The sequence below is a fragment of the Argiope bruennichi genome, chromosome 2 (assembly GCF_947563725.1).
Source record: "Argiope bruennichi chromosome 2, qqArgBrue1.1, whole genome shotgun sequence".
In the NCBI taxonomy this organism is placed as follows: Eukaryota; Metazoa; Arthropoda; class Arachnida; order Araneae; family Araneidae; genus Argiope; species Argiope bruennichi.
Window position 1 is genome coordinate 114838642 of NC_079152.1, and position 144179 is coordinate 114982820.

Here is a 144179-nt window from a genome sequence, read left to right on the forward strand (position 1 = left end):
TGGATAAAATGAACTTACATTAACAGAAAATTTATAAGATATATAAATCATACATTTACATTTTTAATAGCACTATGATTGCATGAGATTATTTCTAGACAATAAACAGAACTTAAATAACACAATCTAAAAAAACAAACAAAAAAAAAAACATGGCTTTAAGTTAGACAAGTTTTAGTTAAGATAAGTTAGCAAAATCATGGACATGAAGTTACATCTAAACAGTTTATCTGAAATCATATATAATCAATATTCCATGCAAACCAGCTGGTCACCTGAGGCAACTAGTAACTTACAATACCAATATTCCTGAAAATGTGTGAAATTAAAAAATAAATTAGCAATGAAAAGTATTACTGTGATTGAATAAGTTGATTTTCTTCGTTTATAAAGAGATGTATTAGCAAGACCAAATTTACTATCCTTTCACTTCTTTTATAATACTTTTTGGGTTTCTATTGCCTTTTGTTTAAGTCCGCAGCTTTTCATTTTTATGATTATGAAAGAAATAAAAATACTTAAATAAAATTTTGCTACATTATTTAATATTGTTTGGAAAACTTATGTTGAGAAAATTTTAAAATATTGCATTTTTCAAAATTTTTTTAATGTAAATAGCAAATTGCAGCATTTCTAGATTTCTTTCATTCAGTCATTTAAGGATAGAAGCAAATAATTTATAGGTCATTGATGTTTCCTATCATATGCTAAATGCAATAGAAAGATTTCCTTTAGTATTGTTCTAAAAGAACTTATTACTCTTTTGAATGTCAGTTATAAAAAAACCCTATCAACAATAAACAGTGAAACTTGATTTTAATCTTTAAATAAAAATGAATCTTTAATATACTTATGTATCCCATAGATTGAATCCAGTTGTTTATTTTTGAGATTTAGGATTTAAGGGGAGGAAGGAGTTGAGGAATGTTATGTATGAAAACTATGAAGTGAATGTCAAAACTGTATGTAAGCTGATGTTTGTGTATTTCAATTGCGAATTTTGTACAGTATATAAAGACATGTTATGCGATTAAAGATAAAAAGTGTAACTTTTAAAAAGGGCCATTGGGTTATCTTTTTTATTTCTGTCACTAAGATATTATCTAGGAGTTGATTATAATTACTTACAAAATAAGAAGTAAAGTTCAAGTGTGTTAAGAGTCGATCTGTAGAGTTATATCACTCCATTAACAGATGGAAAATCTGGTATAGCATCTGTACTATCAGTAAGAAGATAAATGAGGATTACTTCTAATGATAAATGAAAAAATTAAATTCCAAGTAATTTCGTATTATTCAATAATTCCAAAGAACGAACGAGAATATAGCGTAGCTATTTTAGCCGTGTAAAAATTTCATAAACAAGGCATTAATGTATTAAATAAAAAAGAGCAATAATTTTTGTTATCCATTTGGTTTCAATTTTTATGATCTGTAATAAAATCATAAAAGGTTTTGTAAAAAATAATAGATAATGCGTAAAAGGATTTATTTGTATTAAAAGAATGGGAAATTTACCACAATCAATAGAACGAAAATATTTACTGAAAAACAGTCTAAAAGCTACATTTTTACATTTGGATTATATCTTTATGATAATAGTAATTTTTGAAATTTCATGGTAGGTTATTGATAATTATTTCCATTCTTACCATAATTTAATTTTTTAAAATAAATTTCTTTTTAGTTTTTAAGGGACAGTTTACTCGCAATTCTGTTTTAGTTTTTAAAATTGCTGAGTTAATGCTGACTGTAAACTTTAAAAATTACGTTTTACTTTTAAAATTGTTGAATTAAATAACAATGCGAGGCGCATTCGCTGGGAAACACCAATTTCCTGAAACCGCGCTTTCCTATTTACAAATGCGCGGTTAAAATACGAGCAGTTTTATCCTCTTTCCTTTTAAAATCGTTTGCTGATTCATTGAATGATCAATTTCAGACATTCGATCAGCGTTTTATCAGTGAAGAGATTAAGATTGCTTACTATTAACAATTTTTTTAAGTTCTAAAACTGTCAGCTTATCTCAATTTGATATTACAGTTTCATTTTAGGTTTTACATTAGAGATATTTAAAAGAATCGTGTCTTTTGCATTTTATCTGAAAATATTCAGTAAATTGATCAACAGGCCACGATTTTTTACATTTGATGATTTATCTCATCTTTAGAAGATGGAATATTGTAATCGATTTTTGTTGTTGTTTTAACGTTTTGAAATATCTTTAAAATCAATTGTATTACTTCTTATGCCATTCCAATATCTTACTTGATAGATTGATTTTAATTCCACATGTATGCCACCATCTGACAGAAACATGAAAAATTGATTTTATGATATAATAATCATAACTGTAAATTTTTAAATATATTCGATATAAGTAGATGCCTGAAAAATTGAAAATAAAGATATAACAAGTGTATAAATAGAAGATTTTCACAAAGTGCTTTATTAGTATACTAAAAAAATAGGAAATATTTCTTTTTATCTAACATCTGAGCGTGCTTACTTAAAACTTAAAAAAAAACTTAAAAGTTGAAATTCCTTATAAATTGTAAAAAGGAAAAAAAAAAAAAAAAAAAAAAAAATGAACGGCAGGGAATATGATATGAGAGATAATACCTAAATATATCTAAATATTCTTTACAAAATATTTTATAAAAATAGTTGAAATTCTATTCAAATTAAGAATCTTTTGTATCAGTATCTCACGTTTTTACGATTTTGTTTTGATTCCCACTTTTTTGGATATATATATATATATATATATATACTTATTTTAATACTTTTATAAAAGTTTGTTTTTATCATGTGAGTACATGATGTTGTTTTGGTTTGGGAGTTTTGAAGCTTGAAATCGCGTAGTAATGAATATTGAAACTCGAAATCGCGTAGGCAATGAATAAAGCATAAATGGCAATTTTCACCATCATCTTTTAATCGCATATATTTTTTACCTGCTTTTACCAGTATTACATTATTATTATTATGCTTCTTTGAAAGCAGATGCGTTTTTAAAAAGTTGGCCTGCTTTTACCAGTATTGCTTTATTATTACATATGCTTCTTTGACAGTAGATGATTTTTTAAAAGATTAACGTAGAACTATGATATCATAGTTGTTATTTTTTTTATTGAAACATTTATAAAACCCCGTTGGGATGACAGCCTTTGTAGCTAAAAATCCCTAAATCCCCCTCATTCAAACAAAACAAAAAATAAAACCCCCGTGCACCACAAAGTATCACACGGGGCTTACAGAAGTAAGTTTGTAACACATTACATAAAGAAAAAGAAGAAAATTTAACACTCATGAAGGATTACAGATGTTAACAATAAATTTTCAGAAATTTTCAAAAGCACTTCTGGTGGAAATAAGTTGGTGACAATCTGGAGGCCAATTTATATTAATGTCCTTGAGAGCCAGTCTTAGAATCTGTCTTTCTTTGACAAACTTGGAACATAGAAGGAGCACATGTTCAACATTTTCCTCGCCACCAATATTACAATCACAGGAAGATGACGGAAATAACTTTTAAAGTTACCATGACCAGTGAGAAATTGGGTTATTTTGTAATTAGTATAAAAATGATGGCGTGACAGTCTCTTATTAATGGATGGAAAGAATTTCTTTGTTAAGCTCCCTTTATTTGAAAAGAGATATTCTTTATTCCAATACTCTATCATTTTTTCTCTCATAATCTTGTAAAATGATTTAGGAATGTTAACTTCAATGTCAATTTTGCGCTTAGTGGCAGCTTTTGCAAGCCAATCGGTCCGCTCATTTCCATAAATGCCCGTGTGTCCGCGAACAAATTCCAAATCTATTGAGATTTATCTTTCATTCTTTTAATTTGCTTTTGGATTTCGACGATTGTGTTGTTAGATGAAGAAATGCGCTTCAGAGAATCCATGGATGAAAGAGAATCGGTACAAATGAGATAGTCTGAGATTACACTATTTTGTTCAGCAATCCATTTGATGGCGAAGTTTAAACATAAGAGTTCAGTTACAAAAACTGTACATTCATCACGAATTCTGAATTGAAAGTGCTCGGATTCAATACTACTTCTAAAAACAACAAATGCGAAACCAACTCTGCCATCAATTTTATTGCCGTCAGTATAGCAAATAACAGGGTTACATCCTTGGTTTTGTCACTAAATTGAATAATATTGATAGCGGTTCTCTCTGAGGGATGAGGGAGAAAAGATGCTGACAGAATATAATCATAATTAGAGATGTAAGAAGAAGAGAGATTTTCCTTATAGGCAATATTATGAAGAATAACAATATCAATTGGAGGGAAGCCAGAAATTGCATAAACCGACTCGTAACTTATGATACGATATCCGCATATGACCCGCAAAAGTATCTTTCTTTGTATGCGGAGCAGATATTTAGAATTCACCTTTCTTTTAAGCGTCGCATCCCAAACTCTAGAACCATACATTATGAAAGGTTCGATTACTTGTTTATAAATGAGCGAATGTACGTTGGAATTTACACCAAACGCGTTGCGTGCAATCCGATTTAATCTACGCTGTAATTTGTCACATTTCTCTGATACGTAAGTTAAGTGTTGCTTCCAAGAAAATTTACTATCAAGAAGAACACCAAGATATTTCATTTGTTTTACCATAGTCAGGGGAGCTCCGTCGAGATATAGCTGAAATGCATCATAGCAAACGTTTCGTTTTTCAATAGCCATGACTCTGGTTTTATTAGGATTAAAGTCCAATTTAAAACCTTTTGACCATTCGGAAGAGAGGTTCAAAGTTTCCTGTGCGTGTAGGAAAGTCGCTGGAGGATCCTTACCTTGGAAACAAACTAGGATGTCATCAGCACAAGCTATGATGTCACAATAGGACATATTTTTAAGTTTAGATAGGATTTCATTGATAATAATATACCAAAAAATAGGTCCAAATACTGGTCCCTGAGCGCAACCCCTTTCAAGACGACGGATTGCAGAAGTCGAACCCAGTTGCATTTTGACTATTCTGTCATTTAAAAAGTCAGCAACAAATGAAAAAATGTTAATCGGAACTTCCGCTTTTTAAGGAGATTCATAATGCAAGGCCACCATGCATTGTCAAAAGTACCTTTTATATCAAGATAAATCAAGACTGAGTGTAAATGTTTCTTTTTACCTCTCTGAACAATCTCATTCAAACTTGAAAGAGCGTCTTCAGTACTTTTTTGAGTGGTAAAACCATACTGATCACTAGAAAGAAAGTCTCCATGGCGCAGATACCAGCAAATCCTGTTAACAAAAAGTTTCTCTAAGCATTTACCAAGAGCCGGAAGTAAGCTTATCCAAATGGCGCATTCTAAATTCATTTATTTTGGGGATGAGAATCACCTGGGCAAGTTTCCAAGCACATGGAAAAATACCTGTATCTAGACAAACATTAAAAAGTTTATGAAGAAAAGAAGGGAATGCTAAGTGAAACTGTTTAATAATCTCATCTGAAATAGAATCCGGACCAGGTGATTTATTTGGCTTCAGCATAGAAACAACTGTATTAACTTCATCACAGGAAAAGGCAGGATCAATAAGGGAAGGGTAAGCATTACGCGCGGTCTGACGATACACTTTCTGTAAGTAATTGTCATTTTCCTCTGAATCAGAAGGGAAGGATTTCTGAAGTACAGCATTTATTGTCTCATCTAAAGAGGTGGTTGTTTCTCCCGTGGGTAGAATAATAACAGTTATTTCAATTTTTTCATTATTTATTATTGTTATTTCATCTCAAAATCAGTCAAACTCCAAAACTTTGTTTGCCAGCTAGAAAAATTGAAAATGAAAGTTTAAAAAAATTATATATATATATAAGCTGACCCGGCAAACGTTCGCTGTTCTGCCATATAAGTTATTTCTAGTAAATATTTTGGTTGTTGATTAAAAAATAACGAATGTATTGTAAGTGTGTGGGGATGGGATCTATGACAGAAAGATAAATAGAGCGCTGTAGACGATGATCGCCGATAAAAAAAAAAAAAAAAAAAAAAAAAAAACCAAACATTCCTTTTCTCAATACAATGTGTTTCATTAACGTAACGAATATATACATTGTTTGATCTCTTAAAAGTTAAACATAAAATGAAAAAAGTAATATATTTTTTATCCTAAAGTATAAAAATGAAATAAAGAAAATGAATATTCATTTCGAAGAGCAATTGAGTGTACGGTATTTTTTGTCAGTCCGTCTTTAGCCAACACAAATAAGTTCGATGGTTTTCCCACGCGAGAACATGCCACCTATAATTGCCCATGTGAAAAACATGATGTGCCCGAATCTAAGCCGCAAACAGACATTGTTCGGCCTTGCGACTTATTGATTGCCATTGCGAAAGCCAATCTAATAGGAAATTGAACTTTGAATTCAAGTGGTACGTCTGTGAGAATCATTGGAATTTGTGGCAGCAAAACGTTTTCGGCTCGGAATTTGCCATTCAAAATGATGGCTTCGATAACGGTTTTCATCAATTTTTTAATGACCAATCGCGTGCCATTGCACAGCCGTGGTTGGTTCATATTCCGAAGTAAAATAACCAGAGATCCAATTTGCAGTCGTAGAAGGTGTGGTGACATGCCTGGCAAATCCAGTGACTTCAAAATCTCTGTTGGATAATTTACAGCTTCGTCAGCATCACAAATTGTATCGATCGATTTGTATGATACCAAGTAGCCTGTCAACGACTACTGTATCTTGAAGTTTAAATCGTCGACGTCCACATTTTTTGCTACCAAAATGGCATTTTCTGCCAGCCACGCATGATTTATGTATTGTGTGCGTACATCGGGAAATATGCGGTTAATAAGAGCATTTTTCGAATCAACTATAATGCAGAAATTAGTGGTCAATTTTATGCATGGAGTATTTTCATAGACAGCAACTTTTCTATCACGGATATCTAAAATTTGGTCCGAGAATGTGTCAGCAGATGTAGCATTTGGACACGCAGGTTTATTTTTTAGAAATGACTGAGTGGTAAATTAGCAATGACAATGCAAAGATCCTCGGTAGCAATCAATGCTTCATTGTACATAGCGTCGCTGAATATAATCGTTAGATCGTTGCACCGTGTACGAATTCGATGCAATATATCGTCACTCATTGAATCTTTGTGCTTATCCCTCAATGTGTCTTCTTGTTCCGGGAAACATGTAGTCAATGCTATAGCGACTAGTAAACGAATTTGTGTTGCTGTACAGCCCAATGCTGCTTCAGCAAGCATATCGTCCCAGTGATTGTCGTCTTCGTCAAGCCGAGTGTCAAGCCGAGTGCAAGGCATGCATCTTTACATGTTGGATACTGTTGTCCATTCACTTTGTGTATACCTTGGAATGACAATGGGTCGGTGACAATAACTAACAACAGCCGCAGATAGAAGCACTGAATCTGCTTTGGATTGACTGTATATACTCGGCCCAAACAGTTTGATTTGAATAGGCCGGGCCCGTATCAGTTGGTGTACCTTGCTTTCAGGGCATCCATTTTTGTGTTTGATTCCATGTGAAATAGTGTAGTACTTCGGAATAGAGTAGTGTTCATGCAAAGGCACCGAAAGTGTCCGCACGATTACACAATTCGAAAAATTCTGTGAGTGTAGTTTTTAGTGGATTCATGGCAATCCACTAAAGTGGATTTGAGATTTCCGAACGTCTGACTGGAATCTGATTTACGATATTATTACTACTTGATTCAACATCTGGCGTTTCGTTTTCATCCCCTATAGCGGCGTCTGCCTGACGCGAAGTTCTACTATGGTATAGAATTGATGAATCACTATTCTCATCTTCTGCCGATTCATCAGGAATTTCTAAACTAGATATTTCATTTTTTGTTTTTTGATTTATCTCGCATGCCGCTGGAAAAGTTTCAAGCAGTGAATTAATATCCGAAGTTTCTGCTTTCGTTTTCCCCAAATACGTACTACCTTTAACTGATCTCTCTTCTATTATTTTTCGGCTTTTGATGTCATAAATTCGATAACCCTTTCTTTCTCTAGCGTATCCTAGCATTATACCACGTTTCCCTGGAACTTCAAATTTATTTCTCATTACTTTCGGAACGTGAAAATAAGCCACACAGCCGAATTTTTTAAGATAATTTAATTTCGGTTTTCTACCTGTCCAAATTTCAAGGGGTATTTTTTCTTTTCCTTTACGTGGGGTTACATTAGACACTTGGGTGCTACAATTAATGGCTTCGGCCCAAAATTTTAATGGAAGCTCACTTTCATATAACAAAGATCTAGCCCTTTCTAAAAGAAGTGGTTCGCCCTTTCAGCTTTACCGTTACTTTCACTATTGTATGGAATAGTTTTTTCATGAAATATTCCTGAATTAGCAAGATAAGTATCAAGTTGTTCATTTACAAATTCTAAGCCATTGTCAATTCTTAATTTTTTAATTCTTTTATCGGTTAAATTTTTATATTTGGCTTTAAATTGTGAAAATATATTAAACACTTCCTTTTTATTTTTTAAGAAATAAGTAAAATACATGATAGAAAAATCATCCACCAATATCATGAAATATTTTGCGCCACCTAATGATTCAGGTTTAATAGGACCACACAGATCTTACTTATGTTACAAGTTTCACATCTAAAATCATTTATATCAATATAATCTTTCATTTTAAGCATATATTTAGGATTTAAGTGACATAATCTGTAATGCTAAATCTGAAAATTACTAGTGGATTGTTTAGAAAAATAACACTCTGAATTATACAATGGTTCCAAATATAATTCTAATCTATTGTTATTTTTAAACGCTTTAGTAACTAAATTATTATCTTTATCAAAAATCAACATACAATTATTATTAGATTTAATTTTACAACCCTTATCCATCAAAGAAGTTACTGACAATAAATTATATCTTAGTTCAGGAACATAGCTAACATTAGTAATTGTTAAATTTCTAGGATTATTACTTACAGTTTTTGTTTTAACTGTTCCGATTCCCTCACACAAAATTTTAGAGTCTTTACCAGCTAAATAAATATCCCTTGTTTCAGGGATTATTTTTTCAAACCACATACTGTCTTTGGCCATATGACAAGAAGCTCCACTGTCCAGCAACCATATTTTATCACTTAGGCTTTCTTCTTGATGAGAAGTAGTAAACACATCACTAACACTTCGTCGTTTTGTTGATTGATTGGCACGATGTTGTGCATTTCTCCTTTGATTATTTTCATTACATGGAGCACTTCTACTAGCATTTTTATTCCTGTAAAAACAGTCCTTGGCGATATGATTTGGGCGTCTGCAGATGTAACAGAGCCTTACACCAGAACTTTTGTTTTTTCCAGAATAAAACACTTCCGCACTGATTCCTTCAGCGCGAGTACTCGTCGGCGAATAACAGGTATTTTCTTCTTCACGTAAAATTTCTAATATTTCGTTCATTGATTTGTTAAGTTGGGTTTTGAGAATGTCTCGCACTTTAGAGAATTTTCCTTTCAGTCCGCGCACTGTATAATAAACGAGCTCCCTAGGTGTGACATCCAGTCCTAAAGAATGACATTTTGTAGCAATTCCTCTTGCTCTGGCAACATAATCGTTTGCCGATTAATTATTTTTCATTTGAAGATTTTTCAATTCATTGCCGGCATCTATTTTGCGGTCTTCTGCTTGAGCCGTAAATGTTGACTTTATTTTATCCCAAAGAATTTTTGCATTTTCCTCAGCTGCGAACTGTAGGGCCTGCTCGTCTGATAGTGATAACTTAATATAAGCAACGGCGTCAGAATTTTTCGGTTTCCATTCTGCTGCATCTTTTTCACTTAGATTATCTGGTTTCACCGCGGATATAACAGAGTCCAATCTTTTCAAACTCAGCGCTGCCTGTATTTTCAATGCCCAAATGAAATAATTAGTTCCATTCAGCTCAGGGACATTTAATTTATCCATGCTGGCAATTTCGTTTTTGACAGTTTCGTTTCAGTCACACAGTTCACTTAGAAATTTTAACGAAACATTTACCACGAAACAGAACCACGCTCTGCTACCAATTTGTTGTTACTTTTCAATAATCTCAGCATGGTTTTTGAAGGCAGCACATTTATTGGACATAGAAAACCAAAAGAAAAGAACACAGGTATTGACAATTACGCACACAGCATCTTGTTCGCCGGAGGAATGGTGCCGGAACGAAGCGTCAGAAGCGTAGTCACACAGATATTCCTACGCGAGAAAAATAGTTCGCTCGCTTCATCTCAACAGATATTATTTTGAATTATTTCCTCCAAATTTTCGTAGTTATATAATTTTATTTCTTATATTAAAATTTTAATTAGTATTTTTAATTAGTATTTAATAGTATTGTTTTTGCATAATTAATTAATATCGCTTTTTAATTCGTTTGGTGCTGCTTTATTCTTTCTTTTCCCATATCCTCCCCCCGCTTTTTTTTTATCCAAAGGATACATTTTGACAAATGACTATGGCAGTGTTTTTGAAAAATTACATATGTTCTTTTTTTACATATTATTTAAATATTATTGAATGTTAAATCTTATAAATATAGTTCTTTTTAAAAATAAATTATTACTCTTAGATAAATTAATATTTTAAAGCTTATTTTTAAAATTATTACATTTTTTTTTCTTATGTAATGATTTTTATTAATATTGAGACTTTGATGTTTTCAGTTTGCTCAGAGGAAAGAACATGAAATTCAAATTAGTATATATTGAATAAATTATGTTTACAATTTCAAATTATGAAATATAAAAGGTATAGATACCTTTTTTTAAATTTATGCAACTTATGAATCAGTTATTTCATTTTAATTTGTAGAGATCATTAAAGGAAAACAAACAAAATTAGTTTCATATTTTTTATTTACGCATTACAAATATATATATATATATATATATATATATATATATATATATATATATATATATATATATATGATAATTATTTAATTATTTGAAAAAATATGATCAAATGGATGTTTCAATGTACTCACTAATTCAAAAAACTAAAGAACTATTTATCAATATTTATTTTTCTAGACACTTAGAAAAAATATAAGCACAGTATGACAAGAATGTCAATGTAAATGATGAAATCAATTTTATTCAACAGAAACATTCTAAATACTAAACAACAGTTTTTTTTATCACGAATAATAACATTATGTTGAACAATATACTTTTAAAGCAGAGCATTTATGAAATTTTTTTTAATGTTAAAGTTACATTGATAAAAATTACATTGAATGAATATCATAAAATAAAACATACAATACAATAAATTTAATAAACAAGAATAAGGTCATGATATATATATATAGAAAGAGGGAGAAAAATAGGATATAAAGATGAGTTAGAAAAAACACTTTTATGCTTTTACAGAGTTTTATAATTCAAAATTGATATGTTATAAAAATAAAAAGAAAAAAAAAACCAGTGAGACATGCATGTAGCAATGAAGTTGGGAATAAAAATTATATAATAAATGCTGATATGGAAATTGATTTTCAATAAAAAGACCTGTGTTTATTAAAACAGAAATCACTGAGGTGCACAATGGTATAGCATGATATTATGATAAAAGTCAATTTTAGTTTAAATACAATAAACTATTGACATTTCATTTTTAACAATAGAAAAGTTGTTTGATATAAATTCACTTTGAATCCATCACAAATCTGCAAATGTAATTAGAAAACTAGTAATAATGCTTTCTGGAGCCATCCATTTTGCTCTTTTGTTATTAGACATGATTACCCAGCAATAACTGAATAACATGAAGAAAACTTTAAGTTTCATAATAAAAAAGTACAATTTCATAATGCATTTTATTATAATGCCAAAAACTAAAAATCAAATGCAAAAATTATTTGACGTTAATTAATCGTTTTTATACTTAACTAATTCATATACTTAATTAAATGACATGTGTTTTCAAAACTTATATATATAGCATTCAATTTATCAAATTAAGAGGATGTTTAATAAAATACATCAATTATATATATAACAGTCAATAAGAAAATTCAATTTTCAGTAGTTAGTAAAGATTTTTGCAGCAGGAGTTTGTTTACTTACATCAATTAAATTTAGATAAGAGTTTTTAGAAAATGCAATGTAATATTCATGTAAGCATTTCAAAACCTTCTAAGCATATTCAAAATTATCAGAAATTTCATCAAACGTGAATAAAGTGAATTAGAAATGCTCTCACGATTTTGTTTGACTGTTTTTGTTGGCAAATCGCTTACCGATTTCTTTTTTTCGAAGAATTTTTCTAAGAAATTACTGCAACATTTGCGATTACTGGAATTCCATTTACAATTTAATAAATGAACACACACTGAATGAATTCTTCAAAATGATCAAAGCATATCACCGACTTCAAAGACTTGAAAAAATCTATACCAAAGGTACCAACCCTAGGCAGGATTGTTGAAAGGAAAATAAGAAAACATTTGATCATGACAGTCACTCTTGTGTTTCGCATTAAAGCATCCATCAGCACGCCAGTATTTCCTCTTTTAACACGTAATAAGAGGAAAGAAAATGACTCAAAAATTATAACTGCAAATGTAAACAAAAAAATCCGCTTCATACTCGGCGGAGAACGTTAATGGCAGACTAATCGACGAAAGCGGTGCGGATGAAACTTAAATGCCATGCGCGGATAGCTCATGACATGTGACTTTTACGTCACATGAATTGACCCCATTACTGTCTCGTTGATGAAAAATACGCGCTGGCCATTTTCAAGATGGCCGTCTAAATGTATAACTGCTGGGTCCCGTTCTTGAATTGGGAAACCGAAAATACACCAGACAGCTTCATTGGAGCTGATGTAGTGCATTATTTCATCGTTGTCATTCAATCGAGGAGCATTCACATCGGTATTTTGAATTTAAAACACAGCCATATCGCTGCCTTTATTCACATACTTGCAAATGTATTTTATACTCTTCACTAATCTGCAGAACTCAACATTAATATGAGCACTAATTGTTTTACTCAGCGGAGGCGAATATGGTACCACCCAACGATTGTCAATGTCAATGTCTGCGTGGTTGATATTTAGCGTAAATGATTGTCCGCCATTATCAGTATTTCTTCTACGATATATTGGATATCCGTCGACATTTGTGATCGTGTCGTTGGTGAAAACATTAGGAAAAGACTTTGTACATTTCCCATCTGCCATGCAAGGCGATAAACGATTCAGATCACCGCATGGACCATGAATCATGTTTGTGGTAACAATATGGAACAGTAGTTGACGGATCTGTAATTTCCGCGGAAATTACACTATCTATTTCCTCAGGGCGTATTATGTCGACTAACCAAATAAAAATGTGTGCATGATCCTCGCTTTTGCCATTCAACCGAAGACATCCAGCAACTTGTGGGACTGCATACGTGTAATTTTTTTAATGAAGTTCATTAAAGACTTCAATTTTTGTTTGAATACACGTGCTGTAATGGCATTGCATTTTGGCCGGGCAATAGCAAAGATGTAATCTCCTGCCACTTTGGATTGCATGTAAAAGTGATAAATAAATGAATCGTGATTTCGAATCATGATTTCTCGCGTCGATGTGCGGTCACCAACCATGATTTCGTCAACAAAGGCGCATTGAATCCACGCACGGGCTCTCCAGCTGGTATTTTGTCAGGATTGATGACAATAGGTGATTGTCACTTTGCAATTCGTGCATGTGTGATTTGAAGAATTTCAATAATTCATTGTGCTCATTCAAGAGGGCATCCAGTTCGCCGACGATGTGCCTGGCATTAGGCGAAATGAGGTTATTGTAGCTGCAACATGCATCCACACGATTCATGTCCTCAACGCCCATGAAGTAGATTTGTAAAAATTTATGTGGTTCGTTTGGTATTGGCAGCAATGAGCCTACTTTGTGGTACACTTGGCCTTTGATTTTGAACGTTGAATTGAATTGTTGGCCATTTGCCGCAGTATTGTGAGCTATTTCTGTAGCCCCGAACGAAGTTGTTTGGAAGCATAAATTGAATGTACGAATGGACTTTAATGGTTCTGGCCGTTTAAGCCGTTCAGTGGTTCTGGTGGTGTCTCAATTTCTGGTAGTTGCACTTTTCTTGATGCGCAACACATCCCGGCTGACTCATGTTTGAATTTGAGCGCATGATAGTGGAGACATTCTTTGTCCATAGTACCAATAAACACTTTCGGATGAGCGGAATATTCAATATCTGACTTGTACTCGAATGCGAGACGAAGGAACGAAGCGGATGTAAATGCTCGATGTACTTGTTGGCATTGTCGGTCATTTGCTCTGTGTGTGTATCTATGAACCGGCGCGCTTGTCTCCGTTCCAATCTTCGTTGTTGATTTTGTTCAGCTCGTGCCTGTTGTGATTGAGATGCACGACAAGCTCACACGCAAATTTTCGTTATCTTGTTGGATTTTCTGCTCTACTATTTCTCATTTTTGTTGCATTAATCGTTCGACGGTTCAAATGGGCCCCCTTACGTCTTGCTGCCATTGTTCACAGTAATACATACACACAAATAGACACAATTTTTGTACTTACTGATGAAAAACGGTATACCGATATTTGTTCTTTTAGTATTTTACCAACCTTTCTACAATCATAAAACACTTATATATTTCTTATAAATTAAAATAAATCGTACAAAATTTTGCACGCACTGCGTTGTGATACAAAACAAATGCAGAAATGACGCGACGCTTCTCGTGAATGACTGAATGCTTGTGTGGATGAAAATTCGATGAGGTGGACGTAGCGCCATCTGTCATACAACACACAAATCATTTCGTTCTGTTTGAAATACCAACGGTGGGTTAATTATTTGGATATAGTTCCTACAAAAATACTAAAATTGCGATTAAAAAATGGAAGGGTGGGGGTAGGGGGTGAAAATTTGGAGTTAAAGGTATTTTTTAATGCCAAATAAATAAAAAAAATTGTCAAAAAAATCGAAAAAAAAATTTGTATAAGGACACCCTAATTACCTAGCGTTAGGAAACATACTTTACGATCTATTCGAATACCTACCAAATACACATAAAAAAATTTCATAAAAATCGATGGAGAAGTTTCGAAGGCGTACGAACATAAACACCGTAACACGAGATTTATATGTATATATATATATATACAAAGGTATTAAAATCAAGTTAATAGGAAAATCAAATAAACCAAATAAAAAAGAATCCGGCCTGAAGACTTTTTCAAGGGTCACCCTCAGTCAGGGATTCAAAGAAAGGGTTTTTTTCTGTGAAGGAAATCCAGACAAAGGTCTAATAATGATTCCTCGAGACCCGAAAATCCCCTGAAATTAGGCCCAAGAGATATACCATTTTAACAGAAAGGAAAATGCAAAACAACAAATTAGAAGAAAATAACCACCACAAAGTAAAAATACAATAACAAAATTAACAATATAAAAAAATATCATAAAATAGCACTAACGGAAAAAAGAAATATATATATATATATATATATATATATATATATATAGAGAGAGAGAGAGAGAGAAGTTTCGTGATTGTTTCAAACCGATTTAAACATTAATTAAATTAATTAAGACAAATAATGACTTAAAAATAATAATATTCTCCCATGTTAACTTGAAATTTGCGATTGTAGATTTCATTAATTTTTTTATTTTTTATTTTAACATCTTATTAGCCGTTTTTGGGGTCTAGTTCATTTGATCAGAATATTATCTTCCTGGCCGTTAAATTATTTTTACGGAATTCATAATCATTTAAGACATCACTTTTGTTAATTGAAACGACTGAAAGATAAATTTATTCAAAAACGTAGTACTCTGTTATGTGGCTGTTATCAAAATAGTGCGTTTCACTATCAAATATCTTGAAGGCCAAACTGAATACCAAGACATTAAAAGGTATGATAAGTTGTAAAATAACTACCTCATTATGTATATTGGAAGAAAGAATATATGTTGCTTTAAAAATTAAAAGAAATTACTTGAAAAAGCAGATAAATTTCCAAAAATAGTATCAAGAAAATTATTACTAATATCGATTACACTTTAAAATATATTAATCGACCGTCAGAATATTGTTTAATATCGGGGAGATATCATTACATAGGCGTTTTGTCTAATTGGGCATGTTTGCAAAATTTTCATCAATTGTTAACTGGGCCAAATTGAATGCTAAATTCCTTGAAAAAAAATTCGTATTTGTAAGCTGTGCCTATTTTAAGCCTAATCAAAATATCATCAAAAAGATTAATTTTCAATATATCCCAAATAATAAACTTAATGAAAATTGGAAGACCCTCTCATTTGTACAAAAAATTAAAATATCTAAAACATAAAAGGTGCTAGAATTATAATTAATGCGACGTTACAATGCAACTAAAAATTTGTGAAGTAAAGTAAATGTCTGTCATTACATTATATGAGGTATAAATTTGCCGCGAGCTCAAGAAAATAATTCGCTGTATAAAACTCATAAAATGAACAGGAAATCACTTCATTCAAAAAGCTCGAGTTAAGAAATGTGTTAAAAAAGTGAGTTTAAATTGTGGATTGGAGAATATATACTTTAGAATTTACGTCCCAAAGAAAGAAAACTTTGCTATGCAGTTTTAATATTGCAAAAAGATAATGATTAAAATATTTTATAAACTAGACGCTGGAAAAGATATCGAGAAATCAGTAACACGAATGGTAGAAGTTTTTGATATTCGTTAAATTTATTTACAAATCTTTAGGTCTAAAAGAATATATACCAAAAGAATATATACAAAATATTTACCAAAAATAAAGTAATCCAAAAATAATCAATTGAAACAGTATAAAATGTCTTGGGTGATAATAATCATTATGAACAATAAAATTTCATCTTGTATAAAAAAAAAGCACACTTCATACTTTTTAAACAAAAGATTTGATAAAATTAGCCTGGAAATTACTCATCAATTAAACAGATATCATTAGAAAGATATATATTTTTAAATTTTAAAGTGCTATACAAATTATATTTGAGGCATAATGCGTTCCGAAGATACAGTTTAAATATCGCCACTAAAACAAGAAATTTTCGTACTTTTACAGGAAGGTATGCAAAATATACAGATACAGATACAGCTACATCACATGTTCAAATACAGAATCCCTTTGTATTTGTATATATGATGTAGCTAGTAGAAGATATGGTTTTCATCCAGTAGGAAAACCTGCAACAAGTACAATTGACCCTCTGGCAAGATATAACAAAGGCCATCATGATCCATTTCCTTCATCGGATTTAACATGAATGAATTTCTCATTTTAAATTGAATCTTAATTTACAAAGATCCCACTGAATATTATGGAAATATGAAGTCAAACTGATACGTTGTAGAGAGAATGAAAATTTGAGTCAAATTTGTTAGAAATCCATCCAAGACGATATGGGGGAGGGCAGTAGAAGTTTTGAAATCTTCAAATGTTTAATACCTAACCCTTACAAATGAAAACAAAAAAGCAATTGAAATAAATCAATTATAGCCTCATCATAGCGAGCAATTTTCGGATTTAAAGTTTTTCAATCGTTGCAACTGATTAGAACTTGCATGCTAAAAAGTGATTTTTAAGTCCTGACTTCGATTGTTAGTATATCGTTGAAAAATTTTCATTACTTACATTTTCTATATCTAGTTTTTAACTTTCTACATCCAGATCTTATGAAATGAGAGAAGGAAATGGCGGAGGAAAGGAGATTATATTTTTCTTATGTATCCATCCAAAAAAAGAATTTTTTTTAAACAAATCGTATGTTATCTCTCATACAACTTCGGATAAATGACATTGCATAAGAAGTAAGCAGAGTAGTTCGAAATGATTCATTCTATAACATTAATGTTGATCTCGTACTGACAACATTGAAAAGAATTCGTAATTATATTTACGATAAAGAATCTTTTACTCTTAGCAGACCAAAATATAAAAGTTTTATGCAATCTTAATCAGTTTATCTTGTATATAGTAATAAACTTTGGTTTATTATGTTCTTTTCTACATCATCATGGACGTTTGAAAAAACCCAGTTTCTCAACTACATTTGATATAAGAATAGTTCCTGTTCACACATTATAGAATTTCGCTGACTACTAAATTTCAAGTAAAGACGCCAAAACAAACTGAGAATAGATTCTGTCAGCAAAAAAGAAGATCTTAATCGTGATAATAAGTTATCGTGATTTTTGAAACATTATCGTGAAACTCTGATCATTTCCAGTCACATTAGTCGAAATGGATGATGGGGAATTTAGTACTTAAAATTTGTGGTGGAAAATAACTTTAATTTGAAATGGCTAAAACTCTCTTTGTTTATATTGTTGTTAGTTGGTTCATATTCACCCAGCTCACTCTGTAAGTATATATAAACATTTCATTTAATTAATTTTAGATCAAAAATTCGAAAAGTCAGCAATAGATGTTGTTTTTCTCTTGTACATGCAGAAGGTTACACTAATTACTAAAAACAATGTAATATTTGGATTTAATATATACATTTGCTGTATGGTCTAAATTTCTTTGAATAAGTTATAAGTTATTTTTTGCTTTCTTCAAAAATCGGATGGTAATCTGTTTCTGATTTCTTCTTTTGGTTATTATTCTTCGGTTAACATTAAACAAATAAAGTTTTTGTTACTATACACCCCATTATTACTTTATAGAATTCTTGTTAATTGATTATAATGACATAATAATTTTTTGTTATATTATTATTAATTGTATAACATTATTAATTTGTAGAATTCTTGTAATTTAGTGGAATTGGTCAAAATATTCGCATTCTATTTTAAAAATTGCTTGTTATCTGTTGTATTTCGTTGACCATACTATTGATTATTTCAAACGGTTTATTAGGATTTTCTTCGATTTCTATGGTCTTAAAAGAATAAGTGCGCCATCTTGAATCTTTTCTTCATAATGTGCAGAGCAATGTTGTGCATAACACTGCTCTGATAACTTTTCCTATTAAAATGGCACTAACGACCTTTCTCTAAGACAATTCGAAGTATTGCTGTTTTATTAATATTCTATAATAATCTATTGATTAAATTTTTTGACCAGTCCAGATGTTTTAGATTTTATGTAACTGCTTTAAATTATCAATGAGTTAGTGTCCTTAAAATGAATTAATATCTTTCTTTCTGTTTATTTTCTGATTATATTTTGCTTCGAATGCTAGTTCTTAAATTATTAAATGCGCAGCGTAAATTTAATTTTGCAAACCGACGTGTATTTTATAAGCAGAAAAAAGATTTGACGCCACACAACAGCAAGAGGCAACATGCTCTTGCTTGGCGTATAACACGAGCAATTACTGTAATCACGTGATTGTGATATTGTCTTCTTTGCATATTCTGTGCCTTCAAATTCCTATGCTTTTTAAAAAATATTTTTTAAAAAAAATATTTTATAGGTATTTATCAAAAGTTTTTCTCTGCAATTCGGACAAAATCTGCTTTGCTTTGCTGCGGTTAGATTTAAACTTTTCAAAAATTCAGATTCAAAAAATATTTTTCCTGTTCAAAAATTTAAAATTTAAAATTTTTTAAAAAATTACCAGTTTTTTTTAAGTGTTTTTTTTTCTCATCCACTTTCATTATTTGCTTATCAATTTATTTTTGAAGAATTCTCTTAATGAATTTAATAGAATTGAGCATTCGATTTTGGACATCTAAATTGTTTTGAAAATAAAAGAATATTTACTCAAAAGTTCTTACAATTTTTTTTTGAAAAAAATACGCTCTTTTATTTTCACTTACGTTATTTTAAAACAAATTTCGATTTCAAAAAATTTTCAATCAGAATTTTTACAAATTGCTGCATTAATTCTATTAAGATGATAATTTAAAGTTTACTGAAAAAATTTCAAATAGCTTGAATAAAATGTGTTTAACTTTTAGCATTTTGTAGTACACATGATTTGGGAAAAAACAAACTGAAAAAAAATGTGGGTTTAAAGATTCAAATACAGTAATATCACAATTAAATCAGTTTATATTAAACCAGCATTTTTTAAAACAATAGCTAAACAATTTTGAGCGAGGAAGTAATAACTTTATACAATTTTTTTGTTTCCATTGTTAGTAATTGTTCTAGTTTAATTTAGCTAGAATTAGGAAAAAAAAATCGAAGTATTAAATTTTTAAAATTTATTTTGATGTTTTTAAAGTCAATGTATTAAGGAAATTAATTTAAAAAAATTTTCTTCAAATGTTTATTAATGCTTAATAATTATGGTAAATCATTTTAAAAAAATATAACTGAAAAACAACAACAACTGAAACAAGCAAAGTTTCTAGAAAAACGAATTGAATGATAAACAAAACTATATTGTGAAAAGCAGGTAGAAATTTTGGCTAGTTGAAAATAAAATATTTTAATAAGCACGCACAGAGTCATTAATTTCTACTTTATTAATAAATTTCACTGAAAAAAAAAACTTTTTTGAAATTATTTTATTTGGGAAATCTGATTTACGTTCTCTACATCTCTAACTTTTCAGACTAAAACAATGTGCCTTTCTGTTTTCTCGTGGCATTTTCAATTCTGTCAGAATTAAGGTGAGCAATGAATTATCTTTACTAGTTGGAAAAAGCTGATTTTCTTTACTAAGATGGACCAAACTTGATGGGCTGATGTTAACACAGAAAGTTTAGTGAAATTGTCCAAATCACAAACAAATATTGAGTAAATAATGAAGTTTCTAGAAAAATGCTTTACTTTAAAGCAAAAATTTGTCGCTTACCAATAAAGACATTAAATAAAACAGTGAAAGAGGGCGTGGTCCTTGATATGTATAGGTTTCTCTTCTGGTGTTTATGTAATACTTCCTTTTCGCTGCTGCGTCATTTTATATTTATCTTTTATATCCAATTATATCGCTTAGCTCATAGTATTTCAATTGATGTATTTCAGGGACATTAGAGCAGATTAATGCCCCCTCTTTCCTTACTTTTTTATTACATGTAGTTTGCTCAACATATGTTTATCTTGAATTTTCGTATTTTAAGATGGTTGAAATATTTAAATATTTTAGATATGAATATCCACAATCAAATGATTTAAAGTTACCGATGGTTAATCGTTTTTTAGAAAACGCATTGAACAGATGGATATCTAATAAAGAGATTTTATATTATTTATCTTAAATTTTGTTTTCGATCAAATATGTCATTTGGAGATAAATTAAATGTGCAGTGTTGAACATCCTATATTCTGGTTTCTAGGCAGACTGTGAAATATTATTGATTTTTTAAAAACAAAGATACTAATGAAATTATAGGATCACAAAATTTGTCACAAGATCTTACATTTTAGGATTTGTCTATTCAGCATAATAATTTACCAAAATTCTTTGCACTTTAAGAACCATTTTCATTATTTGAGAGTTTTCTATTCCTCCAGTTTTAGTGCTTATATTCTTCCAATATTTGAAGAATTAAAATAATCTGCATTGGATATTTTCCCAATTTAATTAAGTTAAACTTCATAATTATTTTTAAAGTGGCTAAGAAACCAAAAAAGTAAAATTGATTTATGAAATGATCTAGAGTAATATAAAATGATTTTAAATAGATTTAAAAAGTAAGTACTTTTAGCTTTATTAATGAAATTGTTAGAAAATATGCATGTATGTAAACATTCCAACAGTTAAAATATGTGCATCATCTTAACATCGGAATATTTTACATGCAACTTTCCTGGAATTTTGAAATAGAGTAACAATTAGGCCTGGTTATATTTAGTTTTTGTTTTAAAATCAGTTAATATTGTATAAATATTGTGTTGTCCTATATAAATAATACATCTGCTCCAGTGGTGGATCATCCAATAGGTTTCACAGCAATTATTATGAAACATTATATCTCTGAAATTATTTAAAAGTTTGTTTTCTCATTTTTATTCTGCTAGATTATTTTTTCACGTTATGGGTACGTTGAAAAAAAATGAAGAAAGGCAGAAGAAAGAAATTGAATAAATTAATTAGAATTGCACAAATTGGGGCCGCAGATTACCAGCCTTAGAAAGTATGAAAATTTATTCACATGCAATACAGCGCAGTATTGTAAGGGAAAAATTACACATTCTTCTTACTGAATTTAGTGGCAATTGAGCTGCCCTGATCGCAGACCGACTTTGGCACGCAGCCAACTGTGCGGTGCTTCTTTTTCTTTTCTGTTTCCCGTCCAAGGCACGCCTTTGATCCCGCGATTTTCTTCCCCCCACTTTTTTGAAAGTTATTAATTTGTTTTGGTTTCGTTTCATTTTACTCCGATAGAAACTTCTCCGCTTTAATACATATTTGTTTTCTTTTGTTCGAAGATTTGTCGATAATTTTCTAAAATGCAATTCAAATAATTGTAGTTAAAATCTTTAGGCCATTTAGAGATAAAACTGTTTTTATTGTCTCGTATACGTAATATAGAAAAAATATTGTAATCGTCAAAAAATTCGAAATAGAATTGACGAATCTTCACGTTTTAGACTTCCCTGAGTTAAAAACATGAATTTAAATATTGAAAAACATTTGAATTTTTGAAAAATGCTTGTCCGTCTGACTAGATAACTCAAAAACGCTTTGAGAAAAGTGTTTGAAATTTGGTATAAGGTCTTTACACCAAATTTGCAGATTTCTATCAAGAGAGTCTGTCTGTTAGTCTGTTCGAGAATAAGTTAACACGATAACCACAAAACGAAGAGAGTTAGATAATATTCGGTACACAGATTTAACATCTATAGTGTTGACACCTTTCAAATGTTGAGCTAAAACCAGCAAAGCTTGACTATATGCTGATCTTAAATTTCAAAACATGTAAACATGATAATTCAAAAACGCAATGACTTAAATGTACCAAATTTATTATGGAATTTTGTGACTACGAGTGCAGTTTTGTGCCAAATTTTTCTTTCAGTCGGTTGAAAAAAACATGTCTGAAACTGAAATTCGATGTTCGGACTTTATTAAGGGATTAATCGCCAAATAACTCGTCAAGGATGACACGATAAATTCAGTAAAAATGCCAAATTTACGCCAAAAAATAGTATTTCGTAACTATTGTGCGCCAATGTTATATAAGGCATTCTTGGGCACGGCAAGTTTATTAGACAGTAGGAAAGAAAGTTTTGGGGGACCACTCGTGCTGGTTTAACAATTAATTTTAATCACATTCTTTTGAAAAATATTTTTTCCCAGCATTGCTTATTTCTAAATTGCCACGCCGCCATTCATCTGTTCTCTTTTACACTTATTCGATGTATTTCTCCCCATTTTTAAAAAATCCATTTATAAGCGTACTGGATATAATTTTTTTTCATTTTTCTTTTCTGTACCATCCTTACTCTCTTGATTTGTTTTTCTTCACCATTGCTTAACATATAGAATTACAAATAGGACATTGGATTAGATTTTTATTCTAAATATACTGATGAATTTTTTTTCTTTTATCTGGTGTGCCTTTGTTATTATTTTCTTGTTCTGTAGCCGATTGGTATGCACGAGGATAGAACCTGGGACCTTGTGGTTCGCAGTCCAGTAACATGACCACGATACAAAGGCAATTGCTCGGGTAGCGTAGCTGTTAACTGGCTTATAAGCTTTCACCACAGATTCTCCCTCCAGTGAGTCGGAGGTGAAACGAACGAAATGGCTGTTGGGTGGTGATGTATTAGCTGTTGAATCTAATGCGCCTGTACCCATTTGAGTAGCGCCAAGCGTTATGGCGAGAGTTGTGTGGGTGAGTCGTTGCTGTTGCTGCGTCAAATGAGTCTGACGACTTTGGGTTGTTGCGGCCTTTTTGTGTTGCTGCGTCAAGTGAGTCTGACGACTTTTGTGTTGCTGCGTCAAGTGAATCTGACGACTTTTGGTTTGCTATGGGTAGATGGCGCCACAACAGCTGTACGAAGGTTGAAAGATCACGTTCGAGGTCACCAATGGAGCGGATTGATATGTGCGAGGATAGAACCTGGGACCTTGTGGTTCACAGTCCAGTAACATGACCATGATACAAAAGCAATTGCTCGGGTAGCGTAGCTGTTAACTGGCTTATAAGCTTTCAACACAGTTGTTTAAGAAAGATTTCTTCATCCTTTAATAATTTCATAACAAATTTCTCATTCGATTCCCAAAAACTTTTGGTTCATTGGAGAAATATTTTCAACACCAAAAGTCATTTGTTTTAAATTTCAATAAAGCTCAATATTAGTTTACTTTTCTTTTTTACAAATATTTACTGACACTTATACAATTGTGGCTTCATTCTGTTAGTTTATATTGCTTTTCTCCTTCCCGATAACTAAATCAAAAAAATTTTATATTTCCATTGCTTAACATGTGGGATTACAAGCAGCGTATTGGATTAGAGTTTTATGACGAATGTACTGACAAAATTTTGTCAATAACCAAATCAAAACTTTTCAATATTTGCAGCTTACTTTAGATTTTATGTTATTTCAATGTACAAACTAATATTTCTGGTATAAATAATTTATTTAGAATTTGAGGGGGAAAAAAGTAGTTACTGCATTAGAATTCTAATATTTCTCCAAACATAATAAGAAAGAAATGTCATTGTTTTGATAAATTAATTCATTTATTTGTAAGGATTATTGCATATAGAAAATTACATTGTTTGTGATTTAAATTTTGGAACCAAAATATATTTTACAACATTTTCTCTTAATATTTAATATTTATTGCCGTTAAATTTTGAAATTTCTGTCTAGTTGTTACCGAGTAACAGATATTCTAACACAGAATATTTCTTTATTTATATTGTACCATTTTTTCAGTTCATTGGCTAATGTAACCAGCGAATTGCATCAGACTTCATATGAAAATGAGACATCTGATATTTCTACAACACTTTCATCACAAGGTAAAAATATTTCCTCAAAAACTCATGAACGTTTAATTTTTAGTTATTGAATACGATGCAAAGGTGTGATTATTATATAAAATAATTAAAATATAACAACTGGACTTGAATTCATTATACTTTTGAAAAATATTATAGGTATGAAAATAAATAATTCTTAGAAAATAGGAAATTTCAGTTATTTTTGCATCGAATAGTGGTGAAAATTCAATATATCTTATCGTTACGCAGTTCTTCAGGGCGACTTTGGAATTTAGATTCTTAGAAACTTAGAAATTAGTGTAGTTCTCAAACGTTTTGAATCCTGCTTTTCACCAAGCTATTCTTATTTTAAACTGCAATCAGGAGTTTTTTCAAATTTATTGAAGAAATTTTCATAATTATAACCAGTCAGATTGATGAGCTTATTGTTCACTATATACTTTCTCGAATTGTGGAGTTACACTAGATTTAGCTATCCTTTATGATAGCAACTATCAAAAACCCGGTTTTGCATAAATAAGAAATCCAAATAGAATTAAAATTCTTTGACCTTAGTACTTAGAAGTAGATATTCATCTTTTATTGATAACCAAAATTCGGCTAATCTATGTAACGTAATTTTGTTTTAATGAATTGCAACAGCATAATTCAATAAAATCTTCCCTGCAGAAATAAATGTAGATGGAGCAAAGGCATTAAACTGATTTTTAATCCATTAAAAACTATAGATATTGTGATTCTGAAAGCATAATTTGCTAATTCCAGATTTCGTATAAGTGCTCTGCAAAAATGTCAAGAAATTAAATTAAAAATGTAAATAAATATGAAAATTATATAATTATGGAGCACTCTTGAGAAAGGCGAAAATCCTCAGAGTGAAATGGCGCACACTTTGAGAATCGATGGAATATGCTTTTTGTCTATGTCCGTAATCACAAAGAAGTATCCAACCCTCCTCAGCTTTGGATAATTCATTAGTGAGCAGATGAATAGGTCAAAATAGATCTTCTTGAAGGGATTGATTGTTCTATCGCATGTGATGATCCGAAAGATCTGATAGAGGAGAAGTTGATTTACTGTCTCCGTTTGCTCTTTTTGATTACCTACGGAACGCTTCTGTGTCCTGGTATTGAATGGGATTAATCCGATATCGCAATATTGTTTAAAAGCAATGGCTCCATTTTTTAATGCGAACTTAGCTTTCAGATGTTATTGAAGCTATTTTAAAGAATACAATTATTATTTGTCACACTAGCTACTTCTTTACTAGAAATATGTTCATTTAAGAATGTTATTTGGGTTAAATAGGGCTCTTTCGTTTCAAAGGTTTGCCGGACTTATATTATATTATGTCTAAGAAAAACGTAATAAATCGATGCCTTATTTACGATTCCTATATATATTATATTATGTCTAAGAAAAACCCAATAAATCGATGCCTTATTTACGATTCCTATATATACAGTATTTTGAATATTTATATTAAGCGATAGGTTATCTGTATATTAAATGAAAGAGATATATTTTTCCATTAATTACAAAAAATACAAAATTTATCTTATAGGTTTCATTTTAAGTTATAAAAATTTGAGTAGGTAGAGAATTTTATGATTTTTAAAATATATATATAATATTATATGTACTTGTATTAATTTAGAAATATCTGAGCCCGTACTTATAACAAATGCCACCATCGAACCTTCTACTGTGGTAACAGAAAGCTCAAAACGTAAGAAGACTCGATTTCCACAAGGACGGCCTCGACGACAAGGACTGGATTACGGCTCTTTTCCAGCCAGATATGGCATTCCTACTCTTTTCGAAATGTGTCCACCATTAGCCACCACATGTCCTATATGCACTGATGAAGGAGTCCAAGTTCCTCCTGGTTTCTGCGATTTAGTTGGTAAGGAATGAGTATTGTTGTATTTTAGTAAGTAATGACTTTCAGATAATGGTTTCTGCAGTTTAATTGCCAATTAGTGGTTATATTGGCGCTTAGTAAGTAATAATATCTGAACTTAGTAAGTAAGGATTGAGATACATTACACTTTTTTAAGTAGTGTCTTGCAGATAATTATTACTTTGGTTTAATTGGTAATGATTTGGGCAAATAGTGGCTGAACTGTGAAGGGCTGGCCGATTTTCAGGTTCCAGTTTGCTAGATGATAAACAGGCTCTTTGCAGCTTAGACACTGTAGTTTTTCAGGATATGGGTGGAGCAAAGACTAAAGCAAGAAATTGGCCAAACAACAAATACCTACAATTTCTGTATTAGGCCGGAGCTGCCACGAGCACACAGATTTTTTTCTTTTCGAATTCCCTGTTAAGGTAGAATAAATAACGGTCCGCGGTTTTTTTTTTTTTTTTTTTTTTTGCATTTTACTATCATAAAACTAATAGATCAAACTCATAAAAAAAAGAACTCTCTCATTTTTTACAACTTTTTTTGCAAATAAGTGAAAACAATTATATAGTTTCACAATAAAAGATAAAGATTGTGAAAAAGAGAATTCGCACATTCAATCTTTTTCTTAAATGTATATATTTCAAAATGCTTATTTGATCATAGTTATATTCGTTATAGTATTGAAATTAAAAATCGAGTTTTAATGTCACAAGACCCAAACTTATCCATGCGTTTTCCAAAAATATATTTAAATACATTGATTATAAAAAAATAAAACAGTAGTGTGACTCTCAACTCAAAAATTCTCCAGGTCTAAAAATTAATAAGTATGAAAGTAGAATCTCGGCTCTGATGTTGGTTTCATTAAAAAAAACCTACTTTAGCGCAGCCAATTCGTCCACAATTTTGGATGTATGTAGCTTTGCACATAAGTTTCAGTCATTTACAAGCTGTCATTCCAATGTAATTTTGTAATTAATAATTAATTTTATAAGAAAGACAGTATGCCTAGCTGGTTATAAGATTTTATAAGAAAAAGATGTCGATAAACAACATTTATGTCGTTGCATACTATTCTGTTAAAAAAAATGCAGCTCAAGCTATGGAATTGATTCATTTGACATTGGGTGAACATTCTGCGAGTCATTCACCTGTAAAAAAGCAGTTTGCAAGATTTTGCGATTGAAAATTTAGTTTTGAGAATGATTCACGTCCAAGTGCAATAAAATAATAATAAAAAAAATGGAAGATGAGAATTTTTAAGCTTTATGGCATGAAAATCCATGTTAACTCTAGAAGAGCCTGCAGAACAGTTAAGAGTTATTCACCAAACAGTATTCCTTCACTTGTATGCAACTGGAAAAATACAGAAAGAAGGAAAATGGGCAAGTTATAAATTGATGGAGGAAAACAAAAATATAAAAGTTGACATAAATTTGCATAAATTTGACTTTTCACTTCAATTTTTTTTTTTTTTTTTTTTTTGCAAAAATAACTACGAATGATGAAAAAAAAAAAAAAATAGAACGGTATACCCAAGCGCAAAAATCTTTTTATAAAATTTTTACCTGCTGCTGGTATGTTTTTTCCTTTTTATTTTAATAATTGGTTACGAGAGTTCTTATATAGTTTATTTTAAGTAATTGTATTTTTTGCTTAATTAGTGGTCGTATTCTTTTATAATTTTTTGTTTTGTTTCATTTCTGTAAAACATGGTGTATCTTTTAGGCCTTAATTTCAGGGGATTTTCGGGTCACGAGGGGTCAATACTGTTGGACTAAGGTCAGATTCTTCGCAGAAAAAATCCCTAATTTTGAATCCCTGCCTGAGGGTGACCCTTGAAAAAGTCTTCAGCCGGATTTTTATTTTATTTGGTTTAATTTTGATTCTATTTTTTCCCTGTTAACTTGGTTTTTATTACTAATTAGTCTAGTTTCATCTGTGTTTTAGTAGTAGCTACATTTGCCCTCTCTAAATACAATGATGCTTTTTCTACTTTTTTTTTTTACTTTTTTTTAGTTTGATTCCGAAATAATTTTTCAGTTTTGATTCCGAAATAATTTTTAGTTTCATTTCCGAAATAATTTAGATTGTTTCAGAAGTAGGTGTAAATTTCATATTACCTATATTTTTGATTACTTATAAAAACTTAAAGGTATTTTTATTAATAGTGTTTATCGTAATGTCGATGCACGTGCAAACAAATGATGTATATAATATTTTTAAAGACATATGTAATATTTTTATATGAAAAATACTATATATATAAATGCTATATATATAAATACTATAGTAAGAAAAAGTTTGAAAACGAAACTAAAATGAAAACGAAACAAAACAGTTTCGAAATCGCAACTAAAATTTATTACCTATTTAAACTAAAACCAAAAAGGAACTTCATAGTATTTAGAGAGCGCAATTGCAGCTACTTCTAAAACACAGATGAATTGATACAAAAGTATTAGAATCAAGTTAATAGGAAAAACAAAAATCGAATAAAAATTAAACCAAAAAAATTATTAAAAAAATATTAAAAAAGAATCCGGCCTGAAGACTTCTTCAAGGGTCACCCTCAGGCAGGGATTCAAATAAAGGGATTTTTTCTGTGAGGACAAACAGACATAAGTCTAATAATGATTCCTCGTGACCCGAAAATCCCCTGAAATTATGCTCAAGAGATATACCATTTTAACAGAAAGGAAATACAAAATAACAAATTAGAAAAAAACCACAAAGTAAAAATACAATATAAACAATAACAATAAAAACAAAAACAGCATTAAAATTAAAATTAAAAACGAAAAGGCCAAAACATACCATCCAACAGTGAAGGAAACTTTAAACAATCGATTGTGATTTCCTGTTTTTAAAAGTTAACGGTAAATTATGTAAACAGAGGTAGGCACCCAGCGCCATCTATTGAGTGATCCAATATGCAAGTAAAGTTCTATTTTTTTTAAGCCAAAATATTAATCCCAAACCATACCTTGTTTAATTAAAAAATTGACATTACAGTAATTTTTAGGAAAATCATTTTTAATTAAATTTTTAAGGAGGATATTTGATGCTTCAATATAAGAATTTTTATTATTTCAAACCCTTTTGATCCTGTTAACTTGTGAGAAAATTAGATTTTTGAAAATTTTAGAGTTTAGATTGGAATGGTAGTTACATAGTTTTGTTATTTTAAAGTTGAAATCATCCCTTTTATCGTATATACCAACTATTGTTTTATCATTAGCAATTTCAATTTTTAAATCCAGAAAGGTAGCCTTCTTTTTTAATATTTTTTTAATAATTTTTTTGGTTTAATTTTTATTCGATTTTTGTTTTTCCTATTAACTTGATTCTAATACTTTTGTATAAATACTATATATATAAATACTATATATATAAATGCTAATAGAATAGTAAAATATTATATGCATAGATACTAACAAAATAATAATAATTTTAAATAAAGTTATAATTATATTGCACAAAATTTTCTTATTGGATGCACATTAATTTTAATTAAAATAAGAATATTATATGTGCCAAACAACTTTAAAATCTTATAGTTTCTTAAAAAAATTACAGATAGTACCATAATTTTTTTAAAGAACTGTTTCAATATAATTTTTTTTCTATACATTATTAATAACTGTAAAATAATGATACAAAATTTATTCAAGCAACAACTCAATGGTTGATAAAATGATTTAAAATATCTGCATTCATTTTTTTTCATTCATTAGGAGTAGCAACAACGCTAGAGATAAAATAATATGCTTTGTGTATGCAAATATAGCTATTAACCCTAAATGGCGAGATGGTAACTTCGTGAGAAGAATTTTTGGATAGTTTGGCAAAAGGCATTTTAATGATAATGAAACGATTTTAATTTGAAGTGAATATAAGGAGGAAATAATACCCCCAGAGTGAAAGTGCACCGATTAAATTAAAAATTAATTTAAATTTATTGATTTATCATTAAATTTAGATTAACATTTTCTTTTCTTTTCTTTTTTTCAGTTTTGAAAGTACTTGCTATATCACCTCCTCAGATAGGTATGCATGTTTTAAATAATTTTATAATTATTTGGTTTAATCAATTTTAATTTTTAATTGTAATGTGCCACTTTGTTTTATCATTATGTAGAATGCAAATTTAATAGTAAAACTATTTTAGTTGACTCTGAGCTGAATGCTTTTGTAACTTCTACATAATGCTTTTGTAATTATTCTACCTATTCCCTTTATTTCAAAATTTAACCTTATCATTTAAAACTGCTTTTATGCTTTTTGAATAGATTTTGATTAACATCCACGAGATCAGTACGGATGCAATTCTTTTTATTATGTAAAATCTAGATTACTTATGTTCATATATTTTGTATATTGTAGATACCATGGTTTTCATATCCCTTCAGCATATATATCCCTTTTTTTAATATTATCATATGCACAGGGTCATTTTGACACCAAACTGCCAAACACTCACTCCTTATCTAATTGGCTATTTGTATAAAAATAAAATATGGTCAGAATATAAAAATATTTTTCGTCCAAATATGTTCTATTTAAAACATAAAAGAGGTTTTTAATTAAAAAAAAAAACAGAATTGAGCTGAGTCCTTTTTCCCCCATGCTTTTTCTGTATTCATTTTATTTTTCCCTATTCCATTCATATAAAATTTATTATTTTTAAAATAAATAGTTTTTTTTCCATATAGAAATATTGAAAGAATAAGAAAGTCTATGTTTTGTATAGAATTTACGTTTGATTTTTTTTTTTTTGGAAAAAGGTGCTTAAACATACAATTTTGTAAATTCATAACTTTTGCCATTCATTTTCATATACATACTCAAAAAACACTTTTATCATTTCTCATTTAGAAAAGGAACATATTTTCTAGAGTATTCAGAATCTGCGTTTAGTTACGATTCTGTATCATGATCATTTTCCAAAATTTTATAATTATCTGACGATTCTGAGCGATTGTCGTTTTTACTGTCAATAGGAAAACTTCCGAGAATATTTCTAAATCTCGGGTATTCTCGTTGATCCCAATGAAAAAAATGAGGTCCATTGTTTCATAAATTTCTGCTGTTCTAATTTCCTTCTTCTAGTTTCCCTATGAAGGTATAGGAAGTGACAGGAGTAAATTTTTATAAATTCCTAGAAATTCTGAACAAAAGAGAAATGGCGGCATCAAAAATACCCCGTGAGTGTGCTCAAGGGATATGACGACATTTATAAACTAGAGGATATCAATAAGCAAAGTCAATAATTTTGCATACAATAATGAAAAGCAATTATGCAATAATTCAATACATGACAATATGAAACGAAAATAAAAATATTAAGAATATATTACTTTTTGGTATAATTGCCATTCATGTTAAGAAATTTGTCCTAACACTGGATCTATTTGAAAATCCTGGTTTGATAGAATGCCATCGGCTCGTATGTATTCTCTTTAAAACTTCTGACTGCTCGAAGAAACTCTTTATGGATGTAAAAAGCTGAAAATTTGGGTGTCCAAGTACGGGTCAGAATGTTGGGGGTTCCAAAACTTCCCAACCGAATCCTTGTAGTTCTTACCCTGTTCGTGCAAATGAAATATCAAGACATATAACCGTCCACCAACATCTGTAATTTTGGGCGAAGTTAAAAATTAATCCCACCCTTTTGGTCAAAAACATTATCGGATATGAAATCTTAATTTCGGTTTTAGTGTCCAGAAACTGAGAATGTTTTCCTTTCAACATTCATCCTTTTTTGTTTGAATTGACTAATTTATCAGTGTGCGAATAAAATTAAGCCTGGATAAAAATTAGAAATGGGGCCTTAAGCTTGTAGTAAAGTTAATGACCTGAGTTCTGCAATTTTTATCATTCTACAGGGTGTCCCATAAATATTGGGACAAACTTTAAGGGGAGGTAGGGTACATCACAGGGATTCAGATTTGCATAACAACCTGTGGTCGGAAACGCCATGGGAAAGTAGTATGACAGGTACAGGAAATGAAGAGACACAAGATTGAGATAATCTGAAATGTTTATTGGTCAAAGATATTACATGTGCTGTGGTGCATGATATTTGAAAATGTCACAAAATATGTTCAAAGTTTCCGCCATTGCTAGCGATGGATGCGTTACACCGTCGGACCATAGACTTCCGAACTCTGTCAAATACACCCGGATTTTGCTGGATATCCGCAGCAGCACAGACAATTCTTGCAACCAGATCCATTTCTGAATCCACAGGTATTGCGTACACAGCACTTTTCAGTGCATCCCAAAGAAAGAAATCGATGCTTTTTAAATCAGGAGAGAGTGATGGCCAAGGAACCGGTCCACCACGACCAATCCATTGGTGACCAAACACCTGATTCAAATGTTCAGAATACATCTGCCATAATGGGGAGGTGCCCCATCACGTTGAAACCACATATGGTGTCTGATACGTTGTGGCATAGGGTCAAGTAAAGTTGGTGGAACCTCTTGCAAAAAGATGAGATATTCTGCAGATGTTAGTGGCGATGGCAACAAATAAGGTTCGACTAAGACGTTACCAACCACACCAGCCCAAACATTCACTGAAAAGCGATGTTGGGCAGCATGTGGTCTTATGCCATGGGGATTCTCGCCAGCCCATAAATGCGCATTGTGGTAGTTGAATATCCCATCTCGCATTAAGTACGCTTCATCCGTCATTAAAACGTAGGATGGGAAATTCGCATCTTGACAACATTGATCGAGATACCACCGTGCAAAACGTTCACGAGGAGGATAATCTGCGGGGAGCAGTAACTGATGGTATGGGTGTAAGTCTTCACGTTGCAAAACACGATGAACATTATTCCGAGATCCTCTAACAGCAGTAGCGACGGCTCGTACGCTGGCACTCGGATTCCTTCTAACGGTATACAACTTATTTTCTTCCATCCTGGGAGTTAAAGTCACTCGTCGCTTGTCCTCATTATTACTATTACCTCACTATTATTATTACTATTACCTCACTATTATTACTATTACCTCACTGTTATTATGTCAATTATCTCGTAACGACCCATATTTACACAAATTGTGATGCAAATTACTGAACATTCAGCGTCCCGGTGCATCTCTCTGTGTGTACCTTTCTCGATACAACCGTTCAGCCGCTTTGGCATTTCCTTAAGCCAATCCATAAATTAGGTACATATCTGCCAGCTCCGTGTTCGTAAAACGTTCCATACTCCTCTGCGGGCGATCGCAGCTCAAATGACTGAGGGATTGCAGGTCTGCTTCCTTAAATGCCACCTAGCGCCGAATGAAGGCGTTTCGGACCAGGGGTTGCTATGCAAATCTGAATCCTTGTGATGTCCCCTACCTCCCCTTAAAGTTTGTCCCAGTATTTATGGGATACCCTGTATATTCAAATCGATTTTAGTGATTAGTTTTGATTTAAGTGTTTGTGAAACAACACTTAAACAAACACAACAAGAAACAATATTATATATATATATATATATATATATATATATATATATATATATATATATATATATAATATTGTTTCTTTCGACCAATGTGCATGAAATTTTTTACTGAATGTTCATTAATTAATTTGATGCAATCATATCTGAGATATTGTCAACTGTATTATAGCTGGATTATAAAATTTGCTTGTGCTGGATCAACTAAATGTAACAATTTTGATATGCCTTGTAGTTTTTTTTAAATACCATATGTGATTATATATTTTCTAATTCTATATTATTCTGAAAAATAAAAACTGCTGACCTTTCAAAATTTCTTTATTAATTATATAAAAGTTATAAATAAATAAAGTAAAATAGTAGCAATTTCTTTCAGTGCAAAATTTATATGTGCATTATAATTTTTAGTCAATTATTCATTTTGTCCCAAATTCATGCCATGATGAATTAGTTTGATAATTTTTCATGAAAAGATTTGCATTTTATTGCACGACTAAATCAGCTGGGGCTGTTTTGGTTGAATATATGTTGAAAACATTTTTCGAATTTAAGGTACGGTTACCTTTAAATCAAAATTTTAAATGAATGTTGCTTGAAATGATGCTACTTAATGACGTTTTTACATTGATTTTTAGATATATTTTTATCAATTTGTGCGTGGCAAATCGGATTATAGAATTTTTCTTTATTATTTATTATTAGTATGATTGATTGAGAACCATTGAAATTCCTTAAAATAGATATTTATTTTTTATGTTTTCAGATGACAATGGCCGAGTATGCGGAAAATTCGGAATGCTGAAATTGTATGGGAATTTCAACGAAAAAGAATTTAGGAGGCTGTTGAGATTTTCTGTTTCAGAGACATGTGAATGCGCTGTGAAGGGTTAACTTTTTCTCCATAACTTTTATATTTGCATTTTTCTTCTTTATTTTTTTCTTAGTATTCTGTTCTACAATTGGGCTAGCTTTACAGAGGATTATCTATTCTTTATTATTTCTTTCACTTCTTTTTCTAAGAATGATTTTATTTATATTAAATTTCGTTCTTTCAAATAGCATGTAATGTTAAAAAAATTTAAGTATTTTTACATTATCATAATTAATGTACTGGATTTTATAACATTGCAGAAAGAGGCTTTTAAGCTTTGAAGATGAATTATTATAAACATTTTTCAAACTAATTAATTTACAGAAATTGATGAATTTAACTATCAATATTACTTTAAACTTTATTCCAAAATTTTATTCCTAAAACTGTTCTAAATTTTATTTTTATTATTTTTAAAGCTATAATATTCTAACAGGAGCTATTCGTTAAATTGTTGATGATAAAGTTGGTAAGGTAGAAAATATAGCTCAGTAGAATTAACAAGAAAAGATATGCGTGTTTTTTTCCTTCTAAAAGATTAACCTGCTATCTTACACATATTATATAGTCATTCCATTCTCATTTTTAAAAATGTCTTAAGATTTCATGAAAAAGCAAAGCATGAAACTTAAAAAAAATTAATATGAAATTTTAAACTAATATAATTAAAATATTCTATTTTTAATAATCTAAGAATTAATGTGTTTCCTATTGTTTGAGTTGTTAAAAATGATAAATATTTGTCCTTAACGATTTATTTTTCGGAAAAAGTATAAATTGGATTAATTTCAATTAAATCTTTTATACGTAGTTTAATATTCACGGTTCTTTCAATAAAATATTTTTAAACTCTAAATATGTTAGAAATTTAAGCCATATTCTTTTAGCAGACTGTGTGCGTATGATAACATAATGGTATGGAAATGTAACTGCTCTCTTCATCTAACATCTAATTGCACGTTATCCTTTGTTGTGTGGTAACTTCAATGTCTGATCCCTCATGTAAAATCCAAAATTGAATCCACATATAAATTTACTTTCATTTGAAATATATTTATTATTATAATTCATTTGTAATTATTGCTAAACGAGCTTATCCATTATAAAAATGTTGCTGTTGGCATACATTGTATAATTAATCGAATATGAAATATGTATTATGTGAATATGTTTATTACCAGTTATAGGAGTTGAAACTTGATATTAAAAGTAAAAGAAAAACAAATTTAATCTTTCTATATACTATAGATATATTTCAAAATATTTAATATCTTAGAGAGAGGATTCTATTTATGGATTCTACAAGAAAAAAATGAAAAGGTTTTTATTTCATGCAATAGTAAATAGTATTGCCGTATAAAAATATTTAAAATTAAAAAAAAACACCGAGGTAAACATTATACGACAATTATATTCTTATCATGGTTTTCAACAATATTCAAAAGAATATTTCTTGAATTTTTATAACATTTCCGAAAATTGTTGACAAAATACGTAAAAAGTCTATCTAATTATTAATTTAAAATTTCAAACAAATAACTAGAAGGTGCTATTCCCATCTTTCACAACACATCCGCATAAAATTCAGCAGCTGTAGGCTCAGTCTCCCCTGTAGAACGCCAACAAATATTGTATATTTGTGTATATTATTTGTAGAGATATTTTTTAATATTATCTATTTATTCATTGCAGCTTCAGGACTATACTTTCTGATTACGCCCTTGTCAACGTTTCTTAAGGATGGTTTATTGTTCAATCAAATTGTGCTTACTGAACGAGCCGTGTTACTTTCCACTGATCGATATATTGAGAAAGAGATTCTTGATGTTTTAAATCAATGCCCTCTGGTTAATTACAATCCCGAAGTTTCTGGGCCTTACGGCCCACCACCCGTTCCTCCGCCTATCCAACCACATGTATCTCCACCTACACAAACATCTCCATCATATATACCTACACCTACACCATATATACCTCCGCAAACACAAGCACCTCCTCCGTATGGACATACATCATATGAGCCACTTTCTCCTGACAATTCTGCTCCAGCTCAACAACCAATACAGACTCAAGTTCGACCAGTGCCAACCGTGCCACTTCCCACATTACCAATAAAACAAACTCTACCTCCATCACACAGTGGCAAGGGATCTTTCGTCTACCCAAGTTTGACGCAGTGTCTGGTACTAGACACATGTCCAGTATGTGCCCGGCTTGACACAGCAGGAGATATTACAGGACAATACTGTACCGCCGGATTCGGTATGATGTCAAATTTTCATTTATTCACTTTACGATCTAATATTTTGTTTATTTCAAGATTTTTTTAAATGAAAACTGAAATGGGAGTCTGCAATGTAGTTTTACCGTTTTACATCATGAATTGAATTCAGAATAATATATTTATAAAGGATTTGAAGGAGACGATTCAGCTTTTTCAAAACTCTTGATGGAATAAAATTAGTCTATATCAAACGCTGAGACAGAAAAATTAGAATTAAAGCACTGTAATTCAGAAAAATGTTGATAAAATCAGTGTTCTTAAGGATATCAAATCCGTATGCATGTATTTTAGAAATATGAAAATGAGTGATGAAGAAAAGTTCCAAAAATGAATGACATGGAAAGAGATCCTGCTGTAAAACCTTAGGGTAAAAAACAATGTTGCGCAAGCTATATAATCATGGAATAGATATTATGAGGTCGCTGTAAAAATTCTTACCCGATTTTCATATATAGAGTTAGAGGGTACTTTATTTAGAAATGCCGATTATTTGAGATCTTTGCAGGATTTTTTGAATCTTATTTTTAGATTCTTCCCTTCACAGATGTTTATCGACATTATTTATTGAACCATATAGATAAATATTTATAATTTTTTATTTTTATTTTTATTAGCTATTATTAATCTTTGAATAGATAGTAGTAGTTTCCTTTATAAAGAATAATGAGAAAAATTATTACAAATAAAAAAAAATTATTTGAGCAAAATACAGAAATCTCATAGGAAGAAATTAAAATCTTTTTTATAAACTGTGCAAATTTCAAGGTTATACTGTACTTAGTTTCTATAATAAAATTTTGTCTCGCTGGAAAGCGAAAAGGCACTATAGAATATCTCGTTAAAAATAAAAGAAAAATAACCGAGTTACAGTATATCTCTACAGCTATATCTCTAGAAGCGCACGTTTACTCGAAATATTGTATAATATAGTTGAATATTGAATAATATATTATCGCACATTATTCAACATTATGCGTTATCTGCGATGTAAATAACTCTTCGATAAACCATGATTTTAAGATAATTTCGAAGTAAAAAGTCACAGGGATTTTGAAATAGAGAAATTGAGCTTGGTAGATGGGAATGTTTGATTTATTAATCGATTTATTGTAGAATGCTACTGTAGCATAAATTGAACAGGACCATTGATGTAATGAAAAATTCCATTGTTCTATCTCAATTAAATATAGTGGAGATAATATGTCTTTGTCACATTAATTTATTATAAAATTAATATTTCTAAGTATATTCTCGTCACTTATATTTGAACTTATGTATTTAAAAAAATCCTCTGCAGTTAAGATATGGCTAAAGTGTGGTGTGTGATTTGATTACCGTATAATCAGAATAAGCTGCTGTATAAAAACTAAAATAATTTATTTAGAAACAGGAACATTCAGTTTTATTTAAAATATTACAACCTTATTCATGCCGGCTCTCGATTTTGTCTATTAGTCTCGATATAGAAGTCATAATAGTTATAATCGAGACTATTTGGTGCCTTCTGTTGGAACCAGACGAAGCTGCCAACATAAGACTCCAAATTCGACTGACAGAATGGTTGTGGAGATTCAAATAATCTGTTCTAGAACTGATACATATAACCAAATAGCCCACAATATAATAGAAGCAAGATATTTCGAGAAATCTGCCACCTAAAATAAGACAAAGGTTAATATGGTCACTCTTATTTCATTAAAAATTATGATATTAATGTCATGGTAAAAATGAAAAATCACGTGGTTATTTATTAGTGCTATTGCTTTTAAAACTATTTGTGCTTCCGTTTTTGATTTAACATTTTTAAACTTGAAATTTCGCTGATTACCTTGTTTTTTTTTAAAAAGAAATATGGTCAGTAAAGGCAATTCAGCCATTTTATTGTTTGTTGCAATAAATCGAGTTCTACTGAGTCTTATTTCAATCAAGCAAAAAAAGCAATGGTAACAAGACGTAATTTAATTATTTTTAAGAAAATAACTTATTTATTTTTACCTGAAATAATTAAAATTGAAAGAAAATCTCCCTCCCCCTCCAAAAAAAAAAATCAAATAGCTATCAACAATTTAAATGGTTCAAATTGAATTCATCGCCAAAACCCACGTAGAACAGAAAATAATAAAGGTATAACAAAAGTTATTAACAAATTTAATAACAATAAAAGAACGCAGTTCTGCAGCCAACAACATCTACAGTTATGTTTATGAATTCAAATTCGATTCGTGTAAGAACCAAATAAGTTTTCACAAATTATTGAAGAGCATTAACAAATCGTATCTAGTTTGATAATACATTACCTTTCCAATTTATTAATTGAATGAAATAAAGGTGAAATTGCAAATCGAAGCAAAAAATAGTAATAAAGCTAAATGTCAAGCAGGCTCAGATTTCCCCATCTATAAGAAATATTATTAGGCTACTTCAGCTCGAGGAACTGCTTTAGCAACGTCTTAGTCTTCTCTTCAAGATAATAGGACCTTTTTTATTTGTGTATTCGCCGTATTACCCTCTGAAGCCTTACGATGTCAAAATTGTATTTTTCGAAATAATTGTTTAGAAGTTTCCTTTGCAGCACCATTGCTAATTTGGATTAAATGTTATTCAATATTTATTCTAGCAAACTTGGCGGTGATTCGAGTTCCTGACGCATCTACTCTACAAGGTGAGTTTCTTATTTCACTTAATTTAATTTTTATCATTCAGGTATTTTTAAAATCTTGATATAAGTAACAATAATAAACAAATAAAAACACAGAATAAAAAATATTAAATATAGATAGCGTTATATCTGATTGATAGATTGATTAGTGGACAGTTTTTATTAATATAAAAGTCATCTGATTCTATTTTTAGTCTTTCAAAGGGACATTCAATTTTTTTTTCTTGAAAAGGAAGATAATTCGTTTATAAATTTACAAAGAAGTCTGTGACAAATGTTGATTTTGTCCTTATTATTATTTAAAATAACATTCTTCTCACAGATCATCATAAATTATCGCCGGCTAAAGATAAAATTTTTGAATGAATTCATCTCGTCAGAGATCACAGTTGTTCAAAGGGTTCAAATCTAAAATTTAGAACCCCCCTTTTTTATAAATTTTTGAGTTAGTATACATCGATTTAGGATAATTTATTTTATTAAAAATATAATGCTTTCGATATAATATGATGAAGGTTTTTTTTGTGTGTTTAAAACATAATATAATTCAATTCTAATTCGCGCATTATTAGCCGGTAGTAATATATTTTTTAGATTTTTTTCACATAAAAATGCAGTTCTGTTCTCGAATTCCAGTTTTCAAATAAACAGTTATCAGTTATTCGGTATCATCAATATTTTATACATTTAAAATGCGGATTCAGAGACATGTTGTTGTTGTTTCTTATGGGACTTGCCACGGACAAGCCCGCTGTTACGAAGACAGCGATTTAAGCCGGAGGGGGAGCGTCTCTTGTTTTTATAGTAGCGCCAACTAGGGCCAAGAGTACGACTTAGCTACTCACACATCACTCATTCGCTTGCACTCATTCTCATCACTCATCACTCATTCGCCTTTTAACAGGAGGGCACATTCACACATCTCACAGATAGAACAATGGAAGAACAACCATGTCCAAACCGGGAGTCGAACCCGGGACGCCCAGATCACGGGAAGACGCGCTACCCCTATGCCAGGAGGCCGGCTCAGAGACATTGTGCATTCATTCACAAGTTCCCTTTTCTTCTTTGTTTCGTAGTAACATAGGTTCTAATGGTTCGCATTTCAATAAATTCTTTTTCTTTAAGTTAAAGTGACTTTTACTGAAATAAATCTTGGAATTCTTGAGTCTTAATACTTCAAAAACAGGGTTCCTTTGTGCCATAAATAAAAGGACAAAGGTAGAGACTAAATGAATTTATTACCGAAAGTTATGCATACTCATGGTTACTTTTCGATATAATCGCCGTGAGGATCTGGACATTTTTTGACATCAAACGACCAGGTTTTCGATTCTCCCTTCGAAGAACGTCGCTGTGAGAGATGCTAGATAGGCGTTAAAACTATTTGAAGCTTTTTATTTGTCTGGGAATTCTTTGAGAGAAGGAATGTAACATTCTCATCCCCTCCCATATTTTTTCGTAGTTTTAGTAAGGTCTGTGTGTCAGCCAGTAGTCTGGGATTTCAGCATACTCAATTTCTTCCGAATTACTTTATAAATTCATTAAACAATTTATTCTGTTGCGTCTCACTTGCTCTGTCATCTCTTTTTATTGAGAACACGATTTAGAGTCGAGAGATTTTCATCTCTTTTCTGAATTGAAGAAATCGTTATTAGGCCAAATGAGATGCCTTAAGACCACCATACATCACTAATGGAGTGGTCTTTGGGGATTTAAAATCTTTCCCACTTATATGAAAAAAGACCGTCCATTATACAGGTAAGAAACCATGCTTGTGCATAACTTTTGGTAAAAATTCATTCTTTCTCTGCTCATATTTTTTATGGTCTATCGGAACTTGAAGCGAAGGAGGAAGAAAAGACTCTCGTTGATTAGTCTTTAAGTTACATTTAAAATTAAGAAATTTTCAACTATTTGGTATTGCTACGTAAATCCAAAATAATTCCATTAAATTGCACGTGGGTGAATAATGTACATACAGTCAACAGGCCTCAACATTAAATAACGACGTTTATTATCACAAAGACACAGATGGTAAAACACAGCCAAGACGTACACAAGCAATACACAGCAACACACTTAGAACAAACTGCAGACCACAAGTAGTAATCGGTAGCAAACAATAATTACAACACACAAAGCTGCCAGACTCAGAAATCAGCAGGAGGAGGGAATCTACGTAACTCTTCTCTACGGTCTCTCCAAACGTCTGCTGTCTCCTCGCTTTTACTGTACCCAACTACCGACTCACTACAATACGACTGGCTACTCCAGACGTATGCAGCTTCAATAATAAACTCAAAGATTCAGCTCACAGCTCAATTCACCAATCACTTGATCATTTGCACTTCACTCAACGCGTGTGCTCCGCTGGAGTGATCCTATTGAGTCATCGTTGACTCACTAAACGATTACTACACGACTGACTTCTACTTCGACGACCGGCCTTTTATAATTTCCGGAGCAGAACAGAGAAGAATTTCGAACTATCAAGAATAACTCGGCTCCTATTGGTCTTATCGCCAAATTTCTGGAAGTTTCTAGCATTATCTTGTTGCCAAATTCATCGCAAAGTGGCCTAATGGTCGTCAAGGTTGTCGCCAATCCCGGGGGTCATTGATCCGGCCTCCGATTAGTATCCAGACAGCTATCCGTAAGACTGTCCTTTCTTTGCTACTATGGAGCCATCTGTGCTGGGAAGCAACATTACAGATTCGTAACACTAATTTCAGTATCTTCAAAGCTGGAAATATGAATTCACTGAGTATTAAGATTTATTTTAACAAAGCGAACTCTTAAATATATACATTAAATGTTTAAAGAAAATATTATTTTTATAGGAGCGGATTCAGCTTATTCAGGGCCCACATGCTTGAATTTACGTACAAATATCGTTTATGATATCACAAGGACGAGAGACCCAAAGATTGTGGTCAGCGCATTGACAGCATTGCTACCTGTAAAATGTCTAGCATGCTTTGCGGGTCTAAGTGGTAAGTATTGTTTGATATAATTAAATAAAAGTATTTTTTTAAATCATTGTTTTGTTAATATATAAAAAAAGAAATAGAAAGCAAGTGCTTTTATCACAGATATACAAGAGAAAGTAAAATAGAAAGTATAAACGCTGAAAATAATATAAAGAAATTAAACCATAATGAACAATGAAAATTTTATATCTTCTTTGTTTATCATTGATTGGTCGCAGTTACGAAATTGGGAACCAACACCAATAACACAAATTTAGAGATTGATATCAAAACTTTATATGGCTGATTTTCTAAAACGGTGAACAAGTAACACTAATGCTGCATTATTCTGTAATTAATTATTGTTTGTCTTTCGGAAACTTAATTGGTTAAGGATATGCGTGAACTAGGAACACTTTTCGGAAAGAGCAGAATATATTTTTATTCTCTGACTGTTCTTCTAACAAGCATTATTCAAAAACTGTTTGTCTAATGTTAGCAAGAAATAGCTCGATATAATCGGATTGGATGTTAGAGGGTTCATCTCGAAGTCAAATGCAGATGTGGTCTAATTTTCCCCGACACTTTTTCTTATATATTGCAGCTCAACCAGATTTTTACCACAAGTTCTCAGGTAAAATTGTTTTGTTCAACAGAAAATGCAAAACTTCTTCCTTTTATTGACTTCTTAACTCATGAGTTTTGCAAAATTTAGCAGACAAGGAGAGATTAGAACCGCTTTATCAAAGATATATTCTAATTAGGTTGTTGTGTTAAATTTGTTGAATATTCAAATGAATAACAAATCAAACACACTTAAGTAAAATTTGTAATAGCGAAATTTAAAAAATAATTATTGTTTTCTGATGGTATAAATTCATCCTATTTATGCTTCGTTGGATATTTTATATATATTTATTGTGTGCGAATGTGTTTTCTTGGATTATGAAAAACAATTTTTATGCATAAATGAAGTCACAGAATTTTATTTATTTGCCATCAAAATAAGGCGATGAATGAAAAATATTTAATAAATCTTTCTTTAGAACAATTATTATTTTTAAACCTCCCAATCTCAATATTCTTTCCAATAACTTTTTTTTCGATTTTCTTATGAATTAAATAGGAACATTTGAAATATAGAAGGTAAATGATTAATTGGTAAAAAAAGGGAGGAGAAAATGTATGGTGAAATTTTTCCAGAAAGTGATTCTGTTAACACATCATTCTTCTCAATAAAACCTTTTGCCTTTTTCCGGTTTATTAATACTCATTTAAATGCTGAATTTTTTATAGCATCGTTAATATTCGACAGAGTATCGCTTATTCTGAATTTCAATGCATCGAACATTCCATTACGTACTCAAATAAAAATGGTTCTGCTCGTTATATACGCATAATAGAGTTGATATCGGTAAAGTCTAGTTGAAGTGGAATGGTGAATTGTTATATATTCTGTTATCTATTTATTGTTATATATTCTGTTATCTATTTATTGTTATATATTCTGTTATCTATTTATTGTTATATATTCTGTTATATATTTATTGTTATATATACTGTGATAAAAATTCAAGAAATAATAAATAAGCATACAGGAAGTAAATTATAATTGTTGCCTTGTAGCTCATTTATAAGCCATTAGACAAAGATATATATTTAGAATTGGAAAATATGTTTTAGATAACGTAAAGAATCATATTGCAAGATCAATAAATGACATTTCATGAAATAAAAATTTATATACCCAGTTACATTAGTGCAATTTAGTAAAGTATTCTTGAGATACTCGAAAATTTCTTTTTAATTCAAAAAATTCCAATTTTCTGCAACTAAAATCGGAAGAGTACGAAACTTTGAATATTTCTATTTTAGACTAATTTTAGGGCCTCCTTTAGTAACAGCCATAATTGATGACCTGAATTTATACGAGGTGAAGAATTATTACATTAAAATAATGAAATTCAAAGTTCCATAACTCTAGTAATTTTAATTACAGGAAAGTGGTACTTCTCTTGTTTAAAGCAATAATATATCAATTTTTTTTCTAAATATAACTTACGGGATAACTTAACAATTTAGACTCTGTAATTTTTAAAGGATAAACTTACTGCCTCAAATAACAAAAAATCATTCTTTTTAACATTTAAATATTTTTTTTGTCGTTGGAAGTTATGTGCATGCCTCTGAAATTAGATACTGGACGGCGATTAGAGAATATACTTTTTATATAATTACTGTAGAAGAGGGTATCTCTGTAAACGTCATGTTATCATTTATTCCTATTTAATTGCTGCGTTTTGAAAATGAAAGTACAATATCTCCAAGAATTCTTGGACTCGTTACAAAATTATATAAAAGAATAATTAGGAGTAATGTCATTTCTTTGAAGCTCCATATTACTACAAGTTTTATTTCACATTGCTATTTTCCATAATCCAATAGATGGTGTTATGTATGCCTTGATTTAACAAGAAAATTTCACCCAGTAGTCATATTATGCGATATTCAAAATTAAGTTCTTATTTTTTTTCTTCTTATGTGGCTATGGAAATATTATCTGTATGAGATGTTTTACGATAATTTGCATGGTGTAAAGTAGTAATCACAGCTGTTATTTAATTAAAACTCCTCAAGTGTACTTGCAAATCCGTATCGGGAAGCTGAATAAAATTGGGCATCTTGCCCAATCAAAGAATTTCATATTGAAATTCACAGTGGATTCTTGTAATTACAGACCTTTTATTCTATACTTTATAATTTTTGTTTTACATAATTTCTCAGTTTGTCCAAGAATTCTCAGGCATCTACCATTTTATAATCTATTAATAGTTTAACCAATATAAATATAATTTTATTGTAAAATGATTATAAAATTTGATTAAAAAGTTCACCACCTCCATATTGTATTAGAAAGATATCGAATTTTGGGTCAAAATTCAATAGTATGCCATTTTTGTTAACGCGTGATGTTAAAACTGTTCTTAAATCAATGCAATAAAGAGATTTTATTGCAGCATTAAAATACAGAAAAAATTAAAATGGTTATATATTATTAAAATTTCGATTAATTCTCTTGCTTTTTATGATTAAAATATGAAGATTTGTAATACCCTGTAAGTTTATTCTTTTTCATCTTTTTCTAAAAATCAGGACCAGTCATAGTGCTACTTATGGGGCCAGTTCCTCCTGTACCTCCAGCAGCACAGCTTGATGCCAGTTTCCGAATATATATTCTGCCCGTGCCTTCTACCTTAGTTTTGCCAAGTTGTGATCCCTATTCTAGTTATGGAAGTCCTTATTCTCTTGTTCCTATTGCTGCTCAATCCTATGATGCTACTAATGATTGCCCTGAGATATCGGATCGGACTTGTCCGTTGTGTCACAGTTATCCAGATACATCATTTGCTACTGCTTGTGCTATTGGATTCGGTGAGTAATTCGAATTTGTCGGGGATTTTCAACTTTACGCAGGCGGCTAATTTCTTTTATTCGAAATTAGCTGCCTTTGATGATCAGTTTGTTAGCCGAGAATTCACGTTGTGTTTAATTTGAATTAGATTTCTTAGACTTGATGCCCATTATTTTTACAACAAAGAATTTTTAATTATCAAATTGGTGATGCCATTAATCCTTTGCTACCTTTACCCTTTTACCCTACCACTACCCTTTAAATTTTAAACTCAAACAGAAAAATTTGCAGATAACCTATTTAGGCTTGTAGGGGTGCAGAGGTTAAATTTCGTGAAGATTGTACTTATTTGTTTGATTAGGAGAACTTAGTGTTTTGATTTAGGAGAAGTTCCGTCAGCTGGAACACTGCGCCGTCAGAGCTCTGAAAAATGGTGATAATGCGACTAAACGAGCATTTCAGTGAAACTCGAAGAGTAAAACCTCTTGCATTTACATAAAGAAGACTATTTTATACCTGTGAAATAGATTTAGCAGAATTCAAGGTGCAATCACAAGGAAGCATGGTCACATTCGCTACTGGAGGGCAGTTTTTAAAGTTTTTTTTTGTGTCTCGAAAAGACTTAGTTGCTCTCTTCACGCCGTCATTTTCAATACAATATATATATATATATATATATATATATATATATATATATATATATATATATATATATATATATATATATATATATATATATATATAATATATATATATATATATATATATATATATATATATATATATATATATATATATATATATATATATATATATATATATATATATATATATATATATATATATATATATATATATATATATATATACAGGGTGTTGCTGAATTCGACCGACAAATTCAGAGGAGTGATAGTAGGCATCAAGAGGATTAAGAATCACCATACAATATGGGGTCCCAAACGGCATTTAGGGTGTGAAATTCGCAAAAATATAGGGAATCGGAGAACTGTTAGAAACTGTAAAGAATTAATAAAAAAAAATAACAAATGTGTTTCAATTATGATTTTTTTTAAGTGAAAGCACATTTTTAAAGGCTATTTTTCATGTAAGTAACATGCCGATTTGATGAATCAGGGGGTCGTAAATTATTAAAAACGAAAAAGTAATTTAGAACCCTTATCTGCAAAACTATTAAAATTTTAAGAAAAATAAAAGCTTGAAAATATAAGGAATTTTATACTCTTTAATTTGAGTAATCTGTAGTATGAAATCTGATGAGGTTTTAAGATATTCAAGAAAAACTAAAATGTTTGCCGGGAAACATCGCTGCAACATCAGCACCGATGTTTACAGAAGGTAATGCAAAATTCCACAGAAAAATTCTGAGGAGTGATGGTAGGCATCAAGGCGATAAGAATTTCCAAAGAAATATAAAGTCGCAAACGTCGGTTAAAATTTATTTGGTGGAATACAGATACAGCATACATTTACAGCACAGGCATTTTAACATAAGATAGGGGACGATGAGAAACTTTTATAAAAATTGCTCAATATTGCGGCCGCATAGGCCATTACACAACCGACACCGAAGTTTAAAGGACCGCCGGACGCACTCAAACATACCAGGAGTGCTTGCAATTTCTCCAGCAGCGACGAGGGACCGTGCTATGAGATCTTCCACTGTATCCAAAGGTGTCTGATAAACAAGAAATTGCATGTGGCCCCAGAAGAAGAAATCCAAGGGTTTGTGGTCCATTGAGCGTGGAGGCCAATCAACAGGTCCACCGCGTCGAATCCACCTCCCAAGATATGTATCATCTAGGTAGTTACGCATAGAATTCGAAAAATGAGCTAGTGCACCAACATGCATTAACCACATGTTCTAGCGTGCAATTACCCGTATTCCCTGCAGTAAATCCGGAAGCACGTGCTGCTAGAAAACAAGGTACTTTGTGCTACTGAGGTGTTCGGGCATAAAATGGTGTCCCAACAATGATCTCCGGGAATTCCTGCCCAGATGTTAATACTAAATTTGTTTTGGACTTTCGACAAGATAGTAATATGGCGAATTTTCGGATGACCAAATATGTGCATTGTGCGTTTTGAAGGCTCCTTCTCTAGTAAAGCAGGTTTCATCTGAGAATAAAATTATTGCAGGAAAGAGTGCATCTTCCTGTGTGGCACCAAGCATTCGGCGTGCGAACTCCATCCGACGTGGGAAATCGTCATCGCATAGGAGTTGGACCTTCTGCAAGTGGAAAGGGCGCATATTTTCAGCACGCATGACTTTCCACACCATTTCGTGCCGAATACCCAATTCAGCTGCAACTGATCGCGTGCTTGTCAATGGGATATCGGCAAAGCGCTGCAAAACTCGGTTTTCTGTCCCAGGTGTGCGCAACACTGCGTTCTAGCCCTGCATTTGGCCTCGTTATTTTGAAGGATCCTGTCTCCCGCAACAGTCGATCAATATTTGAAAAGGTGCTGTGGTGTGAGCAACGCCTATTTGGATATTGCTCTTGGTATATTTTTTGTGCTAGGCGTACATTACCATCCGCTCTGCCGTAAATTAAATGCATATCCGCATATTCGTCATTCGTGAAATCTGACATGTTGTTTGTGAATGAAACTTATCAACTATCAATCCTGCACTGTTCTTTAATGAATGCAAGCTACTATTATACTCCTCGAACTATTAATTCTCTGAAATGCTCGCTTCTTTTATATTCCTCGAACTCATGGAAAATTTACATGCGAGAAAGCTTCTTCTTCGCTACTAACTTGTTCCAAATCCTCGCATTCACAGGGGCATTCTCTTAGAATTTTGTTTTTGCGATTTTCACAGAATAAACGTCTTCTATGACCCTATATTTTATGATAATTTTTCCTCCCTTTAATGCCTATTATCACTTCTCAAAATTTACGCTTCGAGTTTGTCAACATCCTCTGTAAACATCGGTACCGATGTTGCAGCGATGTTTCCAGACAAACATTTTAGTTTTTCTGGAATATATTAAAACCTCCTCAGTTTTTATACTACAGACTTACTATATCAAATTAAAAATTCCTTATATTTTCAAGCTTTTATTTTTCTAAAAGTTTTAATATTTTTGAAGATAGAAGTTGTAAACCGCTTTTTCGTTTTCAATAATTTAAGATCCCCTAGTTCATCAAATCGGAATTTTACTTACATGAAAAATAGTCTTTAAGAATGTGCTTTCACTTTAAAAAAATCACAGTTGAAATACCATTTGTTATTTTTTTATTATTTTTTTAGTCTCCAATAGTTCTCCGACTCCCTATATTTTTGCGATTTTCACCCCCTCAACGTCGTTTGGTACCCCATGTCGTATGATTGTATGATGATATATATATATATATATATATATATATATATATATATATATATATATATATATATATATATATATATATATAAATGTAACACTATATATAAAACAAATGTTAGCGGGATTTAAAATTAAGAGAAAAACATTCTAACTAAGTAGCTGACCAAAGCTACCGATTAAAAAAAAGTAATCCACAAAACTTCACAGCCAGAGTAAGTCATTTCCAAGAATTCTGATCATTCCAAACAATATTCTTTGAATTGAGTTCATTTTTCACGAAAAAAGGAGAGAACAGGAATTGAAGATACAGGCGTTCTCCTTCTGGCATAGCGTCCCACCGAGTAACACTATCGCCTCAGTGTTCCAGCTGATGGAACACATAATTTTATCCAAAGATTATACGTATGCTTTCCCTATAAAAAATTTAAAAATATATAAAAAAATGATACAGTCAACAATATGAGATTAAAATTATTTTCCCAACAATTATTTTTCACTAGATAAAAAAAAAAAAAAAGAACTAAATTCCTTGAAAAACTTGGATTTTTCAAAACGCGTTATAGTTGAAAATTATGGATCAGCTTGATTAAATTGTCATCTATATTGAAAAAGAAGGTTAAAAGTAAATTTTAAACTTAGTTTATTCCATTTATAGTTGAATTTAACTATTTTAAAAGTGAGCGATGTTAGGTGTTCTATGTATTAGAACACTTTGACGCATAGTTAAAACAATGTTATTTTAAAATTCTAATTATAGATGGCGAGTATGAACATTGGTAATGGAGTCGAGCCCCACAACATCGTATCTAATTAAAACTTTAGTGTCTTGATAATCTGTTTCCAATAAAAAGTTGTCTTTTGCAATAATGTAATTTCACTTTCTTATTGCTCATGTAAACTGCACTGAACAATTAAGAGAATCTTTCTTCCTTGCCTTTCATTAAACGAACAAAATAACACAATTAAATATCTAATGAAAGAATGAAAACAATTTTAATTTCATCGTAACTATGAAATGTATTGTTGAAAATTATTAAAATGCAGAAAAAAATTACACTTCAATTAAATTGATGCAATTGAACAAACAATTTTTAAAATTTCAAAATTATTTAAAAATTAGCTTTTTTAGAATATTATTTTCGGAAATGTTTACAGAAAAAATGTCACAATCTAATTTGATTTTTTATAAATTAAAAGTTTTGCAAAATCCCTTGGAGATATTCATTCTTATCTTCCAAATTATCACTGAGCCGAAATCGGTAGCTCTAGTTCAAATGGTCGGCCGTAAGGATTCCTGGGGGGGGGTGAAAATTTACGAGCGGTTATACTTTACTACTAGTAGGGATACATTAAAATAAAACGATCTTACCGTCAAAAAAAAAAAAATTCGATATCGAGATTTTATGAATTTTGACATTTTAGATTTCCTGAATCGGGAAAATATCCATTATTTTATCATGATCGGTGGCAGATTTTATCTCATTATCTAATAATTCGAATAAATTCTCAGTCTCTTTCTAATTCAGTATTCATTGTTGAAGGAAGGTAACGAGAAATAAATGAATAGAAAAATCTTAATAAACGTCTCTTGTAAATTATGTTCATTCAAAACATTTTTGTTATCAGAATTTTAATTTGTTCTTCCTAGAAAAAGGGAAAATAGACTTCGAAACATATGACCCTTTTTAATTCTAAAAGAGCACCTTTCTGACTTTGTCATCTCAGCATTCATAAAACATTTGAAATTCTTATCAAAAATCCTTAATGACACAGCCACATATTGTATTATATTGCACAATATCAAATAATGATCGCAATATGGTTTAATATTATTTCAGATTGAGTAATAAAATATCTCAAATTATTATGCAATCTTCTGACACAGGCCGTGTTACTCTGTGGCGATTCATCCCAATAATTGATCTATAAAATTTTGTTCTTAGTAAACTATATTATTTTTAAAAATAATTCGCACTTTTTGTATTTCTATTTAGCATACATAATCAAAATTTTTTATTAGTAAGTTAATATAAACAGAAAGTCTACTATTGGAATTTTATAAATGGTAATAGGAAACAACACGAGATATTCTTTAAAGCGTTTTGCATGAAAATTAGAATGGGAAATTATTAGTTTTGTCTATATAGCTAATGATTCGGTCAACCAAAATATTAATGGTGGCATACTGTCAAAAGGGTATGATATTAATTTTAAAATATATTTAAAACTTCTAGTAAAATAAAATAACATCGTTATTGCCTTTCTAAATGCCATGAAAAAAATGAGTAAATAACAAACACTGCAGTGACAACACTATTCCCAAAATAAAAATGTCTACGAAGATGCTTATGATTATTTATTAAATTAATGAGAATTTTTTTCATAAATTTCCATCAGAACATTTTTTTTAATAAAAAAAGAAAACAATTGATTTTTTGAAAAATTTGAGTTTTCAGTAAAATTATTTTCAACAATATTATAATAAAAAATTGAATTAGTTTTTATCATAATAACGTTAGTGAATTGTATAGTCCACTCAAAATTTTAAACATTTTAATTTTAATTTTTCTGATATTATTTTGTTTTTGTTTATGATATACATACCATTTATTTAAAAATTTATGTTATTGGACTTAATCTGTACACTTAAATAATTTCATGTACAAATGTGTTATTTTATTATGAAAATTATTTTTGATGCATTACTTTTATTCTAGCTATTGTGACAGAGCTGAATCTTGCAGGTAACAATATTTTTATTATTATATTGAACTATAATTTCTTTCATTATCATTATAGATATGATTTCAAGTGCTTTAATCTTTCTTTTATGTTGCATACATTTTTCGAATCCAATCAATTCATATTTCCTTTTTTATTTTTTTTATACTTCTTAACATTTCCAGTCACATTATGATTCAAAGAATAGTAATGACAATTTAAAGGGGGACATTTTGAGTTTGTGGGAGAATCATTAAACAGTCAATTTAGTAGAATAGTTCCCCCCCCCCTAAAAATTTACTGTAGAATCCTAATTTTTGTTCTGCTGAAATACGTTTTTAAGATTTATACTGATAAAAAAAGACATGCCATTTTCATTTTAAAACAAGTAGAATCGGATTCCGATTTAACGAATTAATTGGGACTGCAAATTTTATTCGGTAAATCGGGGGCTATTCTTAATATCGGGGACCAAAACAGGAAATAAAAAATTCTGCATTTACATTATGAAAACCCTAATAATATCTATAATTAGAAATTGTACATTTTTTTTTAATTCAGCAACTAAAAATATAGCGAATAACTAAGCACTAATTCATTTGAAATTATAAAGTGCGTATTGAATAAAGTTTGACAACTTCCTTGATTTTTGATTTGAAAACGCTCTTTTCAACTTCAGAAGAAAATACTGTGCATTTTACAATTTGCTACATTAGATGTGTTTTCTAGAATCAAAACCATGTAAACAATTTTAAAAAGTTTTAGCGAGATTTTTATTATTGATTTCTACATCAGAATCGTTATTCATTACTTCCAATACATTTACAATCTCACTTATTTGAGTTACACAGATAGACAATCCGTTATCACAAGTGATATAATCGTTAAACTCTATTCCAGGAGGAACTGTTTTCCATATGACTTCTTCCAAAGGGTTAAATGGAAAGATGACTTTATCATTCTCATCACTTTCTAACTGTGAGCCTGGCAATACTGCATTTTGAAGCCTTTATTTAATTGTGTTTTTAGAAACGTGGTCCCAAGATCGTCTCACAAAATGCAGGGCATCCAAAATATTGGCTTTGCATTTCGTCTATGCATTTTCATCCAACGATGCTATATGCGATTTTATAAGTAGCTGTTTTGTAATTTACTTTGCAGAATGAATGATACCAAAGTCTAGCGGCTGAAGCTCAATTGTGCAATTTGCAAGGAAAAACACGACTTTGATGTTTTTTTTAAATTGCAAATTGAAGGATATATGGATTGAATAATCCGCACATTAATTTTGTTGATTGATCAATAAACAAAAGAATTTTTCTCTTTCCGTATTTTCATAGACTTATCTAAAAGCTCCAAAAAGTCTGTAAATAGGGAAGATGTCATCCAGGATTTTCTATTTGTCGTTAATGTCTTTACGTTTTTTTTAAAAATATCGTGGCTTTACTGTCCTTTTTATCAGAAACGGTTCAACTTGTTAATTCCATCAGCATTAACATAAAAAAAACCGTTAACTTCATTTTGCTTTTTCCCCACCAAAGCATTTTTTTTTGTTTTTGCCATTTTTATAAAGGGAGTCCCAAAATTAAAGCAACATTTGAACTTGCCATTATTCGTAAAGTAAAGTGTTGCCAACCTTATTAAAAATCATTTGACAGCTGATAGTTTAAGGTTAGTAAAAAGGGAGCGTTACACGATAGAACAAAGTGTTAAAACAAGATTTGAATTAAATTAAAAACACAGTATTTTTTTCTTTAAATTGTTATGTTTTTATTGAATTGTAAAGTACACAGGATAAAGTACCTGGAATTACACATAGGGAAAATGAGCTCCACGGCATTGCTGGTACATACGCACTCATTTGTCGAAATTTTCCATGACCATTTTTCATAAATGTGGCTAAATTTTGTTAATGCAGCATTGAATTTCCTCCTCCAATGCATGCGTGTTTGTGGGCTTCTTGGAATAAACCTTTGTTTTCAAATAACCCCATAAAAAGAAATTCAATTGTGTTATATCACACGATCTAGGTGGCCAATTCTCAAATTTTCGAACTGTGATCTCCAGAATTTTATTATTTTTGAAATATTGTTCAACAATGAAAAAACGTTGTTCTATCATGTAACGTTCAATTTTAACTAACCCTAAACTTTCAGTTGTCAAATGTTTTTTTAATACGGTTACCAATACTTTACAGCATGAATGGTGGCAAATTCAAATCTCGCGTTTATTTTGGGACACTCTTTAGTAGCAGAGCATTTTGTCGGGGTTTAAGCCCCCCCCCCCCAAAAAAAAACAATTCTCTTTCACCTGCGAGATAAATGTTGAATGTTGCAGCTTTCCCCCCCTATCTTTTACTTCATTCACACAAATTTAGAAAAATATAAATAATGGAAATGAAATGAAAAATGTGTAGTAATTTAAAAATAAAACGAACTTGACTCATGAAATTTTATGATATTTTCATCAAAATTGTATACTTTTTTTACAATTTTTGAATACATTTATGAATTTGTTGGAGGAAGATCTGTCTGTCCATTCATGAACAACAATAATAATACAGCCACAAGAAGCTACAAAAATGAATTTTGAAGATATTTTCTGGGGATAAATCTGTTCATGGGTATACAGTCACACTACTAATCTGTTTGTCTGTCAGTATTTACGTGAATACGAATATCTGAAAAACTCTATTAGTTAGATAAATGAAATTTAGTTTCCGATCTTGGTACTAAAACTCTAAACCTATGTTAAATTTTGAATAGAATCTTTTAAAAGGACGAGAGCCAAAATATGTGATTGATTCTCTTTACTACATTGCGAGACTAAGAAAGCAAGCCATATTTTAGAAGTATACGACAAGGTTGAAGGGGAGGTGGACAATACCACTAATTTTTCACATCAACAAAAGAAGCATATGGTGCTTCATTTTTATTAAAATACAGGGTGTTCATTAATAATTGTCGGGGTTTCCATACCTCATAACTTTCGAATAAAAAATATTACGCAAAAACCGATTACGTATTCGTAAATTACAACTCAAAGAATTTTATTAATGAGATTAAAGTGTAAAGCTTGCACAATTTGCACTTTGTAGGCATTCAGCTGAAGGCGATTATGTGTTCGTAATTTACAGCTCAAAGAATTTTATTAATTATATTAAAACGATTAATTAATTTGCACATGGCTGCCCTTCGTGGCTCGTAACACATTGAGATGAAATTCGATTTTCCTGCAAGTGTTCTCCAGCATTTGTGGGGTAACATTTTGGATCGCAGTAACAATTCTGCCCTTCAATTCATCAAGGGAGGGCACAGGGGTCTTGTACACAATGTTCTTGACAAACCCCCATAGAAAGAAGTCCAGCGGTGTTATATCTGGTGATCTCGGAGGCCATGGGATTGGTCCACCTCTTCCACACCGTCTGTTGGGAAAGTTCTCGTCTAAAAAGTCCCGTACAATCATGCCCCAATGTAGGGGTGCATCATTCTGTTGAAATATCACATCTGGCTGATGTTGCTGCATCTGAGGAACCACATACATCTCCGGCATGCCAAGGTATGTTATGGAGTTTATTGTTGCTTCAGCAAAGAAGAAAGGTCCAATAACTTCAATATGTGATAAAGCGCACCAAACATTCACCTTTGGCTATTTCTTTCCAATTCTCGATAATCGTGCTGGTTCTCCGAGCCCCATATTCTACAGTTATGTTTATTCACTTTTTCTGACACATGAAAAGTGGATTCGCCACTGAAGAACCATTTCCGAAGGTAATTTTCATCATCCTCAATTCGAGTCAAAATTTGTTCAGGGAACTCAAAACGACACGGTTTATCATTCGGGTGTAAAGCTTGCACAATTTGCACTTTATAGGCATTCAGATGAAGGCGATTATGGAGAACGTTCCATACCGTCGTATGCGACACATGTAATAACTGTACAGCTGCCTGTCTCGTTGATTTTCGTGGACTGCCAGTAAACGTTTCTTGGATGCGATCAACATTTTCCTGCGAAGTGCTCGGTCTTCCCGCTCCCTTTTGGTGTAGAACGCTAACAGTTTCCTGAAATTGAGTTAACCAGCGTCTGCTAGAATTATCCGAAGGAGGATCTTTCTAGTACACGGTCCTGAAGCGACGTTGAGTAGTTATGACTGATTTAGTTTCAAAAAACCACAATACACACATTGCTTTTTCTTGCACGGTCGCCATTTTTATTTATGACATCATAATTACCCAGACTGCAAATGCGCTAAGATCGCATTGTTACCTCGTAAAATTCTTTGAGTTCTAATTTACGAATACGTAATCGGTTTTTGCGTAATATTTTTAATTCAAAAGTTATGAGATACGGAAATCCCGACAATAATTAATGAACACCCTGTACTAGAAAATATATCTGTCTAAATGAATTGTTGTCCTGTTAACAATATCTCAATCTAATTTAGTGTAGCTATATTAATGTCCCGTTTGAAAGTAAATAAAGGGTATTTTGAGACGGACCTGGTAATTTTGAACACAAATCAGATGACGAGGAACACATCTGGGTATACACGTGTATGCAGGCCTGGATTAATTTAATTTTTATGCTTCTGAAATTTGATATGTTTTCATCATTCCGTTTTGCAAATTGACAATAATATACGTGATCAATAAGATTGCAGATTGCTATGATATTTTTTTACCTAATCAATACCCAGCCTTAGAATTTTATCAATTGAATAAAATCTTCGCAGATGCTTTCTATTAATTATTTCCGAATATAAATAAATAATTATTATTTGATTTGAATTTTATTAATAAGTTGTTATTATTTTATTAACCTTTAAAGAAAGTAATTAATAAAATATTTTTCAGGACCGTACTTTACATCACAAAGACTTCCTTCAATATCTGTGAAAAGTATGTATGAACATGGTTTTTGTGAAATTGTTATGGTTTTTTTTAATACCTATGTTAAAATGTTTAAAATCTATTTTTGCTTATCCTGTCGGATGACAAACTCGGGCTCTAGTTCAGAAAATATAGACATTTTAGTTTAACCTAAGAATAATTTATCAACGTCTATGTATATCTTAATAAAATGACAATTATAACTGAATTACTTATTCTGAATCGTCACTTAAATATTTTTATTGTCTCCTTTTTAAGATATCACTGTCTTTCACTCTTTTTTTTTGTTTCATCTTACGCAGTATAACATTTAGTTTTGATTTTTATATTTAAACTTTGATCTAACTACTACAAAAATTTCAAACTCTAAAGAAAATTTTTGATTAAAAATAAAATATTTTAATTTAAAAATAATTATTTAATTCCAAATAATAAGAATGCAAATTAGTGTTTCATTTCATACTTCTTAGTTATTACTATACCGATGCAGTTTTTTTGGAAAATAGAATTTATAGAATTTTGGGATGCAATAGATTAAGAAGCAAATCAAATTGCTGTTTTAGGAGACTTTTGATTAAATTTTTAAAAATTACTGAACAAATTCAGATTAAAATCAGAAAAATAATTCTCCAAGCAATGGAAAAATTCGCAAAACGTACAACGGTGATCTTTTTTTTTTTTTTTTTTTTTTTTTTTGGTATGCTAGGGAGAGAAAGTGTAAAGTGTATTAGAGATTTTACTTTTTTAAAATGTGATTTTAAATTTTGGTTTCTCTTTCATTTCTAGCAACAACGACATACTACTCAAAATCCATTGAAGTTAGTATTGCTAGTAAGTAATAATTGACTTATTTTTCTTAATTTTGAGTAACAAGCAAAGTTTTAGTTTTAGATACAGAGCCATTTTTTTTGTATTGTAGTAGTTTCTTAAATATGCCTGGTGAAATAATTTATTTATTCATTCACGCCAATTTAGGCTGCCCAGAAAGTATAAAACACTAATAAAAACAATGATAAATTTCCTAAACGCATTAACAAAATTATTACAAAGATTTACATTACATTTCATCAGTACTGAATCACACAAGATATAAAAATGCAAATCTTAAACTACAAAAATTCAAAACAAATTCAAAGGGTGAAACAATGAGCTAAGAACTATCTTTTGCAATAAAAAACACATAAATAATCTAATAGTCTCGCTATAACTAAAACATAGCATGCATTTTAAAAATGTAAAATATTATTTAATAATCTAATAGTCTCGCTATAACTAAAACATAGCATGCATTTTAAAAACGTAAAATATTATTCAATAAAATAAATAATTTAAGAATTAAATAACCTTGTTTCTGTTTAGTAAAAAACCTTTAATATATCTGCATAGTAAATTAGATGGTAAACAAATGCTTGGATTCGATTAAATCAGCAGTTTTGTGTAGGGTTTTAATCTTTAAAAAACTTATTCTCTATAAAATAAAAATAAAAATATTCGCTGCATTTACTAAATGGGTGTTTGGATGAATGCTGCACTTTTAATCCAGTCAAATTGTACTTTAACATAATGTATATATATATATATATATATAATATTGAAATTCTAATTAACTAGGTAAAACGCGTTTTAAATAACAGTGCTAGGGAGAACCCGAATGAACTAAGATTCTAACTGATAGCGTTCAAAAACACGTTCTGGTTGATAGCGACAGGTTTTTTTCCTAGTTATTTCTAGTTTTGTCCAATTAAAACCGTATGAATCTAGATTTGTTGCTTGTGAAACAATAAAAATAAATAAGTATAATAAAGTATTAGTAAAGCATAAATAAAAAATTACATTAAAAAAAGTAAGCAAAGCACAATTAAAAAATAAATAACATTTATTTCATCTATGATAAGTTCTATCCTCAAACACTGTTTTACTAAGTATAGTTTAAAACAATTATTTTGGATAGATACTTATAATATTGTCTAAGAAATCAGTCTAAACACGAATAAAACGGGTTCTCTCCAGCGCTGTCAGTTAGTACACGTTTTTCCTAGTTTGTTCGGTTTATTAGGTATTAAAATCAAAATTCAGGAAAATGTTAGAAATCTCTATCTAGAGCACAGGAAAAAAAAGTATTGCCGATAAGAATGTCACATCTCAGTGATATGCATTTCAGAACTCTCAAAGCCGAAGGAGACAAGAAGCATTGAAAAAGTGAACGATTGAGGAATATTCTTTATACCATTTAATATTACTCACAATTGGATGAACATAATCCATTCGACGACAGACTTTTTAAATATTTAATTAATTATATAATTCCTCTCTATGATATGGTGCTTAGAGTAATTCAGAATATCAGTGTCAGTGCTACAAGTTTGCAGGAGTAATAGACAACCCAACGACGATTAGAAAATATATTAAACATCAGACTTTCATATGAATTCTTCATACGCTAAAGCAAAACGAAAAATAGAATAGTCATATGTTAATGCAACATAAACTTTTACCACGAAATTTACATTCACAAAAAGTGCAAATGCTAAAAGTCATTTTAAAGTTCAGCAATAAGCTCTTACATAGGCACTTCCTTATAATAGGCCAGGGGTGGCGAACCATTGGCACGGGACACAATATTTTAGGCACTCCGCCTATCAAAACGTTTTGCATTTTAGTTCAAAATACCGAAGTTCACTATGAAGTATTACAAGCAAATACGAGTGTTCCCATTACATTTAAAAAAGGGCAGATAGTTGTACAGCTGTTAAAAATTCACTTGCTGAGAAAGAAATTGATTTGAAAAGAATTGTTTCAATAATGGATGGTGCTCCAAATATGGTGGGCAAAAAAATAAATAAATAATGGTTTTATTAGTTTATTTCAAACAGATGTAGGACATTCGATTCTTGAACTCCATTGCATTATTCACCAACAAGACTTGTGTTCCAAGAGTGGTTTAATATCTCTTGATAATGTAATGGCGTTAGTCACAAAAATAGTCAACCTCATGTCGTTGCAGGCTTTAAATAAACAAAAGTTAGAGGTTTTGTTGGATGAAGTCATGGCTTACTAATGTATTGTTACGAAATTTCCGGGTTCGTTTGGATAGTGGAAGTTATATGGTGTGGAGAACGCTCAATCAGCAGGCGGCAGTAGAAAGAAAAAACAACGACGTTTATTTACACGAAGACACACAGGACAGCACAAAGACGACAACTATATACAGCATAAAGAAGACAATTATTTTCAGCCGAGACGTGCACACAACAAGACTCTACTGCAGACAGTAGCGCACAGCTTAGTTCAGCACTAGCTTGACTCCGTCGCTGCTCTGCTAGTCTCTGGAAGACTCGTTCTTCATCGTCGATTCCGACTACTCTCTTCAGCTGCAGACTGCCTCCTTTTATAGGTCTCAGGAGGCGGGGCTAGAAGCCTCTCAGCCAATCAGGAACTTTCGAGGCGTATCTCGATTCCCAATGGACGGATTGGGAAAATTCTCGACGTTTCGTGTATAATCTATTTTGGCGCCAAAGTCGTCAAATTCGTCGCCAAATGGTCGCCAAGTTTGTTGCCAAGCTATGGGACCTCCGACGCGACACCCGGACTCCGTCCAATACAGATGACTGTAAAACAATCTTTCTGATGATGGAACCAACTATGCTGGGAAGCAGCAGCACAGATTTGTAACAGTACAATAATGTTCACTGGTTGAGCCGCGGGAACGTACTTCAAAGATTTGTTGACTGCTTGGAAGAAATCAGACTATTTCTGCAAAATGTGGGGGAAATTGAACAATATCCACAGTTGTTGGATGTTATGTGGCTCCCAAAATTGATATTTTTTACAGACATATGCCAACGTTTTAACGAATTTAACGTAAAGCTTCAAGATACAAATAATTATCGTCATGATTTATCTCATTTGCGCTTTTGACGTTGGATTGCATGTTTTAGGAGCGATATTATTAAAAAAAACTACAAGTACTTCCAAAATTTGAAAAAAAAAATAATATAAAAGATTTAGATGTACATGAGAAACTAGACGAAGAAAAAGTGATTGAAGAATTTATTTCTGTATTTGATTCGTCCTTCAGGGAATTTTCAGCCAGATTTTCTCAGTTCAAATAATTATCGAAAACGCTCAAGCTTATTATGTACCCTGTTGTGATTTCATTTGTTAAACTGAACCTGTCCCAACTCGATTGGTTGGAAATTGAAGAATTTGAAATGCAACTGATTGATTTCCAGACTAGTTCAATATGGATTCAAAAATATATTGAAACAAGGAATAAGTTGGAATTGATTGAGACAGAAAGATTAACAAGTAATGTACGTAAAAATGCCAGTAACGAAATTTTGGGAACATAGAATTCGATTCCAGACGCATGCTGGCTCATGCTATTTTAACCATAACTTCATTTACCTATGTCTGTGAGTTATTATTTTCAGAGATGAATAACATTAAAGATTCTCTTAGAGACCGTTTGGCAAATGACACCAATTCAGCATGCATTCTGCCAAAAGTAACATCTTGCAATCCCAATATAAATTATTTGTCATCTAATCTGCAACAAAAGAAGTCACACTAATGTTACTTTAATTTGAATTACACTTATAACTAAAACCTTTACTACTATAAAGTGCAAATTGTATTTTTTCGTTGTAAATAAAGAGTTTTGAGTTGTTGGTATTTAGTTTTATTATTTTCCCAATAATCACAAGTCAAAATTATTTGACGGCACGTCTATACTTCATTAAACATTTCTTTTGAAAAAATGGCACGTTGATGCATAAAGGTTCGCCACCCCTGTCATAGGCATTATATAGAAACGGTAATATTTTGGGAAATTTCTGCGGCATCTCAGACGTGATAACTTCAGCAGAGTATTGATATATTTTTACTTTTTATGTGCTTTACAGAAAAAAGTCAAGGCTTGATAAGTTTGATGATCGTGTAAACCAGTGAACCAAATTTTCACGCTCTATTTAGGAATAACCAAATAGGACACTTATGCGTGTTTGGACTTAATTGGCAGAAGCCCAATTAAATCCAAGCTCACGCTGGAATCAGTCTGAGCTATGCCGCAACTGGGAAACACATCCTTCTTCGAAAAGTTCCATAGTATTTGATGTAGGAAGATCAAATATTCTCCACTGTCCAGATAAGAAAGCAGAAGCTATCTAAAAGATTTTAGGATGAAAGTGTGCCTTCCAGTTTCCATACAATGCTTTTTTTACTTTTTTCATGTTTTTTCAAAGTCATAAAAAACTGCTTTGTACCAAGTTTTTTTTTTTTTTTTTTTTTTTTTTACTTTCTCGTAAACGTAGCATAGAAAATGTGTAGTAATCGTCAAAAAAATCGAAATCGGTATTCTCACGAATCTCCACGTTTTAGTACTCTCTGAGTTCGAAAAACATTTTTTTTAAATATGTCCATCTGTATGTCTGTGATAAAGATAACTCAAAAACGCTTTCAGCTAGATGATTGAAATTTGGTTACGGTCCCTACACTGAATTTTCAGATTTCTTTCAGATTTTGAGTAAAGTCTCTTCAAAAAACCCTCGTATATCCGGATATAAGTTAAATAATAACCACTAAATGAAGAGACCTAGACAGATAAGATTCAGTTGTTGTTTCTTATGGCACTTGCCATGGATAATCCCGCTGTTCGAAGACAGCCGATTGTTTCTATAGTAGCGCCATCTAGGGCCAAGCGAACGACTTAGCTGCACACACGCGGACTTCATTCACGCATTTCATTCACTCAACCACAGATCGTAATTTAGACCTGAATCAGAGAACGATCACCCCTGATTCAGTACCGCCAGTGGTATTACTCTGGATATGGAGGACTTTGTGACCACGACAGATTTAACGCGCGTCAGCCACCAAACACGCGGGGAATCTTCGGCCGGCGGGGTTCGAACTCGCAACCTAAGGGACGCGAATCCGACGCTCTACCAACCAGGCTATTCCTGGCCTTAAGATTATGTACACATATTTAACATTTATAGGTAGACACCTTTCGAATTTTGAGCCCAATCCAACAAAAGTTTCATTATCTATCGGTCTGTGCTTTTGGAAAAAATGTAAACACAATAATTCAAAAATGCAGTGACATTTAAATGTAAAATTTGGTATGGAATTTTGTGACTACAAATACAGTTTTGTGTCAAATTTTTGTTGCAATAGATTGAGAAAGTCGTATTTAAAATACAAATTTGAATTTCGGATACTATTAACCATATGCCAGGGCTTAATCACCAAATAACTCGCCTAGGATAACACGATAGTTTCAGTAAAAATGCTAAATTCACGCCAAAAGTTAACATTTCGTAACTATCGTACTCCAATGCCATGCAAGGTATTCTCTGGCATGACAGGAGTTTTAGAAAGTATGTGAGAAGTTGTTTGTTTGTTTATTTGTTTCTTATGGCACTTGCCACTGACAAGCCCACTGTTACGAAGACAGCGATTTAAGCCTGAGGGGAACGTCTCTTATTTTTTATAGCAGCGTAGACTAGGGCCAAGAGTACGACTTTGCCACTCACGCATCACTCATTCGCTTGCACAACCCCTTTTTACAGGAGGGCACATTCACACATCTCACAGATAGAACAACAGAAGAACAACCATGCCCAAACCGGGACTCGAACCCGGGACGCCCAGATCACGGGGAAGACGCGCAACCCCTATGCCAGGACGCCGGCATGTGAGAAGTTTTTGAGGAGATCACTCCTGCTGGTTTCTTATGAAGAAGTTATTTCCGACTCTGCAATATTATTTGATTCGGAATCGTTTATGATTTCCCTAATCTCCTTCACAAGTTGATCAGACCTTACTACCGAAGGATGTTTTATATGACAATAATAATGTCAATCCATATATTAACATCAGTGAAATTTTATTCTTGTTTGTTGTTTGTTAAAGAATTTGTTTTCCTTTTTTCTTCAAATTTTTTTCGAATTGGAATATAGCATAAGAAAAACCTATATATATAATTAAAAAAAAAGACGAAGAATATTAAATCACATTCAAATCAATTATCAAGATGCTGAAATATAAATGTATGCAGTTTTGAAAAAAATCGCATTTTTTTCATTGACTTGAAAATAATGTGATTTAATGTTTTAAGAAATCAAAGCATCGAAAGTTTTCTGCTTAGTATGAAAATCGAAGTCAATTTGAATATCAACAAATATAATTGGAATCAATTTAAAAGAAACACATATAAGATATATATGCACAACACATAAAACAAATCCTCTATTAGAATAAAATATTTAAGCACATTTTATGATGTGCGCTTAAGAAATCTACAATGAACTTCATGCTGTTATTATATGTTTATATTTCTAACCAATTTAATGTTTATATTTCTAGCCAATTTAATGTTAATATTCTGCTTTCCAGATCCTCCATCAATAAAATGCATCAAGGGATTCTTTAAAATAATTCAAAATATTGGCCTAGCTCCTCTAGAATTTCCTGGAGAGATCATCCCTTTTGTTTCACTTCCAAATTGCGAATGTCTTTCTCAGGGTAAATATACGTCCTTCATTCATCTGAATCTCTAGAATATGAATTTTATGCACTTGTTTTTCTTGATGACAATACATTAATTTAAAATTGTCAACTAATTATTGGTTGATTGATTAGTTTAACTAACTTTTGATTTAGCTGTACCTTATTATGAATTTGAAAAAAAAAAAAAATGATTTCAAGATTTCTTTAATATTTACAGCATCGAAATATAAACTAAAGAATATAAAATAAAAAATAATTTAAACTAAAAACTAAAAAATAAACTAAAAGGTAAACTAAAAAATTTACCTTTCAGCAAACATATGTTTTTTACTTTCTCTCTCTTCTAGGTTTCAAACGGCTTCTCATATTTAGTTCTGCGCCTCTAGTTATTTCTGATGAAGGTTCTCTGTTCTTATCAAAGGATATCAACATAGCTTTTCTCCAACCTGATGCAGCATTACCTACTTGTGTCTCTCCACCTTCACCCCCTATCGATTATGTGCTGCCTCCTCGATCCTTTTATATACCACCCCATGAAGTACCTCTTTCACCATATGCTCGTCCTGCTCGAGTGCCTCTCACTTATATACCACCTCCACCACCTCCTCCTTCCTATATCCCACCTCCTGACCCACATCCTGTTTATATACTTCCTCCAGATTACCTTCCTCCTCCTCTCAAAGAGTCCCCTCCTTTACCATATTCTCCGTATATGCCTCTACTACCTACAACTTTACCTACTGTTCCAAAACTTTTGCCTGAAACTCAACCTCTGCCATATACAACTGAACCTCCTTTTGAAGAGACGCCTCCTCCAATAATAGGATGCATTGAATTTGGTAATGGGTCATGTGTCGTAGTAGATGCAAACCAAGATAACGAAGCACAGTTTTCTATCAATGTTGGCGAAGATTTACCTTATACACCTCAGTTTCAAGCTTTAAATTCCCTTATTTATGAAGACTCATCAGTTTGGTCACCTTCTTTCGAAGAGTGTCTGTCATCAGCTCAACCAAGTTGCCCTAACAATCTGGAAGAATCTCCTGAGGAATTTGAAAAAATTTTCTGCAATGCGAAAACTGGTAAAACTATTTATTAAATTAGTATATTCTTACTAATGTTGATTAAATATTTTTGAAGAAAAAGTCCTATAAGAATTATTAGTGAATTTGTTTGGATATTGCTGTTTTAAGTTCAGCACATTGAATATTTTCGAATCTTTAAATATCAATAATATCAAGGGAATGGATCTTTCAAGACATTTTCCGTTTGTATTTATTTATATGAAATTATCCAAACTAAAACCATCAATAAAATCATAAAATTGAAATTATTTTTTTAATTAATCAAATAATTAATCATATTCTTAATTAATCAGGTAATTAATCCTTTTCTTTCTAAGAATAATTTTTATATGAAATTTATTTATATGAAATTATCCAAACTAAAACCATCAATAAAATCATAAAATTGAAATTATTTTTTTAATTAATCAAATAATTAATCATATTCTTAATTAATCAGGTAATTAATCCTTTTCTTTCTAAGAATAATTTTTATATGGAATTTATTTATATGAAATTATCCAAACTAAAACCATCAATAAAATCATAAAATTGAAATTAATTTTTTAATTAATCAAATAATTAATCATATTCTTAATTAATCAGGTAATTAATCCTTTTCTTTCTAAGAATAATTTTTATATGAAATTTATTTATATGAAATTATCCAAACTAAAACCATCAATAAAATCATAAAATTGAAATTATTTTTTTAATTAATCAAATAATTAATCATATTCTTAATTAATCAGGTAATTAATCCTTTTCTTTCTAAGAATAATTTTTATATGAAATTTATTTATATGAAATTATCCAAACTAAAACCATCAATAAAATCATAAAATTGAAATTATTTTTTTAATTAATCAAATAATTAATCATATTCTTAATTAATCAGGTAATTAAACCTTTTCTCACTAAGATTAATTATTGCATTTTAAGTAACCAGTAATAAATTTAATTATTTCCATGTTCACATAACAAATTTTAAGTACTTAAAGGCAATTGCGTATTAGTAAACTGGATATTTATTGAAAAATTCTTTATTTTTGATTGTATAATTTAAACTCATTTTTTAAATAAAATTTTAAATTGACAGAATAAAATTAAAAAAAAAATTGAAATCTGTTATCTCAAATTTCATGTTATTATTTGAGAACATTACTATTTTTTTAGTTTTTATTTGTCTCAATTAATTTAAGTCATTAACAGTTTAAACCGGTTTGAAACAATCACGTGACTATCACATTACGCTTGCGTAGATATTTAGAAAACGATGTTTTTTTTTTTTTTTTTCATCTCAAAATCGTTAAAGCTCCAAAACTTTTTTTGCTAACTAGAAACATTGAAAATTTAAAAAATAAATTATATATATAATTAAAAAATATATAAGTATATAAAATACCTAAATATATATAAAAATATCTAATATAAGCCAAAACAATATGTTCTCGCATGATAATAAATGTGGTTTTCGTCTCCTATTTTAAGTATTTTAAGTTTTATAACTTTAAAAGAAATAATTTATTTTTTAAAGAAATACCGAACCCCCTGAAATTGCCTTATTATTTAAAAATTTAAATATTCCAAAAATGTATCCGCTTAATGTATAATTGAATGCTTTCATTTTATTAAAGCAAAATACTTTTAAAAGCAAAACTAAATCTTTGTTTCTCAGGCTTTTAAGATATCCCAGGAAGATAATGAATATACGTAGGATGACTTATTTACATAAATATAAATCATTTAACAAAACGTCTATTCAAATTAGATATGGATATCTTAGATTTTTTCTTCTTGAGATATAAATTGCATGCCATTGTTATTAAATTCCTTACTTTTGTAGCTTTGCTTGTAGCTGTCGGAATAGATTATAGTATTCTGGGCAATGAAACAGCTGGTAAGTGAAATGCTTCCATTGGTGCTTGGTTTTGACCTCGATATTTATGTAGATAGTGTTCTTTACAAATATGATATTTTATTCGTTGTTTTATTTTTTTTCTTCCGCAGTTACAAAGAGATTAACTTTCATTCAACCAGAGCTACCTTATGTGGGAATTGATTGTAAGTACATGCTTAATTCTCATTAAAAATATGTTACACGTCCTCAAGAACAGCAGAGCTATGTCAAGTATATGAAATTATATGGGGAAAATGGATGTGCTCCAGACTGGAGCATCAAGGGTAGAAGTCTGGCTTAAGCCGTGTTCCAATGACCCGTGATTCTTTAGACGGGACACGCGCTCCGCCACTTGACCCTCTTGTAGTGGTAACATTATAAGCCAGATAACAACTTCCGGAGAAGAGAGTACTCTTTTGTCTAGTGGTTATGTTACTCGGCTATGAACCCTAACGTTGCGAGTTCGAACCTCAACCCGCACATTGGTGACCCTGGTTCTGAATAACCGCATCCTTCATTCAGCAGTCGTGGCTCCATCTACCGGCAGCAACCACTCACACACGCTCGCCGTCACCCGCCATAACACTTGGCGCGATAACAACGTTCATCGCTCGCCATAACGCTTGGCGCGATAATCACGTTCGTCGCTCGCCATAACTGGCGCGATAAACTCTACCGACTCACTGGTGGGGGAACTATTGTAGTGGTAACATTATAAGCCAGATAACAACTTCCGGAGAAGAGAGTACTCTTTTGTCTAGTGGTTATGTTACTCGGCTATGAACCCTAATGTTGCGAGTTCGAACCTCAACCCGCACACCTCTCTTGCGGTTTCCTGGAATTTTTTGATGTTTGTCCAGTTTGCCGACAAATTGTCGGTAAACTGGTAAAACATCAAAGCACCCCAGAAGACAGCAAGAGAGGGTCAGGGGAGGACGTGCCTCGTCTACAGGCGGACAGGTCGTAGGAACATGGCTTTAGTAGACCTTAACTAGACATAATGGAATGGACTTCACTTCTAAAGCAGCCCTACCAGGAGTTTAAATTCCCGACGTACTTCACCCATTCCGCCCAGTGACATCCCCTCGCTACGATGAGGCAGTTTGCAGGAAGGAAAAATATTTTTCTTGGAATTGTTTCCAAACTAATATAAAAACTAAACTAAAAATATTATAATTTTTTTTTCTCTAATTATCAAAATGCTGGAACATCGGATTCTTTTAATTCTTAAAAATGATATGGAACTAGGAAAATTTGTTTGTATGACAAAATAACGCTCACAGTTGTAAGAAAAGAATTTTAAAGAAACTAATATTAACATAAAAGTAGTTCTGAAAGAATTTCCTTAAATTATCGTTTACGTTTTTTACAAGAAATTGTTAAGTTCAGAGGTTTAAATTAAATCGTCTACGGGACGACCAGTTGTAAATTGTCAGAGTGCCATTCATACTCGAATCATTTATTTTGCATTTACATGAAAGTGAATTTAAAGTGAAAAAATTCATTAATTTATTCTCCATTTATTCAATTTTATTCACCGATGTCAATTTATGATATTATATTGCAAAAAAATTGGAAAGTTAAAATAAAGTTATGGTACCTATTATAAAAGAAAACGAAATCCACAAATTAAATTGGAGCATTATTTTAGAATATGATTTATGCAATAATATCTTTTCTTCAATTTATGAATTTGATTTACAGGCCAACTTTAAAAGTATTCTTGTATTTATATAATAAATTGTGCCCTTTTGAGTTAAGAATGCTATTAAGAATAATTATTTGTAATTAATCTGATTTCCAGTTTCCTTATAAGTCTAGATTTTTTTTATACAAAAGTAAGAAACTGCTTTATTGTACATTGACTTTTACTACAGAATAATGCTGAATCTGAAATGATTCGTCAATTTTACTTTATTTCAGATGGAATTCCTAACAATCCAGTGAGTATAACAGGTAAGTTGGGTTTGAGTCATATTATTAAATTCCTACAATATAATATTATTTACAAGAGATGTTATTTAAAAGATAAAAATAACATTTTAAAAATTCAGTTTCACCTATCATATAATGTTAGTACTACTAATATAATGATGCTTAATACTTGAAATTCGATTACATAATTTGTTTTGGCTCTCAGCAGAAAAATAATGGGAATTTTCCTGAGATTGGGTTTAGTCGGACTCAAACATCAAAGCACCCCAGAAAACCGCAAGAGAGGGTCAAGGGGGGGGGGGACGCGTGCCTCGTCTGCAGGCGGCCAGGTCGGTGGAACCCGGCTTTAGTAGACCTTAGCTGAACATAATGGAATGGTCTTCACGCCTTTTTTATGGAATTGTTTCCAAACTAATAATTTTTAACGAATTAGATCCCAAAAGAATTCAAATGAATGAAATAAACGAATGAAATATATCTCTCGGATATATTTCAATTTCAAGTTAATAATGGTCAGACAGTTTTGTATGTAAGAATTAGCAATAAATTAGTGCATCTCTATATCTTTGTAAATGATTATTTCTCCATATCTCGCATGTTTTTTAGATTATTGTGATAATTTCTTATATTACCCCTATACAATAATTGCATGATAATTTCTAGTGCAGACGTCCTAAAAACACCAAGTGAGTTAAAGTTTTTAATGAGGATTGATTAAAAACCTATTGATGAAAAAATTAATTTCTGTACTAGTTTATTTTTACATTCTCCGCGATAAATTGCCAAAAAATACAAAACATTACTAACTTGGAGATTGAAAATTATTCGGCATTGATATAATCTGAAAATAGCTAAGTAAGTTCATTATCTTGGCGAAATTTCGGTATCTTATATATAATGGAGCTTGGCGATCTTAGTCTGAAAAAAATTAAATTCACCAAGTAATCTCATTACCTTGGCATTCTTGGCGTAATTCTCTGAAAACTGCCAAGTGAAATCAGGGGATCTAAGAATAAATAAGAGCCCTAATTTTTTCTCTTTTTTTTATTTAAATACTAATTTTACTGTAACGTCTCTGAAGTCCCGGATACCTCATAAAAGTTTTATTGCTCATTCGTTTGAAAGAGATTCACAGCTAATAAATGTAAATTTAGTGTTTTGTAATAGGCCGGCCGTAGAACAGTCATAAATGGATATTATAACATTTTATGGTAAATTGTAAAAGACTCCATTTTTTGATAGTGCTTTCAAATAAGTGTCTATCATGCTTAAGGTTTTGGTGAACACTCATATTTTTTATTTATATAGTTAAGAATATTGTTTAAAATTGAATTTATTTGTTGCTTAACTTTTCAATATATATACATTTATTATAAATTTTTAGAACGTTTTCATTTCAATTTTCTTAATTTAGTTACAGTTACGCCGAATAAAACCATGGAACGGAGGTTTCAACTGCGTGAGTAAAAATGTGATGCTTTCAAATGATTCTTAGTATAAATTAATCGAGTTATTTATATTCATTTTCATATAAAAAACTAGCTATGTCCATGTAAGTGAAATTTACCTCACATATGTGTTATATTTACTAGTAATAGAAAAAAAACACACATAATTCTGAATTTTTATTTATAATTTATAATTTTGTAATATAATATTTTTAAATTAAACTGAAAATTCGATTATCAATTAATAATTTATTTGTCTATCATTTAATAATAGATACTTTCCATATATTCTGCAAATTTCTGTAGCTAATGATTTGTGAACAAAATTGTTCATTTGAAATTTTGATCAGATTTTTCATTTTTTTACATAAATTATACTGATGATTATATTTATTTACATTTAGCGATGATAAATATTGCTTTAAAATCATAATTTATGAAAAAATATCTACAATATCTGTTCATAAAAGTAAAGTACTTTCCGATTAATTTATTGATTTAATTAAGAAATCGAAATACGAAAAGAAATTCTAGTGCATTCCTTGAATTAGATTCTTGTTTTTTTATTAATTGAAAAATAGTCCAGTTTTGCTTTCGGAAAAAATATTATTATTATCATTTTTATTTATTTTCAGAAAATAATGCTGATTATTGCTACAAGGAAAAGGTATTAGTGTTGTCTGACCTTTCCGACATCTTGAAACCAAAGGTGGTTGTCGGAGGACTTGACGTTTATATACCAGGCTTTTGTGATAGCGAAATATTTGATAAAGGTAAGAATTTTTTTTCACATAACAGCAAACTGAATCAAAATATAGAAATAAAATTGCATGTATACAGGACTGTTCCAATTAAAGTCTGCCAATATAGAAGAATCATCTGGTTAGGAGTGGATTTTCGATTAATTCAGCTGATATGACATGTGAATTAAAAGGGCTTTCAGATAATGAGCCTGTCATCTATTTAATAAAAAGCAAAAGAAAAGTTCGAATTTTTAAAAAAAAGTTAGAAAAGTAATTTCTTTAGTGTAAGCTGATATTTGTAATATGCAAATAATTTGGGAGATAAAAAAATAAAATTGTTAACGAGTTTTAAAATGATTCCAAAACTTCACTACCATCCGTGGATTCAGTTCACTAATATTCATGCAAGAAGATGCATCTTTTCATATAACTCGAAATATTCGATATTTGTAATGACAAACTTGTACAGATGAATGGATGACCAGCCATTATTTCTCTAGGGCTTGGCTACCTCCACAATCTGAATCCATTACTTCAGATGATATCTCAATAGGGAGCTTCTAAAAAGGTCTATTTCGAGTTTTTAAATTATTTTTCTTCTAATAAATGAAGACAGCAACATCTGAAATACTTGCTATTTAACATTTGAAGGGAGAAAACGTCCTCAATTGCCCTCTGAGTTAAGTCAACCATCTAACTCTCCGACCCGCCCGAAGGCATACGGATTTAAACCATAAAACTGAATGACCGGACCGCCGCAACAGCAACATTGGCGGGAACTGTGGTTGAGTCCTAAGGGCCGTCACCGGCCACGGTACAACCCTCCCCGAAGGAAGTACGTCCCGTCATCGATGGGAGGAGCCAGATCCCCTACCTATTAGTGTACCCTCCAGGGTGGCGAGATCTAACCACCATGCCGGAAGCATCTCATCCTCATTTCGAGGTGACCCCCCGGGGGTAGCCCTCTGAGTTAATGAAGCTTGATTTGAAAACTCTGTGGATAAGCTAATTTGTATTTTCCACGTTAAGTATGATTCGTGGAATAATGAATATATATTTGCAACTCATATTTTTTCAAAAAGATTATGCTAGTATGCAATACTAAGGATCAATATTTTAAAGATTTCGCAGTGAATTTTGTGCGATTATCAATAAGCTGTGAAATTAGTTGCGTCGTTTTGCAGGGGATTTGACTTTCATTTCTAGTTTAAATATACAACCTTATAAAGCTTTTTCAGAATTCTAATCTTTTACAAGTTTTATTAATACTGTAAATATATAGCTTACATAGTTTTCTTTTCTTTTCTGTTCTTTATTTTCTTAAGTTCTGAACTTTACAAATATTTTTTTATAAAAAAATTAATTCTGACACTTCTTATTTTTTCTTTTGTCATGCAACTTTTATGAGAAATATGGTATTTAAATTTTAGTTGATAAACTTAAAAACTTTACGATGTAATCCAATTTTTCTTCTTTTTTTCCGATCATAATTAAAGCCGTTAATAATTTAAAAATGATTATAAGAATCATATTAGAATAAAGTTAAAATTTCAGTCGTTGCCATGCTGCACCAGCTGTATATTATATATATATATATATATATATATATATATATATATATATATATATATATATATATATATATAGCCCTCTCTCTCTATATATATAATATACAGGGTGTTGCCGAATTCAACCGACCAATTCAGAGAGGTGATAGTAGGCATCAGGTGGATCAAGAATCGCCATACAACATGAGGTCCCAAATGACGTTTAATTGGTAAAAATCGCAAAAATATAGAGAGTCGGAGAACTGTTGGAAACTGTAAAAATTAATAATAATAATAATAAAAAAAATAAGAACTGGTGTTTCAACTACGAATTTTTTAAAAGTAAAAGCACATTCTTAAAGTTTTTTTTTTTTTTCATGCTGGTAACATGTGGATTTGATGATCTTGGGGATCATAAATTACTGAAAATGGAAAAGTAGTTTAGTAAGTTGAAGAGAAATAAAAGCTTGAAAATGTAAGGAATCTTATAGTCTATAATTTGATATAAGCTTGTAGTGTGAGAACTGGGGTTTTTTAAAGATATTCAAGAAAAACTAAAATGGGAACCAGAAAACATCGCTGCTACATCAGTACCGATGTTCGCAGAGAACGTTCTCAAATTCGAAAGACAAATTCAGAGCAATAATAATAGGCAGTAAGCAGATGAAAAATTACCGGAAAACAAAGGGTGGCAGGTAACGTTTATTCAGTGAAAGTCGCAAAAACCGACGAAATAAAGACAATGAGTCTAGCGAAGAAAACGGCCCTATGAATGAGAGAATTAGGAATAAGGTAATCGAGAAGAAGACTTTTCGTATGTAAATTTTTCATGCTTTCGAGAAAAATAAAAGCAGCGAGCAAGTATTCATTAATGAGCATTGTAGAATTGATGGTCGTTATACTTCATTCGCAAATAAGTCAGATTTCACGAACGTAACTAAAATGCGCTGGTGCTCCATCATGCATTAACCAAATTGTCGGTGTTCCCTGAAGTAAATCTGGAGGAACGTGCTGGAAGAAAACAAGGAAACAAGGAACAAGGAAGAAAACAACACTTTTTGCCGCTGAGACATTCGGGCAGAAGATAAGGTCCCAATAGATGACTCTGCCCAGATGTTAATATCAAACGTGAGATAGTGATGTGGGGATTTTCGAATGACCAAATATTCGCATTGTGCGTGTTGAAGACACCTTATCTCGTAAAGCAGGCTTCATCTGAGAATAAAACTCTAGTAGAAAAGTGTCCATCTTCCTGTGTGGCATCAAGCATCCAGCTTGCGAACTTCACCCGATTTGTGATTTTCATTGAAAAACGTTACCTTCGACCCTATGTTTTCTGGTAATTTTTCATCTACTTAATACGTATTATCCTTGCTCTGAATTTGTCTTTCGAATTTGAGAACACTTTCTGCGAACATCGGTACTGATGTTGCAGCAATGTTTTCTGGTTCCCATTTTAGTTTTTCTTGAATATATTTAAAACTCCTCAGTTCTCATACTACACGCTTATATCAAATTATAGACTATAAAATTCCTTACATTTTCAAGCTTTTATTTCTCTTCAACTTTAAATATTTTTGCAAATATGGGTTCTAAACTACTTTTTCGTTTTCAGTAATTTACAACCCCCTAGATCATCAAATTCGCATGTTACCAGCATGAAAAAAAAACTTTTAAGAATGTGCTTTCACATAAAAAGAAATCGTAGTTAAAACACCATTTGTTGTTTCTTTATAAATTTTACACAGTTTCCAACAGTTCTCTGATTTTCTACATTTTTGCGCTTTTCACCAATTAAACGTCGTTTGGGATCCCATGTTGTATGGTGATTCTTTATCCTCCTGATTATATATATATATATATATATATATATATATATATATATATATAAAATTTATACACTAATCTACCTCATGAAAAATTAATAAAGGTCTGCACTTTTATATATGACGAATATTTAAATGAAAATATCATTCCTAAAAATAACTGGCTTGAGTTATGTAATTTTAATATTACTGAGAATTACGTGTTTAATGGTATTAATTTTTATAAACAAGTCAAGGGCATTCCAATGGGGACAGCTTTCTCAAGTGCTTTAGCTAATATTTTCCTGCATTACTATGAGAAAAAAATAATTAAATATAATTTAATAAACGGGTGGAGATATATTGATGACCTACTTTTGATTAACTTCGACAATACTAATATTATTACTAATTGCTATCCAAAAGATTTAATTTTAAAAGATACAAATAAAAATCAACTTGAGGCTACCTTTCTGGATTTAAAAATCGAAATTGCTAATGATAAAACAATAGTTGGTATATACGATAAAAGGGATGATTTCAACTTTAAAATAACAAAACTATGTAACTACCATTCCAATCTAAACTCTAAAATTTTCAAAAATCTTATTTTCTCACAAGTTAACAGGATCAAAAGGGTTTGCAATAATAAAAATTCTTATATTGAAGCATCAAATATCCTCCTTAAAAATTTAATTAAAAATGATTTTCCTAGAAATTACTGTAATGTCAATTTTTTTAATTAAACAAGGTATGGTTTGGGATTAAACCTTTGGCTTAAATAAAAATAGAACTTTACTTGCATATTGGGTCACTCAATAGATGGCGCTGGGTGCCTACCTCTGTTTACATAATTTACCGTTAACTTTTTTAAAAACAGGAAATCACAATCGATTGTTTAAAGTTTCCTTGACTGTTGGATGGTATTGTCTGGCCTTTTCGTTTTTAATTTTAATTTTAGTTTTAATGCTGTTTTTGTTTTTATTGTTATTTTTGTTATTGTATTTTTACTTTGTTGTGGTTATTTTTTTTTTCTAATTTGTTATTTTGTGTTTCCTTTCTGTTAAAATGGTATGTCTCTAGAGCATAATTTCAGGGGATTTTCGGGTCACGAGGAATCATTATTAGACAATGTCTGTATGTCCTCACAGAAAAAATCCCTTTATTTGAATCCCTGCCTGAGGGTAACCCTTGAAAAAGTCTTCAGGCCGGATTCTTTTTTTAATATTTTTTAATAATTTTTTTGGTTTAATTTTTATTTGATTTTTGTTTTTCCTATTAACTTGATTCTAATACTTTTGTATGTATATATATATATATATATATATATATATATATATATATATATATATACCGGAATTAGTACTATTCCATCAAAGATGTATCCTTAGTAGGAAGGAGTTGTGCAGCAGTGTTGAAATCATAGATGTGCATTTAATATTTAAGTAGCCATCGTGTGTGTTTGTATCGAAAAAGAGGAGCGTGTTTATAATATTAAATTACATTAAGGAGATACGTAATACACTATAAATTATTTTCGCATTTGCATCTTTTAAATTTTATCCTCACTCGGGTACGGCTTCATATTTTCAGGTACTTTCTTCCTCTTTATTCATGTATTGTTTAATTAATATGTTTTAATAAAAAACATCTCTATTAATAGATATTTTTTTATTTCTGCAAGGTTTCTTTCCCAACTATAATTATGTATAGACTGAATTGACTTTTTCATTGTATGCATGATATACCCTTAATTGTTTTGGAACGATCTATAAGTATCTCTTACCAGACATAGGAACTGTTTCGAATGACTTTGTATATCATTATATGAAAGTGTGCAATGCAGATAAAACTGAATTAAAGTTATATTTTAAATAATCATAATTAGTGGCTCTCTTTTGAGGAATATTTTTGTGAAGAAGCTTAATATTATTGTCACTTAGAACTCAGTGACACATACAAGAGTTAGAGATAAACCAATTTACTAACTGAACTCAGAACACAGTAACTGACAAATCTTCTGCTTTTGTACTAGCAGAGAAAGTTCCAGAATACTCTTCTGGAGACAGTAGAAAAAGTCCAGAACACTTGTCTGGTAAACTAAAGAAATTTCCCGTATCTCCTGAACATGAAATAAAGGAAAACATAAAATCAAGAAATTAAGTATTTTCATATACTATTAATCGCGTTGTCTCTAGCGGGATTCGAACCCAGGTCTCTTGATCATGAGACCAGTGCCATGACCATTCGGCCATGGAGATTCGAGTGTCTTTCTTTAATGCGGCCCCATATGTAAGCGAAACGATATATAAGTAACGATTCAATGGGGTTCAATTGGTGGCTCTCTTTTGAGGAATATTTTTGTGAAGAAGCTTAATGTTATTAAGAAAATATTCACTTGAAGTTTTTAAATTGATTTTCATACACTTAAGAAAGCTTTATTTAAACTCTCATTTTATGCCTAGTTCCATCCTATGGTCTTTTGTTATCGTTGCTACAACCGAGTGATGTGAAGAATCCTGTCCAGTTAACAGAGGATTTCACATTCATGCCATTACCAGAAGGAAGGTTGGGTTTGCCAGATTGTGGCAGATTACCTAAAGAAAAGCCTTCGTCCCTTCAAATGCAGTCCGAGAAATTCTGGGTGCCAGTAAGTCCAGAGAAAAGTGTTGTCTGCGAACTCTCTGAAGAAGATAATTGTAAAGAATTGGGAACTGTTGAAGACGAATTTTTTGTTCTTCCTTGTGATATCAGATCAGGTAATTAAAATCTCATTATATATTCATTTCACTATATTGTATTTATGATACTTTTTCTCCATGCTCGAGTACTGATTCTGAGCAATACTGTTTTTAAATTAAAATAGCTGCTAGATACTTCGTATTTGGTATATTGAAGTCGAATGTCCGTTAATAAGGCAAAATAAATGATTTGGCATGTATTTTGACTGCTGTCAAGTTAATAAAAATTCACATATTTAGCGATACGTGTTTACGTGAAAATTTGATTTTCAGTTTGGTTTTTATTAACTTGTTAATAGAAAATAACCTGATTTTGCTTATTTGAAATTATTTTATCTCAGTTAGATAACTTTATTTGACACTTACAGCACAGTAGTTTCAAACTATTTACTAGGCGAAATTGATAATTATAAAACAGTTATAAAGGTTTGTCTGCGAACAGTTATAAAGTGTTGTCTGATTTAATATTTTTAATTACAATTCTTTGTTTCTTTAGCTTATTTTCCCCCTACAATTTTTGATAGTTAATCCGTAGTCTATTTGTTTTATAACATAAACGTTTTAAGAATCACCAAGTGGAACAATGTAAGGATTGTTGGTCAGCTATCTTAAAAAATCCTAATTTTTTTTCATATTTATAAAAGATGGAATAAATTTAATTCTTTATAAGTCAAGTTTAAAAATTAAAAATCATTATATTACAAAAATATGAGCTCAAAACTCTCCATCCTGTTAGAAATCTTCTTATCATATGGTCAACATATAATAAGACAAATAAAACCATTATAAAATAAAATTCTTATGATAGCAGTCTACAGCTTCTAATAAAAGTAGATTCACAGAAACTAAATCTATTTGGCATGAAAATGATTGAATTGACACAAAAATATTGGTGTATATGTTAGATGAAGTACCAAAATTAATTTGTTAAAATTGGACTTTCATATCACTTCTATTATAAATACCCGAAATTTGATATGAGGTACTGCAATTAGTCTGTCGTATCCAGGTTACTTTACTAATGGCCTGGTTAAATACAAGAAATATAGCAACATTTTGAAAAGCTTAAGTAATTTTTAAAAAGTTTTTCAACAAATAATAAACAGTTCTTTTTTAAAACAAAATTAGCAACAGGGCTAGCGAACGATGTGAAAATTCCATAGAAAAAATATTAAATCAGTTACTGTTTAATATATTGTTAACGGTTCTTATGGGATTAGAATTGATAGCATTCTTTTCAGGCCATAAGTAATTTATATCGAAGTTTTCCTTTTATCAAACAAAATAGTTTTTAAAAATTGGTTTTAAGTAAAATTCAATTTGGTAGACAAGGAATTTGTAAAGTTTGTACAGAGAGTCTGTTTGATGGTCCATTAGACCATGACGAATAAATTTTGCCTAGAATGTAGTGTCCGGCAGTGACTGCTAGAGAATATATTCCCATGATTGATGGACAGTCTGTAGCCTCATTTCAGACTAGGAAAGGGCAACTGCAGGGTTTAGCAGTGCAATATTATGGAACTGGCAAATATGCATTGCTTGGATGACAATGCTGCAATGTATTTGCACAAAAACCTCTTTCTAATAGTGGAGCTACCAAACGTTTACATTTCAGGGATACAAAAGATCCTCAATGTAACAGACACCTTATGATCGCCTACATAATTGAAAGTTTGCTATGTTTTTTTCTTTTTCAAGAATCAACGTTATGAAGCCTTTCTGACAAAAGAAAAGAAATCTTCAACATTTCCCTTATTCCAACCATAATTTTTGCCCAATGTGGTGTTAGAAGTTATATTTAAGTTTAGATTATGGTATGGTTTAGATCATGGGTATTTTGATGAGGAAACAAAGGAATCCATTCTCATTTTTTCCAGTAATTAGGAAATAAGTTTTGCTGTCTTCTTCGATCTCAAGTAGAAATGCTATTCAATCCTTTTTAGCAATCAATCTTCCCATTATACACGTGATAATTGAAAACTAATAATGAAGTGCCAAATTTAGTGATTAGAGCTTAGACAGATTAATTAAATAGAAAAAAAAATGGAATTCTAATTGTTTAATAGTAGAGTTGTTGTACAATTGCACAAAAGTAAAAATTCTGCTGGTGCAACATCTGTACCGTTCATAAGGGTAGTTTTTATATCTCTGATTACTTCTTTGCAGATCGCACTTTATATGATGCCTTATGGCTATATATCAATATAAATTGTTTTTCGTGATTTTGCTAATTCATCCAAGATTATGTGCGACGTTTTGAGATAACATTTATTTTAGAACATATTTAATATTTCATTGTGAATGTATGAATTGTATATCAGAATGTAACTTTTTAAAATTGTTTTACAGCTGCTCTTGTACTGATTCATAACACTTCAGGTAAGAAATATATTTATATTCTACATTTGTAAGTCAAAATATTTCATGTATGAGTTCAATAAATTTAATAAAAAGGTAGCAGACAAACATGAAAAGGCATTTTTACACATTATCTGATTGGCATAACATGTACAAACTTGGTTATAGCATTATAAAAACATAATCTTATTATTTGTTAGATATATTTTATAAAATATGAAGAAGTTAATTAATATATGAAGTTGAAGTGAATTAATTCTTTAAGATTTCAATAAAATTATCGATATCATTTTTTTTTCTCTATGTAAACAGGTAAATGGAAAACTAATTTTAATTCATATGTCGATTAAATTAAAAAAGTTTTTAAGAAATATTTACGAAAAAGATTTATCAGATTGTTTTTGTTAGTATATATCAGCTTTGAGACTTTCAGAAATTAATTGATCATTTATAAACTTTAAATTCTGTAATCTTTGCAACTGCGATTATTTTTTTTCATAACATTAGGATTTAATAGTATATTCATTTAATGTATGTTTCTTAATTCGAATTTTTAATTGTTTTGAATTTTTATTTATTTTAAAGTGCGGTACTACCAAAAATAATTCAATATATGACTTTATTTTCTTCTTTAATGCTCTGGGGTCTTATTACAAAATAATAATTTAAAATAAAAACCTCTTGGATTGATTCAATATCATTTAGATAATTTTAGAAAATATTCTACTTTTCGAATAATATTTCTACTACAGCATTTTTTTTTCTTGCGAGAACAAAGAATTTGAATCCCTAAAACTGAAAGTACAGCAATTCAAACTTGTAAATCGAAAGACATATTAATACAATATTACATTATTTTAATTTTTTTGTTAAATAATATGTAATTATAATTATTTTCTTATTTGATAAGAATTATAATGATTGCATCTAACTGATAATAAAATTATAAACGTACTTTCATGGTTGCTAACTCTCAAAGCGTTCATCGACTCAAATGGATAGGTAATTAATCAAATCTCAATTTATGATTTCCCATTATAAAGAAATGAGTGAAATCGTAAATCATTTCCATTAAGCGACTGCATCTTTAATTAAACCTGAACCTTAATTTGTAAAAAATGGACATATAATTAAAGATTTCTGATACCATTATACACTTATTAGCCATAATAGTTGTTTATATTTGTTTGAGAGTTTGGAGAAAGGAAATAAGGCATGGGAATGGAAATGTGGGCGCAGTAGAATTAAAGAAGAAAATAAATAATGAAAAGCAAGAATAATTCTGATTGTTATTTGTCATTTTAGAAGACGTGCCTGTCTAGGTGATTTGTTATTCTATTAGCAATATTTCAAATATAATTGTCACAAATTAGCTTGCGAAATTTGTAGTAGACAATCTCATGCATATGAGCTTGTCACAGCTTATTTAGCAAAAATCGTAGCAGAAAATCTCATGCAAATTAGTGGTTTAGTTGGGAAATTCTAAAATATATTATTTGCTGTACACTTAACGCTACAGATTTACTTTTTCTTTTCTAGTTATGATCTTTACGAAAACTAAAATCAATAATAATTAATGAATTCGATTTTTTACAATTAGTGTTCCGTTAACAGATAGAAATCAGACTTGATATAGGCTTGGAATAAAAAAAAATCTTAACTTCATACAATAATGAATTTTTGATGAACATAAACACCGAGAATTAAAATAAGATTAAAAAGTAAAATGAGATTACATCGAGATATAAGGAATAAAATAAATAAATTTATACAAAAAAAAATAATCCATCTCAAGAATGATAAAATTTGATTCTGAAAACGCTGAAATTTGCGTTTTTGTGGAAATGGAATACCAAATACAAAATACGAATAAAGATGAAAGAAAATATTAGCAGACCTCAACTCCTTAACCTTTGCTAAAATCCAGCATAAAAGATGTAAATAAAATGTAAAGTTTGAAATTCCATAATTATAAAACGTTCAGGAACGTATAAATTAAATCTTATTATTAAAATCATACTGAAACGGATGGGTAATCTGCTATAAAAAGTGCTCTGATAAATACAAAATAAATAAATGCTAAATCGAAGAACAGAAATACACTTAGACCGGTAGATACTTCCAGGTTTGTTCGCATTTATTATTGGCATACATATATAAAAAAGCCAGACGCCAAAAGATAAGAAGTTGATATGATAAGAAGTTGCGAAGACTTAAAAACAGTGTTATGAAAATTTCTAGATAATTTTTATATAGAGAAATTATAGGTTTGATAGAAAATTGACGCATTGCAAGCAATTTTAAGTTAAAATAATTATTAAAAATGTTGATATAAAAGTTTAAAATAAAGCATGAGCTTAACTTTGATATTTACCATTCAAATTCAAATCCTGGTACTTAAATCTCCTCTGTAATGTTTCTGCATACATCTATTTGGCTCAATTGTTTTTGATCTGCATCAAAAAGAGGTTAAACATAGCTAGTCTCGTAAATTACTCAGTTCGTATGTTAAATGTGTATGTACATGCTTTGAAAATTTTTGCTTAACATTAAATTATTTTATTTTGTAGCTGGAAGTAGCTTTGGACCTAATTTAGAAATTTTAGGTGAGTGTATACTTTTTAGTTTTTTTTTAAATTGTACAGTAATTTCACATAATCTGATTTATCTTGACGTTTCATACTTATAGAGATTAAATTTTATTATTCTTTTTCATTCATTTCCTGATATGATAGAGTTTTAAAGTATGTCCAAGTGTGGGTTCTGTATGACAATGCACTAATGTTATATTTTAAGAACTGAATTAAGAGTGAATAAATTAATTTAATTAAATTTTGATAAATGATACCACAAGATTGTGAATTTAGAAAAAAAACCAACTTTAGACTTTTACAATATTTATAATAATAAATTTTAAACTAGATGTTATAATGTAGAAAATAATTAAAATAATAATTAAATAAAAACGGAATGCTAATTGGATTGAATTTCAATATTATAAAGCATATTATATCAATATTAAGATAGTGTGTAGTAGCTTTGAATATAACTGTTAATCTAATTGAATCAAAATACTCTTAAGTAGCAAATATTTCAACTTACATCAGAAAAATGCATACCGTGTAAAGGCATGATTAACTTTATTGATAGATTGGATAGATATTTGATGATAGATGTTTTGTTATACGAAGGATAAAAAATTCAAATGCCAGGAAGTGCCAAATGAATAAGGTTTAAATTTAGTTGGCAGAAAAAATTAAAAAATTTATAGAAAGATAGCTTTAATTTGAAAACGCATTTAAAAAAGAATATTTAAGAATAATTAATTTTTTTTTCAAACACTTCGCCTCATTTCTTTGCGATTACCTTTTCTAATTCAAGGGATATTTTGTGTGCAGAGAAAAAAAATTCAAAATTGATTCATTGTGAATGTCATCTCTACTCTATTTGTCCTAAACTTATTTCCTTTCATAATTGAGAATAATTGCTTTCATCGATAAGTGCTTCAAAATTTAACCCTTAACTGGGGAGGTGAAATTTTAGGACTTAACTGGGGAGGTGCGGTCTACGAGACCGCATTTCATTTACACTCAAATTCAATTTTCTAATGAATGTATTAGAATAAAAAACTTCCAATATATTTTGCAGACATTTTTCTTGATATATAGATATGTTTCATAAATTTTTCAAAATATATTATCATTGAAAAAAATAAATGCGTTGGAACATACATTTTCTTCTCAAATTACATGTTACAATAAATAATATTCTTGAAAAAGCATATTACTTTTTACTTTTTAAATCATATTTATTTTTACAGTATATGAAGGTATATAGAAAACAATATAATATAAAATTCAACAATTATATGAAAAATAAATAAAATGACAATAGGTAAAATTGGCTCTTTTTTATCGGCTTGTGTGACTTTCATAGCACGGTTTTCTAGGGCATTTTAAACAAATAGGTTAAGAAATAGTATAAAAATCAATCTATAAATTCTGTATATATATGACTTGGTATATTAATATATTTTATAAATTTTTCAAAATACATTATCACTAGAAAAATTAATTTTGTCTAAACATACATATCAGAATGAGCTGAATGCGAACTTTCATCGAAAAACTCTTCTGTGCAATTATCCTTATCACTAAAATCACTTTCTGCTTCATTTAAAAGTGTCTGGAACACTGCTTCATAATAGGATCAGTAAACTGGATGATATTTCGGGGCCCAAGTTTTAGCGCCATCTGCTAAGCCCTGTTTATCACTGGGACACTAACAGGGAGATGCGGTCTTAGAGACCGCGTTCGAAGAAATAACTGAATTATTTTAAAAAGAATCCACTGAAATCGGTTGAAAAAGTGCACGTGTATTGAAGATAACAAAACAGGAAAATAGAATAGGGGTGACAGAAAATCCATCGCTAGCGGTCTCACAGACCGCACGTCCCCAGTTAAGTGTTAAAAATAATTTCACATGTCAACTTTTGAATGTTTTAAAATCTGACTGGCAAATTTGTGCAAATTTCGTAAATTTCAGCTTCTCTAATTTTGGCCTCCAAATCTGAACAGCATTGGATCTCGATTACCTATATTTCCAAAGAATTAAGCATTGATTCCATATCTATGGATAAAATAGGGAATACATTTTAAAACAATTATGTATAGATGTATAGTGAGAAATTTTAATAATTGATGACTATGATTAATTAAAAATTATAAAAAATAACTTAGGAAATGTTTATTAAAAATTTTGTTGCACTTTGTTTTGTTTGTTGAATGGTAAAGATATGCGTTGTGGACAACATGCTGCATGCTGGCAACTAGCTTGACATTTTTGGGTGTGGTAAATAGTTGACGAGATTCAACAGACACTGCTTAGCTATTATATACATATTTTGAAATGAATAATAAATTATAAGCATTGCTTTTAAATAAAAGTAAATATTTATAAATTTTGAAGAATTTATCTCTTAAATATTTCTTTTCAGAAACTGCATATGAATCTGGCGAAAAAACGATTGTCCTGAATGTAGAACGTGAGTATTTTAGATACGTTTTTCAAAATTGGACTCTTTTCTCCAAGATACTCTTATCATTTTGATGTAGCTGTGCAATAAGGCACAAACTCTGAAGTAAATAGCTGAGCAGAATTACTTTTCAAGTTGCATCTCACTAAAGAATTTATGCAAAATACTGTAGTAGGTTAAATTTTCAAGATGAACTACGATTTTTAATTGTTAATTCGATATTCATAAAGTGATTGTTGATTCTTGTTTGTATACATTTTTATTTTTTATTAAAATATCAATTAAAAATTTCGTATTCATATGTGTGCTACACAGAATCATATCCGATTTTTATTTTTTCTAAACACGGAATTTTTTTCAATTTTTAGCAGAAATTAAATAATTACTTGATTCTCTTTTTTTGAATGAATGATAAATGTATAGAAAATGTATTGAATTTAAATATATTAGTTTATGTGGAAAAATCGATATCTAACTTTTGAGCAGATGCTTTTTGTTTCAGTGAATTCAAAATACTCACATATGGAAATAAGTTGAAAGCACAGATATTTCACATGGGAAAGCGTTTTGATGAATAAGTGGCTTTCTTTTCTTTTCGCCACTGAATATCCCCAAACTTGGAATTTCTACAATTCCCTCCCTGTCAGTAGAATGGATAAACGTAATCTATTAAGAAGAAAAAAACTGTTAAAGTTTACATACAGTACACGAAATGACAACATTACAACTATACATAATCAATATTGAAAAAAGTGAATGTTTGGTGGGGAATACGAGTTCAAAAATTTTGATGAAATTTATATTTCTTGGAGAAGGGCTTGATTGAGAAGGAGACAAAAATTTATTCTGAGCTTGGGTCTGGAGAAATTAAATTTTCGTTATCTTGCAGGAACCGCACAAGATTTCTAATTTTGATTTGGAAAATTTGAATAAATGGGAAAATTGAAAATTCAATAAGTATCCTTCAAAAGTTCAGTTTTTGATTTATTTAGATTTCATTATCCGTTATTCAGTCTAATTACTCATTGCCCATCAAAATAAAACTAATACACACGTACAGCATACATTTTGTTGACTGAGAAAATAAGATTGACTATGAAATTAATGAAACATTCCTCATGTGATTACAATAGCATACAAATATTTTACTTCATTTAAAGCATTTTTCTAATGGAAATATTTGCCTATCTGTAATGACATAGAAACTAGCTAGCCTCAGTTTGAAAGAGCATTCTGTATATTGTAAATTATTAGATTGATTTTTTTGCAAAATATTTGATCATATAAATTTTTAAATCAGTTGAGTAAAAAGTTTTTATTTATTTTAGCAAATGTTGATGAAGATATTGATTCATATCAAAAAAATCAGTATGCTGATGGTAAGCAATAATTTCTTTTAATTATTACTTCTTATTTTGTACTTGAATATTTTAATATAATCATCTTTGGAAATTTTCATAGAAGAATGGCACTTTATAAGAAAATATGAATGATGACTAAAAGAAGACATTTGGTGAAATTTTTTGAAAATTATGATAAGTTCGACTCTGTTGTATTTGTAACGAAAAAGAAATACTACTGAACTATTGATAGAAAAATTTAAAAAACGGAAGTATAAGTTTACTGCAACATACTTTAAAGTTTATTGGTTATAATGATTCTTATTTACAAAAAAAAATGTTTGGTATACAAATAAATAAATACATTGAATAATATGAATCTGTCTGTTTGAAAAAAATTCTGTTTCTGATGCCAATAATTTTGAACACTTTTCTTCTAGATTCTAACCGTTGCAAATATGCCACTGTACGAGTTCTCAAAGATCTTTCTCGCAGTTCATTAATCGGCGAGGATGGACTTTTCACAATAGTCGGAAACGCAAATTGTGATAATCCTATTTTTAAAAAGAGTAAGTAATAATTCACTATAACTGAAAAACTTAAAACATATTATTTCAGTTTTATGTAAATAAAATAAATATATACTTAAGTAAAGAAACTGTAAATAAATAACAGTTATCAGAAGAATAATAAATATCTGAGTCATTTTTAATATAATATGGGAAAACAAATCAAATAGTAAAAACAATGGAGAAATCTCCGATCAAAAATTTAATAAAAATACTTTTATTAATATTCTTAATAAAATTAATTAGTAGAAATTTTGATTAGTCAAAAGTAAATTTTCTTCTTATTTCAAATATTTCTTTCTTTTTGTCTCCTATTTCTAATTCATTTTAATAAAATAATAAAATAAAATAGTAAAATTATAGTGCCTAAAAACAAATTGTTCTCACATTCACTAAACCTGGAGTCAGATATATAGATTCAAAATTTAATTGTTATTTGATTAAATGATATTTTATTTTGAAAGTATTAAGATATTTAATTGTTCCAGTTGAAATTCCTTTTTATAGCTACAATAAATATAAAAAAATGCTATTTTTAAAAATGCGCTTTAACCAATTACTTTCACACTATAAATAATTTTATTTTAACTATTTCCCACTTTATAATTTAAAATTTATTATCATAAATTTTGCGAAATTCTTAAATTAATCGTTTTTTAAATTCACAACCAGATGGCGCACTTTATCTAATTTTAAATTAGTAATTGGTTACTTTATAAATAATGATTGATTATCCGAAAAAATTGCAGCAGCTTACTGTCATGCAGAATGCATCGGTTCACCGATTTCGAAACTCTTGCACTTTGAGAAGCGAAAAAGCGATCACAAAATTCCATCTTTATTTTCTCGTATACAAAATATAGAAGAAGTATTGTAATCGTCAAGAAATTCAAAATATATATTTTGAAGAACCTTCACGTTTCGGACTTCCTTGAGTTCGAAAAACACATTTTTGGCATTATATTTGTCTGTCTGTGAACACAGTAAGTCAAAAAGAGCTTAAAGATGAGTCAAAAGTTTTAGCTAGACGCATGGAAATAAGTAATGATCTTAACATCTTAATACTAAAAATTAACTAACGAAATCTATTCAGAGTAAGTCTTTCTATCCAACTGTACAATTGAATACGATTGCTAGAAAATACAAAGGGATTCGACAGAAAAAAAAATTGGTACATAAGCTTAGCATCTACATTATAGATTCGTATCATCTATAATGTATATTTAAAAACAAATCCGTTAAAAAGCTGACCATCTGTTGTTCTGTAATTTTGCAAGCATTTAATTGCGATAATTAAAAGTATGTAATAATTTAGGTAACTGAAATATGATTCACAGTTTTAGCCTCGATTGCTTTGATCCTTATCGAATTCTGAGTCGAATCTGTCAAGAGGTTGACCATCTGTCAGTCTATTAGCAAGTTTGACAATTGTAATCTAAAAACCTCAATGACTTAAATAAATGAAATTTGATATATGATCTCGTAGCTTTCTTATTCTTCATGTAATAAGTGAAATCTTTTTTCCTTAGTTCTGAACATTGGAAGAAAATTTCAAAATTAAAAATTTGAGGAAACAATGAAAATGTTTTGGATTCCTTTTTAAAATGAATTCTATTGTTAAAAATTACACAAAAAATCTGTATTTAAAAATTATCAATATTTAAAAAAATGACATCAATTAAATTAATGTCATTAAAAATGATAATTTTTAAAGTTTTAAAATGATTTTTTCAAAATCAATTTTTTGTAATAATAATTGTGGAAATTATAGCGGATGAATGACAAAATTTTACATAATTTTTGAACTAATTAAAATTCCAATTAAAAAACTTTTAAAAAATTGCTACGTGGTACATAATTCTTCTTCCCACTAAATTATATTTGTATCAAAATTTGGTAACTTTAAGCCAAACGATCTGTCCTGTGGAGCAGTCGGATACACATAGATATAAACATTCCTTTTTAATGTTTACAAAAGTGGAGATGATTTTCTTTTGAAATGTATCTAACCTTTTTCGATATCCTATATTTGTCATCTTTCTATTATACTTTGTTACCTGTATTCAACAATTTTCATGGAAAACACTTTTCTATTTCAAATTAATCTTTATACTAGACGCTTATTTTAATAATGTAATTAAAATGTGAAAGAATACAATTTAAATGTGGGATATAATACTCTTTTTATTTTCAGCAAATGAAGTTATTCTTTTGCTGACAGACGAGCTTATTCTACCCAACACAGTTATTCCGCTTGACTATCGTGCTGAAGTTTTTGGAATTCCCCCAGGACGTACTGAAATTTCATTCTGTAATGCAAATCCATCGACTGAGACAGATGATGAGAAATCATCAGATGAGATAAAACAAATCCTTGATAAATCAACTGATACTTTTGACCATGATCCATTTCCTGATAAATCAATTACTGATACTAAAGAGGCTCCACCAAATGTTGAAACTTTTGAGGTACAAGAAACCTCCTGCAAAGGCCACGAAGATGATTCGTGTCCTGTGTGTGACGACATCGATTCCATATCTTCTGAGGAATATTGTGATTCCGGATTATGTAAGTATACTTATTTTCTCATACGATATGCGAAAAATAATAAATAGCAAAATGTAATAAATTATTACTTTGTAGTATAATTTTTTTTTTCAAAATCCTAAAAAACTACTTTGTACCAAGTGTTTTTTTTTTTTTTTTTTTTTTTTACTTTCTCGTTTACGTAGTATGGAGAAAGTATAGTAATAGTCAAAACAACTCGAGATTTTGACTAAACTCCACGTCACGAATAGACCACCCCTTAAGTTCGGAAAACAAATTTTTGGAAAATGTTCGTCTCTCTGTCTATGACAAAGATTACTCGAAAGCCCATTAAAATAGACCGTTGAAACTTGGTAGACAATCTTAACACCAAATTTGCAAATTTCTATCAAGTTTTGAGTAAATTCTGTTCAGAGGAAGTCCGTTTGTCTGATTGTTCGTATCTAAGTTAACACAATAACTGCAAAAAGACGAGAGCTAGATAGATAAAATTCGGTACACAGATTTAACATATATAATGTAGACACCTGTCAAAATTTAAATCAAATCCAATTATGTATTGACTGTCTGCCGGGCTGTACTTTTAGAAACATTTAAAAGCGATAATTTAAAAATATAGCGATTTAAATATACCAAATGTAGCATGGAATTTTGTGAACTAAAAGTGTTAGTTTGTGTCAATTTTTTTTTTCAATCGATTGAGAAAATCTTATCTAAAATACAAATTCGAATTTCGGATACTATTAACTGTATGCTAGGGATTAATCGCCAAATAACTCGCCAAGGATGACACGAAAAATTCAGTAAAAGTGCTAAATTCACGCCAAAAGTTAATATTTCGTAACTATTGTACGCCAATGCCATATAAGATGTTCTCTGGCATGAGAAGTTTACTAGAGAATATGTGAGAACATTTTGGAGAGACTTCTCCTTCTGGTTTTCTAATCGATTCTGAGTATGATAATGGTATATTATCTTTCTATTTCAGTAAATAAATATTAGGGTACACAACGGGTTGATCAAGATTCTTTTAATTAACTGCAAATTTTTTCTTCAGATTTCATGAAGAAATAAACTATATACATATATTTTTTGAATATCTTAAATGATATTGTTCAGACACATTCAATGAAATTTGAAACGATCTCTCTCTCTCTGATTACTGAGACATCTATTTCTACAAAGAGAGCGTCGCTATGAAAATTTTCACAAACGTGATTCATTTATAAGAAACGAGGATTTTAATCCCTTTTTTGCGGTCTTATATTAATTTAACTTTTTTTATAGCTAAAATTGGGTATTTTAAAAATTATTTGTAAATATTTCTTGTTCGTGCTTCTTTTAAGAATGTTCTTTGCCTCCAAACTTGTTTACATCTGATTAAGAACTATTTCTTGGATTAATTACTACTACTGTAGATTTAAATTATATTTTTGTCAGTGTTTAGACAATCAGATTCATAAGATTTTAATTACATATTAAATCTTTCAAAAGATTGATTTTTTTTTAATTTCTAAATATACTGAAAATATGAATTTATGAAATGTTTTTTTCTGTTTTTATCTCTTTTGTATAGAAGTACTTATCCACATCTCAAAGAGTTTTTTTAGTATACAGTTTTATTCTTTTTTAATTTTAACATTCTAACTCATTCAGTCATTATAATAAAATAATAATTCTAAGATTACTAATAATAAAATTGACAATAATACTATTTAAATTTTTTAACTACATTCTACTATTTAAATTTTTTAACTACATTCTACTATTTTAATTTTAACATTCTGACTCATTCAATCATCACAAAAAATAATAATTCGATGACTACTATTTACAAAACTGACAATAATACTATTAAGATTTTTTAACTACTTTTTCTTTGCAGCTTTCTTTGCTGAGGTCATTGAACATGAAATAGGTAAGAATGGATATTTATTTATAACTTTATAACTAATGACCTTAATTCATGTCGTATCACAACGCGCATGTTATGGAATTTCTGCTTGAATGTTTCCCTTATTCTATAGTAAAGTTTCAGGGCTTTTAGATTCTGCAAAATGAGCAATTCAATTCAAAACTCATGGAAATTCGTATTTTTCATGTCTGCTTCTTTTTTCAATTCTCTCCTTTCGATTCAGAACCATGATATATTTTAAAATTTTAACTTTTTCTTCAATATTCCTGAGATTATTTTGCCCATGGTTGAAGCTTCGCATTCTGTTATAAATATAACTTCTGCGAATAAAAATAGCTTGATTAGAAGATGAATGAATGATTTCATATTTACATTAAAAGATGAAAACTTTCTATAAATCAGAAGTATTAACTTTATATAAAATATTTCAAAATTTTATCTTTTTTCTCGTATTGTTTAGCGATATCATTTCAATTTGGATTTTTATTTTGTTTGAAGTACAATACACCCCCGAGTATACGGTTCGTGACTATTCGGCTTCCCTACTATCCGACCCAGTTTCCTTTTATCGTAATTAAAAGAGGAAGGCAAGGCTTCTATTAAGTCATCTATTAAAGAATCTTTCAAAACTTAAAAACTGTCAGTTTTGACTCGTATCTTAAGGTTACCTTTTCATATCTGTGTAATCATTTGTCAGTGGAAAATAAAATCAGTTTGTGATAATTTTCTTAAGAAATAGGACTACGATTTATGTTAATGTTTTGTTTATGTTTCATATATATTTAAGTTAGGCATTATAGAATTCATGTTCAAATGTGAACATTTTATATCCTTTAACTTATTTTTTCTCTAATAAATTCTTGAAACATGCGGTACACTGTATAATCATATATAAATTGCCAATAAAAAACCTTCTATTTTAAGTCGACGTGGTTCTGGTAACTCCTTCTATGATTCACAGCGCCGCGGCTGCGTTCACATTCTGCGTGGCTTGAAATAAATGGAAGGCTTAGTACTCAATAAGGAGTGAGAAAATACGTATTTTAACAATGAGCTTTGGTATAAAAACTTTGTCTACTGGTATTGATGGGCAAAGAAATGAGTTTATAGAATTCCGGTTTATCCGGGTCTTTTTTGTTATTCGGCATGCCCTTCCGCCGCATTAGGCCGCGGATACTCGAGAGTGCACTATATTTAATTTTATATAAAATATTTCAAAATTTCAAGCCTTCACCTTTTCCTCATATTTTTCAGCGATATCATTTCAAGTTGGATTTTAATAATATTTGAAGTTTTACAAAACTTAGCATAGTTTTGCTAGTTTTATGAAATTTATATTATTTTCATTTCGTTTTCAGGAGATGAAAAGTGCACAAATGGAATAATCGTGTCGCTTTACGACTTAACTGTTCGTAATGGAGTCCCAGTGTCGGAAGTGCACAAAATAACGTACACGATTCCATCACACTGTGAATGTCCTGCTTTAAAAAGTAAGTCTAAGTACTGACCAGAACGCTGTCTTATACCCCCGTATTCGTAATCATTCTGGTCACTGAACAGTTTGGTGGTCTATGTTACGGGGATTTATTTAAATACCAAAATATTTACTGTATAAAAAAACAAAAATAACTATGCACAGAATTTGCAAATGATATTGAGAGGAAATCGTTTACAAAGATTTGCAACTTTGAAAAATTATTTGGAATAATAATATGCAGAAAGATAAAATGTATGAATATATATATATGAATTCTGACGTCATGATAAAATATACATATTATCATGACGTAATAGATGAGAATGCAGTTATAAAAATGAAATGGGAAATAATCAGGTTAATGGAAACAAAGAGAAATTCTGTTTGTTGATATTTATGAATGCAAATGATAAGAGACTGTGGTGCTTGTTTTTCCCCTTAGTCTGTATGAGTATGCCACTTGATGTTGTGAGCTAGGGAGGCAAGAATAGATCTCTATTTTCACTGGCAAATTTAATTATCCTATGGATTTTCTGTCTGGAGAGGAAGTTGCTGGCGCAATTCTTGTTCATGGCTTGGTGTACAAGAATGGCTGAAAAGAGTCGCCGGCAACTTCCTTTCCAGACAAAAAATCCATAGGATAATCAAATTTATCAGTGAAAATAGAGATCTATTCTTGCCTCCCTAAGGCATCTCTGATTCGAATACTAAATATGAAAAGCGTTGGGGATTTGAGCAATTTTACAAATTTTAAATGTTGATATACAATTTATTTCGAGAAATGCCTACTAATAAAAAAGGGTGAATAATTTTATTTTTTATTTTCTGGTCGCAAATCTTGATATACATTCAGTATATTCTTACAATCTCTAGGGCACATGAGGTAACTAGAATTGTCATTCTTAAGAACTAGATTCTAGAGAATAGCAGAACTTTATCCCTTTCAAATTCCAAAATACGTCATATTATTTTCCATATTCATAACAATAATCAACTTTCAAAATTTGATTAGAAAGCTTTGCATTTTCCATGTATCTGAATTGTTATAGCTCTCTTTCCAAACTATAGCCATATACGGAAGTTAAGAACCACCAAGTTGAAACACGCCTTAAACTCCCCCTCATCGATTAGAATATCAACTAATGCATAATATTTATTGTTTTTTTTAAATATCATTCTTATTTTATTTGCATATTTCTTTCCATTGTTTGTTCTTTTAAAAATATTTTAGAGAGTTATTGTCCGCGTTGAGTTTCTGTGTGTTTGTACTCTATTTTTGGATAAAGTTTTTTCGAGTTTGAATTTGAATCTTATTTTTACTTTTAATTTGAATTCATTTTCGCTTTAGCAATTTTGATTTCGTATTACCGCCTTTCAAGCATGTATATAGTTTTATTTCAATTCACATTATTTTTTTTTACTTTTTCCTTTTCAATGCTCATGCAATCAGATTGGTAAAATGAATTATTTTATGCACAGTGACGTGATGTTCTGTTCCGTATCCAAATGCTTTTGCCCCCCCCCTCTTTTTTTGCTAAAACCAAAATACTCTCTTTGAGAAGCTACTACAGAAAGAACAAATGGAACGAACTAACAAAGAGTCCAAATAATATTCTCAGGCCTCTTTTCATGCTAGCTTTGTACCATTAAAAAATTTTTAGAGCACACGAAACGCAGGAGCAAAATTCAGCTATTCATTTTTTTCCTTCATCAATAGACCCATTATTCTATGCATTATTCTTTTCACTGCTTTGGATATAGCTAAGCATCACTATGTGTTTTGCACGAATTTTCTTTTTTTCTACTTTTTATTTCTCACAACGATTTAACTGTCCGAAGCATGTAGAGCTGACATGAGTAAAAGGGTAGGAAATATTCTAGAAATACAAACTACTTCTATTAAGGGCTGGAAGACATGAGAAAATACACAAATGGGAAAAGAATAATGAAAACGTAACCAATAGGAATACTCTTCCCAAAACTTTCTCGCATACCACTAAATAACAATATTATTCTCCATCCCTCATCTCCAAAAACTTTCACTCTTGTTCAAGGCCGTGTATGTTACAGAAGCTCAATATTTTATCTTCAGAGTTCTGCACATGAGCCTTTTATGCTTCATAATACAGTGGTGAAAACTAGGTATGCATGATTACCACCGCATTTTTTCTACCGATTGAAACAAAATTTTGATACAATCTTAGTAATAAGATCACACTTTAAATTTAATTCATCTAAGTCATTACATTTTTGAATTATAACATGAGTGCAAACATACAGACCGACAGATGGTCAATTCTTTGACGAATATGGGTCGAAATCTAATACGAATTTACATTTGGATATTAAAACTGTGAATCAAATTTTTACCTATCTAGCTCTTCATGTTTTTAAGCTATACTTTTCACTTGTGCTCGTATAAACCAACAAAATTCTTTTTATTGGATTTCGTTCAAAATTCTAAGGAATTTACAAATTCGGTGTAAAAATTAAGTGTCAGATTTCATCCACCTAACTCAAAGAGTTTTGAGCTATCCTCTTCACAGATGGGCAAACATATATTACTTTTAAAAAATGTTTTTTTCGAACTGTGTGAGACCCAGAATGTTGAAAATCAAAAAAAATCTGGAGATTGAATTCTTCACTTTGTATATTTCGTATACGAAAAAGAAAAAAGAGCATAAATAATATTTATATAATATAATAAAGAAACAGGGAATAAATAAATATACATACCTTTAAATAAAATAATAAATACAATTTATAAACACATCTGGATTATGTCAAAACATGTAATAGAAAAAAGTATGTATACATACAAATATTTATGGACTTCACTTAACATAGGCGAGGAGCAAGCGTACCAAGTATATGTAAAACACACACACACACACACACACTGAAGATACAAAACAAATAAAAGAAGAGACAAATCTATGCTCATAATCCAATTAAAATTAAAATAAAATTATGCGTGAAATGATATTGATAGAAGGGATTAAGATAAAAACAGAAGAAAAAAAAAGAATTTTCATCTCGTGTAATCTATAATCTAATGTACACTGTGTAACAATTCTTGAATTTATTTGCCATAACATTTACTTGTCTTTTTTAATTATTTCAGGAGGCGAACTTCTTGTGCTGCTATCGGATGAATCCACTCTTATTGCAGATGATTTGTCTATCAACCTCTCTAAAGGAAAATATTTATATTCATCTCCACTGAACACAACGTTTCCTCCTTGTTCCTTCGGAGATTCGTTACAAGCCCGAAGCAAAGACATAAGTAATATTACTGTGTTAGACTCACCATATCAGGAATTGCGCAAAATAATGCCAGACTTGTCTGAGTATGCGTGTCCAACAATTGATCATACCTGTCCCATATGTAGAAGTATGAATGACGAGGAACTGCTGAATCTCATCTGTTCCTCTGAAGAAGGTAAGTTGAATATAATCAGAAAATATATTTTAAGATCATTTTCCTACATGCCACAGAAAAAAAACATTGCTTAACATATATATAAGCGATGTGACTAGCGTTTGTTCAAAGCCTTTCAGAGTCAAATCACCTTTTATAAAAATATGAACTTTGTTAGTATATTCACTTTAATTGGGATTCAAAAGCTAATGTTTAAACTGAGAGATATAATTATATAACTCCAATTCTAAAAGTGTTCTAAATGATGCAAGTAATTATATTTTATGTTGTTTGAGTTAATAAATGTACTTCTCAAAAGTTATAAAATTTAAATTTATTATACATGATTCTATTTGCTATATATCTTAATCCTATCAGATATATATAAAAAAAATATAAATATTTTTAAAAATAAATGTATGAAATATTTTTGATAAGCTAACATTTAAAAAAAAATCCAAATTTTTCTGCTATGGTAATTGCTTGAGTTTTAAGGCTTTAAATATCGCCATTTTAGACCAATTTATCATCTTTCTTATAAAATTTGATAAATCAAATCCCATTTCCTTTTGGGACCATTAATTGGTTCAAAGTAATGAAATTCGGCGATTCATTAATTTGGACTGGTCCGTACGATTACTTAGATTTTCAGTTTGCAACAATTTTTTTTAAATTTAAAATCTCAGAATATTTTATTAGATATGATTAATGCGGTTGGCCGGAGAGAGGCAGGGCTGTTTTAAAATAGTGACATCATGATTTTTTCAGCAGTATATTTATTGACTCTAACTTATGTTAGAGTCAATAAATATACTGCGTTTACTCAGCGTTTATAATAAATATAAATATACTCAGTTATACTCAGCGTTTATATCTCTGACCTAAACCGATATATACATCAAGAACCAAATGTAATCATGCTAACTGCACATTCTAAACGCAGTTGCTATATTCTCAAATAAATTATAGAAGTTAGTTACTAAATCGTTGTTCAGATAATTTGTATTGCAGTACACTCCCGATTACCCGCGGAATTGGGTGGCGCGGCGGCCGCGGATAACAAAAATCGCGGATAATTCGAAAAAAGCTAAAAACGGGTATAGCAAAAGAGAAAAAGGCCATCCCAACTTTAAAAAATCGTTTTATGTACGTAAAAAAAAACCCAGCAGGAAATGTTTAACTAACGCTTAATATTTTAGTAAATCACTCAAAACTAACCTAAAAAGCATTTTGTGAATGAAAACAGAAAAGTGCTTTGCACTTACGAGAGGCGTCAAGGACACACAGAAAAATTAATACATATGTACTGTTTTAATACTGTAATGTATTATGTAATTCCAAAAGCATAAATGTAAAACTACACCTTTTTGAAGAAATCAGTCATTTGTGTTTGCTTCTTGCTTTGGAAGCATTTTCTATTTGCTTGGAAGCAAAAAAAAACCTAGTGCGGCAGGCGCGGATAATCCGCTCCGCGGATAATCGGGAGTCTACTGTATCTCCTAATGAAATCCTATTTGGAACATTTGTTGCTATTTCAATCCTGAGAAACTTAAGGGTTCCAAGTGGTTTTTATCTTTTAAGTTAATTATTAATATTTCTGCAATTTGATGGACAAGTGTGTAAAGGAATTATAATTTTTTTCCATAGGCTACAGAAAGAATTAATTAATTAATTTAATTTAATTTTGTGACATCACCTAGTAATAAGTTTCCAAAATAATAGATTACTTCCAGTTTTGTAATACAATTTCTGCCTTGAACATTTTATCATAATCTAAACAATAGAAATTATGGAAAGATAACGAGCATCAATTATTGCTAAATCATATTTATGGATTTGTATTTCCTACTATTGAAACTATCTCATTTTCTTTTGGAAAGATTAGTAGTATTTCTGAAAATTTTTCTGTTAAACATTATTTTTCCCAAACAATATAAGGGAAAATTATTAGTGTTATGTTTTTATTTATTTTTTATCGTAAAATGATTGTAGAATCATTACGATAACATTCAGTTGTATAATTTTACCCAGGCGACCTATTGTCAAAATACGGATTACACTCATTTCTTCTAAATAACATAACCAGCGTGTTCATACATTAATACTGCAAATTATTCCAAATAATGATCTCTGTATAAATAAGAATAATCATAATTATGGAATAATCATTGATATACAAATAATGGATTAAATATCTCTAAATAATCATCCTAGTAATTTTATTATTAAACATTATTTTAAGGTATTTTTGATATATTAAATCATACTCGTAGAATTGTTTCATCTGATAAAAAAAATTCTAAATTAAATTGTTCTTTTTCAGTTTTGTTAGTATCAAGAAGTAAAAACCAGAAGGAAAGTAAGTACTTTTCCAGAAATATTCCCGATAGATTACTTTCCATTTATAAATTATTTATAGAAAATATTTCGATATGAAGAATTTTTTCTAAAGGTTTCTTATCTTCATAGCAGCACTTTTATATAATAGTTGTATAATTATCAATAAATCGTCTCTATTCATTACAGATAAAGCACTGAAAATAAATGTTTTTAATTGCTTTTACTGCTAAGTTAATACTTTGCAAACGATTATTTTCACAAACTGAAATTCTTTTAGTTAAATTTAAATCAGTTTAGAAACAATTTCCTGATACACCGAATACTTTTTCTCCTGAAGCTCAAAAATCAGGTATCGATTTAGGAAGGGACAGACAATAACTAGTTTTCATTATTTCAGCAAACGTATTGAATTCTGCTTAAAAATTAAGAAGAAAATTAAAACTTTAGATTTTTTCCCATAAGTTAAAGATTTCGACAGAACTGCATTTAGCTTCAACACTATTATGCTGATTATGCTCAGCATCCTGAAATAAGAAAGTTTGAATCATGAACTCTACAGAAATAATTGTATCCAAAACCAAGCTCAATTTAAAACCAACATTAACTGAACATAAATGTGATCTGTGTATGGCTTCCGTTTAAAATTACTGAAGAACAATATAAAGGTTATAAGAGAAAAAAAATGAAAGTATGAGTATATGCATAAATAATTCTACCGTATATGAATATATTTTGCACGTATAATTTTAACACCAATAATAAATCTCTGTACAATTTCCGGTACAAAATGCATTCTGTACAGTATTAATTACAATTTAAATAAAGAGAATATCGCATTATTTATAATCTTAAAAATTAAAGCACATAAATTTATTATAGTAAATGAAATAGCAACAAAAATTGCTGTGTGCAAATAACTAAGTTAAAAACTAAAAATGCCTCAATATCTTTTTCTTAAAGAATGCAGACTTTTTGTTATTTATATAATGATTTTAATGGATTGAAAACCTCTAATTAATACATAAATCTGAATTAATACATAAAAAAGAAGAAAAATATTATTTATTTAAATAATACAGTAAAAACTATAAAGAAAAAGAAGAATGAAAAAAAAAATTTCATCAGTTTTGCTATTTATTATAATTTGTAAAACTTTAACTATAGTTTTCTAATCAATCGATATACTTATGTTTTTGATGTTTTTCTCTTCCATATTGTTTATTTTCCTTTTTCATTTTGTTTCAGATACGAGAAAATTTTCCAAAATTGGAAAGGCAACGTTTACAAGTGAGTATTCAAAAGTAAAACAATTTTGTAATTAAATGGAATGTATAATCTCCTCATAGCATGGTGAAATGACATGACATTCCAATTAAACTGACAATGTAATAAAAAAAATCAATGTGAGAGTTGTTTAAATTAGTATGTTTACTTTACTAATTGCAATATGTAGCTTTATAGACCTTAGATTATATATATATAAAATCTAAGCATATAATTTTTGGATCAGAAGGCAGTTTTGAAGACAATGAAGGCAGTTCGATTTTTTGATGTCGTTTTATTTCATTCCTGGAGGCACGATTTATGAACAAGCAAAAGCGATGAACACAAACATAAGACAGAACGATACAGAGCGAAATGAGGGAAAGCTAATGAAAAGTTTATCCCTGTGAATATATACTGTGAGATTTTAATAGGGATTTTTAACAAGTGTCAATCACAAGCAAGGGAAACACAAGGGACTTTTAGGGGAATTAGTTTATATCAGCAATAATTTATTCCTTCACTCGGAGTGTGGAAACGTGTCGGCTTTTAGCCTATTTAGCAATTTTAGAACTCATGTTGAATTAATTAAATAGAAAAAGTGGAATAGATCAGGAAATAAGAGAATATTTTAGAATGAAGTTAATATGGGCTAAATTAAGCTAAAAATTAGGAAATTAATTAAACTTATATTAATCTTTAAAATATCATTACACACATACACACACACACACACACACACACACACACACACACACACACACACACACACACACACACACACACACATATATATATATATATATATATATATATATATATATATATATATATATATATATATATATATATATATATATATATATATATTATAGGGATTTTTGGGTCACGAGGGGTCAATACTGTTGGACTATGGTCACAGAAAAAATCCCTGATTCCCATTAAAAGTTATTAATCGTCTGTGAACCACCTGCTTCTTTTCTATTTGTTTTTCCAGAATTTGTTAATGTGGATCTTTGCCGATCTTTTAATCTTTTTCTGTATACTTGTATGTATCAATAATAAAAATTTATCATTGTCAAATGAGAGAGTTTTTTTATCAAATATTTTTTAAATGTGACGTTGCTGAGAATGCAAAGACATTCAAATCATAGGAGAAGAAATTGCGTAATTCTGTGATTTAGTATTTTCAAACTTTAATAAACATAGATCGAAATTTTTTATGCATTCGAAGCACAGATCATTAATTCAAAATTTATTTAGAATTATTATTAATTTATTTAGAAAATAATTTAGTTCTACTTTAAAATCATTAAAACTGTGGTGCAACGAAGAAGCAGAAAAACATTTTATTATTGAACTTAGAAGTTGTGTAACAACTCAACTCTACCTTATTTATTGACTTGTATTCTAAAGATTTGAAATATGCTTTAGAGCTATATCTGTTAATCTACGATCATTATATTTAAACGTTTTAAATGTAAATTAAATGTAAATATTAAATGTTTATGTCGTCTAACTTTGGATTGAATTACTTTAACAAGAACACACCAAATGTATTTAGAGGTATGAGACGCGTTAGGATAGAACCTGGGACCTTTTTGGTTAGCAGTCCAGTAACGATACGATTCTTCCAAAACAGCTGTCCGGGTAGAAGCGCTGTTACTGGCTTATATGCAAATCACAGTACTCTCCCTCCAGTGAGTCGAAGGGGAGACGAACGATCGGATGTTGAGTGGTGTATTGAGTTATTATTATTAGTAGCTGATGTCTTAATGGGCCTGTACCCAGTTTGAATAGCGCCAAGCGTTATGGCGAGAGTGTGTTGGTGATAATGCGCCAAGTGTGTCTGGCGACTTTTGGGTTGCTGCGTCACGCGAGTCTGACGACTTTGCTGCGCCAAGTGAGTCTGGCGACTTTAGTTGCGGGTAGATGGCGCCACAACAGCTGTATGAAGGTTGAAGGTTCAGCGTCCGAGGTCACCAATTTAGAGATGAGGGACGCACTAGGATAGAACCTGGGACCTTTTTGGTTAGCAGTCCAGTAACGATACGATTCTTCCAAAACAGCTGTCCGGGTAGAAGCGCTGTTACTGGCTTATATGCAATTTACCACATGTATGACAGCACGACTTCTTCAGTTTCGCTTTAGTCATACCATAAAACCATTAAAGTTCAATAAAACAAAAATATGAATAATAGCACTGAATAAAAAGAAGAAAATGAAATCGATGTTCCATTTGAACTGATATAAAATGAGCTTTATACCAAAATATTCATGATATCGTGCATTATGCACTATTGTTATTGAAAATGACTTAAGTATTCTCTTCGCTTATTATTTATACAAATTAATATAAAATATGCCTTATGTCATTTTAAGTTTCAGAATATTTCATATAAATGAATTTAATCAGTAAAAATCATTTACAAAATCTATTAATTTTTATTAAAATCTATGCTAAAATCGTTTTTTTTATATATAATCAATTTAGTTGAAGATTAATATATAGTACAATAATAAACACATATAAGAAATGATTATATTATAAAAAACTTTAATAATGAAATATTGCTCATGAATCATGTTTGCGGCAATCATTTAATAATTTTGTGATTTTGTTTATATGAAATAAGGGATTGAAGATAATTCAAATTTAAATAAATTTTAGTAATTCGTTAGAAAATTTTTATAGTTATTGCAATTCGAGAAATTAAACTACTATTTTCTGACTGTATGCATTTTTATTTCAGAACACAGAGTAAATGGCAGTTATACTTTAGAAATGAGCGTTGGTAGTAAGTAGTAGATTTATTGATTAAATCGTATATAATAATAAACCTTTTATTTTTTTTTCCTTGTAGAAATTACCAATAAATGAAATTTCTGCTGCAAAAGCTTACTTTTCATTAAACTGAGAAAAATGCTGCTTTAATGAATATTTTATCATATTTTATGCTATTTTCAGGATGATTATTTTTTTTATGTTGATATCACTTTTAAATCAAATTCTATATACAAATAAATATTCATATTAATATAGGATATCTTTTTTTAGCTGCATTAACTTCACATATTTCCATCGTTTTATATAATCTATCTAATTTATATTTATTCTTCAAAAGTGTTTATATTAATTTCGTAATGATTGATAATACAATTATTGCAAAACTTAAGCAACAGGTGCTTTTTCTGTCATAACTCCACGAGAAATCATCCGAGAGACGAAATTCAGAAATGAGAGACAGAAATTTGTACTTCAACGATGACGAAAGCATAGTTGCGCAAAAAACGAATACAATGCATATAGCATGGAATCAAACAAACAAAAAAAAGGCTTTATTGAGCTGACAATATCGCTACACATGATTGTCTGTCCAAGAAGGGGGGCAACAAGTAGATGTTCTTTAGTATGGGATATAACTGCAATGGTTGCTTCGCACCGTTTCTCCATACTCAGCACCATATTGTCCAACAGTTCTTGAGGTAAGAGTGACCATTCCTCCTTCAGCTTCTGTTTCAGTTGTTGGGTGTTCCCCGGAGGATGTAATCATGCCGCAAGGCGTCTCCCCAAAACATCCCACACATGTTCTATGGGATTTAAATCAGGAGAGAATGCTGTCCAATCCATTCGAGGGATATCTGTACTTTCCAGTAGCTGCTGAACTAAACATCAACTAAACATCAACAATCCAGTGTAGCCGTGCATTGTCCTCCATAAAAATGAAGTCTGGTTCAATAGCACTTTAGAACAGACGCACATGGGGAAGAATCACCTTCTTACAATCGCAATCTCCTGTTACAGAACCTATGTCGAAAACGTGGAGCTCAGTCCGCCCATTCAACATAATGCCTCCTTGACGACAACTCCAGGACCACCATAACGGTCTTTTTCCGTGATGTTCCGTGATGTTACCGTGTCCCGACATCTCTCTAAATCAACTGGCGTTGAGAATCCCTTGTGGCACTGAAACGATTCTCATCCGCAAAGAGGACACGACTCCTTTGATGAGATGTCCAGTTTTTGTGCTCCTAACAACCCTCTAAACGGTGCTACCGATGGCCAACTTTCAAAGCGACGCAGTGTTCAGGACGGTGGGCGAATAGGCTACCTTTGTGAAGGCGTCTGGCCACAGCAAACCGCGACACTTATCTCCCTGTTGCTGCACACAGTTGCTGAGCAGTGGCGCTTACTGACTGCTATCAGGTTCTTTTCGCTTGCACGACAATATATCGGTCATCCACTGCAGTTATTTTCTGAGGGCAACTACCATCAACCTTTCTAACAACTTTACCTATGGTTTGGAAGGCTTTCCAAGCTCGCGAAACGACACTTTTGTTGATTCCGAACTCTTCAGCTACACTGGTCAAACTGCGCCCCTCCTTAAGCTTTTCGATCATTCTTCCACGTATGAAGTCGTCCAAGTGATTTCGTATAGTCATATTTCACGAAAGAACTGACTTGCACTTGCAGTGAATGTCTTTAATTTCGCCCGCGTTCTTCTTTTCTTTGAAATCTTGAGCTGCGCGCGCCGACTGCACGCCTTTTTGCTACACTCACGTGGCCTATGATGTTTCGTTCCTGACATTTGCATACGCATCGTCTTTCTACTGAATTGAGTTTTCATTGTACTGATCGCAATAATCCCTTTTCTGCAATTCCATGGCTACCTGCTTAAAATTTACATTGTTACTTAAGTTTTGCAAGACCAGTGTATCTAAGGAAATGTCTTTATTTCATCTAATTTGATTAATATTTCATCTAAAATTTCTGACTTGTTTACATGACGTAATTTGTTTTTCCCCAATTTGAATGGATACCATGTGTTATTTCCGAAAAATGAAAATGCGATGTCCATAAAAAAATAAGCAACGGCTGAAGAAATGACGTTAAAAATAAGCAATTGAATTAATATTTACACTTGTAATATTTTTTAAAAAATCGTATTAACAATTATATTTATTTTTAGGATGATTTGTTTCATTCTTTTGTTTTTTAAACTTTTTACTTTACTCTCTGACTAAAGGGAACATAAATTCGTAGATAGGCGACACTTCATAGAACAGTTTCTTCCTAAATTGATTTTACATGTGTATGTGATTATTTTATTTGCAAAAAAAACCTAATTCATTTACTGCATTAGATAAATATTTTTTTAACAGAAGGTGATGATACAGTTAAGCGAAAAAAATTATTAAATCTGATTAAAAAAAAGTAGATTATAAATGATAATCTACACTTGAAATTAAAAAATATATATATATATGTTCGAATTTATCAAAAATACTCTTTAATGACGTTTGCTATACAGCTTTAAATAATAATAATAAAACTCTACTTTATTTTCCATAAATTTGACAACTGTTAGTCTAAGGGAGAAAACAAATTGCTTTCTTTTATTTGAGAAACTTATTTTTTACAGATTAAATCGTTTTATTCACAATATATTCCCTTTTCATGATATTATATAATAATTAAAATTAAATATCAATAATTGAATCTGGGAAAGTCAATCTTAATTTTAAAGAGATACAAACAGTACTATTAAATTCTATAATTCATGGAACTGTTTTGCAGAATACGAAAATATGTGTTATCTTCCTTTATCTGTTGGGAACTGCAAAGAATCGTTAGAACGTTATTACTACGACATAAAAGATGAATCATGTTCCGGCTTTACCTATACAGGATGTGGAGGAAACGCTAATAATTTCCTTTCTGAGAGTGATTGTGAAAAAACTTGTTTTGGTAAGAGAATTATTTTGTCAAAAATGTCATTAATATAATAAAAGGAAACAAACACTTCAACACTGTTACAAATTAATGAAATATTTTTTCAGAAGCTCAGTTTTTCAGTGGTTTTTTGATAAGCAATTCTTTTAATAGAAAAACTCGGATTTTTCTAAGTAATAATTACATTGTTTGTAATATGGATATAATAATACATCTTATGCCATAGAAAGTAATGCATTTTTATATCCACGTCACAATACTTAATAATTCATTTGCAATTCTTATTCATTGAATAACTTCATTGCTCATTTTCAACTCTCTTTGAAACCTACAAAAACCATTTTCATCCAAAAATTAATTAGAAAAACCTACAAAAACACTTTTTATCCAAACATTAATTAGAAAAACCTACAAAAACCATTTTCATCCAAAAATTAATTAGAAAAACCTACAAAAACCATTTTCATCCAAAAATTAATAAGAAATACCCGTTCGAATGAGTCTTTTGAAACATTAAATAAATTTAAAAATTGCTGGAAAAATCTTTTAAATATCGTAAAGAAATTTTCATTTGCAATACAGTTTTCACTTCATTCATAATAAGGTGCACCAAAGGGGAGGGGGTGGCAGCATCTCAAGTACGAGGATGAGAAGTTATTGAATAAACTAGCAAGTTCCTGGTTCTTTTGCCGATAGAATAATGGAATCATGACTTGTTAATGGTTTTATTGCTCATGGAAGGAAATGCCTTCTAGTTAGAAGAAGCTAGGAGAAGAGACACTTCTGTTGATGTCTCTTCTCCATGGTTCTCAGTCCCTATATTGTTATTCACGACGGTCCAGTCAGTCAAATTAAACAGAATGTGCAAGTGATGAGATATGTTTCTCTTATGTTTCCTTCAAAAAATAATTAAAATATAAATGCATTCAGGAATTATAAAAATTTACATATTTTGATATCTACATATTATTAAGATTACTAATAATTTCCGTTATAATAACAAATATATAACTTTTTCCATTATTTATGAAGTTCAATGTATAAGATCATTGATAAATCTACAAAGTCGAAAATTAAATATTTCGATTAATATTTTTTTTTTTTTTTTTTTTTTGTATTTTTTTAAAGTGGAAGATTTATGTGAAGAAGGAATTTTGGATATTAAGAAAATTGTGAAAAGTTCTGACGATGCCAGTTATTTAGACAGTAAATTTTATTATACTTTGCCGGAACACTGCAGTTGTTCGGAAATGTTAAAAGGTAATATTATGATATTAGTTTCTTTTTGAATAAGCAAATATCTTTTTTTTGCTTTGTGATTCGAACTCTTGTATAGTAATTAGTTAACAAAATAGCAATAAGATAAATTTTAATCTGATATTCTGTTTTCTAGATGATTTCAAATAATTTAGTAAGACATTTAAGCAGTGTTTATGACTAGATGCAGGAAAAATATGCTTTTTATAAAAAGACTAGAAAAAATAAAATGTGGAGATTAAAAAGAGACACTGGATAATTTTAATTAATACACTCAAGTGCGAGAAATGATGAAGCTGCTTTTCTTAATTGCTAAATTTTTTTCGATATCTAGTACCAATATTAGTTCCTCCCCCCCGCTAGGAATGAATTAATTTTTAATAAGTGAATAAATTCGATTGTTTTTGTTTCTATCTAATTGATGTAACCAAGTAGATTTCATTTTTTAAATGTTAAATTCGCAATGATACTTCTGCTACAAAAACGCTTTAAAAGCAATGAGAAGTCTTGCAGGATGACAATAAGGAACATGATAGTATTAGTACAAAGCTCTAAAAACTTGTAAAACTCGTCAACAAAATTATTTTTTAAAACATTTTGCAACTTTTAGTTTTAAAAAAAAATGTGCGGAAAATCAATGGAGTCATGGCTTTATAACTCCAAGATTTTGTCTCAAAGCATTGTATCTACTTAAAGAAATTTTTATTTTTTAATTTCTGCTCAAAAGTTCGAGAAACATAGGAACACACATTCCATCTGTCTTTTTAGTACAGGATGAAATCCTTTTATTTATTTTAAAAAGAAAGATCTATAATCTGGTCACAATTCAGTGAAGAAACGAAATTAAAACTTTATAAAATTTAATAAATTAATACCTTAAATGAATTCAATTTCGATTCTGTGCAGGAGGTGGCATCCAGTATTACGTTTGTGAAGAACTATTATTAGATTTATTAATAATTATGACAATAAAATGTATTACTATTTAAAAAATAAAAAATGGAATAATTAAAAAAATTAATAACATATAATTCAAAAATGGTAAAATATAGAAAATGGTTTTAAAAAGTCATAAAACAATACGCTTTTGCTATGAAATCAAAATTTTGAATTTATTTTATTAAAAAACTGTTGATCGAAGTAAAAATCATGCAAATGTATACTTTGAAAACAATTCGATAAGAAGCCACAAGAACGAAAAATTGTAAGTGATTAAAGATTAAAACACATTGTCATTGGAACTAATTTGTCTATTTACATCAGCACTTCATGAATTTTAAAATTTTTATTTTAATCTCTATAGTTTTGATAAAAAATATTTTTTCACGTTTTAGTACATTAACAAAAACTTGTTTTTTTTAAAGCAACAACAACAATCTTTTTAAAATATTTAACTTGGTTTGTTTCATGTTTGTAAAGACAGAAGTTTGTAATCGATATTTTTGATCCCGTTTCATACCTGTGAAATTTCTATTAAAATATTCTATTTTAAGTTTTGAAAGCTGAATCCTCAGTTAATCTTGAATTAAATTGAATTTTGATTCAGCATCAAAGACGACACTTGGTAGTAAGTATAAGAAGCAACAGAATATAAGATAGAGAAATAGAAAATAAATTATATTAATATATATATATGTGTATGTGTGTGTAAAATTACTAATTTTTAATAAAGTTTTTCAAATTCAATTAATATTTTTGTTATTTGAATCTAATATTGTTATAAAAGTAAATTCACTACGAATCTTGAAATGAATATCAGATTAAATCCATTCCAATCGAAATACTACAAATAAACAGTTATGAATATTAAAATACTTTCATAAAACTAATAAATTTACAATCATGTTGCATATAATTATTTTCCACTGTTCTTTGAAAACACTAATAATTGCCAATCCTCTAAAAATTAAAACTGGGTATTATTTATTTTGATGGTTTATATCGTTACAGGAGACAAAAAGGGTGTTGGTTACCTGTTGTCAACAAATCCGGAAGAGCTTAGTACCAACTCTATACAACTTTCTCGAAACTATTACTTTGTTCCTTTGTCTAAAAGTCAGCGGAAGAAGCAGTTTTCTTGTCCAACAGATAACAGCGCTGAAGATTCGAGCGAAAATAATATCAGTGATAGTGAAGTAGCTGATAACACAGATTTACAAACTAATGCTTCTGTAGAATCATCGAAGAAAAAATCTGGGTTTGTTGGAAGACTTTTTGGATAATTTGTATATATATCATCATTTACATCAATTTTTAAATAAATCAATTAATTTTTCTGAACTTTGCTTTTCATTCCTTGTTGCCGATGCTTACTTCTATGTCATTTGTGTAAAATATGATTAGTTAACAAAAGGACGCATTCCCTGTTTGGGAACACAAAAACTTCTCATAAATTTTTCAATATTTGCGGAAAAAAATTATTAAGATAGCAATCGTAAATCAAAAATATTTCAATAAAATTTATTAAATAGCCATTCAAAAATGAAATTCCGTTTAGTAATAATTCATTAATGCTACAGTTATTTGTATATTTTTATTTTCTCGTACACGAAGCATGCAAAAAAAAAAAAAAAAAAAAAGTAAGACAATCGTCAAAGAAAAAAAAATCGATCTTAAGATTTTGATGAAACTCCAAATTTTAGATTTTCATGAGATCTAAAAAAGCATTTTTGTTTCTTTGTGTACTTTGTATAGAGAATGCATTGTATAAAGCCGTTTTTATTTTCTCGTATACATACCATAAAGAAAGTATTGTAATCGTTAAAAAATTCGAACTCAACATTTTGATGAATCTCCGCGTTTTAGATCTCCTTGAGTTCGAAAAACACATTTTTTGAAAATGTCTATCTGTCTGTCTGTCTTTGATAAAGATAACTCAGAAATGCTTTGATCTAGATGAATTAAATTTACTATACGGTCTTTATACCAAATTTGTAGATTTCTATCAATTTTTTGAGCAAAATCCGCTCAGAAGAAGTCTGTCTGCCTGATTGCATTCGAACAATTTAAAACGACAACTACAAAACGAAGAAAGCTTGGCAGATAAAATTCTACACATAAAATTAACATCTATAATCTAGACAATCTTTTAAAATTTTATGCCAAATTCAACAATAGATGGATTTGTCTGTCGATCTGTATTTTCAGAAACATGTAAGCGTGATAACTTAATTATATCAAATTTGGTATGGGATTTTGAGATTGCAATTTTTTAATAGCGCAGTTAATTCTGTATTTTCTTATTACTAAGAAACATGCGTGGCAAATTTTGTTTGTTTCTGTCTAGAAGTGAGGAATTGTATAAAGTCCAAAAAACAAACAAGCATCAAGTACAGGATGTCCCATAAATATTGGGACAAACTTTAAGGGAAGGTAGCAGGCATCACAAGGATTCAAATTTGCATAGCAACCCGTGGTCCGAAACGCCTTCATTCGGTGCTAGGTGTCGTTTAAGGAAGTAGACCTGCAATCCCTCAGTCATTTGAGCTGCGATCGCCCGCAGAGGAGTATGGAACGTTTTACGAACACGGAGTTGGCATATATGCACCTGATTTATGGATTGGCAGAAGGAAATGTAACAGCGGCTGAAAGGTTGTATCGGGAAAGGTACCCACAGAGAGATGCACCGAACCGCCGGATGTTCAGTAATTTGCATCACAATTTGTGTGAATACGGGCCATTACGAGGTAATAGACATAGTGAGGGCAGGTCACGATTGACTTTAACTCCCAGGATGGAAGAAAATGTGTTGGATAAAAGGAATCCGAGTGCCAGCGTACGAGCCGCGCTACTGCCGCTGGAGGATCTCAGAATAGTGTTCATCATGTTTTGCAACGTGAAGGCTTACACCCATACCATCTGCAAAGCGTACAGTTACTGCTCCCCGCAGATTATCCTCCCCGTGAACGTTTTGCTCGGTGGTATCTCGATGAAAGTTTCCAAGAGGCGAATTTCCCATCCTACGTTTTAATGACGGATGAAGCGTACTTAACGCGAGATGGGATATTCAACTACTACAATGCGCATTTGTGGGCTGGCGAGAATCCCCATGGTATAAGACCACATGCTGGCCAACATCACTTTTCAGTGAATGTTTGGGCTGTTGTGGTTGCTGACGTCTTAGTCGGACCTTATTTGTTGCCATCGCCACTAACATCTGCAGAATATCTCATCTTTTTGCAAGAGGTTCTACCAACATTTTTTGACCCTATGCCATAACATATCAGACACCATATGTGGGTTCAGGTGTTTGGTCACCGATGGATTGGTCGTGGTGGAACGGTTCCCTGGCCACCACGCTCTCCTTATTTAAATAGCATTGATTTCTTTCTTTGAAGTGCACTGAAAGTGCTGTGTTCGCAACACCTGTGGATTCAGAAATGGATCTGGTTGCAAGAATCATCTGTGCTGCTGCGGATATCCAACAAAATCCGGGTGTATTTGACAGAGTTCGGAAGTATATGGTCCGACGGCGTAACGCATGCATCTCTAGCAATGGCGGAAACTTTGAACATCTTTTGTGACATTTTCAAATATCATGTACCACAGCACATGTAATATCTTTGATCAATAAGCATTTCAGATGATCTCAATCTTGTGTCTCTTCATTTCTTGTACCTGTCATACTACTTTCCCATGGCGTTTCCGACTACAGGTTGCTATGCAAATCTGAATCCTTGTGATGTACCCTACCTCTCCTTAAAGTTTGTACCAATATTTATGGGACACCCTGTATATACTAGCCACCTTTGGCTAACCAGATGTTCGCCAAAAATATTTAATTGAATATTTTATGTGAGTTCCAAAGTTTGATAAATATATAATTAATACTCTTTTAGAAGTTCTATATCGTTCTGTTCAATTTATCAGGACTTACTTTTATTTTCTATCAGTTCCCCTGAAATACGCAACAAATGGATACAATTTTTTATTTCTAGACTTTTAACAATGTTTTTCCAATGTTTAACTTTTCTAACTTAAAAAAAATGTAAAATTTGACATTTCTTTTCAAGCTAATATTATTTTAAATATAAATTAAAAACTTTTACAGATTTTTCCTAGGATTAAGTAAATATATCTCTTATTTTTCTTTATCAATAATGATTCAATTTAAGGACGTGATCGGGTCGTAAAAAATAATCTGAATCTGTGATTTTTATCAGTAAATTTAATAATTGATATCCAGAATTCTTATATTTTTGTGTCATCCTTCATGATACGTTTCATATTTGTTCCAAAACGTTTCCAAACGTTTCATATTTGTTTATGGCTCTTGCTGAAAAATACGCTTAAAATATTTTTTAAAGATTGATTAAAAATAGAAAAAAAATATTTCATGCCATCGAAAAGATAATTCTTTGAATTTTAATTAAGTAATTTTTGTATTGTAATATTGCTGGCAGTTATTGCAGTAAAACGCCAAAATTTTATTTGATTTTTTTTAATTAAAAAATGCTCCAAGGTGTATATTTACTTCCTTTAATATATATATATATATATATATATATATATATATATATATATATATATATATATATATATATATATATATATATATATATATATATATATATACAGGGTGTTGCTGAATTCGGTTGACAGATTCAGAGAGGTGATAGTAGGCATCCAGAGAATTAACAATCACCATACAATATAGGGTCTCAAACGACGTTTAGTAGGTAAAAATCGCAAAAATACAGGGAGTCCGAAAATTGTTGCAAACTGTAAAAAATTAATAAAAAAATAACAAATGATGTTTGAATTATGAATTTTCTTTTAAGTGAAAGCGCATTCTTAACGGTTATTTTCATGTAGATAAAATACCGATTTGATGATTCAGGGGGTCGTAAATTACTGAAAATGAAAAAGTAGTTTACAGCTCTTATCTGCAGAAATATTAAAACTTGAATACAAATAAATACTTGAAAATGTAAGGAATTTCATGTTCTTTAATTTGATATAAGCATGTAGTATGGAAACTGGGGAGATTTTAAGATATTCAAGAAAAACTAACATGTGCACCAGGAAACATCGCTGCAACGCTGGTACCGATATTTGCAGAAGGTATTGTCAAATTCGAAAGATAAATTCAGAGAAATGATAGTAGGCATTAAGGAGATGAAAAATTACCTTAAAACATAGCATCGCAGGTGACGTTTATTCGGAGAAATTCGAAAAAAAGGGAAGTTGAAAAGACAATGAGTCTGGCGTAGAGAATGGCCGTATGAATGCGAGGATTAGGAACAAAGAAACGGAGATGTAAATTGTCCATTGCTTTTGAGGAAAATAAAAGTAACGAGCAAGTATTCATTAATGAGCATTGTACATTCACAAACAACATGTCAGATTTCACGAATGACGAATATGTGGATATGCATTTAACTTACGGCCGAACGGATGACAATCGAAGCCTAGCACAAACAAGATGTAACAAGTGTAATACCTGAAGATGTGTTGTTCGCACCATACCACGTTTTCAAACATCGATCGATGGCTGTGGGAGACAGGATCCTTCAAAATAACGAAGCCAAATGCAGGACAAGAACGCAGTGTGCGCACGCCTGACACAGAAAATAGAGTTTTGCAGTACTTGGCCAATATCCATCAACAAGCACACGATCACTTGCAGCTGAACTGGGTATTCGATACAAAACGTAAGGTTATACTTGTTGAAATCGTGTACTTCTTCCATTTGAAGATAGTCCGACTCCTGTGCGGTGATGATTACCCACTGCGAGTTCAGTTCACGCCCTGAATACTTGATGCCACACAGGATGATGTTAGAGTTTTATTCTTTAATGAAGCCTGCTTTCCTAGAGATGGCGTCTTCAACACGCATAATGCGCATATTTGGTCATTTAAAAATACCCACATCACTCTCTCGTCGAACATACAACACAAATTTAATATAAATGTGGACAGGATCATCCATTGAAACCATATATACTGCCCGAACGCCTGAGTGGCGGAAAACACCTTATTTTCTTGCAGCACGTCCCTCCGTATTTACTGCAATACCGACAATTGTATATCACAATATTTGGTTAATGCGTGATGGTGCACCAGAACATTTTAGTTACCTTCATAAAATCTGACATGTTGTTTGCGAATGAAGTTTAACGATTATCAGTTCTGCAATGCTCATTAACAAATACTTGTTCGCTGCTTTTTTTAATTTTTTTTTTTAAGCATAAAGAATTTACATACGAAAAGGTCTCTTCTCGATTTCCTTGTTCCTAATCCTCGCATTCATACGGCCATTCTCTACGCCAGACTCATTGTCTTTTCGACGTCTTTCTTTTTCAATTTTCATTGAATAAACGTCACCTGCGACGTATGTTTTATGGTAATTTTTCATCTCCTTAATACCTATTATCATTTCTCTGAATTTATTTTTCGTATTTGACAATACCCTCTGCAAACATCGGAACTGATGTTGTAGCTATGTTTCCTGGTGTACATTTTAGTTTTTCTTGAATAACATAAAACCTCCTCAGTTTTTATACTAAATGCTTATATCGAATTAAAGAACATGAAATTCTTTATATTTTCAAACTTTTATTTGTAATCAAGTTTTAATATTTATGCAAATAAGGGTTCTAAACTATTTATCCGTTTTCTGTAATTTACGACCCCCTTGATCATCGAATCGGTATATTACCTACATAAAAAATAACCTTTAAAAATGTGCTTTCTCTTAAAAGAAAAGTCATAATTCAAACATCATTTGCTATTTTTTTTATTAATTTTTTACAGTTTCCAGCAATTTTCGGACATCTTATATTTTTGCTATCTACTATTGCTATTTCACCTACTGAACGTCGTTTGAGACCCTATGTTGTACGGTGATTCTTAATCCTCTTGCTGCCTACTATCATCTCTCTGAATTTGTCGGTCGAATTCAGCAAATCCTGTATACGTCAATCTTGGTACTATAGGTCAAACGTTCTATCTTGTAGAGCATCAATGCATGTACATACGCATACACACATGCGCGCGCACGTACATCTTTTATTATAAGTAAAAATAAAGACGTACATTTCGGCTTAAAATATTCATGATCTGAATCAAAACTTTTGCTATTTTAAAAAATTGGTGTACAGAAATTGCTTCCATGTTCGTTTTTAGTGTTCGTTCGGGAGCATCCACCCACTGAGAGAGGAGGTTTTTATCAAAGTTACTTGAGGTACGGTTATGCTCACATAGAACGATTGCATTGATGACGTCAGATACGGAGCAATTCTCTTCGTCCCAGTGTCACGTTACGAAACAAATATATCGTCTGAAAACTCTTTTAGCCCTCCCCCCCCCACACACACACACGCACAAAAAAAAAAAAAAAAAAAAAAAAAAAAAAACGTTTTTAAAAGTCAGATTTCTTTGTTGAAACGATATTAAAGAGCCACACGTTATGAAATAATAAAAATTTGGAATATGTGATAGAAAATTTTTATCAAACTTAGTGGTCTAGCATTTTGATATGGTCCATAATGCAAGAAATGATGAAATAATTGTCTCTATAGTCCTCACATTTAAGAGTACAAACCACTTCTACTTTAAACAGTGACCGATAATTAAGGAACCTAATGATGATGAATAAGTTCATTTGTGGTTAATAAAATATACATTCGCTTAAATAATAGTGTTTCACTTACTTCATCTCTCTAAAAATGAAATCAACTATTTTTGCGTACCTTCTTACAAGTAACTTACAATTTTGAATTAACCTTAATCAAAATAACCTATTTTTTTACACGTTGCATAAATCTCAAATGAGTTATACACATACAGAAATATTACATTTTCAGATACATATTTATATAATTTCAAAAATTCCGACCAATGTGATAACTATTATTTGCAATATATATAAATGATTGAAAAAGGGTTAATTTATATTTTAAATAGAATAGTTTTTAACAAAATTTATATACCTTTGATTAACACAAAAATGCAATCTCATTTTAGAAGGCTGTAATTTTCTTTTCTCTCTTCAACTGCCCTTTGTGAATTTTCTATATTTTGAATGTCACAATATAAGCGAATTAACATTCTGATAAGGCTCCACTATGCGGTATTTCTTTTACCACCCTCTTATTCTGAAATTTCTGTTTAAATAACTCTAACTTATTTAGATTTTCCAAAGTATGTTTTGAAAATTTCGAGATATCACTAATTCATTCTTTACAGATGATGATACACTCACAAAACGGTTAATTTAATGCAGTCACAGATTATTTTTACTTTATTTTTATGGGAATGCTAAACATTTTAACTTTTAGTTTACGATAAAACAATAGTTGTAGCTGAAAAGCCAAGAACAAATTCGATCTTTGAAATGTTGAAGGTATCTTTCTGCTACATTTGAAAATTTAAATTTTCCTAATAACAGGATCTTTCAGAAATGAAGGAAATATTTTTAACTTTTAAATTTCTTGAATTTCGAACATTTGATAACACAACAAGGCATTGTATACTCTTCGTTGTTTCGTTGAACTATGACATTTGATCCTGAAATGAGCCGTTTCTTAATCTTTAATTTGCGAACCAGAAAAAAAACCCTGTTCTGAACCCTCAAGTAACCTTTTTAGCCTATATCAAAAGAGAAATAAAACCAAACTTCGCACCTTTTAATTTGGAATGAAGGAGGAGGGAAAAAGAAAAGAAAAAAAACTTAGCTCCAAGCAAGTTATAAATAAATTTGAAAAGATTATATTATTTATTTTCCTTCATTGAAAATTCCTATTTGTCAGAAAAAAAAAAAAAAAAAAGGTTCAAATTATATATTAAAGGAAGAAAAAAAATCTGTCTTTGGAATTACTGTAAAGTAAACAAAAACAAGAAAACGAGCAATTACTGTCTTTAAAAATAAAAATATATAACGTGAGATTTATACGCAATCAGAACCAATTTTGCATTGCAAAAGGATGAAGGTACGATAAAGGACCATTAATTAGATTTTTTAGCCGTTTCTTACATTTCCTTAGATCAAAACCTACAAAAAATATAGTGAAGAATTCCAGAATCTGTACTCAAATACGTGGAATCTGTAATACCTAGAAAAAATTTTGCTTATCGCGTTTGTAAATTCTCCCTGCGTTGTATCACTTCTCTGTAGTCATAGTGGCTCCTAAAGTAAATGAGGAACATTGAGAAAGACAAGAGAGGTGATCATGGATTGTCTATCTATTTTAGAAATTAATATACCTTAATTAGTAGATCAGCTGCAGTACCATGGTTATACCTAGTTGGGTTTTGGATTTTCCGACGAGCACAAATACAGCAGAATCTTCAAATTCTGATCTCTGAATTAAAATTCAGAAATGGATATCAAAAAATCTGGCTTCAAAAATGTATATACAACTTTCTACCTTGGATAATGGACAAGGGTTGATGGTGAGACAAGATCATTTACTGTCTAAAAAGAACGGAGATTGCTAATCCTGATGATAATAAATTTAAAACTCAAAATTATCAAATTGTTAAAACTCCTCCAACTTCAATTATCGCAATATATTTTTTATTTCCGATTGTTTAGGAGTTTATTTTAAAATTTTTGCATTTAGTAGTTTTTACTTCTATTTTGTAATTTTAAGTAGATGAATAGATATATTAATCTACAAAATTCTTTAAAGATAATAAGTAGTATTTTGTTGATATTTAGTTTGCTTAACTGTTATAGAGAGGCGCGTTGGAGTTATTTCTTTCCCCCTAGAAAAAGAGTTCGCTGGCTCAGGAAAAATTTCGAATGTCTGCTTTAGAACATAATGATATAATAAGCGATAAAATTTGATTTTTCATCACTTGATTATAGTGGTAGATTATCGAGATCTGATGTTACAAAAATGAGAGTCCTAAAAATACTAATAAATTAAGTTCATGCTTATCTGCTTTAAACCATATGCACTATGAGCTGTAATAGTAAGCCGGTATCGTGATTATCACATCACATGACATTCAATTTTGGTATAATTTATAGGGATGACGAATATTTTACGAGCGGTTATTACGTAACCAATATCCTAAAGTCACAAATACCAGTGATCAATACTTTTCAAAGAGGGGTGTGATTCAAATCCTTGATACGATCTTACTGGTGATATTCTGATTACAGGTATTGGATCGCGATAGAAAGTAACAATTGATACGATATCACTGAAGTTTACCGGAGCGGTGACTTCACTGGAAAGTAACAATCGATACGATCTGTCCAATGGAAGCTCTCGAACAAAACAGAAAAGAAGAAATCTGTGAATGGATTGAAAAGTGAACGGACCGGTTATTGGAATTATCGTATCATTGAATTACATATCACTGAAATTTATCGGAGCGGTGACTTCACTGGAAACTGTGAAGTCGCCGCTCCACTTCATGAGAGTAACCTTGATTTTCCGATATTCGCATTTGATGATGCACTATTCCATACAAATCCTTTTTAATTGCTTGTGACTTGACTTTGTATATATTCCATTTACTGCTGGTGTCATCTATTGGTAAAATATAGAACTAAAGTAAACAATGTAAAGAAATGACATATATATTTAATTAAAATTTTTCAAAAAATGGTTTACTCCAATAAAGAAACTAAATAAATAGTTTTAAAAAAAATTAAATTTAAGAAGTAAGCTGAAATAGATAAATTAATTCAATCACACATTACTTAAATTAGTAAATTAAATATTAATTTCAATTAATAAATTTTATATTTAATATTAAGTAATAATTTTTAATTAATAATGTGATTAAAATAACAGATATTTGGAACAAATATTTAAAAATAACAATAGCAAAATTATTTGTTATTCAAAAAATCGTGGATTATGCATCTCTAATAATTTATCTCATATTTGATGTCAATTTGAAATATTGTGATATTTCTTTAAAAAAAAATTCTAAAATAAAATCGAATGGCTCAACTAAACCTAAAGAATCGAGGGTAAATGTGAAAGTTGGTAGCTGGAAAAAAAAAAAATTAATGACTAATTAATTTTTCTACATTTGAGTCGAAACCGAAGAGCAATAACTGATGTGAATAGAACTGAAGAGATGATTATGCAGTTTGGGTAGAGTTAACCGGAGGACGTATTGGAGGATCAAGCTAGGTTCCAATTAGTGCCTGTAGACGGCGCCAGCAGTCTACAGCCATTTGTAGACGCTAACAAAAACTATCCCAAATGCAGGATTAGCTATAATAGGGGTTATAAGATTTGGCAAATAAGCACATTTGTGGCGAATTATGCCAATCTTTTTCATTTCCTATTACGCGATTTTGTTTTTTATTTTATTCCGCCAAAACTTGGAATCGTCAAACTGTTTCGTTTCTTTTACTCTTTCTGAAACTTTACTCGTTTCTTTTACACTCTTTCAGAAATTCATCTGATAATTTTTTTTTATTTTAAATTGATTTTGATGTAAATAAATTCTTTATTATTATTAAAATGTATTTATTTATTAAGAATTTTTATAAGTCATTTGTTAAAAATTATTATTTATTAAATAACTTATTGAAAATATAAATGTATTTATTTATTATTTTTTATTTATTTTATTATTGTATAAGTATTTTTCATTTGAAAGAAAACGTCTCCAACAGTTGATAATAATAGAAATATTTTCATGCGAAATTTGAATAAATAAATGCTTTTATGTTATTGCGATTCGAAATAACATTTCACTGCAAGGACTTTCTATATAATATATATATAAATTTTTTACTATATGCAAATTTTTTTTCTAATAAAAGAAAACGTGCACGTGTGTATGCAGAGAAGAATAAATATGTTTTGGAGGGTAGGAAACTGTAATGCTTGGTAGAGCAATTTTTTAATTTTTATTATTTAAAAACAGCGAAAAAGTTTGAAGTTTTTCTGCAATAACTTTCGAAAATGTTTCCAAATTAAAAAAAAAAGATTTTAATTCATCTTTAAAGTAAAAGTATATTTAGACATATATCTTTTTAATTATAAAATCATATGATATTCTTTATTTTAACAAATTTTTAAATTTTGATTTTCACCAATATCGTAAATGAAAGACAAATCATTTTCATTTTTCAATCAAATCTGAATGATTTTTCTTTGTTAAAAAATATGAAATAAAATTATTCATACTTTTAATATTATAAAATTTATAGGCTGGCATGCTATCAATAAATTGCATCTTTCAAGGCAGGTTGTTGGACTTAGAGCTTCCAAATTTGGCTGGCAAGTAGCTATTTCTTAGATAGCAATATTAACAAATCTTGTTTCAAAAATTAAATTAAAATTTTAATAAAAAAATTAACAAAATTCCAGCATTTTCTTTATAAATTCAAAATATATCGCTGACCAAAAACATTTTAAATTAAAAAAAAAAATTAGTTTTTCAATTATCTTTTCTTTTTTTTTTTTAATTCCATTCAATATTTTTCTTCTTTGATCTTAGTATTTTTCAAAATACTTTTAAACATATTTTTCAAAAATATTTTTCATTGGTGTAGTAAACTATACTTCTATATGAGCACATTGCAGTGATATCCAATACAATGTTATGCACATATTATTGTCATTTTAATTTTTTAAAGATAATATAAAACTAAACAATTAAAATCTACTATCTTGGCTTTCTATAATATTTTGGATGAAGATTCAAATCTACTTTATTATTTTCATTTCCATTATTTATTTTTTATTTATTTTATTTAATTTATTTTAGGTTAAAATAAAATTAAAAATTAGGTATAACTGGAGCATCATCTTTTTTTTTTCCTAATAAAATACAGTTGATTTTTTTATTTGACCAGCTTTTTATGGCTTTTTTCTATCATTTAATAAACGTCAATTTTAAAAATTAACTTTCTATTAGTTTTAATATATTTACTTCTTAGCTGAATCATTAAATAAGTCTTCTATCAACTGCAAGATAATTCTTTTCGAAGGTTATGTTAATTATTTATATATTATAGTTTGCTTAAACAGTTATTGTCATAAAAAAACTAAGAATTAAAGAAGAATTAAACTAAAATTAAGTTTTAAAAAATAATTCTCAAAAAAAATCTCATAAACAGTATTTTTTATAATAATTTACAACTATATATAACTTGTTATTTTTTTTTTCAATTCATGCATTAATTTAACAAAAATTAAATTTATTGCAAATACTTTAATTGACATAATTAAAGTAATACTAAATATATGATGGACAGACCAGCTGGTCAACGAAAGCAGCTGGTACATCCCTAATTATTTCGATTTCGTTTCCAAAGTATACATCTAACAATAATCATCCTTATAATGTAAATGTGTTTTCAATGTGAAACAAAACAGTCTACTTATATCATTGGGGAACGCGGTGTCTATATATAAAATAGTTAGCTAACATTAGAGCTCATGTTTCTTCTTCGGCTCTAGCCATGTCATACATGGAATACCTGCTTAGTTATGCACCGACTCCTCTTAAAATCCAAAATTAATATTTATTGACTGATTCTCTATTTAGCATTTATGTTCAGCTGCCGGGTATGCGCCTATATTGTTATATTAATGCTGAATGTGTAGCATGGACCTTTAATTGTTCTACAAATTTCTACATATCTTTTCTAATCAACTACTATTCTTTGAATAATCTACATTTATTCTCTGAAAATGTAATGAACTTGTTTGTAGATTATTTGATGAAAATAAGCTGGAATGTATAAACCCCTTCAAACCCATAATGGGGTTTATGATATTTGATTTTATCAAGTAAATTCTTCCAATCAGACTTCAAATCTTAAGAAATAAAAAATTCAATTAAATTTGCATCAAAAACTATTGTTATGACTTTTTCAAACGCTATCAATAGAAGGATATTAAAAACTTATCAAGAAAAATGATAGAAAAAAAACCATGAAGGAGTCTTAGTTTTCGGAAAGGGGATGAGGAGGATTGATTAATCCATAATGTTATTGTCATGATCTGACTCCATGTAAGGGTTTGGAAGCAATCACTCTTCGGTTATATCAAAAATATATCTTTATTAGACACACAACAACATCGCACGCTCTGTCCCTCGGAGCTAATACTCTGGTTATGTCTCTCTGAGCTCCCCGAGAGGCGGGAAACTGGGTCATATTGCGCATTCAAGGCCATTTTATGATTCATGGAGATGAAACGCACATCAAACTTTGGCGCGCTTTCTCCGAGAGAATTAGAACCATCGCTACAGGGATATCCTACAATGGCAAATTTTTAGGCACTGTGTTTTAATTTTGTTCAATTAAATCCTATTACTTCTTCCAATGATTAATACATTAATCTTATCCGGTATCAATGACATCATGTAATTGATCTTGACCACTTGTTATCTGCTAGGATGGAACAGATTAAGGAAAAAAATGTCTTTGACGGCAGATCAAGGCTTATATTTTCTATAGACTCTACTTATATTCTCTTTTCAAATTTATCACAGAAATTATATAAAAAATTAATATTAAGGTGATTCGAACCTTTAATTCGAAATATCGTAGTATAATAATATTTTAGGTTTCATTTTAATCTATTTTTATATTATTCTTTTCCCTTAATTACAACAGCAATAAAGTAAATAAAAATGGTGTTTAATATCAACAATATCAAACACATTCTTGAGTATAAGACCAAGAATTAAGCAGGATCGGTCTTTAGTCGATTGCTTCCAATTGGGCGACGTTCATAAGGTCTCTTTCTTATTTCCTGCATACAGGGTTAATTTTTCTTCCGCCTTGCCATGGACCTTTACAAACATAAAAAAATCCTAGTAGTCTTTTTACGAAGGGTATTGTATGTTCGTAACATAAAATTTACAGCTACTTTGTCTATTTAGTAGGGAAAAAAAAGGGGGAAGGGGCACGAGAAGGGTATTGGGACCAGACATTTCCGTACGAGTCAAACATCCAATAAATCATTCTTAGCTCATTAAAAAAAGGGGCTAGGGAGTGATTAGTCTTTGCTAAAAAACACATAAGCCTGCTGGCAAGAATGTTTAGTGAGAAAATGTATTGGTATTTTAACTAAATTTTGATACATAAGGAAAAAGCTTCTGACTGTTTGTACATGTGCTGACTTTACAAACCGGCCTTTTTGACATGTATCAATCAAATTTGGCAAATATTTAGTTTGGTGGGTAAAAATGTGCTTTTCAGAGTGATTAAAAAAATTTTTTTAGTTAATTAAAAATTAAGCGAAATATTGGTCTTTATTCGGGATAACTTTTTAAAAGTTTACAGTAGAAAAATAGTTTTTATAGCATTATAAAATTAAAATATATATATATATCCTTTTAATGATACCAGATTTGTTTATCATACAATTTTTCTTACAATATTTAATAAATTTTTTGAAATATATTTTAAACGTATTTTGCAACAATATATATTTCACTGTTGAAAAAAAAAAGCTCAAAGCCGTTTTCAATGTTATTACTAATTTTGTATCAGCTTTTTTTTTTCTCTCTCTGTTTCCATCATTGTTTCTATCTTTTTTAGAATTTACAATTTAGAAGAATTCGGAAAGTTATAACTCTTCAGCAACGGAAATTATTAACTTCTTGTCCACTTAACATGCTATTTACTAATGGATCCGTGGCGAAGCTTTTGATGAGCAGAAAATAAAAATTTCATGGCATTTCTTGTTTAAAAAATAATTAGCATTTTATGCATTGGATTCTGGTTCATTATAAAAGTGATGTTTTCTATAAAATTTGAATAAAGTAATTTTTAAATAAAAGCCTTTTAACTAGGAAATGTGAATTTATGAAATTATTATTCTGCACTGAATTTATTCAAAACAAGATATTTGTTTTTAATTCGAATTCTCCTGTAATCCTGAAGGGTTATTTTTAAGAATTTTATTTTAACTTTTGCGAGCTCAAATGCTCACAAAAATAAGTATTTTTTTTAATTTTTAAAACTTTTTTCCATTATGTTAGATATGGATATTCTATCAACATTTTTCTTTATTAATCACCATTTTAACAAGACGTATTTATCCATATGTCATTAATGGAAACATTTGGAATAATATAGTTTTTTTCGTGAAATAATTTACAGAAGAATTCAAAATTATATATTCATCTACGGATTCTCTTGACAATTTCAGTTTCTTTAGCATTTGTAGAAAGAAAGTTTTTCAACTTGAAATTAATTACGATCATTAAATCAATAATTATAAAACAAACTTACGATCATTAATTCAGCAAGGACGCTTAAATTGTTGGGCTGTTATATCGATTGGATCTGAAATCAGCTGGATTTCGGATTTATATAAAAAGTTCGCAAAAGGAAATAAAAACAAGAAAAATTGCTCCCTAATAATAAAAGACAATAATGATGTATGAATGTTCAATTATTTTTTATGTAATAAAAAGATCTGTGTTGTTTACAAGATAAAAAAGTGAAATTACAATATCACGAAATTTATATTGTAGTTGAATCAAATATTTATGTTTTTAATAGTGTTATGATGTTATGGTATAGTCTCCATTATAAGAGTTCATGTACACAATAAAGAATAAGTAAAAGAAATAAAATAACAAAGTCCTAAAAATTATTTATTTCTGACAATGTTCTTGCATTTCAATTTTTTTTTGTACCAAATAAAGAATTTTCATAAATCTTTGTTAAGTCACTGAAATAAATAGTATAGTGACCTATTTACTTATTACAAATAGTATACAAATTTTTGTTCATTTGTTGGCTAGCTTATGTGCATTCGTAAATTAAAAATTAAAGCATATGTTTTAAAGTATATATAAATTTACGAGTATGTTTGGTTTATTAATCAGTGTGAAAAACACGTTTTAATCATTTTCTATTTAGCGTTAATTTCTATTTGTGATTTCCATTCTATTGCTGAGTTATATCTATAGCAACATTTTATTTAATACTAGTCACCGACCAACTGGCTAGCCAAAGTTAATGGCCGCTAAAATTTTCAATTAAATACTTTACGTAACTGGGTCTTAATAGCTTCTTAAGCAAATTATTTATAAGCTTCAAATTTTGATAGATAGTCTATAATAAATATAATATTAGAAGACATCTATGATTCTATTCATTTTACTATGCATTTCCCTTATTTTCTGCCAACGCCACTAACCATCGTGGATGCACTTTGATATTTAGTCTTTTAACAATACAATCTAATTTCTAACCTAGAGCAAAACAAAAATTGGCATTTTTCTTCATATTAAAAATATTTTAAATGTAAATTTTTCAGTTTTTTTTTTTTTTTTTTTTTTTTTTTTTTTGCAAAATTAGATAATTATATTGCGTACTTTCCTGAAATCAGCTTTGCCAGTCATAATTTTTGTAAAGGACAGAATAATAATTCGCACAGTAAAACGAAAACTGAACATTTTTTTGCAAATTTAATAACTTTGGTGTTCATCAAGAATTCTTATGCTTTTGAATAATTAATCTTGATACGCTTAATATTTGCTCAGAATTTTAAGATTTTTGCTGGAAAATGTGCCTAAAATATTTTTAGAAAATTGATTAAATATGAAAAAAATATTTATACAGCAAAAAATTACAATCATTGAAAAAAAAAATTCTGAATATATAAAAATAACATTTATACTGTAATATTTGCGAAAGTTAACGAGTGAAATAAACATCAAGAACTTGCTTAATTTTTAATTAATTAAAATTCTAAATGAAATTTTTAAAACATTGCTCCGAAGTGCACATTTTATCCGTCCAACATAGTTGCGTACTAAGTTTGGTAGCTATAAGTCTTACGGTTTGATTAATAGAGCGTCAACACCCAGATATACAGACGCACAAACACATACTCATCTTTATTATTAGTAAATATCGCTCCCGGTGATCAGCTGGTAAGACAAAAATATTGATTATATTTAATTCCAAATAAATTATTTAGATATAACTATATAACAGTGATACCGCGAAATTTCCAGACATCAAAGATATGTTACTTTTATTGTCTTACGCAAATACTCACATACGCACGAAGACACATACATTCATCTTTATAATTAGGATAGATAATGCATTTCCTGTTTGTAAAAATGAAGTTCTGTAATGGAATTTTTATTCACTCTCTCAGGAGACAGAGTTTCAAAATTGCACGGCACGTTTGTATTCTCTATGACTATACATAACTTTACTGAAAATTAACTTGTCCATTTACTTAATTTTTAATTTCACATGAGTAGTGCCATCCGGTACTGAATATGAGAAAAAAACACTTTATTTTTAAATTACATAATGCATATAATCTACACTAATTATAAAGATAAATTTGTGTGTGTTTGTATTGGTACTGTAGAGCAAATCGTTTGATCTATAACAACCAGATTTTGCACATATATGCAGTGCGGAAATTTGAAATATCGGTGGGATTTTTTGAATTTTCAGTTAATTAAAATTTGTAAAATTTTGGCGTTTTTGCAATAATTTCTGAAAATATAGCAGAAAAACAATTTGTACAGTATCTTAAAATTCAAAACATTATCTTTTTAATGATGCTAAAAGTTTTGCCATATAATTTTTTATTTTTTAAAAGTTTTTAAGTTTATTTTACAACACTGTATTTAATTATTGAAGAGAAACTGAAACCATTTACATTGTTGCTCCTAATACCTCATCTTGGCCTTCTCCCACTGATATGACCAAGATATGAAGGTTCGGTTTATTTTCCCATGTTGAGTTGGCTTAAATATGAAGCATGCTTTTAATAATTCTTCTACATATATTTTGTTGCTTTAAATAAAAAAAGTTCGCCCTTTTGTGACCAAAACTGAGTGAGTTATGACAATTTGAATGTCACTGTTTTATAAAATCGCGGAATTCCATTGACCATCTCGAAGATATTCAATCAATGCCCTGAGTTTCTCGAAGATTGATCGACCTAAAATAATTACAGTTTTGATTGTCCTAAAATAAGGATATTCAAGGATTTATAACGCAAAAGATGGAAACGTTAGATGATCAAGATTATTTTATTGAATAGGATTCGTAAGCCTGAAGGACAAAATAAATTTTAGACTTCATAATCGTTTACAGAAGTACTTTTTTTTATTGAAATAAAATAAAATATTACAACATTTAAATCCTTCAGAAAGCAAAATTGAAAAGAAAATTTTATGATGAGGCCAAAGAAAATATTATTGAATAATGTTTTTATATAATTCGTAAATTATTAAAATATTCTGTAATACAAATTAGATTTCAATTTTGAACTCATATTTTTTTTAAAAGACGTGTTTGGTTTTTAAAAAATGTATTTATTGAAGTTTTATCAATTCCAGCTTAAATTTCAAGTTCACATTTTACAGGAACTGATAGAAAATTAGAGAAAGGCATCGAAGAACGAACAGAATAAGGAAAGGCTTCTATAATAGTATCGGTGCTATGTTTATAAAAATTTGAAGCTTAAAAACATTTTGCTTGAGAATCTATTAAGAGAGCAAGTTACATAAAATATTTAATTGAAAAGCAAATGTTAATTCTAGGCAAACCAGCTAGTTGCCAAAGGGGAATAGTAACAATGATTTAAAAATTTTTAAAAAATTAATTAAAATTTTTTTAAATCTACTTTTAAATCACTAATTAGAATATCTTTTAAAAAGTGTTTTTTTTTTACAAAAGTTATTTTATATAACTGGTAAAAATTGTCTAGAAATAAGCATTATAGAAAATAGTTTCAGATTGGGCCTCGCGTTTTCTAAGACCAACCCTGTAACAAAGGTACTAGAAAGTATTATTATAAAATATTCTTTAAAATATTTTCAAATATTTAATTAAAATATGAAAAGAAATTACACAGAAATAAAATTGATATCACTGAATAATTAATATTTTGAATTTTAAAATGGCATAAGAATGACTCCTATGCAACAATACGCTCCGAAGTTATTGAGAAGAAGGGTTAAAACGTCAATAAATTTTTAAAGAAAAAAACCTATTTGCAATTTTAAAAACTTTTCTTAGTGAACATTTATTATTCAAATTAGGAACCAACTTTCGGTCGAACGGTCTAGCCTTCAGAAATCTCGAATATGTTTTTGCCTTATAAATGTTCTAACTTAATTCAGAGACAACATCCATTCTATAAATTTAATCATGTTAAAATTTTTGTAAATAATTCAACATCCTTTTCAGAAAAATTAGACATGTCAACCAAATGAAAAATCGAGCCCAATAAAATAAATAAATAAATAAAAGAATAAATAGAAATCGATATTTTAACTTGAATTTATTTTTGCAAACGATTGCCTTTATTTGAGAAGCTACTTTTAAGCAATTTCTTTCTTTGATGAATACAATACCAAACAAGAAAGGGGAAAATATAACTCATGTTATAAAAATTTTTTGGTTAAAAATCTTCATCGTTAAGCAGATTAATAAAAACAATAAAAATTTTGCTATATGCTGCCTTCCAAATAGCTCTTCTCGGTCCTTTTTAATAAATATTAAATCAACAGAATAACGTTAGAGTAAGATGCTGACACCCGTTCGTAATTTCAGTCTTACTGAAGAATAATATAATTATTAATGTGTTTATCTATATGTTAACATGAGTTACAAGACAGACTGCCGCCCCAAAGCTTAACATTTAGCAAACGTGATTTAGATGATAAAAATGTGTACTTTTAGGCAATTTATCAAAATTTACAACTATAATTTTAATTAATCTCTCTCTCTATATATATATATATTTATACATACTACATATTGAAATAAAACTCATTCGACATGGTTGTATAAAAAATGGTTTTGTCCATTATTGCTATCAAAACATTAATTATATTAAAATGCAGCTCAAAACAGCGAACTCAAAAACTGACTAAAATACATCGATAAAAAAGTATTAAATAAGAAATAAATCGTAATAATAATTCCAATATTCTTTATCAAGTGTTTGTAATATTTATATGCTACAAGGGAAAAATAGATTCGGCTTAATCAACTTTACTTAAAAATCATCCGTTCAAAATGGATATTCACAGACCAATGCGAATGTCAAATACTTTGTTATATCATTTGTGTAAACAAATAACTGTCTGTTTAATTATTCCTTAATTTGTCTTTTTTTTAATTCAATAAAAATTTATTCATTTGCCTTTATAAAATGAAGGCATTTGTTTGAAGGAAATTAGATCATGAGTTCACTGAATTTTCCCATCTCCAGGCATGGATTAAAGTGTAATTATCAAGTTTCGGGTGGGAAAAATGTTGATTATCCCATAAAAAAGAATCATTATCCATCAATCACTCGCATTATAAGAATGAGAAATATGCATTCCCTACAGCTTTTCTAACTGTTTACCAAGTTTTCTCTAACAGGTAATTAAATTCCGTTAATCCTACAACTTTAGCACATATGATACTAGATAAGAGCGCATCTGCTTACCACCACCCGGCGGTTTTGTTGCCGTAAGCAAATTGGGGTAGCTTTTCAAAAGCAGCAGAGATAGATAAGTAGATGGAAGTGGAAAAATCAATTACAGAACTGTCATAAGTATCTATTTTTCTTTCTTTATGCTCATAAAAGCATCGGTTACTGCGCTATCTAAGAAATACTTTTCTGCAAATAAGCTTTCTTTGGGAAACTACATTTAAGCAATTTTATTTTGATGATTAAAATGCTAAAGAACAAAATAATGTTTATTAAAATTAATTGAAAAAAAAAACCCTTTTACTTTTAAATAGAATAGTAGATGAATAAAAATTTTACAAGATGCTGCATTCTGGTGGATATCAAATCAAAGAATGACATTAGGTCAATATACAGATATGCAATTGTAATTTCAATCTTACTGAAGAAATATATAGTTGTTCATATATTTATCTATACTTTAACATGAGTTATAAGACAGACTGCCGACTCCAGAAACTGAAAATCAATCAAACATGCTTTAAAAGATGAAAGCGTGTGCTTTGATGCAATGCATCAAAATTTCCAGTTATAATTTTAACTAAACAAAATGTTGATGTTTTCCTCTTTATAATTCCCAAATATATTATTGTACAAAAATGATACTAACACCATTTTCCAAACTTAATATCAAAATCCTTTTATTGATATCAATTTCATTATCATACAATTGCCTTTTTAATATAAATAAACTAAAAAAATATTTTAGAATGTATTTCTACAATAATTTTTATTATTGTAATAAAATTCATTTCATTCCCAAGACTATCAAAATTTAACTAATCAAGTAAAGATGAATTTATTCTTTTGTCATTAATTTAAACTTGTTTTTTCTGTCACTCAACATTACGCGTTTGTTTGTATGTAATATAGTGATTACAAAAAAAAAAGTATGACAGCAATAATATTATTTGATAACAATAATCTTTGAAAAAAAAATGGAATATTATGTTTGCAGTAGTAGCTGAAAAATCTACAAACGAGGTAAACAATTCCTTATGACATCTTGAAACAACACAATTTCTCGTACCCTTCAAGATATTTTATTTGTTCAATAAAAATGCTTAGGTAAATTAACACAGCCATATTCGAAATTTTGTTAAAATACCATTTTATCATTCAGATTTAGTATTTAAAACTTCAAAAAATACATTTGGAAATTATGAAATTTTCTTCTGAAGCATTAACCAAGGTTTCTTTTATTCGCAAAATAATTATTTTTCTTCAAAAGTAAAATTTTCTTTTAGTGCGAGTTGATTAGTGATGGCATTCAGGTATCTAATTTTAAGGATAAATATCCACAATGGTTATTTATTTTTCAATTAATTGTATTCATATAAAAAAAACTGTATGATCTTATATGCTAATGTTATAAAGAGGCAGAAAAAGTATAAAGATAAAAGAGATCATATAAAAAAAACTGTATGATCTTATATGCTAATGTTATAAAGAGGCAGAAAAAGTATAAAGATAAAAGAGAGAAAGGGAGGGAAGCATATAATTTTTTTTATTTCATAAAATTTTTAAAAAAATTAATAAAAAAACAAAGAATAACACATTATACATTTAACATACTTAATTTAAATTCTTTTTAGTTACAATGAATAATAATGAGGTAGACGATTTTTTAAAAAGTAATTTTAACTAAATAAAAAAGAAAGATTTTTTTTTTTTTTTAATTATTTAAAATGATATTGGAAACAAAAGTGAAAGATACTGTTTACAGTTTTTTTCCTTCCAATTTTCAGGCTGTGGTTTAGGCATTAATAAGAATCATGTTTTAGAGGTACAATTTGAATTTTGAGAGGAGTTGCATAGATTATCAGCTTTGATACAATATCTTGAGAATATATTATTCATATATTCCAATTGTAAATGATTGTGGTTCTCTTTGTTCATTAAGTTTTTTTTCCCTGTCAAGTTCTCTTTATCTCTTTAGAAGTTCCCAATTATATGATACATATCCAAGTTCAACTGCTCTTTCATATGCTAAAAGATTTCTTTTTTCTTCTTTTGTGAATACAATGGCCCAGGTAGTTCTTTCAGTTGCATTTAAAATGTACAAAACTACTTTGATTTTTAAAATACTGGTTTCATACAAACTCCTTCATCAAAACAATATCAGAACATATTTTGTGATCCTTCTGATATTATTCATTCTCTGTCCATCCTTTTTTCTGTAATGAATAAAATCTGCCTTCAGTTGATTGCCATCTAATTTCTTTTATTGATCCAATTGATATATGTAAGTTAAACCACTCAGACAGTTTTAACCTATTTGCGTTAGTAGTTTAAAATTTTTACTGAAGGTGAATTGAATCAATACTAAATTATTTTTGGAAATTAGCCTTTCTTTACGTTTTTGTAATGGGGACAATGGAAGTTGATTTAAAGTTTCCAAGTGACTAAAGTCATATTCTCCAAGTTATTAAATTCCTATTGAACAAATGAATTTGCAGATAATTTGATTCAGAGATTATGATTATTTTTATTATTGATTCTAAATTGTAAATAATTTTTTTCACTTTAACATAAACAGTGATCAATTTCATTATTCCATTGTAATTATTCATTACTTTAAAACAAAAAAGATTATTTTCCAATTTTTTTTTCCTAAAACATTTTTTTTTCTTTCTATATCCTCATAGAAATTGTCTTTTTTAATAATTTAGTCAAAACCTTAATTCTAAAAGATAAAGTAGGTATATAAACTATATAAGTTTTATAGGTTTTAAGGATTTTCATCATCCTTTATAATTTTTTTTACACAATATCTCAGAACTATTCATCACTTGGTATTTATCCACTCATTTGAATCAGTTAAAACAATGTTAGTATAGCATTTTTTAAGGTGGAGTAAATGTTTATTTTGTTAACGGTTTGGTTAACTAATATACATTTGTATATTACAATAATGAATGCTTGTGAAGCAAATCATTTTTATTTTATGAATTATTATTGAAAATCAAAATGAGAAGAAATTAAGCTTCAAAAAACTAAGAAAAAGAAAAATTTCTTGAGAAAATGTATGTGTTGAATAAAATATGACTTAAATATTATGCAAAAATCAACAAATGATATTTTACAATTTAATTGAAAATTCTATTGACTAATTTAGAATACACTAATATTTTTATATTAAATTAAAAAATAATTTTTATTTTTTGAAATTAAAAATTACATTCCAAATTTTCTTTAAAAGTTTCAACTTCTGTGCATTATTATAAAAGTAGAAAATTCAACATTTAGAACAAATTTATCCACGATATTAGAATTTTTAATACAATTTTTTTTAAAAAATATTATTACACCAATCGTATAATTAGAAATGATTGATTCTATTACCTTTTCAAATTTAGTTTGGCTACTTTCAATCAAAATTCTGATTTTTAGCATTAAAAGAAGAATTAAATTGCTGTATGCATAAATAAATGTATTAAGCATTTATGAAAAAAAATTAATAATTTAGAATAAGAAATATATGTATTGAAAGAGTACTTTTTAAAATCATGTAATATTAATCAACTTATGCATATAATTTTTTGTTCAATATAAATCTTATTTTAACAAAACAAAAATTAGTTTTTATTAAATAGAAAATATTGAATATTTTGATGATTCCTTTGAGGATTTTTGGTTTATCATACTTTCTTAACAGAGAATAAGCCATATTTTATCAAAAACTTAGCTAAAATTATATATATATATCTTTACAAGTATGAATTATTAAATTAAAAAAAAATTTTAAAGAGTTCATCATGCACATTATCAACATTAAAAAAATAAAAATAGAATGTACAAAACTGCAAGAAAGAGATTACAGATTTTTATTATTGCAATTTTTAGACCACAAAATATAAATGCTTTATTGCTACTATAAATACTAGCAAATAACAAAATCAAAGCATGCCCGCAGTTATAAAAAATGTTTTAAATGTTCTATAACACTAATTTATTACTTAATTAGGTAAAAATATATATATATAATTTTTTAAAAGCATCATTTAAAAAAAAATTTAGCTAATTTTTAAAAAAACATTTAATATTGTACAACAACAAACAAACAAAATATGGGCATTAAAATTAATAGTATAAAAAAACTAAAATACTTTCCAATGAATACAGCCAAATTGCAAGAAATAAAATTAAAACTACATCGAATTTGTATTCTGAATAAAGCATCATTTTTAGCTTCCATTAAGAATTTAAATGAAACTTGTAAGTTCATTCCATTACTTTGTGAAAACTTTAAATTTCATTTAACAAACCAATAGAAGATAGAAATTAATTATCAGTTAACATATTAGTTTCTTGCCATTTAATTAATTATAAATAGAAAGCGCCTGTAGAAAATTCAGCTTTCCCAAGTTCCCAGCCACAGTCAACATTAATTTCTAGTCAAAAATTAGATTCATTAAACTTAATTATGAGCAAAAATAAATATATTATAACACGGTATTATTCTTTTATTAAAAAAGATCGTGCATAAATAAGGTCTGCCTTCATCATAGATCTAACCGACATTCGTCCACACTCAACCCTATACATTCCAAAAATGAGCTTCATTCTTGGCGGGTAAATAAATTTTCAAATGTTGGCGAAAAAAGCTTTTCCGTAAGCAACCATACATCGATTCCCCCATTTCCATCACTACCGGAATGAAATCCGTCCTCCAGTGCTGCTTCCCCCTACTTCCCTCCCCTTTCAACTTCAAATGGGGGGTTCAAGCGTCCTCCGGTTAACGAGTCTCATGCAGTTTTTGTTTTCTTAAAAATAATGTAAACATATTCGAATGAATAGCAAATAGTATAATGTATGTCTCAAAACCTATTGCCAACTAAAAATTTCGTATATATTGTCTTTGCTTGTAGACAACACGTAACAATTATATAAATGCATATGGAAATTAACTTAGTGATAGATCAAATAACTTTGGTGTTGGAGAAAGTTGAATGTGATGAATGTTTGTGTTTGGTTCCTTGTGATGAATTTATTTATGAAGTACTTTTTAATGTAATTTCTTCACCTTGCGAAAATTTAGGTAACATTTTTTTAATGCAATTATTCAGTTTTGGTTTGAACCTTTTTCTGTTTTGCTGTTTATTTATTGATCCGAATTGTACAAAAATATGTAGAAAATGAAAATGCCATTTAAAACCAAAACATTAGAAATATAGTTCGATTTTTCAAGTTAATATATTTTATCGATATAATAGTCTTTTGTTGTTGTATTATTATGTAGATAATTAGCCTAATTTGATGCATTTCCTATTTTTAGCACATATATAATACAAACTTTTATTAACATTTAAAAATTTATCCCCAGGGTTAATAGTTTTAGTTAGATGAAGAATGTATTTTTCATGTTTTAAAAATGCCCATGACATTTGTAGCAGTCTCATTTGCTACAACCAATAATTTTTTTTTATATATAAATTCTTGTATTGATAGTTAAAAAAAAAAAAATCTGTTTTAAGCTTTGCTACATTAAGCTTAATTTAATGTTGCTTTATATGTGCATAAATGAATTTATGTGCTAAAATTTTTTTAAAACTTATCTATAGACATGAAATTTTATTATGAAGTGAGAAAGTAAGTAATAAAAAGTAATTCCTTCTTTAAGAAATTGCGGCTTTTAGAAAAATACCCCCCCCCATTCAATATTGAAGAATTTATTGCCTAGTTGTAAAATAAACGATAATATAATTTCAAATTTCCTGAATATATGTTTGACATAATTACATAATTTTAAGAGATGTAAATGAAGTTTGTAGGAAAAAATTAAAAACAAACAAATTATGATTACATTTGCATATGTTAGATTAGTTTTCATGAATCACAACATATTTTCAATCCATTAATTAAAATTAATAAATTCTCTTAAGCTTCATATTATAATTTTGATAATTTGTAAATATTTATTTTCCTTCTAAAAGACATCTTTTACTAACTTGTATATGCATTTAATTTATGTTTACAGATCAATGTAATTGATACCTGTTATTGCTTTGATGAAAAAGCTGATTTTTGTTTAATGTGTTTTAAATAAATCTGTTTTAGTCCATTTTATTTTTGCACAATTTTGTTCATATATATATATATATATATATTTTATTATATATCAGTAATTTTTTTTAATGGTGTCTTCTGTTTATTTTCTGTTTATTTTTATTCGAATAGGAGATTTTATGCATTTGTTGGATAGCTGATTTTGCATTTTGTTTAACTGCATAAATATCATTTGCTACCATTTTAATTACAGAATTTGAATTATTATCCATCAATACTTTGAGGAAAATTGCAGAAGCCTATATAAAGAATGCTGTATCAACTTCATTTGCTTGCGAGAAAATATTCAAATTCATGCAACAGTTTTGTGTTGATGATATATGGCATAAAACTGTGAGTAATTTTATGGTTTTGTTATTAGATTTTTTTTTTTGTGAAAATTATAAAATGCTTTTGAAATTAAAAAAGTAAATAATTAAAATTTTTACTTAACAAATACATTTTTTTTTGACATTGAAAAGTTAATAATTTTTGTACTTTCCAGTAATTAAATAAATAAATTTTACTGATGTGCATTATAAAATTAAATTGAGTTAATATGAGTCCCTTTTCAAAAATAGACCTTTAATATATATTATGTTCCATATTCATATCCTTCCTTCTAAGCTGTCATTTATTGTGATGTCATTGGCATTGAGCATGCATTGTAATTTACAAACTAAAATTTTAATTAAAAAGTAACATTATTATTAATTTTTTATTAATGCTTTTCTTTTTTTTAATGAAATCTGGCATACTTTTATTGTAATTTTGCAATTTCTTTTGTATTTGATTAGTTTGTATCTCTTTTATTAAAATTCATAGTAAAGCATAAACAATAATTTGAAATCCATTTCCTTCTATGTTGAGAATAATATATTCTTGTAACATACTGCACTAGCTAAAAATGTACTAGCATTTCTGCCATTATTTGAAAGAAAATTATTTTTTTCTTGAACTTTGTTAGTCAATAAAGTTAATATGAATTGAAATAAGTTTTCTAAAATTATTATTTATTTATTATTTTCTGTTTTAGCTTAGCTGTTTCAAAAAGAAAGAAGATAAATTTTTGTTGTATGGGATAGCTAAATTTTTAGCTGTTACTATGTACACTTTTCCTGAGGAATTATTCATATCAAGATTTGCAATTCTATTGAAAGATTTATATCAAAATACAGATAAAGAACATTGTTCATATGATCTAGAATTACTTATATGTTTGGTGGACTTTGAATTAAGGAAATATGTAGACAATAATATTTCTGCATGTAAAAATACAATCAGCTGTACAATTTTGCCTTCTGAAGGTATGTTTCATTTTTATATGATAATTTATTGAATTTTAATTTTATACCGTGCTATTTTAATGTCTTACAAGTATATATACTTAATTAGTTGGGTTATTGGTGGCTATTAATCTCTTCTAAATCTCTTATGCATAACTTCATATCCCTGATTCTATTAAAAACTATTTTCAAGCATCAAATTTTCTTACATATGCTCTTTTCATAATGCAATAAACCTTTCTTTTGGAATTCAATCTAATAATATCATAATGGTATTAGTAACAATATCTGGAAGACCAATTTTCACTTGGCAGTTTTCAAACAAAGCAAACTTCAAAATTTATCTTAACTTTTAATTAATTAACATTTTAAAACATTGCTTAGAGGTGCATATTTCCACCGTTCCAAGTAAATATGCATCAAATTTAGTAATAACAAGGCAGATGGTCTAGTCTGTTTAGTACCAACATACAGACATGCACTTTAAGTTGAATGGATATAATACCAATAAAGGATATTAATAATTGTATGCTTTATTATTAATAAAAATGAACCCCGCAGGGGCCCACTTTCTCTAGGTGGGTACGGGTGTCCCAATTCCGAGGTACCCAAGGAACTTTACTGCCTTCATGTTTACCCTCCCCTCCATCTTATATGTCTGGTGCAGTATGGTCAGAATTGGCCCTTGCACCATTAAAATCCACAAATCCAATCCAATCCTATTAATAAAAATGAAAAAGGATAACACTCATCATAATCTTCATATTTGTTGTAAGGATGTAAATGCTACTATTATGTATATTTGTATCTATTTCTTGCATGGAAACTATGTAATGCAAATTCAGTTTTATATAGTATTAATTCAATTTTAGCTATATTGATAGCATTATCAATGTTTTATCAACTGCTAAATATTATGAAAACTGCAGTTGGTGTACATTTTAATTTTTAAAATATGTATAGTTTTTAAAATACATCAAACATTCAGATATATTTTATAAACAAACTTCAAATGTCAAAGTCTGTTGAGCACTTTTTGTGAATTTAGAAATATCTAAGCAAAATTTAGAAATATTCATCAAATTAAATTTTTAAAAGCTTGCTAAAGAGTCTTTTTAAATTAAAAAATAATACACCCTTAATATGTGAAATATTCAGCTGCTGATAAATAGCAATACTTTAATAGGTAGTTAATAGGTAGTAGTAATATCTTTAATAGGTTGGATGGATGGATGGATGTGATAATTCTCTGGCGCAAGATCCTTTTCTAGGATATGCTGCACCGAAAACACAGTTCATTTGTCGAGTTTCTATTTAGTTCCTTAAGATCCAACGTAAAAAACTGGTTAAACAGTAGGTAAAAGTACTATAATAGTAAATTTAAATTTCATTAAAAATTCCAATTTTCTTTAAGAACGGAAATAAATTTTTATGGGGTCTTTCTCCTATAAGGAAAGACAAGTTAAAATCAGAGGAGTTAAAAAAGTTAATGCGCTCTCTATAAAAATCCGAGCATTCAATTAAAATATGACGTGTAGTCAGTGGAACATTGCACGAACCGCACACATGTAGAGATTCACCGAATAGTAAATGCCTGTGTGTGATACGTGAATGGCCAATACGCAATCTAGTTAAAATTACATCAAATTTTCTGTTGAAAGTTGAAGTCCATGTCGTAATATACGGTTTCACTTCGTGGAGTTTGTTATTTACTTCTTGATTCCAGTCATTTTGCCAAGTCTTCAGCATACACTTACGTATTGTGCTCTTTATATCAGTGTAAGGAAGAGGTTGAGGGCGATATGTAGTAGCAAATTTAGCTGCAGTATCTGCCTGTTCATTACCCGTTATGCCGACATGCGCTGGTATCCATGAAAATAAAATTGTAAAACCTCTCCTATGCAGATGGGATTGCAAACGCTTGATTTCCCATGTAAGACTATGAGAGTTCTTACCACCATTCAAGGATTCCAAAGCACTCAAAGAGTCAGAATAAATAATGGCTTTTACTGGACTTTTTTCAGAAAGATATTTTAGTGATATATACAATGCTGTCAATTCAGAGGTAAAAACAGAGGTGAAATCGTGAAGTTTATAACTTATAATGTCATTCTCACAAACAAAAGCGCAACCAGTATTTGTATCAGATTTAGAGCCATCTGTATAAATGGGTAGATAATCATAATAATTGTCTGTGGGAAAAGAAAATAGATTTGAAAATAGAGCTACATATCTCTGCTTTGTATAGATTCTTAAAAGGATTCAGATAGGTGATGTTATTGCAGATCCAAGGGGGGTTTACAAATGAATCACTATTGCTGACATCAAGAGTCTGAAATTCATCTGGAAGTAATTGGCGGATTCGTAGTCCCAAAGGAGGTATACATGAAGACCGGTTATTGAATCTTTAATAGGTAGTTAAATAGTTTGTCTTTAGTATTATTTAGTCTTTTATTCTTCTATAATATATTTTTCTTATTATAGTTAATAAAATATTTTCTTAATAATATTGTTGTTCTTAATTTTTAAAAATTGAAATAGTTAATTAAATAAGTATTTAAATGTACTTTTATAAAAAGTGTACCTGAGAAGGGTAATATTGAAATCATTATATTATTTGAATAAAATTTCAAGATAAATGTCCTGAACTACTTTTATCTTGCAAGTTCTTGCAATGATAAACTAGCCTGATTAATGGAAGTTGTTATACTTATAAATGAATGCAATTCTGTGTTGAATTAATTTTAAAAATATATAGTTTATCTTCTACAATGCCATTTTTTTAAAAAAAAAAAATATGATATGTTGTGTCATTACAGTGTTTTTGTAACCACACTTTTCATTCAAATTGTGTAGATATCTTCAATGTACTTTGTTTGGAATTATCTCATGAATGGAACAATTTATTGGATGCCTTTCTTCACAGAGAAAATCAGAATGTGAGCTTGTTTCTTAATTTGTGGAAGCATTTATGTGATAGAAACATGAAAGAAGACTTCTTGGTTATCTTTTTAAATGAAGAATTGGCAGTTGAATTTTTAACTTTATCCTTGAACATGCCTTCAGAATTCTTCAGAATGTATGTTGATATTATTTCTCAGGTTGGTTATATTTTGCTAAATATAGATTTTATGCTTCTAAACTCATAGTTATGTGACAGAAATAATAGAAATGCAGCAATATTTGTTTCTAGAAACATATTTTCAAAAAGTAATTTATAGATTATTTTTATATTTATTCTATCCCATATAATCCATTTCTGAAATTGACAATTATTTTAATTCTTTAATTGTCATGCAACATTTGTTGTTGTATATCTGTCTAAATTTTCTTCTTTCTAACAGTATTTATTCTACTAAAAATTATTTCTAGTAAATTTTGGGGCAAAGTATAAAAGTACTTTTATTTTAAAATGGTAATGAGAATTTAGGGAATGTATTCAATTAATAAATAACATAAATGTATTCAACAACTATTAAATGTTGGGACAACTGATTAATTGTGTAAATTTATTCACAAATATGATTTAGCCTATTATTGGATTAAAAAATTGCAAAACGAATTGTCTAAAAAAAGGAAAATTGTAGTTAGACTGTATCAGCAATTTATTTACTTTTATTGTCAAATGCATTATTTTTGTAATCAAAATTGCATTGAAACCCAATTCTTTTTAATTACTAGTATAGATAAGCATTATAAAATAAAAAGGGAGGTGAGCAGCTATTTTTATTGATAAACGCCACAGATAATGGGCATGTAAACGCCTGATATATATGTTAGTGCTCAGCTTGAACTAATTTTTCAAAAATTTAAAAATAGTGTTTATTTGGATTTTCAAAGAATTCATATGTTATTTTTTATACTCTGATTTTATAAAACCATGCCGTATCAATGGTTTCCAAATTTTGTTTAAATGCTTACCATGAAGATTGCATATTCTGATTTCAAGCACATTACAATGATGTATCTTGAATTTCTTGATTACACAATCTGCTATTAATGAGAAATTTTTTTTTAAAGAAATGCTAATTTGAATGTGTGGTGTAAATGTCATCATCATTATTTTTTATATATATACAGAGATTTTTAAATTTTTTAAAAAATAATGTGATTTATTATTTAATAGTGGCAAGATTATAATGATACTTGATGAAAAATTAATATTAACTTGAAACTCTTATAGTCCTTTGATGTCAGTATTGTATATGTGAAATCTACAATAATTTAGTAATCTTAGAATATTTGAAGCAGTTCTAGTTTTGGCAATTTTTTAATTGAAGTGATCTGTTATTTTAAAAATCTTTGGAACAAATAGTTAGCAATTCTTAATTCATTTTTTTTTTGTGTGTGTCTGCTTCAGATATTCTATAGATTCCATTTAGTTTAAATCAGGTAGTTCACAATGCCGAAGATTGTATTAAAGGATTATAAATGTTTCAAGCTTGTTCTAATGTCACATCAGCTGTTATTATATTGTTGCCTCTATTAAATTTCCAAATATTGTTTTCCCATTAGAAGTTTCACTTGTAAAATATTTTCTGTGCATTGGCATAAGGAACATATTGAAAATTATTTTTTCTGATTTATCAGAAACTTAATTATTTGTGTGGTTTGGATTAATAAAATTACTAAAATCTGCCCTTATATTTAAGGTGTTTAGTTTTAATTTGAAAAGAAATGTTTTAAAGCATCTGGAAGAAAAAAAATTTGAAGAAGCTGTGATAAAGGCACTGTCTGAAGAATTTTTTCACTTACTTTCTTCAAGAACTGAGACATCTTTATTTTGCAGTGTGGTCTGTAGGTAATTTTAGAGTTCTTGTTATTAAAATTATTTTATCTCATGACTTTTACTTGTGAAAAAAATTATTAGAAATAGATCAAACTATTTGTGAAAAGAAAATTCAAATATAGTCTTTAATGCATATCTTGTCAAAAATAATAACTTCAGATTTAAAAAAAAGAAAAAGAAAACCCACTTTACAGTAATGTTTAATTGTGACTCAAATTTTTTTCATCGCAATTTAAGATGTTACTACAATGAAAACAAGAGGGAGAAAGAGCCCAATTCTGCAGAAGCAAATATTGAGAGTATCTCCATAATTCTAAAGATACTTAAAGATAAAAATTGCATATTACAAATATATATAAAGATAAAAACTATACATATAAAAACTATATAAACATAAGATTGGCTGTTATGCTACTTACACATAGAAAGAGGGAAAATTAATAATAATAATAATAATAATAATAAATACTGTTTGTTTCTTTGTTGACACTGTAACATAAATTGTTCAATTTAAAGTTATTGAATTTGAATTAAACATTCTTTGAAAGATGATGATATGCACATCAGAATGATTAGCAAGTTCTTCTTTGAAATTGTGTTTAGTTGAAATTTAAGCAAAATCTTTTTTTAACAATAAATTCAAACAATTTTATCATGCAAAAATCATTTTTACATTATTTTAAGATTTTTACTTGATATATTTGTCATGCAGTTTCCACACTAGTTTTAACAATTATATAAAAAAATATTTTTAATATAATTTACTATAAGCATTTTGTATTTTTGCATATTGTATTAAAATACCACTGTTTAATCCTATCAGTCAGAGTTAGCTTTTTTTTTTCTTTTATAATCACCACTCATTTTTTTTTATTTGGGGAAATTTTGCTATCTTTTTCCCCCCTCTTATTATAAGCAATTTATTGAACTGAATTTGGATAATTGTAGTCTTCTATACTATAATTAATGAATATCATGAAATTTAAGCTATGCATTAGTGATATAATTGAATTAAAAAACAAAACAAGAAAATTCATGATTAATGATTATTAAAGGCCATTAATTTTTATTATAAAGATAATTATGTTTACTACTTCAAAGATTGTGCTTCTATATCAGAGTAATATAAAAATAAAGATATAACATTTTTATCATAAATCTCGCTTATTTACTCTCATTAATTTTATTTGAAGTAAAATATCTGGTATTGTACTTATTTTTTTTCATAATAAATGTATGTGGTTTTTGTTGAATACAGTTTCAGTCATGATAAGTTTAAAATTTTTTTTTACATATTTGGTTATATTTCCTTATTTTTTTTAGGAATCCAAATTTGTTGAATGAGGAAAGCCTCAAATCTGATGTGACATCAAAGAAAGTTATTTTCATTATTTTGAATCTCCTTGCTGGTAAGATTTTCCATCCTTTTTGAAATGCTTTGTGAAATGTTCACATTTAAATGTGTAATCAGAATTTAGGAAGATTTAGATAAATAATATCAGAATTAGGAAGATTTAGTTATTATAATATAAATATAAATAATACATATTTATCAAGATAAAAACCTCATATGTTCTTTAATTTTTTTTAAAAAATATGTCTATTATTTATTTATATATTTATTTTATTCAAGCCAATATATGATAAAAGTTTTTTCTGCTCTGTGTAAAATCCAATATTGAAAATTAGGTAACATAGGAATATTACATCTATTGCTTTTACATATTTGCAAATTAAACTTATTTTAAGTTATAGAAGAAAAAAACAAAAACTTTTGCATTTCTTCAGATGCTGGAATTGGAATACTGTTTTAGATTTTTATCAGATAATTTTATCTTAAATTTGTATTATCCATTAGCTGTTCTTATAAGTTTTTTTTATTGCAAATTTCATTTTAAATATTTACATTGCTTTAGAAATAATAAGAAAACTGAATCTCCTTCTTAAATTTAAGAATGATATCATCTTAAATATTATAAGGTTTATATTTTTGTATTTTGTCAGCGTGTTTGCAATATGCATTAAAGTAGATATCATTTAATCAGAAATTAAGTTTGAAAATTAAAAGTTTAATGCCAAATTCTTTTACACAGCTTTATTTATTTCATCAATTTATTTTGTGATTCATCTTGTGTATACTGTAAATAACAAATATTTTCCATTTGGAATTATTTTAACTGAAATGCTGATTTTTTAAAGCTTTTCTTTCTTTATTACTGATTTAGTATATTGTTTTTAGAATTTAGGAATACTCTTCTGTTATGTGAAGGTTTA

At 29.6% G+C, this 144179-nt stretch overlaps 1 protein-coding gene across 1 annotated transcript; it reads left to right on the forward strand.

The window, feature by feature from the left end:
* Positions 1-18283: 18283 nt before the first annotated feature.
* On the forward strand, positions 18284-109607 carry LOC129962298 (uncharacterized). Its single transcript, XM_056076045.1, has 35 exons — positions 18284-18394; positions 24830-24915; positions 26555-26803; positions 30821-30856; positions 35039-35161; positions 36839-37408; positions 40048-40092; positions 42933-43085; positions 46215-46493; positions 52541-52567; positions 57398-57442; positions 58220-58264; positions 64832-64960; positions 65293-66027; positions 67856-67909; positions 68020-68073; positions 69833-69865; positions 71259-71303; positions 71928-72065; positions 77853-78146; positions 80478-80507; positions 83057-83092; positions 85483-85530; positions 86850-86900; positions 87302-87430; positions 89625-89999; positions 91864-91896; positions 93252-93383; positions 96495-96812; positions 99115-99150; positions 100377-100418; positions 103148-103192; positions 105973-106143; positions 107257-107388; positions 109336-109607. Exons 1-35 carry the CDS (start codon positions 18333-18335, stop codon positions 109605-109607), a joined length of 5052 nt encoding a protein of 1683 aa, XP_055932020.1. The 5' UTR covers positions 18284-18332.
* The last annotated feature ends 34572 nt before the right edge of the window (positions 109608-144179 follow it).

What these genes read in the sequence shown, in the direction of transcription:
- LOC129962298 (XM_056076045.1), top strand. Translation starts at nt 18,333, where the DNA reads ATGGCTAAAACTCTCTTTGTTTATATTGTTGTTAGTTGGTTCATATTC. An exon ending in TAATCCTATTTTTAAAAAGA is followed by an intron (nt 87,431 to 89,624) that starts GTAAGTAATAAT and finishes TTTTATTTTCAG; the next exon opens with CAAATGAAGTTATTCTTTTG. An exon ending in AAGTAAAAACCAGAAGGAAA is followed by an intron (nt 99,151 to 100,376) that starts GTAAGTACTTTT and finishes ATTTTGTTTCAG; the next exon opens with ATACGAGAAAATTTTCCAAA.